This window comes from Podarcis tiliguerta (genome assembly GCF_965153285.1).
Source record: "Podarcis tiliguerta genome assembly, chromosome: 1".
Classification (NCBI taxonomy): Eukaryota; Metazoa; Chordata; class Lepidosauria; order Squamata; family Lacertidae; genus Podarcis; species Podarcis tiliguerta.
In genome coordinates this window covers 55038248-55147570 of record NC_139534.1, presented here as the reverse complement: position 1 = coordinate 55147570, position 109323 = coordinate 55038248, and the positions used below count along the sequence as shown (strand labels likewise).

At 46.0% G+C, this 109323-nt stretch overlaps 5 protein-coding genes and 3 long non-coding RNA genes across 14 annotated transcripts in view; 5 read left to right on the top strand and 3 right to left on the bottom strand.

Moving 5' to 3' along the window:
- Positions 1 to 9101: 9101 nt before the first annotated feature.
- UBE2L6 (ubiquitin conjugating enzyme E2 L6) lies at positions 9102 to 13815 on the top strand. Its single transcript, XM_083415911.1, has 4 exons — positions 9102 to 9397; positions 11303 to 11398; positions 11718 to 11904; positions 12063 to 13815. The coding sequence occupies exons 1-4, from the start codon at positions 9368 to 9370 to the stop codon at positions 12215 to 12217; spliced, it is 468 nt and encodes a 155-aa protein (XP_083272037.1). The 5' UTR covers positions 9102 to 9367; the 3' UTR covers positions 12218 to 13815.
- Positions 13816 to 14245: 430 nt separating this feature from the next.
- Positions 14246 to 31848, bottom strand: SMTNL1 (smoothelin like 1). Its single transcript, XM_083415898.1, has 9 exons — positions 31695 to 31848; positions 24716 to 25172; positions 23325 to 23460; positions 22261 to 22315; positions 21232 to 21402; positions 19267 to 19369; positions 17270 to 17421; positions 15597 to 15804; positions 14246 to 14652 (listed from the first exon to the last, which is right to left on the bottom strand). Exons 2-8 carry the CDS (start codon positions 25109 to 25111, stop codon positions 15660 to 15662), a joined length of 1158 nt encoding a protein of 385 aa, XP_083272024.1. The 5' UTR covers positions 25112 to 25172; positions 31695 to 31848; the 3' UTR covers positions 14246 to 14652; positions 15597 to 15659.
- LOC310665591 lies at positions 15549 to 20787 on the top strand. Its single transcript, XR_014505529.1, has 2 exons — positions 15549 to 18289; positions 18412 to 20787. It is a non-coding gene; the product is annotated as an uncharacterized lncRNA (long non-coding RNA).
- A 6481-nt stretch (positions 31849 to 38329) lies between the features above and the next one.
- TIMM10 (translocase of inner mitochondrial membrane 10) lies at positions 38330 to 49031 on the top strand. Of its 4 annotated transcripts, none has more exons than XM_083415924.1 (3): positions 38330 to 38473; positions 39140 to 39240; positions 48694 to 49031. In XM_083415924.1, exons 2-3 carry the CDS (start codon positions 39170 to 39172, stop codon positions 48893 to 48895), a joined length of 273 nt encoding a protein of 90 aa, XP_083272050.1. In that variant the 5' UTR covers positions 38330 to 38473; positions 39140 to 39169; the 3' UTR covers positions 48896 to 49031. The 4 variants fall into 4 exon arrangements, with proteins under 4 accessions (XP_083272050.1, XP_083272052.1, XP_083272051.1 ...); XM_083415926.1 differs by having other exon boundaries at positions 38334 to 38473; positions 39143 to 39240; XM_083415925.1 differs by having other exon boundaries at positions 38473 to 38606; positions 39143 to 39240.
- A 7805-nt stretch (positions 49032 to 56836) lies between these two features.
- SLC43A1 (solute carrier family 43 member 1) lies at positions 56837 to 82230 on the top strand. Its single transcript, XM_083442283.1, has 16 exons — positions 56837 to 57239; positions 61235 to 61362; positions 62955 to 63132; positions 65259 to 65451; positions 66190 to 66245; positions 66658 to 66734; positions 71885 to 71977; positions 72776 to 72909; positions 74079 to 74248; positions 75890 to 76036; positions 76284 to 76319; positions 77626 to 77764; positions 77886 to 78027; positions 78150 to 78223; positions 79305 to 79428; positions 80824 to 82230. The coding sequence occupies exons 3-16, from the start codon at positions 62979 to 62981 to the stop codon at positions 81016 to 81018; spliced, it is 1734 nt and encodes a 577-aa protein (XP_083298409.1). The 5' UTR covers positions 56837 to 57239; positions 61235 to 61362; positions 62955 to 62978; the 3' UTR covers positions 81019 to 82230.
- LOC310678410 lies at positions 66748 to 71531 on the bottom strand. The gene is made up of 3 exons (XR_014511745.1): positions 70514 to 71531; positions 69354 to 69528; positions 66748 to 67328 (listed from the first exon to the last, which is right to left on the bottom strand). It is a non-coding gene; the product is annotated as an uncharacterized lncRNA (long non-coding RNA).
- An 11640-nt stretch (positions 82231 to 93870) lies between the features above and the next one.
- Positions 93871 to 109323, bottom strand: part of LOC310678394 (immunoglobulin lambda-1 light chain-like) — a gene marked incomplete at its 5' end in the record, with an annotated part of 19910 nt that continues 4457 nt past the window's right edge. Inside the window, 6 exons of one of the 4 annotated variants that reach the window (XM_083442316.1) lie at positions 93871 to 94145; positions 95218 to 95343; positions 97042 to 97374; positions 99360 to 99420; positions 106761 to 107092; positions 107248 to 107334. In XM_083442316.1, coding sequence (XP_083298442.1) covers positions 94138 to 94145; positions 95218 to 95343; positions 97042 to 97374; positions 99360 to 99420; positions 106761 to 107092; positions 107248 to 107323 — 936 coding nt within the window. In that variant the 3' untranslated portion in view covers positions 93871 to 94137. Of the gene's footprint in view, positions 94146 to 95217; positions 95344 to 97041; positions 97375 to 99359; positions 99421 to 102210; positions 102531 to 102695; positions 102901 to 104580; positions 105367 to 106760; positions 107093 to 107247; positions 107335 to 109323 lie in introns of those variants that run through there. The other 3 variants (XM_083442318.1, XM_083442315.1, XM_083442317.1) reach the window with 3 other exon arrangements.
- LOC310678423 lies at positions 100674 to 102993 on the top strand. The gene is made up of 2 exons (XR_014511757.1): positions 100674 to 101380; positions 102688 to 102993. It is a non-coding gene; the product is annotated as an uncharacterized lncRNA (long non-coding RNA).

Here is a 109323-nt window from a genome sequence, read left to right as displayed (position 1 = left end):
TTTGCATTTCTATGTTGGGAACTACCCTGCAGCCTTCAGATGTAGGGCAGTATACAAATTAATAATAATAATAATAATAATAATAATAATAATAATACTACAACTGGTGCTGTCCTGACATTTTGTGTTGTCTGGATCTCATAGCAGCTGTAGTCCCCAAAATTTCTGGAGAGCACCAGGTTGGAAAAGCTTGCTTTACGAGTATATTTGAGCTCTGCAAGTCACATACCTACTGCAAGCCACATACCCCACCTTTATGCCCAAGAATAGTTGAGGAAAGTTAGGCCAGTGCAGACTCCCTTGTTCTTTCACTCATGGGAAAACTTTGCTAGAATAAAATTTATTTGCAATGTTTGTAATAAGTGTATGTTTTGTGGATAGAATATTAGAATTATAGATCTCTGTATGCACAACAAACTTTTGCTTTCCCTGAGCTCTTTCTGTTCATACCTTTGTCGATGGGCTTCCATGCACAGAGCTATACAAATATGAGCTACCTCACCTCTTTGGTGATGGGGAACAGCTGTAGTTCAGTGGGAGAGCATCTGCTTCACATGCTCCTATGCTCCTTAAACACATGCACATCTGGTCTGCTCCTTTGGCTTTACTAGCAGAAACCAAGCAGAAGGTGTGTTGAAACTGAAAGGACATATTCATGCATTGTATGAAGTCCAGTCTCCTGGTTGCTGGAAATAATGTAGGTCTTTAGCTCCTGATTCTCCTGTCTGCACTCTGTGCTACTCACTTTGCCTTGTTGAGACTATGCTTCATGTTGGACCCCGCTCTCTTTGGTAAGTATTTTGAGAAAACGGACTGAGATCCCCTGAAGTCCCCCAGGAGCAATAGAGTATGTCCCTGCCCCATGGGCTGCAAAAAGAGCAACACTTGTTGCCATTAGCAACAAGATACCTCTGCCCAGGAGGGATGGCAACAACTGGAATACCAGCCTCAGCTGCTGAATAGTACTTCATATTACAGGTGCCATTGGGGCCTTTTATGGTAAAAACTGGATCTAACAGCAAGTCTGGCCCACCAAGGGGAGAGCAACTCTGTCCAGAAAGACTCTGAGACAGAGAGCAACTCTGTCCAGAAAGACTACATCAGACAAATCATTCACTGACAACACCTCCATCTTTTCTGGATTGAACATGAGTTTACTAGCCCTCATCCAGGCCCTAACTGAACCTAGGCACCAATTCAGCACTTCCACATCTTCCTCTGAATGTGCCGAAAAGGAGAAAAAGAGCTGAGTATCATCAACATACCAGCAACACCAAACAGACTCCAAACCAAGCTTTTAGCTCTTTCACAATAAGTGATCTCATCTGTTTTTCTCTCCGCATTTGGCACAGAGGTATAATTTGAGGTGGTCAAAGAAACAGTTGTTGCTCACTCATGGCAGCATGGCCCAAGTTTGATTTCCTTGGGAGGGGGGAGAGCACAGGAAACTGGTGCCATTTTTGCAATATTTGCTTTACCTACAAATAATCAAGTTGAAGAATACATGAAGGCAATTGGCATGTGCTGTGGAAACTACCCTACTTCAGATCCCAAGAGAGAGATCCTTCCCCTCCAAAATATTTCTACTGGTTCCCAGTTTTTTGTCGTTTCACTGTGTCCTCAGGGACTACATTGTTAATGTGAAGTCCCATTTGTGCATGGCCTGAAATTAAATATCTATTTTGGCCCTGCTTTGAGAAGTGAGTGCAGCAATGTTGCAAATGAATCAGAGAAAGCAACATTGTTTAAAGTCAAGTCTCTTCCCACAGCAGAATCTGTGCAACGAACTACAATTTAAATGCAAGCTGAATCAATCCTTCTACCTTTGCCATAGCTAATACAAGTGACACCCTAATATATGCCTTTTGTTGTTGTTGTTGTTGTTTAGTCATTTAGTCGTGTCTGACTCTTTGTGACCCCATGGACCAGAGCACACCAGGCACACCTGTCTTCCACTGCCTCCCGCAGTTTGGTCAAACTCATGCTGGTAGCTTCGAGAACACTGTCCAACCATCTCGTCCTCTGTCGTCCCCTTCTCCTTGTGCCCTCCATCTTTCCCAACATCAGGTTCTTTTCCAGGGAGTCTTCTCTTCTCATGAGGTGGCCAAAGTACTGGAGTCTCAGCTTCATGATCTGTCCTTCCAGTGAGCACTCAGGGCTGATTTCCTTAAGAATGGATGCATTTGATCTTCTTGCAGTCCATGGGACTCTCAAGAGTCTCATCCAGCACCATAATTCAAAAGCATCAATTCTTCGGCGATCAGCCTTCTTTATGGTCCAGCTCTCACTTCCATGCATCACTACTGGGAAAACCATGGCTTTAACTAAACAGACCTTTGTTGGCAAGGTGATATCTCTGTTTTAAGATGCTGTCTAGGTTTGCCACCGCTTTTCTCCCAAGAAGCAGGCATCTTTTAATTTCGTGACTGCTGTCACCATCTGCAGTGATCATGGAGCCCAAGAAAGTAAAATCTTTCACTGCCTTCATTTCTTCCCCTTCTATTTGCCAGGAGGTGATGGGACCAGTGGCCATGATCCTCGTTTTTTGATGTTGAGCTTCAGACCATATTTTGCGCTTTCCTCTTTCACCCTCATTAAAAGGTTCTTTAATTCCTCCTCACTTTCTGCCATCAAGGTTGTGTCATCTGCATATCTGAGGTTGTTGATATTTCTTCCGGCAATCTTAATTCCGGTTTGGGATTCATCCAGCCCAGCCTTTCGCATGATGAATTCTGCATATAAGTTAAATAAGCAGGGAGACAATATACAGCCTTGCCGTACTCCTTTCCCAATTTTGAACCAATCAGTTGTTCCATATCCAGTTCTAACTGTAGCTTCTTGTCCCACATAGAGATTTCTCAGGAGACAGATGAGGTGATCAGGCACTCCCATTTCTTTAAGAACTTGCCATATTTTGCTGTGGTCAACACAGTCAAAGGCTTTTGCTTAGTCAATGAAGCAGAAGTAGATGTCTTTCTGGAACTTAGTTTTAATGAAATATGTTATCTGGGAAGCATCTGCTGTTGGTTGGGCAGCTTGGTCACCAGATGTGGGCCAGGAGGAGTCACCAGAGCTGAGACATGGCATCTTCCTTTTCAGTGTCAGGACTGAACCTTTGCAGGAAGGGCACATGTAAGACACATTTCCCTTGCAGAACCATAGACACTTCTCACACATCACAGTTTAGAGGAGACAGAGCTAATAAATTCAAGAATTTCCAGATTTCAGCTGCTGCAGAATTAATATAGTATTAATATTGAGCATTTTTTTTAAAAAAAGTATGCTTAACACCACCACTTTTATTTTGAAGGAAAAGCAGCCATGGGTCCCCTGATCTGGCCTGACTCTGGATTTGTATCTGGGTTTCCAAATGACTTACTCCCCTTGTTTGTACATGCCCCCCTCCAAAAAAGTGCTGTTTCAGCACTTTAATGCTAAAAAGGAGGCTTCACCTCCCGAATAAGTTGTGCTGATGCTATGGGCTCACCCAGTTGCCAGCATTGCATCTTGAACTATGCAGGCAACCCAATGCACACTAGACACATTAAGCAAGCAATTTCCATGGGCCATGCAAAAGGGGAAGTGACTGAAGTGGGCTCAGTGTGGGCTACAAGGACTTGAGACAATGAATGTAGGAATGCCATTCCTTCTCAGGCCAAGCTCCTTTGCCTTATACAGGTGCAGGTTGGGCAAAATTTCAACAGGTCAGGCTCTTTCTTTTAATATTGTGTCAGCTCCATGTCAGGAAAAAAACTGCTTCTCTGGAGTGTGTGTGGGGTGTGTTGGGGGTGTGGGTGGAGGGGTGAGAAACACACACTAAACAGCAAAGGTTTCCATGCAAAATATTCTGCAAGCAGGGCCTCTCTGACTCATCTTGTAGCTCTCTCAGAAACATCTCAAAAATGCAACCCACCCTTTGTCCAGCTGTGCCTTAAGGAAACAAGCACACTTGCTGCAAAGAGCTTCCTGTGGCTGATGATGGGTGCCATTGTGACATTTCAACTATTAAGATAGTTTGGAGCCCATCACAGCAGGTGATTAAGCTGGACTGGTGGGCAATTTGTCCAGTTTCCAAAATTTTCGCAGAATGTGTGGGATGCAGAACAGGACACTTGCGTTGCAAAGAATTGTTATCAAAAGCAGGCATTTAGTTCGGCATCACCATACTAATTAAAATATGAAGACAGAAGCCATTGTCAATGTGGCTGTACATATTTAGCACCAAGGTTGTGGTATTCTCTGCAAGCCCCTTGTTCTAGGTTGCCTTGCATAGGCACCTGGTGCCTGGGGCCTTAGGCGTTCCAGCCCCCACAACATTCCCCATGAAGGGGCCGGGCACCCACAAAATTTTGTGCCAGCGCATACGTGAGCACATGATGTGTGCATGCTGACATCAGGCATGCTGGCAGGCAGGCTGACATCAAATTCCTGCGTGTGTGCAGTGGGAGCACCCCTGGGAACACAGGACCCCAGGGCCAAGCCAGTGGACCTGTTGCCCTGTACATTTTTTCCATCCAGAAGACTCTGCTGCCTGAGTTTTCTGGCATAAAGAAATAGGATTCTATGTGAGGGGCCTCACTGCCCACCATTCAGTGGACATAAAGGCTGTATACACACTCCTGTTTACTCTGCACTCAGTGAACTCCCTTGTGTGTACATATCTGTATGTGTTTTGTCGCCTGAGGCGACAAGGGCATGTGCGTCTGTGGCTGAGGATGACGTATGGCTACTTGCCTCTCTAACAGAAACATCTGACTTATCCTTAGGGCAAATTGGAATGACTTACACAACCAAGAGACAGTATCTGTAGAAGGAACACCAGAGAAGTCCCATGACTAAGGTCACGGTTGGGGACAGGTGGAGGTGTCTCCGCTGTGATTGTCCTTACACAAAAGCATCTGGTGGGAAACAGGGATAGGGGCAGACAGACACACCAGTAAAGGAGGAAATGGAAACACAAAAAGGGGAGCGCTTTTGACATGAGGTAATTGATCAGGTCAACTACAAGGGTGGGAATGAAACCAATTTTTTAAAGTCCCCGTTTTAGAACAAAATGTCAATGAGCAGAAAGAACATGCCCTTGACTTATAAGAAACTGGGATATCAGCAGGCAGTCCCTCTATTCCCAATTAAATAAACTACAGTATAAGCTTACTTGCCCTGTCCTTACTTAACTTTGCTCTTTGATCCATGGACCAAAATTGCCATTTGTTCTGATTCAGTGTTTAATAGCGGGTTTTCCTGGGGAAAGTGGTGGGGCAAAAAAGAAAGAGCTCAGACACGAACCAGGAAAATGAGGGCCTGCGTCTAGAAAGTGCAGGGCAAAACGTAAGTTTAGATGAGTCCTAGGCAGGAGTGGCAGTGGCAGTAACAAGGTGGGAAACATATTGTCAGTGGTCTATGCTGCAGGGTGGGATAGTGGCCCCCACTGCCATACTTGTCTCCACTGCTCATGTCACTGCAGCATTTGTCAGTGAAGAAGGAATTTCTGTTCAGGACCGATTGGCTCTAAACAGTGATGTCTCAAGAAATATCTTTGTGACATGAAATATGCCCAGGCCTAGTGATGTTTTCCTTTTATTCTTGAGTGCTTGATAAAGTTGCACTAAAATGCAGAAGAAATTAATTTGCTATTTGTAGGACTGAGGGGGAAATTGGATTCAGTTTACATTTAAAGGGGAAGCTCCCTAATCTGCACTTTCCAAAGCAATTCCACAGCTATCCTTCAAAGTTCACACTTTTCTGAATTTTGCAATGTAGCTCTCCAGCCAAGTAACATGTGCAAAAATGCATTTCCCAGGGCAAAGTGTGCATAAAAATGTGTGTAGTCATGAAAACAACACACAAAAATGCATAACGTAAGGGAACATTACTTTAGAATAAAGTGTGTATGTTAGGCGACATTGCATACAAATGTTTATGTATGCTGGGGGAAATTAACACTAAAATGCTGAGTAACTTTCATTAGAACTTTTACACATGAATGTGAAGAACTGAAATTAAGACTGGAAAATGAGAAACTCAAATTGACAGATTCTCCCAACCTCCTTATTTGTCCCTATTCACTTTGGGGGAAATGTTGCCTAGCCATTTCTCTCCATTCTTTTTGTTGTGGATAATCAAAAGCACATTGAAAATTTCAGACCAAAGTTATGCAGTGCATCCCTATGCATGCATACTCAGAAGCAAGTCCCTAGTAAGTGTGTTTAGCATTGCAACTGAAGGATCACTGGACTGCAGTACACAGCTGCCTACTGCTCCTAGTGGTTTGAGATTCTTAATCTCAGGGTCGTGGGTTTGAGTCCTATGTTGGGTGAAAGGTTCCTACATTGCAGAGGGTTGGACTAGATGACTTTCGGGGTGCATTCCTTTTTTGCCAATTAATCTTTATTGCCCCCCCCCCCGGTTATTTAACAAATCAGAGCCAAATGACATCAAATTTAATACAGTATTTCCAAAAAGTTGACTTCATCAGGCAAGGCCTTCCTCCATCTGCCCTGCTCCACCCTCTAGTCTCTCCTTCTCCATTTGTATTGTATTTTTTATTTATTTGAGGTACTGTGGCTTGCCATTGTTTTACTTATTGTAGTTTAGAAATTATTTATTGTAACTGGTAAGAGTGAATCTCTGTTTAACTTTTATATGCTATTATTATTTTATACTATTCTAATGATTGTTGAATGTTTCTTTTTTTGATGTAGGTTGCTTATTTTAAAATTATGTTTTATTATCACATTTTTGTATTGCATTAGATTTTTATAAGGTGTAAATTTTTTTCTTCAGCTTATAAACCGCCTTCAGTATTGCAAGATAGAAAGACGGTATACAAATTAAAAATGATGATGATGATCCTAGATGCATCCCTGTTTCCCCCCACTGCTGCGTGATGTTACATATTTATCTCTGACTCATACTTCTTTCCTTATATTCAATTCCCTTTATCCAATAGCTGTTGGTTCACCATTCCTGCTCATACATTTACAAAACAATATTATATACCTTTAAAGAACAAAAGAGGCTACACATTTTCCCCCACCTATCTATTTTATACCCTTGAGGTCCCTGACAACTCTATGATTCTATGATACACAGAACCTGGGTGACAAAAGCAACTTCTGGCAAGTATTTCAAGAGATACAAGCAGGTGCTGTTTGACTGGGATTGTGCAGCCTGTGAAAATTAGCAGGTCATCCAGCTCCGATGTCTCTAGTCCTGGGAACACTTGAACTGTCTGAAACCTGCCTAACTGGGTCCTTTCCCAGCCGCTGCCAGCCAAGTTATGGAAAAGTTCAAAATGGCTGTTGCCTAATAGTGAAAGAGTTGCTTTCACATATAGAAGCCTATTTGAGACATATGGAAAAGTTCAAAATGGCTGTTGCCTAATCATGACAGAGTTTTATAAAAGCCTATTTGAAACATATGGAAAAGTCCAAAATGGCTGTTGCCTAATCATGACAGAGTTTGAAAATAAATATTTATATTTTCAAACTCTGTCATGATTAGGCAACAGCCATTTTGAACTTTTCCATATGTCTCAAATAGGCTTCTATATGTGAAAGCAACACGGCTGAGTCCCCCCACCCCACCCCACTTCTGTGAGGCGTGGCATCCCTTTCTTGGAAACAGACACTGCCCATTCATTTCAGCTAAGACCAATTTGGTGGCCGCAGAATGTGGCAAACAGTGACTCAGGAGGCAGAGAGGATGGTCCACAATGTTCTGAAGGGTGCCTGCCTGAGTTATGATGAGCACCCCTGCCCTACAGTTTCCCACCCTTCTTCGCCTATTCCCCTCTTTCCTAGTTAACTAGTTATTTTTGGTAGTTTGCTGTGTGAACTGAGGTACTTCAGTCATATTTCAGTCTCCTCTAGGTTGACTCTGCATCCTATGAAGCAGATGGCAGCGAGGGGCAGATATCCAGCTGCTTTTAAGGATGACTGCTTCAACTGTGCCAGGCCCTGTCTTTTTATTGGGTACACACTATACATCCAAAGCACATTCAAAGCACATTATTCACCTCAAAGGATTCTGGGTACTGTAGTTCATCCCTCACAGAGTTACAATTCGCAACAACTCTTAATAACACCCATAAGTCTTTGAGGGAACAAGAGTGCTTTAAATATATAGCATGTAAAGGTAAAGGGACCCCTGACCATTAGGTCCAGTCGTGGCCGACTCTGGGGTTGCGGCGCTCATCTCGCTTTATTGGCCGAGGGAGCCGGCGTACAGCTTCCGGGTCATGTGGCCAGCATGACTAAGCTGCTTCTGGCGAACCAGAGCAGCGCACGGAAACGCCGTTTACCTTCCCACCGGAGCGGTACCTATTGATCTACTTGCACTTTGACGTGCTTTCGAACTGCTAGGTTGGCAGGAACAAGGACCGAGCAATGGGAGCTCACCCCGTTGCGGGGATTCGAACCACCGACCTCAAATGTAACTGCTTTTACACTCATGCTGCCATGCTGACTTTATTACATATGTTGAAGAGGGGGGAATGTTGTTTGAAGCATGTGTTGTTTGAAGCATACTCACATTCAGGTAAGCTAAGTTTTGAATCCGCGTGTGACTTCTTCACAGCCATGTCTTTGAGTTTTTCTCTGCAGCCATAAGGAGTAGAAACACACACTTTGTATATAAGGAAAGGGGGATGTTCTGCGGGTTGGGGTTTTATTTTTTTAAGCCGCAAGCCGTTTGATTGGGGATAAAACCCTGAGAGATGGCACCCTTGTATTATAGACAGCCACACAATGTCACCATCCATGCACAAGAGGGAAGTACTAGCAGGCTTGGAGGAGCCCCAAGATTTGCAGAAGTACGAACTATTTTTAAGAGAAACGAAGAAAAAAACCCAAAGAGGAAAAAACCCTAAAACACCCCAATGAGGACCAAGGACAGTGGCACAGAATGCTGAGTGTCTGGGAGGAGGGGATGTAAGAACGGAGGGGGGCACCTTGAAAGCTCCAGTTTCCCTCTTTGCCCCTGGAAAGTAGCAACCCCCAAGTCTGATGGTAATCTGAAATATAAAAAAAGAAAACAACCTTTTATGCAACAGGTTGTTGCTGCGTTTTTTTGCATCCAGTGTGTGCATGTCGTACATGATGCAAATAATGTCTATGGTTCACTTTGGGAAGTGATTCCGATTAGCTGACGGGAGTTTATTTTGGAATCGGTGCTGCTCATGCATGCGGCGGGGAAATCTAGATCCTAACCCGGAGAGAGCTTTTGCCCGCTCTTCCGAAAGCAAAACCCTCTCCTCGCATCTCGCGGCTCTCTCTCCGAGGCGGAGCAATAGCGCAACTTGCAGCCAACCACCCGGCGCACCGAGAAGCAGCAGCAGCAGGAGCCTCGGAAGGCGCTTCAAGCGAAGATGGCGGCGGCGCCCCGCCGAGTGGCGAAGGTAGGTGCGGGGGGCGGCGCGGCAGATCCCCGACCTTCTGGGTCCCGCGCAGCTGCTCTATCGCGGCCTCTGGAGATCCGCTGCTTAGGAAGGGCTGAGAGGCGGGCCAGGCGGGATCTTCGAGGGGAGGGAGGGACACTTGCCCTAGTCTTGCCGCCGCTTTATTGTAAGGGGGCGCTTCGATCCAGCCACGGTTCCCGTCTTAGGATCGGATCGCCTCTTTTCTGCCGGGGAAGGTTTCATGGACCCTCCACAGCTGGCCAGATGACGGGCGAAGCTTTTTCTCGTCGCAGCACCGCTAGGCTGAGCCAAGGCCTGCCTCTCGAATGCCTGCCTGCCGCGCAGTTGCCCAGAGCCCGGAAGACGTCGCCGGGGTGGGGAAGGTGGAGATATACATACTTGAACATATAGAAATGCATGGGTAATAACGTGCTTTTGGGAGGGGGGGTGCAACTTGCCCATCTCTCACTTTTACAACAATCAAAATCCAAGTTTAGAGAGACTTGTAAAAAATAAATAAACGGTGAGGTGGGCAACAGACAGCAAACCCTTAAGTATAACTTTCTTGGATAACATTCCCTATTAAGGGGCAGTTCTGAATTCATTGTGGAACAGATAAGCATATGTCAAAAACCACTTACAATTTGGTACCTTTAGTGAAGGTGCTGGGAATTGCGTATCTGAAGACTAAACTGTTGTTCCCAGGATGATGGTGATTAGTATTACTATTACTACTATTATTATTATTATAGCAGGGGGAATGTTGGCTACAATTTTCAAACAGACTGAAGCTGAAATACTGGTTTGAAGGGGAAATGTCTGAAGGAGGGAGGCTGTGTAGCTGCCAATTCAGCTGCAATGGAAAAATAGCTTTCAGTTTCTGTTACTGTTAAGCTTGGAAAGAGCAAGGAAATTGCGCAAAAACATAATGCTGTTGGCAGCATGTCAGTTGTCCTGTGGATGAGAAAAGCCATAAAGTTTGAGAAAGGAGATACGTCTGCTGTTATGATCTCAACTTCTTGAGGAAGTTTCTGTCAATGAATTGAAACTTAGAGGCAAGGAAGAGAGGGCAGGCCAGCTGGGACCAAATTAGGAAAGATCTTTCTCACTTTTAGAAATGTACTGATACCCAAGATTAATATTTTGCTATCTTTTTTGAAGGCAGCTTGTGACTTGTTTGAGTGAGGGGAAGAGAGACAAAAATAAAGGTGGTGGATATAACTGATTTACAGGAGGTAAATGACACAAACACAGATCCTGTGTCAAGCATTTGGGAAACTTGACGTGTGGAAATGGAGAGTGAGGGTCTCACTTGTTCTTGCTGCCAAGTCCTCCTTGGTATGGCAAGGCTATATTAGTAGACCAAAATGAAGGTGTTCAGTATGCAGGCATTGGCAGCACTGAGATGTCACAAACCATGGTTTGCCCAGGAAGGAGAGATGAAAGAAATTGGTGGCAGAGGATCGGAGAGGGGAAAAATACTTTGAGACACATGAGGATGGGATATGAAAAATATAAAAGAAAAAGTTGTCTCCACTTAGTGCCTCTGGATCAGCAAATTCTTCCTAGAAGTGGGAGGCTGTCAGAATACCTTATGAGTAAATGTCTGTACTTAGCTTGAGGAAAGCCGAGCTCTGGTGCTCCTTGCTATAAGTGAAAAGACGAGGAAGGAATGGAGTAATTTACAAAGATGGATTATATACCTGTAGAAAATCATGTCAGTAGATGCCAGTGGATCATGCTAAACTCTGCCTCCCTTTTGTGGCTGGTGGGCCTCTGTAATTTTCAGGCAAGTGGTCCTTGCTGGAGGTGAAAAGTTTGAGATCCCCTGGTCTAACAGGATGGCCATGCTTTGCTGGACAATTGTCACCACTAGGCCTGGAACCATCTTTTTTGCTTTTTCAGGAGCTGGATGGAATTAAGAAGTCCGGGTTCCGCTGCCTTCGGGATGTTGAAGTAGATGTGAACAATGTCCTGCTGTGGAAGGGACTTCTAGTGCCGGTGAGTTTAGGGAAGGCAAGGAAATGGTTGGGCCTGAATAGCCTCAAAGGCAACACCAATGGCTCATAGAGAGATGAACTTGGCCTTTGGGGTAGGGTGAAGTGACTGCCTCAGGCAATGTATTTGGGCATCGTTAAAAGGCAGCACCGTATCATTTTATTTTACAGAGGAGGGTCCAGATTTTCCATTTGCCTTGAGGTGGCAGAAAGGGTCTGCTTGAATCTGGGCTTTTATTTTTTTAGATCCCCACAGCCCACATACAGGGAAGCACCATTTGCACTGTCAGGTGACTACTGCCTTTTCCTGTCCTTGTGCTCAGGATGACCCCCCGTACAACAAAGGCGCCTTCCGGATTGAGATCAGCTTTCCAAGCGAGTACCCCCTCAAGCCTCCCAAGGTCACTTTCAAGACTCCGATCTACCACCCCAACGTGGATGAGAAGGGCCAGGTGTGCTTGCCGATTGTCAGCAACGAGAACTGGAGACCTACCACCAAGGCAGACCAAGGTAGGGCCAAGAAAGCTGTGTGTGTCACTGCACAGGGAGAGCCAACTGGCTGTTGGATGGCCATGGCTCATCTGTCCATTCTGCTGCGCTCTCTCTCCTTGAAGTTATTACATACGTTATGCTCTTTTCTGACCCTCCTACCTTTTTCTGACCCACAGTGATTGCTGAACTGATAGTGCTGGTGAATAAACCTGACCCAGACCACCCATTGCGCGCTGACTTGGCTGATGAGTTTATCCAGGACCACGAGCGCTTTTTGTCCAAAGCTGAAGAGCAGACCAGCAAATTCAGTGAGAAGCGGCCATGCGAGTGACCTGCTGCCCTCCTGAACCACTGCCTGCCTCCCTGGCTGGCTGGGGAACCTTCCACATAGGCACAGTCCCAGTGGGATGAAATGCAAGTGGGACCACAGAAGCTGTCCCCACCATTACATTCTCAATAAAGGAATGTACACGGTGGGATCCTGCATTGCTCTGGCTCATGACACTAATTCTGCATCTGAGGGGGAGGAGACTTCAGCCCTGGGGAGGAGAGACTTTGCTTTGGACTCTGCTCTTGGAAGTGAAATGTTGTGCTTTCGCCTTGCATTCGCTGGGGTTTGGATGACCTTTCTTGCTTTCTTACAGTTTTGCTTTTCACTTTAACACCGCCCCCTGCTCTAAACATTCCTGGGAAGAGGCACAAATGACTTTCTTTAGTTTGTCCAAGGCAGCTTTCTCATCGGGCATTTACCATAGTACACTTTGTCATCCATTTTTTTACAGGACATGTACATACCATTTGTAATCAAAACGTCCTCCTCCCATGTTTTCCCTGTTCATCTTCCTTCCCTGCCTCCTTCTCCAAGCTAAAAAAATAAATAAATCAACCTTTTTTTAAAAAACAACAATGATGGAGCAGCTCTACAATTTCCTCAGACGACCTGTTATGCAGGTGTTCTGCTCTATTGCAGGCTGGTGAAGGGCTGTACAGTCTGTGCTGTAACCACTTCCTTCTTGATGGTTTGGATCTCAGAAATCAACTTGGCATTTTAATTCTTCCCTTTCCAAATAGAACTGCCTTGCACGTATTTCTTGTCTCTCTCTGACCCCAAATTGGAGGGAGGGGAGAAAACATCGTAATCATGAGTTCAGTGACGAAAGGGAATGAAAATCTCCCCCTACCTGCAACATTTGGGGTTGAGGAAAGGGGGTGGGGACTGCCTCTGTTTCCAGATTTCTAACACTCTCTGAACAGCTGCTCCACTTCCACCTTAAAACACAGCAGTGAGGACTGAGTGCTGCTAATTGTCCATATCTGGAACTGGAAGCAGAGATGGCCAGTGGCCACTGGGACTCTTGGGACAGAAGGCAGAGGGAGCAGTAAGTGGAGCCAGAGCCTTTGATAGGCGAAGGCAGCTCATTTTAGTTTTGACTACATCCTTCTTCCTGCTGAGTCCTACAAGGGCAACACTGAGTCTGAGAAGGGGGAAGCTGGCTGCTTGGAGCACTCCCTGGACTGGTTGAAAGAAGGTAGGCAGGTGGGAGGCTGGTTGAGGGCAGACTGAAGTTGGTGGGGCAATGCCCCGTTCTCCCTAATGGGCAACGCTCCACTGCCTAGAAGCACCCTAACTTAGCTTGGAGGTTTTGAAATACAGTAGGTAAGTAATGATGTGATAAGTGAGCTGGAAGGCTCTTCTGAGTAGAGCAGGGCAGACATGTGGAGCTGGCAAACAATTGGCCTATGTTGCCAAAAATCTGAAGTTAGATTTTATTTTATTTTTAAATCAATTATACTGTTCTGTTCTAAGCAGAACATATTTAGAAGCAAGTTCTTGCTTCAGTGGAATCTTACACCCTAGGAAATGGGAATGCCTTGCACAGATATATGTGAGCAAATGCATTTTCTAATAAAAAATGTTCTTCCTCCTTCTGTTGTGGCAGCTGGTCTTTCTCATTCTCACTCTGCTGGACCTCTTGCTGTTGGGGTTATCTGGCCATATTCCTCCCTGGCCACAGTCTCTCATGGCAGCTTGTTTGCTAAACTTCTTCCTAGTGTGTTATCCTAACAGCCTGATCTTAGCCATGCCTACTCCAGGTTGCACAGGGACTTTTGTGCTTGGGACTGAAGCATCTGTCTGGGAGTAACTGAATACTGTGGGGCTTCCTTCCTAGTAAGTAGGCATTGGATGAGGTTGTGTTTTCCCTGTATGCTGCACAGCTCTAGTGTGCCTTGTGCTTAATATCTTCAAGGAGAGCTGTTCATACTATCTCCTTGGTAACCTCACTATTGATGGATGGGGCTTGAACTGCAGTTTGCTTTGGGGCGGGCGGGCGGGAATCACAGACACTGCCTTGTTGCCTTGGACTTCAAACAGTTGTGCTTTAATGATGCTCAGTAAGGAGAAGTGAGTGAGGTTAAAGAGAAGCGCAGCACGGGTTGGAGGAGGACTTGCCATCATTTGCAGCCAAGAGAATAGTACGTGAAATGGGCAGTGGTAATTTTCTGGAGAGACTTCCTTGTTCCATGCCATGCCCGGTTATGACAGAGGCTTTTGGTTCCTTGGAGGCCAGATTGCTGAAGGTGACTAGAAGCACCTACAGGACAGAGTTAATGATCCCTTTCCCCACACATCTCAAAAGCACACAGGCAGAAAGTTTGTGTATAGCAGACTTAAATGCTAGAGCAAAAGCCACTTTGGTTTGATCCAGTGCAGTGCACAAGAAATGGCAGAATAGAGACCAGGGGACATCCCATGTTTCCTTCTCTCTGAAAAGCAAAAGAAGAAAATCCTGAATCTGAGCCCACTTTAGCCTAAGAGAAGCTGTAATTTCCAGCGCAGAGGAGGAGAATCCAAAAGGGTTGGAGGGACAGATACAGATGGACCACAGCCATAATCTGCATCAAAAACCCCACTGGTTGGTTTGCCCTGGTTGGGTTGGAGGGGAAGACCAGTAGTAGGATTATGGTTAGCAATGTCCCTTGCTTCCACATGTTGCCTGCCACTATCCTGTCACCAGTGCTGTCCACAATTGCCGCTTCACACTCTTATGCTAGGCACCCACTTTCAGCTCATAACCTCCCATTTTAAGCCCTCTTCCCACTAGCCACTGCCAAACCTCCAAAAGCTTCTTACCGCTCTGTAAGCCACCTTGGGTGCTTCAACTTGAAACTGTAAGGCATGGTATAAATGTTAAAATAAGGTTGCTTCCAGAGATGTGATAATAACTGAGCCAGTGTCCTGTCCCCCATTTCTACTAGCCATTATATATATATAAAACCTAAAGGACCCCGGATGGTTAAGTCCAGTCAAAGGCGACTATGGTGTTGCAGTGCCCATCTCGCTTTCAGGCAGAGGGAGATGGTGTTCGTCCACAGACAGCTTTCCTTGTCATGGGGGCAGCATGACTAAACTGCTTCTGGTGCAACAAAACACCATGACAGAAGCCAGAGCACACGGAAATGCCATTTACCTTCCTGCTGCAGCGGTACCTGTTTATCTACTTGCACTGGTATGCTTTCGAACTGCTAGGTTGGCAGGAGCTGGGACAGAGCAACGGGAGCTCACCCCGTCGCAGGGATTCGAACCATCGACCTTCTGATCGGCAAGCCCTAAGCTCTGTGGTTTAGACCACAGCACCACCCATATCCCCTACTGGCCATTATATTACGCACTCACTTAGTGAAGAGGTCCTCCATGGAGCCCTTCTCACCTGTTCTGCCAAACCTTTCCTCCAGCTTCCAGTAAGCCTCAAATGTAAGCCTGCCTTCCGTTCTCATTTCTTCTTGGTCTTCACAAGCCCTTTCTGCACCAGGCTGCGATAAAGCTCCTGGACGTAGGTGTAGATGCATTTGTTGTCAGGGACACTCATGCGCACCATGTCGGCCACATCCAGAAGCTGGGGACAGTCAGCAAGCTCCCTGGGAAGAGGATGTCAAAGAGCATCCAGATTTAGCTTGGCACCTTTTTCACCTTCACAGATGCTATGGGGAATCTCTTGAACATAACGCTCTTAAACAAAAAAACAGTGAAGCCGCCCCACCCCTTTGACTTCGGAAAGTTGGCACGGGATGGAAGAGGAACGTGATCTAAAGTGTGGCGTGTCTGTGTGTAATGTGCAGTGCTTTGGGTGCTGAATTCCAGCTCCCATCATCCTTGGCTGTGCTGGCTGGGGCTGCTGGTACTGGGAACCCAGCAATACCTGGAGGGCAGCAGGTTCCCCACTCATGAACATACCATGGCCCATATAATACATTACATGTTAGGGTACAGATGGCGAGACATCCCTGTTAGTACTTTTTGACTCTGGCTTTGTTTACGCCATGTTCCTCAGGCAGATGCGGAAGGTGTAAAGAGACCAGAGGTTTTGGACTACAGCTCCCTATGGCTGGCATGGCATGGGAAAGGCTGTCCTACTCTCAAACAAGCCTATTTGCATGCAGAGATCGCCTTCCGAGGCCCTTCTCCAGCTTCCCCTGCTTCCAGAGGTCAAGTGACAGGAGAAATGGCTTCCTTGGGTATAGCACCCTGTTTCTGCCCCCCCCCCATGTTGATATTTCTTTGGTGCCAAGTGAAGACCATTTGCCCAAGTGTTGTTGTTGCACTCTGATATTAACCTGTGCTGAAATGTACAACTATTGCTTTGTTGTTTTTTGTTGCTCAGTTGTTTGAAATGGTTTAGCTGTGCTTTGGATTGCTGTTATGCACACATAACTTTTCCTCTGCAGTTTCCAGGCACAAGTCCACTTTTTAAAGCTCCATGTCTGAGTGCCCCCCTTTTTTTGCTTTGGCATTTTCCCAGTGAAAGCCAGTTCTTTAAATCTGAATCCGAGCAAACAACAATCTGTGGAAAACACAAATTGCTGTTTGTTGCACTTCGGAGCGGGCTTTTGTAAGGACACAGAGCTTTAAAGTGTGGGCCTGTGCCTGGAATGAGCAGAAGGGGGGGGGGAGGTAAGTGTAGATAAGACCTAAATGTTGCTACATGTACCAGGCAGAGGGCCTTCTTGGTAGTGGCACCCGCCCTGTGGAACACCCTCCTATCAGATGTCAAGGAAATAAGCAACTATCTGACTTTTAGAAGACACCTGAAGTCAGCCCTATTTAGGGAAGTTTTTAATATTTGATATTTTATCGCCTTTTTATTCTGCTGGGAGCTGCTCAGAGTGGCTGGGGAATTATTATTATTATTATTATTATTATTATTATTATTATTATTATTATTAGAAAAAGGTACAGTATAAATTTGTTTACATGTTCACTGCAGCAAGCAGCAATGCACCCACAATCACCAGGATGTGGGTGTGTGGAAGTATGGCCTGGCTCTTCCACCCAACCCAACCTGCCCTATGGTTGTGGGGTCCTGGGGTCTGGGAAGGTGCTCACTCTGCAGTGGAGAAGGCCAGAGTGAAGTTCTCTTTGCGGTTTGCTGGGTCAAGTGCAGCGTAGTCAAACGCATCCGGGAAGAATTTGTGGATGAGAGCGCAGAAGGCCATGCCACTGCTCCAGCTGGAGGAGAAATTCTGGATGTCCACGTGCTGGGGATGAGAAAGAGAAACATAAACAGGGCCCACCTGTCTTCTCTCCTTGGGCTTACACTCAATCTCTACGGCCTGCACCCCAGCAGCTGCAACAGGCGTTAATTATGATTAGCAGCATATCTGCACTAGTTTGCTTATTCGTCCATCCCATTTATGTCCCTCCTTTCTCCCAATTGTTTCAGGGTCATGTGAATGGAGTTGTCATTTTAAAAAAATCTTTATAACAACCCCATGACGTAGATCAGGCACCAAATGAGAATCAAGACTGAGTGGAAATGGAAACATCCAAACCAACATTCTAGCACTGAACCACATTGCCTCTTTCTGCTTTGAGACTCATGAATATGCATCTGTTTGCGCTGAAGATGTCTGTTATAGCTGTGGTCATGGCATTACCATGCATGAAATGGTTGGGAAAGGCAGGTTTTCACCACAGTTAAAAGACTGCCGTACAAATGTGTAGAAGGAACGACTGCTGAATCTGTAATAAACAAAATTACTTGCCTGTTTAGCAAGTGTCTAAAGTCAGGAAAAAGACTTGCACAATTGTTAGCGTGTACCAAAGCCCTTTCAAAGCCAAACAGCAGTTCAGACGGCTTTTGCTGTTTGATAATCAGTTGTGGGAATATTGTAATTACTGCTTTGAAACAGAAATTCAGAAGTGACCAAATGGAACTTGAAAGATGCATTACTATTTGCTTTGATTTTTTTAAAAAAAAACAACAACCTGTGGGTGGAAATCCCATGAATTTGTCATTGTGGCTGGCACCTCTGTGTAGGGTGAACCTCAGCTTTGGTTTATAGGTACATTTTCTCCAACTGTTCTTGGCAAGATTGCACTGTTCTGGGGTGTGTATTTGTGTGTGTGTGTGAGAGAGAGAGAGTGGGACAAATAGTGCTACTATTTTGAGGAATTACAAAATGTATCTGAGGGTGATAAGCACAGAGTGCACTGTTCTGGGGTGTGTATTTGTGTGTGTGTGTGAGAGAGAGAGTGGGACAAATAGTGCTACTATTTTGAGGAATTACAAAATGTATCTGAGGGTGATAAGCACAGAGTATTAACATAAACCTGAGGTTACGTTGTGCCTATTTATAACCCACCACAATCTGAAGTGTAGGGAAATGGAAGCAGTTATATAGCTCTTCTAGAACATTCCAAGTACTTCATTTTTCATAGACATTTTCTCAATTTCCAGTGCGGTTGCCATGTCAGTCTGTTGCAGCAAACACAAAAAAGAGTCTTTGGGCATCTTTAAGGAATTTATCGGGGCAGCAATGTAAAAGCTTGTGCCATAACACATTTGTTAGTCTTTAAAAACGCCACATGACCCGGCTGGATCTGCAGTTTCTCAGCAACACTTCAGACAAGCCTCTATGGTCAGTAATTTTATGTCAAGGCATTCCAACACGCATTGCAGGGATCGCCAGCCTTTTGGATCAATGGGCACATTTCAAATTTTGAGAGTGCTGTGGGTGCCAGTCATAAAATGACTGGCATGGGGGGGGGCATGGCCTAACACAAAATGAGAGAGACAGCCACCTTTGACAACCTGTTGGGACCGACTGTGGAGATCACACAGTATTGATCACACATTGATGCTGATGCTATCTAATAAGAACAGGGAACATTCCTCTGTACCAGGAAAAAAATACACTCATATTTCACAAGAAATCATCTTATTGTCATAGAACAGCTGATCACACACACAAGTTGCATGACCAACACCATCCTCACAAGGGAAATGAGGGTGCCTACTGCATCCTGAGGAACAGTGGGGTCACGAGCTGAAGGACCACTTAAGGAGGCATTGAGTTTCACAGTATATACAGACTCATTACCTCATAGCCACGGGTCTTCGCCCGGCACCACTCCAGCAACATAGTCTTCACTGTGTTGGCACCTCCCGTCTTCTTGATATTGGGGGCAGGACCGGTTGCAGCCCTTTGGGAGGGAAGTAGGGAAATGACCAAAAGAGAGAGAAGATAATGAGTGACTAGAGCCAGAATAAAGACATGCTTCTCAGGAATCCACTGACTGTATAGAATTTAACTGATTTGATTTACATTCCCTCATTCTTTTCTACAAGACAGCATTGGGGGCACAGATCTGCCTCTTTAGGATGAATTCCTATACTTGAGATGAGTAACCTCAGGCTAGATGGATGAATGCAGGCCTTTGTCTAGCTCTTGGGGACACCCCTGACTACACCCCTCACCATCCCTGCTGCACACCTTACTTGACAGCTTTTGCCTGGCTGGAATGAGCCCTTGACCTCTGATAATGCCTCTTGTTTACCTGGCTGGAGAGGGATGTGCATGTACAGAACCTGCTGGCTTCTTTGCTGTTGAAATGTAGCCTACAAGAGCTCCATCCTTTGCTCTACCCACTATTCCCTCCAGCCCCATTTACCCCTGGAACGTGGCACCTGGAATGTTGTCCACACAATAATAAGGTTCCTCGTCTGCGGCCTTTTCTCTAGTTGATTGCTTAGATATTTATGTATTCGCTGATCTGCCCAAGAGAAACCTCTCTATCGAGGCCAGTTGTAGGTTTGATGATGAGGGCCCCCTCCTCTCTCTGTGTCCCCTGGCCAGAGGCGCCATCTTCTCAAGATGATTGAGGGGGCCTAATGCGATGTCCCAATGCCACATGGTGTGTCAAGGAGCCAGCGATGCAGCTGAACACCCTCTGAACATTGAGGGGGCCCAGCCACCTCAAAAACAAAACAAAACAGAACAGAGCATTGAGGGGCCGAAAACTGCTTCAGCCCCAGAAAAAGCAGGAACAAGAAACAAATACTTTCTCTGACTGGCCAGAACATGGGAAGTCTTTTTTAAATATATAAATTGGAATGTATAATTGGCTTTATTATTTGTATTATGATGTGGCAAGATTTGGCATTGTATCAACTGGAGTATTCTTAATGAAAAATTAATAAAAATCATTCACACACACACACACACACACACACACACTGCTTCGGCCCCTAGGAGTTGGTGTGCTTGCCTTTGGCAGGCTTAGCTGGTTGTGGTGGCAGCACTCCAAGCGGTGCTGCATGTCTAGGTCTTCTTACAATGCCCTAGAGCAATGCTTGGATGTGGGGACACTGTGTGAAATGAAGAGGGTGCCTAGATCCTGCCAGTTGGGGCAGAGGTAAGGAATCAAAAACTGAGGGTGGTTCAGGACAGCATACAGCAGTGCCAGAATGCTGAGGACCCTGGTAGTTACCTGAGAAGGACAGGTGGTGATGCTGGCCCTGCTCTTTCTCTTTAACATGGAACAACCTATTTTGCAATCTCTTACAAAGCTATCTTTTAAAGCTGCCTTCTCTATCCGTGCACCAGAATAAAGAACACGCTTTAGTTTGGGCCTCTTTTTTTAGCTTGCCGTTAACGATTTTAAATATTTTGGCTATTGATTTTAATTATTGCACGGCTTTTATTCTTGTGCTCCTCCTGGAAATGTTTATGGTAAATGAACATTTAAAAACAGAGAGATTATAAAATAATATCTGACTGCATACAAATGTGGTACTGTTTGATGAAATGTGTAAAACAACTGAAGCTGGCCCCCTGTGTACCTTAACTGAGAGCAAGTTCCCTTGAACCTAGTCAACATTTGTGGGTTTAGGCTTTGTGTCTGCTCCTAAAATGCATTGCACTATCTAGGAGTTGTGGCAGAAGGAAGCATGCATGCACTACGCAGGAAGTACAAAGGCTGTGAGGCAATGAAGAAAGAGAGAGAAAGAGAAAATCAGTGAAGGATTGCAATGGAGGCACCCAGTGGTGCAGTCCCAGGCTTACCCTCCAAACTTATCCATGATGGCCTTGCGGGACTGAGCTCTGGGTGGCATACGAGGCCTTGTCATCTCTCTTCTGTCAAAAGTGGGTCTCTTCTTCTTCTCCTCCTGGGCAGCGGTTGCTCCCTCAGCAGCTGGCAGTTGCTTTTCATCCCCCTTTGGGACTGCTTCAGTGCTGAGAACCAAAAGCAAGTAAACAAACAAGCCAACCCAAGAAGGCTGAGTGGCATTGGATGAGGGCATGGCAGTTGGTAGACCTGTGATCACCTCTCAGTCCAGAACTTCTCAAAATAGGAGGAGGAGGAGGAGAGGCCAAGATGGCGGCCAGGAGAAGGCCCTTCCCCTCACCACTCATGGAAAAGCATCCCCATCAGTCCTGATGAGTGCCACTCTGAGGGAAGGGGGAAATATTATAATGGTAGTGGTCCTCCGTGGCAAGAGCGGGAGACCTAGGGTGCTCCAGATGTGGTTGGACCCCCATCAGCCCCAGCCAGCATGGCCAATGGTCAGGGCTGATGGAAGTCCAACATCTGGAGGTCTGCAAGTTCCCCATCATTGCTCAGTATAATTTTTGCTGCCTTAAAATCTCAACCTGGTGCTCTTTGCGAGACAATGTTTGAAGTCCCAGTGCCTAGGTCCAAGACACAGGGCTGTGGTGGTGCTCTTCTCCCCTCACACCCCAGATCTCTTGCCCCTTTCCCCAACCATATATCTATCTTTGCTTACAAGGTGTCTGGGTGCATTGCAAAATGCAGTGCTGGTGAGACCTCAGCAACCTGGCATCTTAATATGCCCAGAGGCACACTACGCATTTCATGTGTTGTGTTGCATTTGTGTGTTGTGGGCCTGTGACTGCCTGGAGCCCGTTAAGTACCTAGCAGCACTCCTCCATGAGGCAACAGTTATTGTTCAGAATCTTTGTCATCACCATCATTGCTGAGCTGTGCTTTCTGTGTACGTTGGCCCGTGGTAGCAAGGGGTCACACAACACAGCCCTACTAGGCCAGGGTTGCTCTCAGAGACTCTGTCTCACCTGGTGCTGTTCCCCAGGGCAGCTTCAGGGGCAGTTGAGCCTGAAGGAGTGCTTCCTAGATGGAATTACAGAAAGTTATACCTTTAAAAAAATCACACTTGTGTTGAAATGATGTGAGAAATGGCATGAGGACAGGGGAAACAACACACAGACACCCAACACTTCTCAATCACTGTTCTCGGCATTGCTTTTGCACCCATTTCCAACTTGTGAAATGTGACTGCAGACTGTGAGGGATCCCATGCAGGAAATCCCCGTATGTAGGAAGTGAAGCTACTGCTTGCTTTCAGTTATGCCTTCAGAATGATGAGGACTAGAAACATGCTTTAAATAAAATAAAACTGAGTTTCTCAGGATTCTGTGTCTGTTGCCACATTCCATGTAATGTACCTTTTCAATCAATAAATCAAGAGTGCTACCTAGAGCTTTAATCTCAAGTGTATTTTGTACTTCCCGTTAATTGGGGAACCTTTTTTTTTTTTTTTTTGGCTCCACGGGACAGATTCTTGTCAGGATCAGCCTTGCAGGCCCAATCTGAGAACTGAGTGGGGGCCACACATCTGTCAGTCCTGTGATGTCACTGTGATAGTATATAATTGACAGGCAGGCAGGGCAGACCACCTGTCAAAATCCGCTCTGTGGTTTGGTAAGTATCTTTTGATCCTTTAAAGGAGACAGAGGCTGCTTCAAACAGCACTGCTCCGAACAGGTGGATGGCAGCAGTGGAGAACTGTGACCTTGAATAAGTGGGTGTGGCAGCCGTGGCTCACCTCCCATGCCCAATGAAAAGAAAAGGCAAAGGGTTTTAATCTCTGCTCATCAGCTCATGAGAGAATATTAAATCCTGCTGCCTAGATTGTGTGATCCTGCTGGGAATAGGGCAGCACAACCTAGGCAGAATTAAACCCTGTCCTCCTGCCCATTGCCTGATGTCACTGGTTATGTCAGCCAATGGGTGGGCTTGGCCTGGTGAAAACAGCCAGGCAGGTCAAGACTGGCCCATAGGCTGCAGGTTCTCCACCTCTGCTTTAAATTTTCAGTGCGCTGAATCGTATTTTCCTTACCCGTCTCCACGTTTTTGAACTCTGTGGGGCTTTGTGGGCTCTCTTCAGGAGAACTTGGAGAGAATTCTGGCCAGAATTCTTCTTCCTCCTCTGGTTCTGGTGAGAGAGGCTCATCTGAAGTGCTGCCAGTTCGGCCCTACATGAGTAAGAGGGAAGGGACAGGCCAAAAGACATTTTCAGTGCGGTTATTGTAAGCTCCACTGTCTTGTGGGATAAGGAGTGAACCCTACATTAATCTGGAGTGGAGTCCAACATCTAGGGCCGGGTGTATGTATCAATACATCGTCCCCAATTGGTTTGAAGTCCACACTGTGATAATGGTTTCATAATATATGACATAATTTCATTATATTTGACATGGCGATAAACAGTGAATCACATTGTCTGCGCGCTATGTAAAGAAATATCATGATGTGAGGAAAATCAAGAAGCCGATCGTCACTTCTCTCATGATTCCTGTTGCCCCTGTTGCTCTGTACTATAAAATAACAGTTGTAACAATATGTTAACAGTAAGTAAAAGTTTTAGACTCCTAAGCAGGAGCAGTTGCCAGGACATTACCCCATTCACTTCTGCATAGTTCCATCTTTATTTCAGACATTGTGATATATCAGTATATTGTGATGTTTAGTCGATGATATATTACAATGCTGAAAACCAGGTATCACCCAGCACCACCACTAACCAATTGTAAGCTGCCTTGGGGCCATATGCGATAAGACAGAACAAAAACCTTATAAATAAGCCAAGCCCTGTGGATAGTCTCAGCGAATTGTAGGGTGAGACATTTGCCTGTCACTTTGTTTACCATTCCCAAAGCATATCTATCTTCTTTCCTGCATCCTCAGTGTTTCCCAGAAACTATTTTGAAACCTGGTGCCTTAGCTTTGCAAAGGAGCCACTTACGCATGGAGACAGAAACGAGTGGCTGACCCAATTGAACGTGCATAAATTCCTCCTAAAATCAGTCTCGTTCGTCTTCTGTTTTTCTTTCTGGCTCAGATGGCTGGTCCAGCCCCCTGGCAGTTGCATGGCCTGCTTTGCTTTTGTGTCTGGCCACTGCCGGGGTGGGGGACCAGCCAGAAATCCCATGGACACCACCTTGAGTTCCAATATGGGGTTCAAGGCAGCATATAAAGCTACTAGCTCACTATTGGGAATAATGTGTTAATGGAAATGCAAAAGGTCTCACGGAACTTAAAGACAAAGAGGTGCAATAGACCTACACAGAATCGGGGTGCTGGTTGGGGCTGTTGGGAGTTGTAGTCCAAAACATCTGGAACATCTGCTATAAAGGAAAGAAACTAACATATAAGCTAAAAGAGAGCAAGACAAGTCAGCCAGGGGAATGAGATGCACAAGACAGGGAGTGAAACACACTCTGTTCCCACCTCTGTGCTGGAAGTGCTGGTGTTTCTCTTCAAGGCATCAGCTTTTGCTCCTTTCTCTTCCTGCCGTTCTTCTGGTGTTCCAGAAACCTCAGCTTCTTCCTTGGGCTCTGCTCCAGATACACCCACGGCCACTCTATCCTCAGAGGCTGCCTGGTTGGTTTCTCTGGCTTCCTCTGCTTTCTCTTTGGTCTCAGATCCCAGCATCTCCTCGGCCCCCGAAGCCTTTCCTGCAGGCTCATTGTCATCCTTGGTCTCCTTCCCAGCAGCAGCCTCTGTTTTCCCAGCCTCACTCTCTCCATGAACCTCATCCTGAGCACTTCCTGACTCGCTCTGGTGCTCCAGTCCATTGATCTGCTGGCTCTCCTCCTGCTGCTCCTTAGTGCCTTCGGCCTCCATGGTGTCAAGTTCTTCTGGCTGCTTCAGTGGTGGATGAAGCTGGCCTCTTCCAGCTCCAGTTCTGGAAATTCACAGGGCAAGGGACAAAACGTGAAAATCAGAGGGCGAAAACATGTCACTCTTTGATACCAACTGTTGCAACTATTAGGGCAGGCACACGGTATACATTTCACGCATATCCGGAGCACATTTAAAGTGCATGACTTCCCCCAAAGAATCCTGGGAACTGTAGTTTGTTAAAGGTGCTGAGAATGGTAGTTCTCTACAGGTCCCAGGATTCTTGGGGGGTGGGCGGGAGTCATGCACTTTAAATGTGTGTTGAATATGCTTTAAATGCATAGCAAGGATGTGCCCTTCGCAATCCCCCAGGTACATAGTTAACACTTGACTTCTCTTCGCTTGATAACCGGCAGTTGCATGAGCCACTCCATTGAAAAGCACTGGATTTTTGAGGCATTGTGACAAATCTATCTATAGTGGCCTATTCACACATGCAAGTCATCCGGGTCTGTGGCAGTCATCCTGTGATCAGCATACATTAAAGTTACCAGACGTCCCCGGGGACAGTCCCCAAATTTACAAATCAGTCCCCATACAAAACCCATTGAAACTGAAAAGTGTCCCAGGACTCATTGAAAAAAATCTGGTAACCTTAGCATACATGTGTGAGGTGGCCCATAGAAGAGGGGCAGCCCTCCAGTTGCCATGGGACTCCAATTCCCATCAGCACTAGCCACCACAGCAAATAGCTAGGAATGATGGGAGTTGTAGTCCAGCAAATACCTGGAAAGCTACGGATTCCCCCATCCCTGCTATACTACACCTTCTGGAATACAAATACTTCCTTCTCAAGTTTCACCAAGAATTCCACCAGCAGTACACGAGGGGCGGGGGGAGAGTAAAAGGGATGCCCTCTGCTGGGTGTATGTTATAAATAGTCTTTAAGAGCTATGGAAATATTAAGCTACACAGCAGGAGCCCAGCCAGGCCAGGGGTCTTGCTGTGTGTGATATAACTATGTGAGAAGGTAATTACACTCGAGGCAGTGAACACAGATTCTTGTTTCACGCATGGTGCTGCTTTAAATGTCTCTGTCGCTCAAGGAAATGGTGTGACTGCGCCATCACCACAATGTGGTAGACAATAATTTTCAGCCAGAAGGTAATATAGGATACTTGGGTGTTTTAGAATAGCGTCTGGATAAGCTCCTTGCTTCACAAATTCCAGTGAAGGGTGCACTGCATTGATGAGAATCAACCTGTGTCTAAGTAAAGGAAGCAGCCTAGCTTATAGTTCAGGAATCCGGTGGGCTCAAAAGTATGGCTTGGCGTAGATCCTGCCCAACATGTGTCCTAATCCAGCTTCTTTCTACGGAGGCAGGCAGAGCTACGCAGAAGGCTAAATTAGTCACGAGAATCCCTGGCAAGCTTTGCACCAGGACTGGGCCAATACGTGTTGCTGCCCAAGGTGGAGCAGCAAATGGTGAGCCCTCTTCTCAAGTCGAGGTACATAATAGTCTTAAAAGCTGGATGAGTTATTTTGAGTAGCTGGGGAAACTCAGCCAGATGGGTGGGGTATAAATAATAAATTATTATTGTTGTTGTTGTTGTTGTTGTTGTTGTTGAGCATGTGGGGCAGCAAATCCTCTGATCACCCCTCCCAGGCAGAAAATATATTACAATAAATTAAGTAACTAAAAATGTGCTGTCCATTCATAATAACAACCCAAATCAGCTGCCTCAGGTAGCCACCTCACACTTTGGTCAGCCCTGCAAAACAGCAGCCACCTATCTGAAGCAGAACTTCATAGATCCTTTCAGGCGAGGAGGCAGGGGTAAGCCCCTACCCACTCCTTCCTTGTCACTTAGTAAATCATCTTTAAATAAAACCTGCTGACAAACGCCAGGAGCAGCCAGGGATTCAGGGATGTAACGTGCAAGAGGCAATTATAGGGAGAAGGGGCAGGTGAGCTGCGCTGTCACCTGCTAAAAATAACCCTCTGACATTTTCAGATACAGTCAAGAGGTCAGGATGCCCAGAACATCTGAGCAAAGAGCTGCTCAGTCTTCCTAAGGCAATGATCCTACATGTTCTTACCCAGGAATAAGTCCCATTGAACTCTGTGGGACTTGGGATTATGTATTCATTACATTCATATCCCATCTCTCCTCCAGGAAGCTCAAGGTGGTCCATATACCCCTCCCCATTTTATCCTCGCAACAACCCTGTGAAGTAGGCATGGCTGAGATTGAATGAGTGACTGGCCCAAGGTCACCCAGGGAGCTTCACAGCCGAGTGGGGATTTGAACCCGGGTCTCCCAGGTCTTAGTCCAACACCATTATACCACTAAGCACTATTCGTTTGTAGGATTGCATTGAAAATGAAAGAGCTCTTTCAGTTAAGGAGGCCACACATTCTTATCCCTCTTCTGTAGCTCTTGTGCCATCTTACAGTGCCGTTAAGGAACCATGTTTGGGGTTTGTGTTGGGAGGGGAGGGGAGGGGGGGGGGTCGACTGAAGTGATGGATGTTAAGGTAAGGGAGCAGGGAGCTGAAGGGAGCACTAAATGGCAGTTGGGGTATGGGTGGGAATATTGACATTAAGAGTGTGTGTGAGTATGGATGGGATTACCTTAGGTGGCTGGGAATGCATTTAGATTGCGGGGTTGAATCACATTCACCCCAGACTTCAGCTTACTGACAATTTGTTTTCATCACTCCTCAAATAAACACTCTTATCATTAACGCTGCTTCGTTGTCAGTGCAGCCCACGCTTAAAGGGTTTGAACACCGACCCCAGTTCTTAATGCTTCTGCAGTGCTGTTAGCACAGTAAGGCCTGTCAGAGCCCTATGCAGAGAGAGACTCTAGGAAGCATTCTGACACCTTCAGAGAAGGAAGCTCTTATACAGGAAACAAGGACTGGAGGGGAAAGGCCACTCTGCTGCCAGCTAAGACTGTGCAATTTACCCAATAAAGCTGTATTGGCAGCTTCAGTATCAAGACATCTGAGCAGTTATGCGGAAGCAACCGCCTGCACCCCTCCAGCCCTTCCTGGTCAGCCCCTGCTGTGATCTCATGTCCCTACAAATGTCCCTCAATCTTATCCTCACCCACCGGTTGCTATTCCATTCTTAGATTTCCCACAGGCACCTACATAATTCATTGGCACCCTAAATTCTCACACTATGGCAGCTTAGGAAGCTGCCTTATACTGAATCAGACCATTGGCCAACCTAGCTTAGTGTTGTTGACACTGACTGTAAGCGACTCTTCGGGATTTCAGACTGGGATCTGCCAGTCCTGCCAGGTGATGCCAGGGATTGAACCTGGGACCTTGTGCAGGATCCCAGCAAAACACCTAAGGGGATGGAACAACTCCTCCATGAAGAAAGCTGACAACATTTGGGGCTTTTGGGCTTACAGAAAAGGCGAGTAACATGATAGAGGTGTGCAAAATTATGCACAGTGCAAGAAAGTGGACAGAGAAACGTTTTTCTCTCTCATAACACTAGCACCTGGATGTTGTGAGATTCAGGATAGACAAAGAAAGTACCGTATTTTTTGCTCTATAAGACTCACTTTTTCCTTCCTAAAAAGTAAGGAGAAATGTGTGTGTGTCTTATGGAGCGAATGCAGGCTGCGCAGCTATCCCAGAAGCCAGAACACCAAGAGGGATTGCTGCTTTCGCTGCACAGCGATCCCTCTTGCTGTTCTGGCTTCTGAGATTTAGAATATTTTTTTTCTTGTTTTCCTCCTCCAAAAACTAGGTGCGTCTTATGATCTGGTGCGTCTTATAGAGCGAAAAATACGGTACATCTTCCCACAGTTCATTGTTAAAACTATGGGCATCACACAATAGACAGTGATGGCCACTTTCTATCCTTGCTTTGTCTGAAATTGTTTGGTGTTCTTCAGACATGGAAATCTGCTGAACTAGACCGACTGCGAATACTATACAAGCATTCTTTTCTGCTCAGGGGTGCTCAGTGGTGGCATGACTGAGTGATGGGAGCAACTTTGGGTTCACTGAAGAAAGGAACCCTTCAACTAGTATGGCTGACCAGTCACAATGCATACAAAGGTTTTCCTAGAATTGAAGGAAATAGAATTGTTAGCTGTTGTTTGAGCTGACTAATGGATAATGGGATGAGCTCAGGAATTATGGGGCTCTGCATCCATTTTGCCTTGAATTTTGCCTCAGCTGTTTTCCCAATCTGTAAAGCTGAAAATAAACCAGTCTTCACGGAGACCCTCCTAAAACTCCTTCCATCAAATTAAACTGCTCATTAGAAATAAAGGAAGATCCCTTACACCTGTCAAACCAATGGTCTTCCAAGGTTTTAGATAGAGGTATTTCCCAGCTCTTCCTGGAGTCGAGTGACTAGATGAAAAAGAAGCCCGGGGAATAGTAGTGTGAAAGAGGAAATTTCTGTAACTGTACCTGCTGAATTCCCTCTTTTTCGCCTGGGCAGCCTAACCAGGAGATTCTGGGAGTTAAACCTGGGACTTTTCACACATAATACATTTGACCTACCACTGAGCAACAGGCATTCCCCAATTCACAGACTGCCCTGGATGCTCAGGAAGCAAGGGAGCAAAGTTTGACGTGGCCTTTGGCCATTGGCTATAAAAGGAAGCCTCTTTGGTTTTGCCTCATTCACGGTCTGCCTCTGCAATCATAGGCAGCATCATTCTGGGTACCAGTGGCTGGAAACCATGGTGGGGGGGACGGGACAGTGCTGTTATGCTTATATCCTGCTTGTAGGCTCCCCACAGGCATCTGGTTGGCCACTGTGAGGACAGGATGCTGGACTAGTTGGGCCATGGGCCTGATCCACCAGGGCTCTTCTTATGTCCATAACCAGATTGAGCCCAAGGAGCTTTGGCATCTCTGCTCATCTTTCCCCTGAGAATATAGGTGCACAAAGGTGGTGGGTGATTGTACGTCTTCCAAGATTTTGAAATGGGTTATTGGAGGCATAAGAAAACTAGTTGGCCCATTGAGATTTATTCAAACTCAGCTCCTTGTACTACCAGATAGTTGGAGGCAGATCATGAAGGCTGAATTATACGCACTTTCCTGAGGGTAAGCCCCATTCAATACAGTGGGAGGGTGTTTCCAAACAGGGTTTATTGTGGGATCACTGTTCTTCACGCATACAAGGTCTTAGCAGCCAGTTTGTTGCCATTAAAACGCCAGCCTATATCTCCCATTTCATCTGAAGTTGCCTCTCCCAGGGAAAAGCTGGTAAATAACTAAAAAAAAACCCAACAACCCGAAACCCCAGCTCTGTTGCCAATATCCCATTTGCAGTATCTCAGTGTCTCGTTTGCAAATTAAGCCTCTGTCTGGAAGCAGCCTTTCTCCAAGTACCTTACTTCCCAATACATACAAATAATGATAATGGAATTTTCTTGGCTTGCCAGCATATGTGCATTTGGAATCAAATAATGGTTTAGGGCACTGTGGCCAATATGTTTAAACCAGAGCCACTCACCAAAAGCCCTCTCCTGAGATCCAGCTCCCCCCAGCCTCAGCCAACACTGCCAATGGTCAAGGATGATGGGAGTTGAGGGGGGGGGGGCAACAATGACTGACAGGCCCCATATTGGCTACCCCTGCTTGAACCCACTGTGCAACAGCCAGAAATTCAGCAGGTACAGTATTGCACATCACTGCATCTTTCCACCAGAAACCACTTTCAACTGTGACAGGCAAAAATTCAGAAGGTGAAGAAACAGAACCTTTGCCCATAAAATATGAGACAACTCTAATATTCATAATTTAGGGAAACCTACCCAGTCTTTCATTGACTCCCAGTTTAAGACAAAGCACTGAAGACAACAGGGTTTAAAAGAGCATCATAAAAGCAAACTGTAGAAGTGTCGTAATGTTCAGATTGTGGGACTGTGAACTGGGAGACCAGGGTTCAAATCGCCACTCAGCCAGTCACCATCTCTTAACCTAACCTGCCTCACAGGGTTGTTGTGAGGGTGAAATGGAGTGTGGGGAGAACCATGTACACCACCTTGAGCTCCTTGGAAGAAGCAGGTGGCGTAGACGTTAAGTAAATAAAGAAGTAGAGGTAAAAATAGGTTATATTAAAAAGCCTACGGACATAGAAAGGTCTTTGGCAACCAAATAGAATCAGCATAGACACCAGGTAAGCCTCTTTTTGGGAGTCTATTCCAGTGAGGTAGTCACCGCTGAAAAGGCCCCTTCCACACCTGAAGAAGGGCCCATATTGCAGAGATGCTAAGTAGTCCCACACAGCCTCATCTGTAGCCCTACGTTGCCTCACTTTTTGTGGCTGTTTCTGCTCCTTGGGCCCTGAATGAACAGGAGAATGAACAATGCACAGGGCGGACTTTCCTTCCACCTCTATCTTTCTCTCTTGAGTGTCCAGGAGCTGTACTTGGGACCTGAATATGGCTCCAGAGCCACCATTTGGCCATGCCGGCATGTTGGCAGAATGAACACTTATCTAGACCCATGCACACAAACAGTTCTTTTCGAGTACTGAACCCCTACAGTGGGCTGCGGGGAAAAGAGGGGGCTTTGGAAATGAGGTTGCACCTACCAAGCGGCTGGTCTTCTGCTCAGTCTCTCCCTTGCTCTCTCCTTCTCCTGCTTCCTCCTCCTGGCCTCCTCTCAGCCTCTCTTCCCCGCTCCACTGTGCATGCTGTGCCTTTTCTCATTGTTTACTACTCTGTTGATACACCCACCCTCCCTACTGTGATGGGTAACTGGATGCTCCTATTTTTATCAGGAGGCCAACAGGTGCCTCTTTCAATCACAGCTCCCACTTCTCAGAAGGGGCAGATGGAGCCAGGGCAAGGTGAAGAGAAATCAGTTCTCCCAGCAGCCTCTGAGCAACTCCGGTCTTGGTGAAGAGAACCACAGGAAACATTTTTCTCCCCTATAGGGGAGAGTGCTGTCTAACAAAATGTCTGCTAGAGACCCGATGCCTTGAGGCATTGCCCACGTAGAGGTACATTGGGAACGAGATGTATTTCATTAGTGGCAGAAGTCCTGGAGATGAAAGGCGGAAGAGAGGGATTCAGAGACCAGATGAAAAGAAATGGAGCCAGCAGAAAAGAAGGAAACAATACTTTGAAGAGAAGAGAATCAGGAAGACCAACATTTTTAATAAGGAATGGGGGAAATTTATAGCTTATCTTAAAGACAATTGTAAACAGTTAAAATCATTAGTAGGATTAATGGTATAGTTTAATGGTGAATTTTGGATACAATGGAGTGATAAAAGATTTGGATTATTATAAAAGATGCAGGAACAAATGATTAACAGTAGGAAGTCCAAGAGATTCCTTGGAATCTTGTTTTTATGTTGTATGTTGGATATGTGACTATAAAATTTTAATCTGAAAAACCAAATAAATAAATTTCTAATTTTCTAATTCCTTTTAAAAAAAAGTTGCAATGCACTGGCTGAAAATAGGATTGAAATTTGTACCCATGCTGTCAAAACCTAAATACCATACTTTTTTGCTCCATAAGACTCACTTTTCCCCTCCTAAAAAGTAAGGGGAAATGTGTGTGCGTCTTATGGAGCGAATGAAGGTTGCGCAGCTATCACAGAAGCCAGAACAGCAAGAGGGATTGCTGCTTTCATTGCGTAGCGATCCCTCTTGCTGTTCTGGCTTCTGAGATTCAGAATACTTTTTTTCTTGTTTTCCTCCTCCAAAAACTAGGTGCGTCTTGTGGTCTGGTGCATTTATAGAGCGAAAAATACGGTAAATAAGAACAGAAATCTGGGTTCTGTTTTCATATCTAGACCTGGAAGGCTGGAACAGGATGCTTCTTTATGCCTCATTTTCCCACTCTCTGACACTTTATTATATTGTTCGCACAGCAAGGCCCTAGGACTGTCTCTATCCTGGGAAGGTGAGGAAATTCTACAGGAGCAGAACGTTTGGAGGCAAGCTGAGCTATAGCAGCTTCATAAAGGCACATTTCCATCCTTGAGATGGGGTGAGACTTGTATAGGTCCTAAACTGGCTGGGCACAAGACAACAGTATTTTGCTGTGATATGAGAGCAAAGCAGCCATCTCCTGAAATGGCTGTGTAGCATGTGGGATGTTGGAAGCACCCACTCTTCTGAGAAGTAAGGGCAAGCAAGCCTTGTGATCTGAACCTACCCCCCCCAAAAAAAAAGCTGGTCAGAAATGCCCCTGAATTAAACAGAATTTAATGACTAGCAAATTTATTTAGGGTTGCAACCTTATTTCCATAAAGGGACAGATTACATGGCTAGTACTTTACCATATAGAAAATGTACTAATAGCCTAGGGACAAGACCCCAAAGCATGTTAATATTCTGACCTGAGCAGTCCCTAGGAATAGAATCCCAGTCTGTGTCAGTCCAGCTTCCTCTGGGAAAGATCTTCCTCAATGACAGAGACCTAAATAATGTTTCGCTGGCAACACAAGCTACACAAATATTGTCACTGTCCTTTTTTGCATCTTTCACAGCCTGACAGAGCATGTTTCCTGTAAACATTGCTATGGGAACTAAACTGCAAGAGTTCTCGGTTGGGAGAAACCCATGGTTCAAAAGCCTTGTTTGCCAAGGACTTTATCCTTTCTAAGCCTGTTTTAAAATGTCTTCCTAGGGTGACAGTAAAAACCTGGTGAAAACTATGGGATTAACCTCTTCATCACAACACCCACTCAATCCACTCAAGTAAACACTCTGCCCACAGCATCTTTTCATTTCTGAAGCAGCTCTGACCTCTTGTGGCCAAATAGAGACTGAATGGGTCCCTAAACCAGGGTTGTAAGAGAAGCAGGAAGGGGTGTGTGTATAGTGAGAAGGAAGAATTGGACCGGGCTTCAAAGAGCAGACAGTCCCACATTTAAATATCACATGGCCCTTTGTAACCTGCAATAGGACTGGCAGATTTGGTAGTGTATTATGAAGCTTTTTGTTTTATCCTGGTTGCACAAACTGTGTTTGTGAGTGTAGGATATGTCTGGGAAATCTGTCAGGGCAGAAGAAGACTCACTTGTGACCAGTGTTGTATATCCAATAGCTAATAAAGGCACAGGAGAATCGTATAAGACAGATGGTGGGCACACAGATGTGGTCCTGACCATCTTCCCCCCAATCTTTTTACTGGTCTTTCTGACGCCTTGCGGCTTCCCACTGCTGATTTATCCAAGTTACCACCCTAGTGGTAAAATGACCCAGTGGTTAGAAAAGTTGTTCATGTTCTGTCTGACTGATTTGCTGTGTGATCTATGTTAGGCCTCCTCCCTTTTCCACCATGCCTGTTTGTTTTCCTAAGTACTGTAAATGGAGAGTAACCAAAGTGATTGAGAAGGAGCGTCCCATCAAGGCAGGAGACATTGTTGGCTCATGGCAGAAGTTGCTTTATTCACTGCTTGCATAACAAGGCTACACAAGGGTGGGTTCAAATTTGTTTCCAAACATAAAAAGAAGCAAACTGCTGCATGGCTAAATATAACCATGTAGCAAAGAGTTGACTCCTGCCAAATTGTTGAAAAATGCCTCAAGAAACATCACCGCTTGCACTGCTTTGGCCCACAAGCAGACAAGATTCCAAGGAGCCGGAAAGAAAACCGAGCCAATTTGTCACTTGGGTGTCAAAATTCAGCCTTGATGAAAATAGCTCTAGTGACACACTTCATACAATTCACCTAAAAGCTTGGCAGCTGTCTGCGCTCAAATCTCACTGCAAGCCATGAATGGAAATAAATGACTGCAATTTGCCCAATCTAGATTTCCCAGCTCAGTAGAGCAGGCTTCCATGTTACAACTGTGTCATCTGAAAATGGCCAGAAATCATTTGAAAGCAAGTGTGAATTCAGCCCACAAATGCAAAGAATGTCGTCAGAGTTCCACACCACTTTCACTATTAATGGCTGTCTTGTTTAAGTCAGTTAAGCCAATGGTGTAAATATGTCCTCAGGTGAGCAACCAAGTACAGTACAGGTCTTTTTTTGAATACATAGTGTTCAGGTCTTTGGCAATGGTATACTTATTATGAGATAAATATGAACCCTGGGGTAACATCATTGTTTCCTTCTTTGGCATTGTGGCACCATGTATTGTATTGAATGTCAAGGGGTAGGTGGAAATCTAAGGACTACAATGTATTTCAGGTTTGTCTTGCATTGTATGGTCTCTAAGGTTTGCATCACTTATGCATCTGATTCTCGAAACTGCTACTGAATTAGAAATGAATATTAGCTTATCCTGGAACAAAAATGGCTGTCTTGTTGCATTACCACAGTGCTTTATTTTCTTCAAACCTTGTCAACAGAGTTTTTGCCAGGCTTGTGTGGTCACAGAGTGCGCTGCACATAAATACTTTCAACCCAAAAGAGAAAGGCAAAAAAGAAATGAGTCATGTAGCATCTAAAACACTAACAAGTATATTCTGGCATAAGGTTTCAGGAATCTGGATCCATTTCATCAAATGCATGAAATTATATCCTCTGCTAGCAGATTACATACAGTATATATGTACACATGTGGGTGCAAAGGAAACAAATATTTGTTTTATTTATTTAATTTTTTCTAACTTATCACAGTGGTACCTCGGCTTACATACACTTCAGGTTACAGACTCCGCTAACCCAGAAATAGCACCTTGGGTTAAGAACTTTGCTTCAGGATGAGAACAGAAATCATGCTCCGGTGGCACGGCGGCAGCAGGAGGCCCCATTAGCTAAAGTGGTGTTTCAGGTTAAGAACAGACCTCCGGAATGAATTAAGTACTTAACCCAAGGTACCACTGTACTTTTATATACCACCTTTTTTCTTCCAAGTTGCTCAAGGTGGTATACATGGTTCTCCTTCTCCCCATTTCATCCTCACCCTGTGAGGTAGGTTAGGCTAAGAGATGGTGACTGGCCCAAGGTCACCCTGTGAGCTTCAGTTACACACAAAGCAACAAAGCTAGACTCTAGCTGCAACCCATATAAACAAGGTGAACTGCCTTGTACCAAGTCATACTATTTGTCCACCTACTTCTGTATAGTCTACTAGGATTGGCTGCTACACCATCTGCTACTACAGAGCCTTTTAACAGGATCCAGGGACTGAACCTGGGACGTTTTGTGTGTAAAGGAAGTGCTGTACCATGGAGCAATGGCTCCATCCCAAATCATCTTGTTGGTATGACATCAGTTTTTGTTTCAGCCAGAATATGAACAGCAAGACGCAGGAGCAATCTAGCTGAGTCCACACATAACAACCTTGGTGGTTAAATATGGAACTAACACACCATTTTTGTCCCCAGACTGTTTTTGTGTCATTTTCTGTTTTACAGGGGTCATTTGCCCATTTCAGGGCAGTGCATCGAGAACTGGGCATCGAGACAGCTTCTGTTTGTGCCCACCTCATTTCCCATTGCAGAAATAAATCAGCCACAAGCCAAATCAAATTTCATCCAGCACTGACCGACAGCAAACTCGGAATGCGGAGAAGCATCTAACCTCAGAAAGTAATTGTGCAGACAGTCTGTCCTCTCTAGGCTGTCTCGTTACAGGTTCAGAAAAGCACAGCAAGGGCTCTTCATAAAAGGATGAATCTGCAGGGAGCTCCAGCTCAGTTAAGCAGCAGGGCATAAGCTACATCAGAGCCAGGAGTCCAGGGTAAAGTTTTAAAGTCTCAAAATTAATAGCATTTCCCCAGACATTATAACTCATATTTTCAGATTTCAAAGCCCTGGATTCGTTTTTCATGCAGACAAGTCATTAGGTTTGCCCTAGGCCTGAGAAGGCAGTGTTCAACCAGAACTTTGAGGTATAGGTGGTACATTAGAGTTGGAATATAGATTTTCCTGTTTTTCTTCAAAGTCATATGTTCTGTTTCTACTTTAATATGGCTGCTGATCTTTTTCTTCCTTCTAACACCATCAGGACAGAATACTGTACACAAAAGGCTGATAAACAAATAACCTTTTCTGACTGCACTGGCTTGCTCCTTTTTGGCCCAGTATCACCAAGTATCTGAGCATTTTCTTGTCGTGCCTTCAGTGACTTAATACCTGCCACACTCCTTCTGTCCTTTTTCAGGGGATTGTCACACAGATGCCCCTAGGGATTTTTGTTAGGCAATCATGAATTTTGGGCATGCTTCCAGAAATCTGTAGGAGAGTAAGAACATCTACTTGCACTTGATACAAGAAATGGAAAGGTTTAGGATGGTTATGTTTCCAAAGGTGTCAGCTTATGAATATAGCTTTTTCTTTAAGCTTGCATATAAGATCAGTGAAACTATGTGACTGATTCCTTAATTGTCCAGGTCAGATATTAAAAGCTTGCTTCAGGAGCTGACCAAACAAAAAACCAACAAAAGCACATCTAACTGTTACATGTTATATAACATATTATAAATGTTTGCTTTCTGAGAAGTCTTGTTGTTCAATGTAGTAGGCAGCACACAGCACAAACCTGTGCAAATGTACTCAGAAGTAAGACTACTAAATCTAAAGAGCCGTAATCAAATAAATATTCATACAATCACAGCCTTTAAAGCTCCTGGAATATGAAAAGAACTTCCTGCATTCCTATTTCAGATAGAAAGAAGCATGCAATTCCGTTTTAGAAAGTAATCTGTTGAAAATCCATTTGTACTCACAACTGCCCAAGAGTCTATTATTATTTTCCAGCTAGGTAAACAACAGCAAGTTCGGTGGGTCTACTCTAAGTAAAACTGAGTACCACCCATGGAGTATTTACCGTAAATATGCAAATCAAACTGTTTCCCCTCTCCTTTTGATCAGTTATCAAACAAATGCTTGAAAGGCAGCATATTTACCGTAATTCATCTTATAATTCGTTGCTGTAATGAATTATGAAATAGCTTGTGTGTGTGTGTGTGTGTGTGTTGCACCTTTCAGCTTCTGCTGGATTTCATAAAAATAAACACATAAGAAGTGGAGGGAAAACCCCTCCTGTGAACTGCTGCGTCTTCGTGTTGCTTTGCAATCCTCCATGCATTTTTATTTACAACCCCTCTCCCCTTCGGCCTGCGTTTGCAGACAAAGGCAGACAAGAAACGCACTAAATAATACACAAGGTAAATAATGCAGACATGAGGCAATAAGCCCCTCCGCGGTGGGCGATGACGTAGCCGCTTCTCATCCCTTGACAGCGCAACTGAGGAAATCCCGCCTCCTTCCCAACGTCCATCACCCCCTCCTGAACTCTATGGCAACACGGGCCATGGTCCCTCGCTGGGGAAAAGGAAAAACAGGCCGCCTAGAAAGGCATTATATATGCCAGGAAGTCTCTATGGTTTCCCTGAAAGGCGCGCTGCGGAAGCGCCTGTTCCTCGTGCTTCCGGTTGATATTTGCGGCTGGAGGTGAGCGTTGCTCGTGGTGAGGTAGACATGCTGTCCAATTGGCGGGAGTTGATGGGCAGAAGAGCCCAGGCGGGGGACGAGGGGAGAGGAAGGGAGCTGCCGCCTGGGGGCTCCCCGCTCCCTCCGTGCGCGTGTACGAGAGGAGGGGGGTTCACACGGGCTGTGAGGAATGAGGGCGGTGCGAGGGTCAGGTTGGGAAGCAGTGAGCCGGCGGGATGGACGTTGCCAGTTTTACTTTTGAAAAGCAAACAGAGCAGCAGCTCCTGTGCTGTCAATTTGGGTCCATATTCCCTCACCCCAAGCAGTGGTCTTCTGCATCCAGGTCACACATCCCCTAATGCAGGGAACCTCTGGCCCTCCAGATGTTGCTGCACAGTAGCTTCCATCATTTCTGGCTATGGGCTGACTATCTGAAGGGCTCCCTGTCCCTGCTTTAGTGGGTCAGCAGAGGGTCAGCGTCTGCTCTTGTCACAGCACTGATCTGTTAGGTGGGGTGCAAACCAGCTCACACTTATCTGCCCTTTTACTGCCAGGACTGCAGATGGACCTGACCACTGAAAAACTGAGCAGCGATCTAAAATACAGACTAAGTGGCAACCTTGTTGATAGTGTTTGAGTGTGTCTGTGTACTAGAGTCCTTGGGTTCTGATCCTTTGTGTTCTCCAGCAGTGTCAAGGACAAATACTTGAATGTGTGATGGATCCTGTGAGGGCTCAGCAGCTGGCGGCTGAGTTGGAAGTGGAGATGATGGCTGATATGTACAACAGGTACCGACTAACCACAAGCGTGAAGGCACTCCTCAGTGGTGCTCATTTAAAAGAGCTATGAAAACAATAGAGCTATGAAAACAATACGGGCACTGTATGCTGTGACTTGTGTTTTGCTTCTCTAAGTACCCCAGACTTTCCAAGATTATTCTCCAACAAAATTGTACTATTTTAGGACCTATACCTTACTAGACATTGTACAGAACATATTATTAACGTATACCACCCTTCATCCAAAGATCACAGGGTGGTTCATAAAATAGAAACATAGGATAACATCATAGAATTGCCTTTTAAAAAAATCTGATCAAGGGTTCATGTGGTTGAATTGGGAAGCTTACAGGTAGGACATACAGGCAAAGCATCCTTCCCTGTTTTCTGTCCAGCAGCTGGTGCTCGCAGGGGTACTGTATTTGAACATAGAAGTTTTATTTAACCATAGTCGTTGACAGATCTAGGTGTCATAACCTGGTGTCCATCATTGCATCTTGTGTCTGAGAATTCCTTATTGGGTAAAATACTTACGTTTGTCCACCCTGAACCTACTGTATGTTAGTTCCATTGGGTAACACTGAATTTCAGTATAATTAGAGATGGCAAAAGATTTCTCTGTTCAGTCAAAATTTGATAAGTCTCTACCATGTTCCACTTAGCTAAATTAAAAAACCCCAAATGCTCTAGTTGCTGCTTGCTAAGTGATCTAGCTGGCCCTGCGCAGGGGAAATTATATCACAAATTAATGCTTTTATTGTGTTTTTATTATTATGCTCCATAAAATGTGTTCTTAATGTTGTATACTACCTGGGATCTTTTGATAAAGGGTGGTATTTAAATTGAATTAATAGTATAATAATAGACAGACAAACAGACAGACAGACAGACAGACATGGTGGGGATTTCATCAATTAGTTAAAAATATGCTTTGCCACCTTTTTGTTTTTAAGCACCAACAATCTGCCTTAAATGGAACCGATTCCTTTTATACAGGCCCAGCTTATCCAAAGACATTCCCCAGCATCTGTCAAATCCAAAGCCCTCCTCCAGATGCCACCATTTCATGCATGCATTGAGACCACACAGCTGTTCCTGTCTAGCTGGCCCTGTGCACATCAGAGAAAGCTACCTTGAAGTTCTTGACTCTAAGCCTCCTAGCTAGCAACCCAAATTTCTCTTTTAGGATCACACAAGTACTTTTCTCTGTGTCACTAGTGCCAACATGCACCATGGCCATTGACTCCTCCCCAGCAGTGTCTGCCAGTTCACTCTACAATCTGCATAACAGTCACATACCCAGTTATCTATATCTCTAATGATTGAATCACCCACGATCAGGATACCCCTGTCTCCACCTGGAGATGTATCCTTTGCATGAGAGGATATCAGCTCATACCCCAATGACTGGGTCATTATAAGAGTTCATTTTCCTCTTGCTCAGAGTGGTGCACTCCTTCCCCTAGAGCAGGCATGTTCAAAGCCCATTTCGGGAGCCTAATCCGGCCTGCCGGTCAATTTAATAATTTAAAATTTAATCCGGCCCCCGTGGCAGTATATGTCATGGGGTAAAATTGTAAAAAAAAGCTCAGCAACTTTGGTCGGCCCTCATGCATGTTCACTTCATCAAATCTGGCCCTCTTTGAAAAAAGTTTGGGCACCCCTGCATAGAGAGTCGTTCTGTATGTCAGCAGAGGAGTTGTCACCTTGGGACACAGCTTGTCCCCAGAGGCCTTGTCCACCAACCTCTCTTGGCCTTATTTCAGGTCATCCACCTTGCCTTCAAGGGAACAAACTGAGGACCAGGAGCTCATTTTACTAAGCACACATCCATTACCTTTATCCAAAAGGAAGGTAGCTGTACGCGTGGCATTCTGTACAATTTATTGTTTGTTTACTTGGGAGCTTGGGACATGTTAGGTCACTAAGGGGCAGGCCAAAGGATTTTGCCCTGACCTCATCCTGTTGCTGAACTCACTCCTTGATGAGGCATCCATATATCACTCAGACCATTGATTGCATCCAAAAGACAGAACAAGATGAACAAGGCCATTCCACCAGAAGCCGATATCTGCCCTACTCCCGTGGAAGAACCCAGTAGATGGGAGAAACCGCAGCCAGCTACCCGGGAAATCACGCAAGAAAAATCCAAGCTCCCAAACCATGCGATTGTAGCATCAAATAACAGCCTCGTCCTTGACACAACAGACTGGACAGTCCCAGAAGAAGAAGATCTGCTGAGTAATTTTACCAACCTACCAGATAAAGAACAAATAAACATACTCAGTAAACTGACGAAACTACAGGCCAGATTGACCGAAATTCACCAACAAGGTCAACAAAATGCAGTAGAAACAATACACAATCAAACTCCACATTTACCAGCCCTCTCTCCAAAATGCATAGTCAAAAAGAGAGCTACTAATGGAACTTTCAGATGCATAGATGCAGAGCTTCAAATCCAGCCTCCTTTAAAATATGAAATGACAAGGAAAAACTCCAGCAATGAGACTACAAATTCCTGGCTGAGATATCAAATACTAGCTCCAAACGAAATAGGTACCCCTTATTTAAGTACTATAAAGGACTCTAATATTACCGAACAAAAGATGACCTCTAACAGACCTGACACACTGAGCTCAACATCAAATGAGACTAAAGAAATGGAAGTAGAGACTGAAAACAGTCCTACTGTCCATAATAGTCCACCAGCCACAGAAATTTCTCAGGAACAAGGAACAGCTAAGGAAGAAAATCAAGAAAGGGAGGAAATTTTAATTTCCCGCACTCCAAAAAAGAATCTAAAAGATCCACCATTATGTCCCCCACCGAAAGCAACGACAAATGGCTGTATTGGCACAAGACAAAATCCCTCGCTGGACTCAATAACAGAACTAGAATGACTAAATGCCATCAACCAGCCACCAACTCAAAAACGGATCCTACGTTTGCTGTCCTGGAATATTGCAGGGTGGGGAAACAAAGATGGAGACCCAGACCTAATGAACTTCTTTAAAGATTTTGAATTAATACTTCTACAAGAAACATGGTCAACTAGAGATATTAAAATCAATGGATTCTCCTCCTATACGAAACCCGCATTGAAAACAAACATGAAGGGCCGGCCGAAAGCAGGGTTCTGTTGTATGATCAAAGATAACTTAGGGTTTGAAATCAAGCAGCTAGAAAAATGCTTACCACTTGCACAAGCTCTACTTTTAACCCAAAAAGACGATACTTTGCTACTTGTAAATGTCTATATCCCCCCATCCAAAAACAACAGCAACAGTGATAATTGGTCACAACTAACCTTTTATATAGAAAATTTGACCGACAAATACCCAAATGCCTCATTGATAATAGCAGGTGATTTTAATGCCAGAGTGGGAACCAACAATGAACAACTATGTAGCAAACTAAACTGGAACACTGATAATGATATCGCACATGCCCTGAAAATAGGACGATTCTCCAGAGATAGGGTTGTAAACAACGAAGGCTTACGCCTACTAGAATTATGTAACAACTTTAATTTGCAGATTGTGAACGGTACAACAAAAGGCGATAGAAGCGGGGAGTTTACATACTTCTCCCCCCGAGGATGCAGTGTCATCGACTATATTCTTGTCCCTTATAATATTATAAATTCGATCATAGACCTCAAAATTGGAACGCGTACTGAAAGCGACCATCAGCCATTATTGTTGTCTATTAACTTAAAGGATGAAACCAAAATAACCAAGCACAATATCATAGAACCCTCTCAATACAAACAAATGACCCAATTAAAATGGTCCCAGGAAATGAGCGCAGCAGTGGGGCAAAAACTTACAGCCAACCTGAGAAAGCAAGTATTATCCAACTTAAAGACCGCTAATTCCTACAGCGATATTCCGAAAATTTATAATGAAATCTTCCAAATGTTCGTAGAACTCGGTACTCCACCTAAAGCTTGGGTACTTAAATATAGCGCTAGCCCTTGGTTTGATGATGAATGTTTCCAGCTAAAAAGAAAACTGCGCCAAACATTTAAAAATAATTGCACTAAACTAGAGCCCTCTTATCTTGATGAAAAAAGAAAATATCATTACATTCTGGCCGAAAAGAAACAGAAATATGCAACCCAAAAATGGCTACAATTACTCGACTCAATTCAGAGTAAAAACAACAAAGCGCTCTGGAACCTAGTGTACGGAGGATTGAAAGCCGAAAATCAACTAACTCTACCACCAATTGCAGAATCCAAATGGTCCCAATATTTTACATCTGTATTTAACAATCTACACAGTGAACCTAAAGGAAATGAAACCACTAAAAATAAAATCAATAAACTCCAGGAGTGGCCAAGGGTAGAAGAAGAGGAAATTAGAGAGATAGTTAAAAATTTCAAATCGGGGAAATCTCCTGGGCCAGACGGTCTACCAATAGAATTATTTAAGACCTATATAGATTGGTGGGCAGAACCCTTAGCTCACTTGTTTACTCTCATAGATAAATATGGGATCATACCTGAGATATGGTTAAGATCAATAATTATCCCAATCTTTAAAAATGGCGACCCAAAAGAACCAGGGAATTATAGACCGATAAGCCTATTATCAGTGATAGGGAAAATCTACGCTAAGCACCTTTTATCTAAACTCCTCACCTGGATGAAAAATCTAAATTTACCAGGGAAAGAACAAATAGGTTTCTCCAAAGGTTGCTCTACATTAGACCACTGCCTTATACTTATGCATTTGGTTGAAAAATACAGATCTCAAAGGCAATCTAAGATATATGCTGCTTTTGTAGATTTTCGTGGTGCATTCGACTCAATTGACCGCCCAAAGCTGTGGAGGAAACTCGCAGAATTAAAAATTGACCAGCGCTTATTGATTCTAATACAAAATTTATACTCTTCCAATATCTGTCAAGTCAAACTTAACACCAAAGGTCACCTTTCATCAGACATCCCAAACTCGAAAGGGGTAAAACAAGGGTGTATTCTTGCCCCCTTTCTATTTAATTTATTCTTATCAGACTTGCCAGATCACCTTCAAAAAACAGAATCACATGCCCCTAAACTTAATCAGAAACCAGTTCCTCTGTTACTATACGCAGACGATGCTGTTCTACTATCATTAACGAGCTTGGGTCTGAAACGTCTTATATCTTCTCTGATCCTTTACTGCGAATGTAACAAACTCTCTATAAATTACGAGAAGACAAAAATTTTGGTCTTCTCGAATGGTTGGAAATTAGAGAAATGGAAAATAAGAGGGCAAGAAATCCAACAAGTGAAAATCTATAGGTATCTGGGAATCTTATTCCAGAGCAATTTAGGGTGGGCAAATCATCGCACAAATGCCATAAAACAGGCAAAGTGCACCTCATCAGCAGTTGCCCGTTTTTATTATCAGAAAGGCAATCAATTTATTCCTGCGGCCAATCAGATATTCCAAGCAAAAGTGCAATCCCAGATATTCTATGGAATCCCGCTATGGGTCCAAGCATATAACAGTGATTTAAAAAAGATTCACTCCAGCTTTTTGAGACGTATTCTTGGACTCCCAGCTGCGATTAAATATGAAACAATGTGTGCAGAAATAGGCATACACACAATGGAATACTGGGCCTGGTCCACCTCAATAAAGTACTGGTTACGCTGCCATTTTCGCTGCCCTCCATCAAGTCTGCTCGCAGATTTGCTCAAAGACTCCTACAAATCAAGATGGTATCAGTACCTCGAAAAAAAGATTGAATCTTTAGGCATCGAGCTGGAGCCCCTGTACAATTCTAACGAGCAATACATTTTCCATAATATCCTAACTAGACTAAAGGATGTCGAGAGGCAAAATATTATGGCAGCTGTAAACAAAATTTGCTCTCCCATATTCTATGGTTTAAATATCTTAGCTGGCAGAGCCAATTACGTCACTAAATTAATAATCCCAGCCCAACGTAGGGCTTTTATGCTGGCCCGTTTGAATGTTTTTCCCTCAGCATTTGTCAGGGGAAGATATCAAAACATTCCCAGAAACAAGAGATTCTGCAGATGTTCTATGAATGTCCCGGACACCGTAGAGCATATTCTCTTTCATTGCCCATTGTACCGTACGCTCCGTCAACGCGTGCTGTCCCCTCCTTTGGGTGGTCTGGAACCCCAGCAAGGTGAATGTGTGGGATTCTGCCTATCCGACGTTGACCAAAGGGTAACGGCGGGGGTAGCCGAGTTTTTGGTAGCAGTTCTCCAAGGAGCAGGTTAACAAGGAAAACCACTGACTCTATATGCATATATATATATATGTATGTAGCCAACTGCTGCCTTTTTATATATATTTCAAGGCTTTTATATCTTATTTTCTCTTTTATGGTTTTATTTGTATAATGCCTAATAAAGGTTTGATAAGTAAAGAGGCATCCACAGGGGCTCTCCTCTTGCTTGTGGACCAGGCTCCCTGGCTAGGTTTTTCCAGATTTATGTCCCTGGCTAGCTTTCCCCACTTGCTAATGCAGCTAGTTAGATCAGGAAGTTCTCATTTGAAAAACACCAAGTTGTAACACAACTGCTGGGCTTGTTCAAATTCCGGTGAGTAGGAATTTGGAAGGGGTGTGTGAATTTAGGTCATTTTAACACCCTGGGTATGGAGAATTTTTTTTATCGGGGTGGGGAGTGATTAATTGGGGATTAACTTGCTGTGAAAGTTTGCTTTTAAAACTGAAAATAGCTTTTAACTGGTATATATGGTGCTGAAGCCAATTCTTTGACTTTAGCTTGTATGCTGCACTTAATAACCTTAAAGCAGTCCTACACTGCACTTGTACTGTGGCCTTTTAAAGTGCAAATTACTCCGTAGTTTTTAACTTGTAAGTTACACTTTAGCTTTGAAAACCTGAACTAGTTTTATTTAAACTGAACTGAAACTTTCAGCTGAATCTTGCCCTTGTGCATTAGCTTCTATACCAGGGGTAGGCAACCTAAGGTCCGGGGGCCGGATGCGGCCCAATCACCTTCTCAATCCGGCCCGCGGGCGGTCCAGGAATCAGCGTGTTTTTACATGAATAGAATGTGTCCTTTTATTTAAAATGCATCTCTGGGTTATTTGTGGGGCAGAGGAATTCGTTCATTCCCCCCCCCCCCAAAAAAAAAAATAGTCCGGCCCACCACATGGTCTGAGGGATGGTGGACTGGCCCACGGCTGAAAAAGGTTGCTGACTCCTGTTCTATACTGTCCTTTTCTACCATCCTTTTTAACTGAAGTCTATACTATACTAAGCTTGATCTAAAAGCTAAGCCTGCTTTTTAAAATCTAGGCTTACTCTGTCACTAGTTTATTTTTGTTATTTATTTATGCATTATTTGTTTAAACAATTTGTATACTGCTTACCTACAATACTCTCTAAGCAGTTTAAAAAGAGACAATCCAAAAATAAGTATAAATTAGAACTATACAGTCAAACTACGATTAAAATGCCTGCTGGATTATTATTTTTTTTAGTCCTCAGAGGTTCAGTCAGGAAGGGGCCTGTCTGACCTCAAGTGGAAGAAGTTCTATAAGACTGGGCCCACAATACTAATGGCAATACTGGTGGTTACAAGCCTTGCATCTGAGCCTTAGGGAACCATTAACAGTGACTTCCCCAAAGTGACTTCCTCACTGATTGGACAGGAATCTAAGCCATTAGATGGTCCTTAAGGTATTCTGGACCAAAATGGTTAAGGGTTACTCTGTTGCATGGGGAATCATAAATCTGAGGTTGATTTTATGTTGTTTAATGCCACCTCTCTAAAATTGAAATTTTATCTCAGTTTCTGCTATACTGTGGCCCTGCTTGAGTAGAGATGAAAGCTAGGTTTCTACAGACTTACTACCGCTAGAATTTATAGCTCCTGAGTTCTAAGTTTTACAGGATTAAGCTCTTAGCACACAGTGGTCTTACTGTGTTGTTTAAACCAATGATTTATATAAAAGGATCGTACTTACCCTCTAGTTGCTCAGCTGTTTAATTCGCTTGTTGCCTTGACACTGGAGCAGAGACACTTTGTTGCAGGGAATCTTTTTCAGACACCAAATAAGGCAAAGGAGTCAAGCAGACACTGACTACCACAGTCTTCAGCTGGAGGAAAAACATTTATTGAGATTTTTCTAGCCTGGAAGGCATGCAGTCTGATCCTATGCACATTTATTTGAATGTTCGCTGGGGGCTTACACACAAGTAAGTGTGGAGGGACTGTAGCCATGCAAACTGATTGCATGCATGTTTATTTGGATGTAGCAGCTTAGATGTTCCTGAAGCTGGTTGGCTACTCAAAAACACTCCTTGTCTGCCTTAATGTACGTCTTAATCATTTCACTGTGAAGTGGACTGTGTGTCCCTGACAAAATGATTGCCTAGGGCTCAGTCGGTTAGTTTTTAAATGGGATATGACAATATCGTGTGTGTTTGTACAATTGGTTAGAATTGTAAACAGATATATTAAGTTTGGGAAATAACTTTCAGCACATTCCTAACCATGTCTATTCAGAAACTAAACCCTATTGAATTTAATGGGTCTTACTCTCAGGTAAACAGGGTTAGAATTATAGCTTTAGAATCTTACACCTGACCTGCTGAAGAAATAGTCTAATTGACAGAAGTTCCCTGCAGTATGTGAAGGATGTCATTTGGGAGAGACAGTTGAAGGATGATGAGGGTTGTAAGAGAGACAGAGGAGGAGGAGGAGGAAGTTAGAGTGGTGATCAAGGATTTATATGGGAAAGTTGCCTGAGTGGAATTGTTTACAGGTAAGATTATGCAGACAACCTGCTGCAGTAGAGAAATAGAGGTGTTTTAACAAGTTTCTTTAATCCCAAAGTTCATGATGCTGATTGACATTTGGTAGTGGTTATTCTGTGAACCACCCTGAAACCTTGTGATGAAGGGCAGTATATGAATTTAGTAGATAATACATAAAATAATAATAGAGTTTTGCATTTGAATGCTTTGTGTGTGGTTGTTTTTTTTTACTAATAAGGTACTGTCCTTTATCCCTATATCCTGGGGCAAAATTGGCAGCAGGTGAGTGAAGTGGTGCTGCTCATTTTTGCAAGCGTGTCAGGCAGATTAGGAAGTCTGGAACTGAAATAAACCAGGTCACTCTGTTCTGTGGAGTTACGTACAGTTCCTAAGGGACACCAGGCTTTGCATGAGTTCAGAGCAGCAGAGGCAAGGCCATTGGTAGCCCCAAAAGTGGCAGGTTGCAGAACTTTAGCACTGACGAAAACACAGATTTCTTTAGGATGACTGTGTTGGTGATCATTAGAATTTGGGTGGTGGTAGGGGAGAAACATCATGGCTTTTTAGGCTTTGATATAGAGCTTTTAGGCAAGAACTGTGATGTGCTTGTTTTAGCTGAATATAAATAAAGCCGGCTCAGAACAGGCAAAAGATGGCCACTTCCTTCCGCTCACACTCTGTTCTTTCCTTGCTGTGCCCCAGAATGACCAATGCCTGCCATCGCAAATGTGTCCCTCCGCACTACAAGGAGGCTGAGCTGTCCAAGGGAGAGTCTGTGTGCCTGGATCGCTGCGTCTCCAAGTATTTGGACATCCATGAGCGCATGGGCAAGAAGCTGACGGAGCTCTCAATGCAGGATGAGGAGCTGATGAAGAGGATGCAGCAGGGGGCTGGGCCGGCGTAACACCAACAAATACACGCGCACACTTTTGATAATGGACAACATGTGCTTACCACCCCCTTTCCCCTACTTTGTGCCTGGACTCTGTGTTGATCCCTCCTTTTGCCAATAAAATGTTGAACATTATATTACCTGCTAACGACCAGGTATGCTGGAGTTTTCGTCCTTCCTTGCTAGGCCTGATGGAAGATGGGGGCAATCTGCGATTCTCTTGCCAAGGGAGATCCTCTTCACCTGTGGGGTCCTAGAGAGCTTTCTTGTGCCAGCGCATAAATTTGAAGGCTGCAGAGAGACTGAATGCCCTTTGGCACATTCTGTTCTTCTGGGTGGATTCACTTTCCTAAAAGCCGGTTTCACAGGTGGTTTTGGTGACTTCTTGCTGCTCTCTTGCAATAGCAGAACAGTGGTAGAAGCAGAGTTTATAATCTTTCTTATTTAGGTAATGCTTCAATTACAAGACGTGCTATTTAGACTAAAAGAGTTGAAATGTAGTCCAGTGTTTCCCGACCATGGCCCCCTTCTGACCTGGTTTCCTTCCTGTGGCCTCCCCATGGCCGGGGGGCGGGGCAGCAGCCCCCCAAATAAGTAAAAATCAATATAAATCTGAGGTTCTGCCCCCTAACAAAAGCCTGCCCCCAACAAAAATCCTGGCTATGCTCATGCCCCCCTCCCCGGTCATACTGGTAGAAAGGGCCTATTTCAATGTTTTGTTTGTAAATAGAACATGTTTTATTTATAATTTTTATAATTTAAACAAAATACAATTACATAAAATGATACATAATGAAATGATGTTGAAGCAGAAAAACAGAATCATAGCGCTGGAAGGGACACCAATGGTTATCTTTTTATTGCAACCCCCTGCAATGCAGGAAACTCAGCTAAAGCATCCATGGCAGATGGCCAGCCGACCTCTGCTTAGAAACCTCCAAGGAAGGAGAGTCCACCACCTCCTGAGGAAGATCCACCTTCCATGTATTATTAAAAGTTAACAACACTTATTTGACCCAAGTTATTTGACACAGAGGGGGAAAGCTACAGATACAGTCCAAAAGGTGCACATGGAGTTCTGTATATATGGGAGAGTTTTAAAATGCAAGTGGTCCTCACTGACCTGGTGCAAAAAGATCTTGTCATCCGGAGAAGCCCTGGCTGCCTAGGTAAAACACTACCGCCACTTACCTGGGAGTAAGGCCCACTGAACTCAGTGCAGCTTTCTTCTGACTAGACACTTAGTTATTTACTAGACGCCAGTCAGCAGCACCAGACGACCCTGATCAGCTAGGCCCTGTGGTGGATTTCACTCCGCGTCTTGCAGAGCCGGGCTTACAGTGCCAATGGACCCCACAACCCTTGGCAACATCCAAAGGCCCTGATCCACTAGGCGCTGGGATGGATTGGACTCTGCGCCTTGCAGAGTCAGGCCCAGGCTGCCACCAAGCCCAGCACTGGTGGCAGCAACTAGGAGCTCTGGCTCGCCCAGCCCTACCCATTGCCACCCCACCACTGCACTTAACTGATCTGGGGGTTCTGGATAGCGGTCTCTACTGGTCAAAGCAGGAGCCTCAGTGATTTCCCAGGACTGCTCAAAGAAAATGCACATGTGACAGAAAGGAGTCCTAGGCCTTACCTGCTTGTGATTGGCCAAGCGGATAGCCAGCCAATCAGGATTTTTTTTTTTTTAAAAAATCATCTCCTTCCCTCTATGCCCCCCTGGGACAGGGGTGGCACTGTGGTCTAAACCACAGAGCCTAGGGCTTGCTGATCAGAAGGTCGGCGGTTCGAATCCCCGCGACGGGGTGAGCTCCCATTGTTCGGTACCAGCTCCTGCCCACCTAGTAATTTGAAAGCACATCAAAGTGCAAGTAGATAAATAGGTACCGTGGGAAGGTAAACGGCATTTCCGTGCGCTGCTCTAGTTCTCCAGAAGCAGCTTAGTCATGCTGGCCACATGACCCGGAAGCTGTACGCCGGCTCCCTCAGCCAGTAAAGCGAGATGAGCGCCGCAACCCCAGAGTCGTCCATGACTGGACCTAATGGTCAGGGGTCCCTTTACCTTTACCTGTGCCCCCCTAGCCTCATGCTATGCCCCCCCCCCCATTTACACACTTTTCACCATATGGCCCCCAGCTGGGAAACACATATAGTCTATGCCTTGCTATTTGCAAGATTATCTGCCCATAACAGTGGGAGAGCAAGGGTGCCACATAATATTGTTAGCACAGAAAATCACTTCTGATTATTCAAGCAAGTCAGGAAAGCTACAGGGGAAGTCCAAAATTAAAAATCTGAAGTCACCTGCTGAGTTAACTGCAGAAATAATTCCGAGCCCTGTATGAGATAGCTCAGTGTCCTGAGTCTTCTTCAAAAGATGTTTTGAGTAGAGTGTGATACGCACATTACCTGGCAAGCTATGCATGTTAGCACAGTTAATTTGAACTATGAAAAATTTGAAATGAAATGAGCATTAGTGGTCACACTGCTGTTGGCAGGGCACCAAAAAAAGAAAAAGGAAGCTGCCTGCAATTGCAGAAGGCAACCACTAGAGGGAACTAAAGCCTGTAAGATTGTGATTTTGTTCATATTTATTTCCTTTTCTGTGCCTGCAGCAGTAAGGCACAGGGTTTCGCAGAAGTTCAAGGGTGATGCTGGTGAAGGGATAAGCGTGGGCGGCATCTGTGTCTCTGCCAAGAGCAGAATGTATGTCAATCTTAATAGGTGCACTCGGAGGAGAAGGCCATGCGGAAATTCTGACACACTGGAAAACTGGATGTGTGAGAAAAGAATAATAAATGGGTAAACTTCCAGCAGCCCTCACCATATTTGCTAAAACTTAATTCTCCCGATGTGCTTGTTATGCCACCTCCATTCTGGTGCTTTTCGTTGGGAGCCCTCAAGCCCTTTCTCTGTACGATTTGAACTGGAGATCCGACCTCCCTTCCCTTTGATCCTCTGCAAAGGAGGAGGCACGCTGCTGTTTTTCATTAAACTCTCGCCCCTCCCTCTTCTAGCATGATTGTAACCAAATGGTCCGTGAAGAAGTGTTTTGTTTCTGGATTTAAACATTTGCTGTGCTTTTCGTTGTGGCCAGCAGGGGGCATTGCAAAACACGTGCCTTTTCTTTCTTTTTATTTTTTTTACCGACAATGTGTGAGTGTAACAACTTTCAGGCACTCTTACTGTTATTTTTTTATGAGTATACCTCATAATTGGGCCCCTTTGATTTCTTACAGCCTCATTCTGCATTTTCTAATTAAATACCAGCTGTGTTTAGCCAAAGGGTGACTTATTCAATTAGAGCTGCTTAAAGCAATTAGAAGTTATTTAAAACCACATGCTGGAAGTTATTTGGCAAGCCTTCCTTGCGGTTTGATGCCTGCACAGGGCCAGGCCCTTGTGCTGCGGCTGCTTTGCAGAGCTCTCGAGTCCACCCCGTGGTGGCTGGAAAGGGCAAGGGGGAGCGAGAGGGGCAGGGGCGGGAGCAATTAAGGGAGCTAGTAAAAAATCAAGACCTCTCACATCCTGCTAGAAAAGTTCACCGCCTCAGTGGGACTCAGGTGTATTGGATCTTAATCTGTTGCTTATTCTTCCTCATGATTTTCTGCAGCAGTGAACTTCAAACGTTATGCTTCCAGGTGCTGCTTCCTACATGAGGAGCTCCTGCTTGTTTTCCCTGAAGAGCCAATGTGGTGTAGTGGTTAGACTAGACCGTGTTGGACTAGGACCTGGGATACCAGGGTTCAAATCTCCACTTGGCCAGGAAGCTCCTCCCGCACTTGGGTCGGTCATGGTCTCTGGGAGAGTTAAATGAGGAGGGGGAGAATCACATACTCCACCATGAGATCTTTGGAGGAAGGTAGGATGCACATGCAATCAATAACAAATATTCTGAGCCATGGTCTAGGGCAGACTTGGGGGGGTGTACTTTGGTTCTTATTAGAAAACTAATACAGAAGCTAAAAAGTGGTTAAAAGCTGCAGTCCTGCTTACCAGGGCCTGGGAAGAAGAAGAAGAAGAAGAAGAGGAGTTTGGATTTGATATCCCGCCTTTCACTCCCTTTAAGGAGTCTCAAAGCGGCTAACATTCTCCTTTCCCTTCCTCCCCCACAACAAACACTCTGTGAGGTGAGTGGGGCTGAGAGACTTCAAGGAAGTGTGACTAGCCCAAGGTCACCCAGCAGCTGCATGTGGAGGAGCAGAGACACGAACCCAGTTCACCAGATTACGAATCTACCACTCTTAACCACTCCAACCACTACACTACACTGGCTCCACACTGGGAACCTGTGGCCTTCTAGATATTGAACTCCCAACTCATCCCTGACTTGGTCACGAGAGCTGCCCTAGACCACGGCTCAGCATTTACCTGGGAACAAGCCCCTATGAACTCAGTGGAGCTTCCTGCCATGTAGTATTTCAGAAGACGCTGCTCTAAAGTGGGATGCAGATAATACGCTTAGAAGTAAGGAACAGGGAGGCGTTTAACACACTGAGCTGAGCCCAGTGGGATTTGTGCACCAGATTTGAGCTTGCTGTTCTTTTCTCCAAAACCCCACTTCTGCACTCCCCCTTATACACACTTCATTAACCAGCTGAATTTGGGGCCAGAGAACCAGGCTTTTGCATCCAGTGGAAGTCCAATTGCTTATTTATTGCAAACGATCCAGAGGTTGTCTGGGAAATCTTGATCTATTATTACTTTCACACTTTTGTTTAAAGAATGTAAGTCACACTTCAATTTAAAAAAGAATAATTCTCAGCATCTTACAAATAAAACAGTAAAATACATAGTAATCTACTCCCCCCCCCCCTTGCCCACGTTCAGTTCATACAGGTGCTTGCCTGGGATGGAGAACATCAAACCATGAGGCCCTCCAGGCTACTCCCCCCATTGGCCTTGCTTTGCATCCCAGCCAGAATGTGCCTTTGAACTCTGATAATGCCTCTTGCTTGGCTGGAGGGGGGATAGAAAGTAGAAACAAGCTTACTTTTAAAAGGATAACATTCATAGTCATGACTCTGCCCACCATTGACGTGCGGCCCTCAGAAGCTTGTGCAGAAGAGAAGGTGGCCCTTGAGCTGGGAAAGGTTCCCTTTCCTTTGTCCTAGACTCTGGGCCTCACTATCCTCTCTCGCACCCACCCACCCACCCGCTGTGTGAACTGGGAATGTGGTGTAGCACAAACTGAACTCTCTTGGCAAGTTTCAGAAGCTTATCTGTGGTTACATATCTTCTCATTGGAGGAACCCTCCCAAGTTTTCTAAAGAACATTGTCCTGTGGACTATTCTTGGAATCTGCTGTCATGTATGTTTTGGCAGAAGTGTACCAAAAAGGAAGGGACTTTTCAGAGTTCGTTTGGAAGCCTCCACCGGCAGCCACCAATGCTTGCAATTTGCTTTTAATTGGCCCAACTGGCTTTACTTCCTATATGGTTTCCTCGAACAAGTTGTTTTCCTGGCATTTCTCCACTCCAAGGATATGCCTTGCAGCCCAAATGTACACGTCTATTAGGCTGACGGCAGCCCAGCTGATCCCATTGCTGGAACCAGCATGTAACTCTGCCATGGGACAGTCCCCATCGCCTTCTGGCATGTCACCCTGCCCAAGGCCAGACTTGTGTCTGACTGGGCCCATTTATGCAGGTCTATCTTTCCACTGTCGGGGTTTCAGTTGCTCACAGGGTAGAGCTTTTTGTGTCAGCTATACTTTCCACATGTACGATGCTGCAGGAAAGCAAAGCTTCATTTGTTCCTCTGACATGAACGCTGCCCCATAAGCTCCAGGCTGACTTGCATGATACACATCCAATTAGGCCTGGAGCCACTTCCCTCGGGCTCCTTTGCCTTCCTTGGCATTCATATGGTACATAAGCGACTCACTGCTGGTTATAACCTTTAAAACCCTTGTCTGCATATGGGGGCATGTAGTTCCGTTGCCCAGCTCACCTCCCTCATTAACCAGCTACCTTGATTTCTCCAGACCTGCCCTTTCCAGAATCCTTCATTGCATTTCCAGCTCCGTTTGCCCTTCCAATTAAATTGGACAGGACTAACTCATCATTGCTTGCTTCAAGGTTATTTTGAGCAGCTATTTTATGCATTCTGTCCTCATTACCTACCGGTGCTGCATCCGGCAGCAGTTTTCTCCTATGGGCCGAAGGCATTTAACATCTTCACTGCATACCCAGGAACCCTTGGAGGGGGTTGGACAAAGGATCTTATATGTGTTCAGGATGTTGAAATGGCCTGGAATAGGCTGAGTTTCTTAATTACAGGAGGAGCTTTGAGCTATTTCTCTTCTGGCATGGTTCCCCATCACATTGTCATAAATAAAATGGAAAGAAGAATGGATTGGAAAGCTGCCTCCTGTAAGGTGGGGGGGGGGGATGTGTCGGGTTGCAGAAAAAGTGCCCTCAAAATGGAGCCAGGAATGAATTGCAGCGAATGAAGGAGCAAGGGGTTTTCCAAAGGAACAGGTGTGGGTCTTCCTGCTCTATTTGCTGTTTTAATAACGTGTACAGAGGAGTGTGGAGGATTCTCATCTAGTTTGCTAGGAATACAAATCCACAACTCCAGCTTCAACAGTCCAGGGGTTGCCAATGTGATGTCCTCAATACAAGGCTGGAAAACAATTTCCACTGTTCCTGACCATTGGCAATGCTAACTGGGATCGATGAGAATCCCAGGAAGGCACCTCATTGGCTGTGTCTGAACTAGGCAATGACATGGATAAACTAGAACACAGGGCTGAAAACAAAAAAAATAAGTCCTCCAGCTAGCAACTTAAGAAGAGCCCTCCTGGAGCAAAACAAAAGACCTGCCTGGTTCAGCATCCTGTTTTCTGCCATGGCCAGCTGGACAATACAAATCTGATGGTGCGCCCACATTTGGAATACTGAGTACAGTTCTGGTTGCCTCTCCTCAGAAAGGATACTGTAGAGCGGGAAGTTTCAGAAAAAGGGAACCAAAACAATCAAGGGGAAGGAACGACTCCGCAACGAGAAGCGGACATTTGGGGCTTTGTAGTTTAGAGAAAAGGTTACATGATGGAAGTGCATAAATCTATGCATGGTGCAGAGCAAGCAGATAGGGAAATGGTTTTATCCTTTCCTGCATTAACACTAGAACTCACGGGCATCCAATGAAGAGGAATGCTGGAAGGTTCAGGACAGACAAAAGAAAGTTTTTCCATACACAAAATATACTGTTTATTTCAAACCAAAGCTCGCTCAGCTCCTGCACTTCAGTCCAATAGGGTTGAATGTGTGCAGAGAAGAGAAAGGGGAAGCACAAGGGTGTTCTGAGTTGGATTTTTTTTAAAAATAAAATAAACCAATGACTCAGTTACACAGGGGAACGGTTAACTTAGAAACATGCTGTCTTGCAACATTCCCTGCACCCTATCCAGCTGCATTGGTATACAGATAGACAAGGGTTGAATTTCTAAGCAAGCTTGTTCTGAAAAGCTTTTCAGTATTTACCTCTTTGATTTTTATTTTGGAAATACTTATTTCATATTCGCACACAGCACCAAGGGATGCATATCTGCACCTGCATTATGAAAAGTAATAGGCGTTAGTATAAATTCTACTCCCCTGCTGCGCATAAGAAAAAGCGGCAGGAGCAAAAGCGAGGTAGGTCAATTTTATTTCCCCCATAGGGGAGAGAAACGGACACACGCACACACACATACATGGAGTCCCGACTCCGTAGCCTGGGGTAGCGGTGAATTCGAATCCTGCGCTTCTGTCCCTGGCTACAAAACCAGTCCTCTAGCGCCAACAATATCCCAGCTGCTTCTTGCTCCAAAGCGAGAGAGGCGGGCGAGAAGCGCTTAGAACAAGAGGCTCTGTGTGTGCGCGCAGGCTGGGGCGACGATGCCCCACGTGGAAAGAGTTGCGCTCCTTCTTTTCCTGGCCTCGGGCTCTTTTGCTCCATTTTTCCCGAGTCCTATGTTCTTTCCCCCCTCTTGACTGATTGACACAGAAACACAGAAACACACACACACACACACACTCCGATGGCCTTATAAAGTAACACGCGCCTCCGTCTCCCTCCCCCGAAAGCCAACACTTCCTGCGCGGGCCGCCCGCTGCGCGCCCTCTCCGACCCTCCCGGCGCGCAACACGCTTGTTTCTCCGGGGCGGGCGGGACAAGCCACTCCGCGGCCGCCGCTGGCAAGACCCGCCAGCGCGGCGCGTAATCTTCGCCGAGGTGGAGGGCAGGGCCAGGAAGAGATCCCCCCCCCTCCAGCTCTCCACCCCTCCCGAGCGCAGCGCCGGCAACACCTCGCCGAGGAAGAGCAGGCGCGACTCCATTGCCGCTCGCCGGAGATCCGGCGTCCAGTGTGAGTGGCTCGACGGGCGGGAAAGGGGCGCGGGGCGGCGAGTGGCCCGGGCGCGGCTCGCCCTGAAAGCCTCCTTTGTGGACTGCGCTCCGCTCTCCAAGGCGATCGCCTGCCAGGCAGGGCTCTCCTTTCCACGTGGCAGCCGCTTCCTCTAGCCTGGGCTGGGAAAAACAAATAACTTCGGCCGTGTGTTGATTTTGCCAGCCATAGATATTTTGGGTGTGCGGGAGGAGGGGGAAGCAAGGCCGGCCCGGGCCTGGCCGAAAGCTGGAAGAAAGAGGGGGGGGGAGAGAAGCGAAGGGATCGCTTCAAGGGGGGATCGAGTCGCTGGAAAGTGCTGGGAGAGGGTCGTACTAAAACCAATGATCTCCCCCCTCACCTTCCCGACAGCTACCAAAATGGGGTGGCTCCTTCTGCATGGAGATAAGGACATTCTGATCGCTCCCCCTCCACGGTCGTCCTGGAAGGGAATGAAGCGGCAGGATCTCCGGAGGGCACAGGGTACTCCTAGGGTATATTCGGCCCCCCAGTAGAATATCTGAAGGGGCTGCCTCCCCAAATTGATGAGCATTGGCATTCAAATAGTGTTTGAGCACCGCATCTTGTCATCGATTATGCGAGGCGGGGTTTACAGCCCCCCCCCCCAATTTTTTATTCAAGTTGGCCCCCTATACCGGAGGGGTTCATAAATGGGGTAGGCGAGTTCACCGAGGAATGGGACAATCCCTGCAGTGCTTGAAACATATGTGGGTTTAGGATTATCTCCTTCTTACCTGTTGCGATACCCCACTTTGCCCTTTCCTTGTGGGTGGAGAGGCGACGGGGAGCATGGCTTGACTTCAGTGGGGCAGTGGCGGCGTGGGGGGCGGGCGGGCGCTGTGGGGAACTTAAGGACCCCCTCCCTCCAATCCGAGCACTGCCCTTTAGCAACAACTGAATCCCCTCTACTTAAATCCTAACAGATGTTCTTCCCTCTGCTCTTCTTCACACCTCCGGAGACTCCACAGTTTCCTGGAGGAACTTTTTCCTCCTTTTTTGCCGTTAGGGCGCTCTCTTCTTCCCCGGAAATCGCATCTTCCTGGAAACTCTTGCCTTTTGTTCTCCTCCCCCAAACTTCAGCCCCTGGCACATGGGAACTTGCAGCTTTTCTTGTGCTGCTTGCCCCGCCGCCCCGGAATGCAGATAGGACAGGCTCTCAGCTACAGAGAGGGACCCATTCCCAAGGGGGCTCCGCTAGACTGTTTGGTGTCCATAGGGCAGAAAGCCCAGTTGTGTTCCCACCACAATAGTCATAATAACTGACAATCTGCTGGTGTGCAGTGTAGCCCAAATGCCCTAGCCTGCCTCTTCTCAGACTCTCAGATCCTTGCGATGTCTGGAGAAGATGAAAACATTTCCATCCCAGGGCCAATGCTGGGTTGATGATGCCCAGCTAGCACCTGCCCCTCTCAAAAAACCCCCAATATGTTCCACAGATTTCCCACCATAATCTTCAGCCCTTCCATAGGGGAGAATAGGGTCCATTGGACATCTTGCCCTCCTCTTCCTAATGGTCTTTCTTAAGGCCAAGTCACATTATTCCTTTTATCTTGGTGGTGGAGGGTTTCTCATGCCCCCTCCCACCTTACCACTATCAGAGCCAAGAAATGGTTGTTTGAAGGTTTGTGCAGACATCTGAAGCAGCCACTACGGGGCATGGCAAACCCATTCGCCGTGTACATGCTGTCATCCAGCTAGTGTGAGCAAGAGAGTGCTAGCATGCATTGTGTTGATACATCCTTGTTTTTAATACACCTGGATGTCTGACAGATTGGTGCCTGCCAGGCCAACATTTTAAATTGCAAGTTCCTTGGTGCAGTGACTTGTCTTTCCTTTCCCCTTTTGCTTATGTTGAAGTGTCGTGCACACAGATGTTACTTTCAAATATGTGTGTGTGTATGCCTAAATATAGACTTCTGGAGAAGGTCGCTTCCAGGGTTTGGAATGAATGATGCAACTTTGTTTCGATGTTCTTACATCTCACTATTTGTTTTTATTGTAACCTTGCAATGGTCAGATAACTTACGGAACTTCTTTCCCCCTTCTAAAGTTTTTTCAGCTAGAGTGGCTTTGTGCAAAGGAGGACAGCAGCAGAACTTTGGCAGGACACATGGTGTTCAGAAAAGCTGAATCTATTGAAATCCCCTCCTCTGTTAGACATCTAGGAGCTTTGCCTTCCTTTGGAATTTGATCACCTTACCTTAAGGGGTGTGTGGAGCACAGGAAAGCAGGGAAACTTAGATGGGCAGCAGGAGATACAGGCACAGTAAACCGTGGGGAACTGTGCAGAGTTCAATAACATCTTTCTCTCTCCAATGTTTATTTCAGCTCCTATTTTAGTTAATAAACACTGGTGCCCAGATGTCTTCCAGGTTTCCCTTTGCCTCCATAAGAACAGAAGATTGCTTTCTTGTAAAATGAAATTTCAGAATCTCTAGGGTGGATTCAGCTGAGTTGTTGCATTGCAGGAGCCAACAGAACAAGTCACACTAGGGCAGTGGGGCTGCCTCCCTCTGCAATGGGGCTCTGGGTGGTCTGGAGAAGAGGGGAAGATCATTCTGCCTGGCAAGCAGAAAGGCTTGTGCTAACAGAACAATTGCCTCCCCGCAACTTTGAATTGAACAATAGCATGCAACCCTATAGCAGATCAGCATATTTCACAGCGATTTTTCTCTAACGCTGCTGGAAGAGACAGGGGAAAAATATTTATTTATGTATTCTTTAGTTCTATAATTCATACCCTTTCCTTCTATAACAGGATGTACTCAGAGGAAATAAGAGAATAAAGACATGGAAACGTACTTCCAGTCAAATGGCTCAGCCTTCTCACCTGTCTTTGTAAGCCAATTGCCTGAGGAAAAATTATGGGGCAGCAATAGAAACATTCCACCCTTGGAATTCATTTCTCTTTAGGGCAGGAGTGGGGAATCTTTTTCTGACCAAGGGCCTGGAATGGGTGGGGCCAGATCACACAGGAGGTGATGCCAGACACGTACATAATCACACATCCTTAATGCACAAATGCACACATACATTGCTCCTCTGTTCCCTCTCCTTGGCTGACGTGTGCAGGTCAGCTGAGGAGCCGGGAGTGATGTTTTCTTCTCCTAACATGCGCACACACAGCCACTTGTAACTAGACAGTCACACACATACCAACACACTTCATACACACACAGACCCCTTCTTTTTCCTGCTCAGTTTCGCTTCCCTCTTCCTCAGCTGATCTGTGTGGAGTTTGTGTGCATGTGTTTGTGGAGTTATTTTTATTATGAAACTAATGCGCACAGTGACAGACACCAATTGGATGGCTTTAAAAGTAAGCTAAGTGGGTTCATGAATGACAACCCTACCCATGCCTACCATCCATGGTTCTATGTTCTCTCACCACTGTCTGCGGCCTATGCCTCTGGGCACCTGCCAGTTGCTAGGAAGGGCACTGTATGAAGAGAATGCTTAACAAAATGGCCATTGGGCTTGATTCAGTAGGGCTTTTCTGACGTCCTTAGCAACATCGTGGTGCTGGGATGGGGATGAATCCTAAAGTTTAGAGTTTACCTACACTCACCTGGAACATTCAAAATGTCTCAAAAAGACCACCTGTCCTGTTCTCTCATTTCTGTTGAATGGGACACCTTTAAAAAAAAAAACACACAACATGTTCCCTGTGTTCAACAGCACATTCTTGTAATGGTAGCTTCCTAAGCACTTCAAGAAGCAGCTGCTTTCTGGCATTGTTTCCCAAGGGTAACATCTGTGTTTACGGCTCCTCTTTCTTTTGCTTCCATGCGAAATCTTGTGGTGGCCACATTTCCTGGGTCTTCTTTCTTCTTTTGGATCTATCAACACCCCGCCTCCGTCCCCCTGATGTTGCTTGTTTACAAATGCTGCTGGGTTGAGTGTCTTTTCTGAATTCCATTGCCAAGCTGTTTGCTTCCCTTTCTACCTTGCCACAGGAAGCGTTAAGTCTTCTGGGAGCTCCGCTGTATCTGTCGAGCTTCAGAAGTCTCAGCCCCAAATGCTCAGAAGCAAAAGGCTGCCTTCAGGACTCGGGAGCCCAGCATAACACTTGGAGCCCTTACAAGTAAGGATAAGGTTCTGCAGTTGGGCAATTTGGCTGGGGCACTTGTAGTTATGTCTCATGAGGGAGTCATGTTTTCAAGCTTTCCTTTGCAGCTCCTAACATTTGAGCTTTCTGCTCACTCATAGAACATTTTGCTGCTTTTTACAGCAGCGCTTTATGGCAGGACAACATTAGTATCATCCCATTGTTTTAGATGGGGACTAAGATATAGCAAGTTGCTTATGGCTGCTTTGGAAGTTCATGGCAGAGGGGAGGTCTTAGTCACGCTCACATCCTACATCTAAAGTACATGGCTTTCCCCCAAAGAATCCTGGGTTCTGTAGCTTAATCCTCACAGAGCCCAGCATCCTTAACGAATGACAGTAGTTGGGATCCTTTGGGAAAAGCCATGCATTTTAAATGTATGGTGTTGTCATCCTGAAATAGAGGCCTCCTTGGTTCACAGCTAAAATATCACACAGATGTTCAAACTATGCCCAGTTCACATGTGTAGCTGGATTGCTGCCTATCCTTGATATAAATATAATTAATTTAATATCTGCATGGAACCCATGAGCATCTATACACATGCTGCTGTTTGCAGACATCCAACTGAACATGTGGAAGTCCTCTCCTTATGGGTTTTAATTCCGTGTAGAACAACTACACAAGCCACCATGCTATTTTGTTTGCCCTGTCCCTTGTGTTCTGGATGGCTATATGCAAATCTTTTCCATTTCACATTTCTTCCTTTCTAAAAAGGGAGGGGGATTTCTCTCTTTCCCCAGGGCATTCTGGGAATTGTTGCTCTCAGAGGGGGTTTCCTAAGAACTCTCAGCACCCTTAATAAACAGCACTTTCCAGGAATTTTAGGGGGAAGCCATGACTGTGGTATGATACTGCTTTAAATGTAGAGCATATATAGGCTCTTAGAGCAGTCAGTGCTCTGCAGCAGAGAGTGGCTGGCAGATCTGCTATATGCTCTTGCAAGACGGGTGGGCTTGCAACTTTCTTTGCAGTTCTTACCCCTTTGAATGGCTGCTGTTGCCAGGCTCTCCTTCCCTGACATGGAGAGCCACAATGCAGCTGGTGATGCAGCTGACTCCTCTGTGGGAGAGCTGGGAGATCAGCCATTGGTCCTCTGGCTGATGGCTGGGCCAGGAAATGCACTTGTGACTTGGTGGGAATTGCATGCTCTACCTCTCCAGTGCCTTACCCCTTCCTTATCTTAACCCTGCTAGCTGTCCCCATCCACATAATAATAATAATAATAATAATAATAATAATAATAATGCAGAATGGCTACCCCCACTGTGTAGTATTAACAGGATGTTGCATCAGGATTAGTGCTAATACAGTGTGGAGAATAGAATATTTTGTTTTCCTCATGTTTGGATTTTTCAGTCCCTTCCTTTCTCCCTTTCTGAATCAGGACACAGCAGCCGCTGTTCTGCTTTGCACCTGTTTACTTTCCTGCGTCAAGAGTTGTCAGTGGGGTGGCAAACTGCACACTACTCCCCCATCTCTGCTTTGCTTCAGCAATGGCTGTTTTTCGTGCCTCTGATAAGACTGCCGGGTGCGAGGAGTGATGTCCACCTTCCTTTTCTTTTCAGCCTGGTCTCCAAGTCCAAGGGAAGATGGCGCCAAGCCTGCAGCAGGCGTACCAGCGGCGCTGGTGGATGGCCTGCACCGCAGTGGTGGAAAACCTCTTCTTTTCTGCCGTTCTGCTGGGCTGGGGCTCCTTGCTCATCATGCTCAAGCACGAAGGGTTCTACTCCCATATATGCATAGGTGAGACAGGGGAAATCCCAGGGCGCTGCTTGCACATTTATGGTGAGGGAGAGAGTGGGGTAAGGCAGATGAAGAACGTGGTAGGGGCTGGGCAGGGTGAATTTCAGAAAAGATCCTGAGCAGAACCCTTGACCGATGGTTTCCAAAAAGCTCTGCAGAACCCCTTCCTCACACTCTGCTCTTTTGAGATCCCTAATCAATACAAGGATGTTTCTAACCAGGTCAGACTTCTTCTGGCCGTGGGTCTTGGTTGGAGCAGTGTTTTTATGAACTAGCCTGATAGAGAATGTTGTACTGTGTGCAATAGAAACTCTGGTGTGGATATGAGACCAAGCAAAAGGACTCATCCGCTTCAGCCTTGGTAGGGCTGGCATTCAACTGCCTCTGGTTCTACCCTGACCTTTTGACACTGCACATAGTTTTCTTTTATTACAATTTTTTGTATTTTTTTTTTGTAAATTGTAATTTTTTGGTAAATTAGTTTTTGATTACTAAAATCCAATATAAATCACATTTTATCAATACCAAATTGCAACTCAAATTCAAATATCATTATAATTATTAAATTAAAAATCCAATTGTACATTTTGTGTGACCCGCTGAGCGTGCTAGATTTCAAGGTAAAATAATTTTATTTCATCCTGCTTCCGAAATCTTATTTAATCCAATTACATTCAGTCTTGATCTTAATCCCTTATCAACAGCTACAGAGTTTTTGACTTCCATTTGTATTAACACTTCTAATGAATTTTATTTCTGCAAAAGGAGTTCTGTATCCTTGCACACAATTTTCTTGATTGTAATCTGTTTCTGATACTGTATTTTTATATCATAAGCCACCCTGGGACCTCTTGGAAAAAGGTGGGTAAGAAATCAAATATGTACTGGTACTATCACTACTACAAGGATACCTAATTCATGTGTCTTCCCCACCCCACTCCCTGCATCAAGCATGTGGGGTTTGTGTGACTGACTGAAAGTCAAAGCAAAGTGGCATGTTAGACTTATCACATGGAGGCTGTTTGAGAACTTCTAGACAATGCCATACTACTGATGCCATCATAGCACACAGAGCAGGACACCACATACATCCACATCATACTTTTTTATCCTTATTTATTTAATCTATATCCTGTTCCTCTCAAAGGCGCCCAGGATGTCAGACATGGGAATGGTAATTTATTATTACTATTATTATTAAGAACAATGAAAAACTGTTAAGAAACTTTCTAAAAACAGTGAAAAACTTTCACAACCTGTGATCTCTGGGTTGCTGGGCACAGGATCTTACTGTCATCAAATACCAGGGTAAACAAGAATGTTCTTAAATTCCTCCTGAAAGTCAGACACGCCTCACTAGGGAGGGTTCTCTGCCAATGGGGAACCACCTCTGTAAAGGCCTTGTCATGGGTCCCTACAAACTTGGCAGCCCTCTGGAGTTTCCCCACGCTGAGGTCAAGTGGGTAGGGCTGGTGGGAGACATTTCACACCTTGTGGAAGCACAATATGGCAACTGCGGCTACCCATTAGGGCAATAGTAGGCAGAAGCAATCATACAGAGGCTGTTTCAAATATTCTCCACATGATAAACATAGCCTATGGGCCTGTCTTGAAGTGAGAGTGCCTGATTCCCTCCTACAGGCCTCAGGGCAAGACACTTGTACCCTTCCCAGGATGCTAATTTGCAAGCCACAGATGGCCATCTTATCTTACTATGGGGCAAAACTTTAGAAACACCTACTCCCATTATAAATTGAAGTGATACCCTCCCTTCTCCAAGCCCTTGCCCTAGGGACCCATTTTCCCCTCACACTGATGCTTCCCGTGATTGCATATCTCAGGTAGATTCCTTCCCTTGACCACAGTGTAAACGAGGCAACCCTTCTACAGTTTTACAGCTCCAAGACAGGACTGATGCTGGATCCCCAAACTTATTCCACCCCAGGCTCTGTTGCTCAACCTGCTATGGAGCAACACAGATTCTGCATTTCCTCCAGCACATCAGGGAGGGGGGAGGATGAGAAATGGGACCTCAGGGGTAGAGAGCAGCCTGCTTGCCCTAGGACACTGTGGGGGTGAAAGTGAGAGATAAGTCTCTGACCCAAGCTGCCTCTTTCTCTTCCTAGGTGCGAATGACACCAATGCCACTAACGGCTCAGCTGCGACTACCTCGTCTCACCCTTGGCCCAGCTGCGTGGAGCAGGAGGAGATGCTCAACCTGGGCTTCACCATTGGCTCCTTTTTACTGAGCGCGGCCACTTTGCCTCTGGGGATCCTCATGGACCGGCTTGGCCCCAGGCCACTGCGCCTGGTCGGCAGGTATGGATCAGAGATCGAGAGGAAGGAATGGGGAACCTTTCTTCAACCGAAGGGCCTTTCTGGACAATGTTCTGAGGGCCACTTTCCAGGGGTTCTGTGGGGCCAGTGGCAAAAGTGGGTGGAGCCAGTAATGTACATTTTACCTTTGTATGGTAGGCGAGTTTCTAGACATGCCCCTTTCTCTTCTCTATCCGGACAAGCAAGAGGCATGAGCAGAGTTCAAAGACACATTCCAGCCAGGCAAAAGCGCTTGGGGGTGAAGCAAGTCCAGGGAGGGCTGTGGCCTTGGGAAATTTTTGAAGGCCAGATAGAGAGACCTAGAAGGCCAGATTTGGCCCCTGGGCCTGAAGTTCCCCACCCCTTGTCTAGGGACTGTGACAAATTTGCCCTGAGGGTGCTGGCAAGTGGGTTCTTGTTTCAAAGGGGTCTGGAAAACATCAAACATTAAAAACTTCTCTAAACAGGGCTGCCTTCAGATATCTTCTAAAAGTCAGATAGTTGTTTATTTCCTTGACATCTGATGGGAGGGCGTTCCACAGGGTGGGTGCCACCATCGAGAAGGCCCTCTGCCTGGTTCCCTGGAATGGCAAGGCGGGGTCCACTGGATAGGCCACCGAGAAACTGAGAATGGGTTGTAGTTTGGGGGGGATGACTTCCTGACATGGTTGTGGGGCATCTCATTGAAGGCATGACTTAGCTTTGCATTGTTCTCATACGTCTGCCTTAATTTCTCTGCAGTGCCAGCTTTGCTGTTTCCTGTGCTCTCATGGCCCTGGCAGCCTACAAACCATCAGGTAAGACTGGCCATGTGGCACTTTACTTTCAGTAGCAGTGTGGAGAATTCCCCCACCCTCCCACCAGCAAGGGGGATGGTTCTGCAGCATCACCCCTCTTGACCAACTCCCATAGTCTACCCTCCCCCTCCTGTTGTGCCTCCACAGTAGGCAGCATGTGGGCGTGAGCAATGGGGCTTGCAAAGGAGAGTTGCTGCAGAAGCCATGGCTGCATCCCCCTTTCTGGCTGCAGAAGCCTAAAGACAATCGGATGGTTCTCTAGCTCTGCTCCACGCCCTTCCCTTAGCAATCTCACATGGTGCTCTCAACCCCTATGGACAATGTCACTCCACTATTTTTTATGCCCCCATTCTTTGCAACACCCCATTGTCTCCTTTGTGCTCACCCCACATCTCTGTTCTCTTCCCGCTAGTTCTTTCTCCGCTGATTTTTCTTGGCCTTTCCCTGAATGGCTTTGGTGGTATTTGCCTGACCTTCACCTCCTTAACTGTAAGTATGGGGGAAACTGACATATTGGCCCTTTCACTGCATAAAGAGATGGGTGGCGATAGTAGGAGATACCGGAACAATATTCTTTACCCATATTCATTCCAAGGACGTTGGAGAGATTCCCATGTGGTCTGCGTTGAAGATGAGTTTTAAGTCGGGAGTGGGGGACCTGTAGCCCCCTGGGTGTTGCTGGGCTCCATCAGCCCCACCCAGCAGGACCAATGGACAGGAATGATGGGAGCTGTAGTTGAGCGATCTCAGAGAGGTCACGGATTCCTCACCCCTCCTTTAGGGTCTGTCTTGTACTGGTCGCCTCTCTCCCATTTTCACAGGAGCTGAGAGGGGTGGGTTGCATTGCCAGAGCTGTACAGCATCCCCCTCCTTCCCTGTCCTCCTTCAATAATACCGCCCCAAAAGCCGTGATCTCATAAAACCTGCAGCGAAAAAGAAATTGCACAGAATGACATTGCAAATACATACAGTTTACAGTTTAAATATGTTTTTATTGAAATATTTTTTCATAGGTAACAAAAGTACATTCAGTGTCACTGTTTTCAAATCCTTCATACAGGTCAGTTGCAGTCAGTTTGAGGCCTTTTTTTGTAGACAATGTGGGTTGAGGGAGAAAGAGAGGTGGGGAGAGAGAGGAGAGGAAAGGAGAGAGAGAGAGAGAGAGAGAGAGAAGGGGAAGGTGAGGGACACATTAAACTTTCACTCTTTACATAGTATATGAGTGGAGCTTTTTTGTCACAGTCGTGGGGGTAGGCAGTATGCAAACACATACACACATTTATTGATCTGTATGATTTGGTTTAGGCTGGGATTTGGCTTCATCTATTGAAGAACACTCTTTTTGCTTTTTTTTTTTTAAAGCAGCGTCCTCATTGAACTCAGACAACCCCCTTCCTCAACTTGATGCCCTCCAAATATTGCTGGACAACAATTCCCATCATCCCTGATCACTGGCCATGCTGGCTGGGGCTGATGGTAATTGCAGTCCAACAACATCCAGAGGGCACTGGGTTGGGGAAACTGCAGATGATAATGACATAATTCCCCTGCCAGGGAGATCAGTGAGGGCAGGGCTTCTGTCTGGTGGAGAAGTGCAGCTTTGGGCACCTGTGGCTTTCCAAGCAGGGTGTGTTGCGTGCAAAAGTTGAACCTGCCAAAGGCTCCTTCTTTTGTATGGCTGTTAAGCATACAGAAGCCCTGTCCTTGTTTATAACTGGTTGTCCCAGGCGGTAGCTGCTACTTGTTTCCCAAGGAACAGGTTAACCAGCAGCAAGAAACGGGGACACACACAGTGATTGGCTCAGAGGCAAGGTGTGGCAGGGGCAGGGCACTGCACAGGACTGGCAGAGTGCCTATCTATACTTTGCAACAAGTATTGCCGCAGTCCTGTGTCAAGACTGAGTATGTGGCTGCAGGAGTACTTAAGAGAGGGCAGAGCCGGCCTCCTTGTCATTTGCATTTCTCACTGAGCTTCTTTGCATTGCTCAGGAGTTACGTTTTTCTTCTTTGATAGCACCTGAGACCATTTTGATTTCTTTCATAATTTCTGATAACTTGAGGCAAGAGCCTGGGTAACTGAAGTGCTGGGCCCCTCTCTCATTTCAAACACAGCTGCATACTTGCTCGTATCTGAGCTTAGGCATCATCTTTTATTCTGAGCTAAATATACTGCGTTCTGTGTATAAACACCTACTGGGAATCTCAGCCCTGCTCCTGCAAGGAACCCAGAAGGTGTGATTTTTACATGGGGACATCCTATATCCACTCTCAACCATCAGTTTACATCTGTGTCCACAGTCTGCTCTGTGAACACCATACACCCCACACTTCATGACACTGCCATGGTGCAAAAAACTAGACCAGATGCATGAATCCTCATGTTATCTAAGAGGACGTACCAGAGATCTGCTGCTGCTGTTAATGTGTCGGGTTTCTGAGATCTGCATGTAAAAGCCATGATGATCCATGAAATCATAGAATGGAAATCTGGAGGTTAGCCTCTTTTGCTCAGAACTCTAAATTTTATATTAGTATTTATTTGTCAAATTTGTATACCGCCCTGCATCCAAAGATCACAGGGCTGAATGACAGATGAGACTCCTAAGAGCATAAGAAGAGTCTTCTGGATCAGGCCAGTGGCCCATCTTGTCCAGCATCCTGTTCTCAAATCTTGTGGCCTGGATTTGAGCACAAGAATCTTCTCCCCTCCTGTGGTTTCCAGCAACTGGTATTCTGAAGCTTTTTTACCTCCAACTGGAGGCAGAACAGAGCCATTAGGGCTAATAGCCATTGATAGTCCTCTTGCCTTTGTATAGTAAGCTATGTTCCAGCTATGCACAAGTCAGGGGTTGCTCTGCACACACAAACACATCTCCCCAACCCCCATTCAGGCCACTGAGACGCATGCGCATTGTTCAAGGACATGTTCCAGCCAAGCAAAAGAACTCAAGGGGGTGAAGAGAAGGACCAATGACAAGTTTGGCCTGGGAAGGGTCCCAGGGGTCAGATAGAGAAGTTTCATCTGGCCCCTGGGCCTGAGGGAGACTCATGTGTCCGGGCACTTTCCCATGGAATTAAATCTTTGTACACAGAAGACAAATGACTCACATTGCCTTCACCCTCCTCTTTGTGTGGAGGACCATTAAGTCATGCCAGCTTCCATCTGCATTTTGAGGTTGTACTGTCCAGAAACAGGCTTTTTTCTTCTTTCGCTGTATTTAAAAACAAGTTGGGAAAGCAAAGCTCGGCTGCCGTATGGGTGGGTTGGTGCAGGGAAGGACACCTACACAGGATAAAAGCACAAAGAAATAAGTAGTCTCCCTTTGAGACCATAATTAAAAGCCCAGGTGTTTGTTTTCTGCTAAATCTCTCCGTCCCACTAGCTCTCTCACATGCCTCGTTTCTCTGCGCTGTGGTATAATTTGCGTGATTTATGATGGAAGTATTGGCAACAAGTTAATTTGAGAAAAATCCGCCCTCGTAAAGCTCAGCAATTAAAGTGATGCAAATCTGTGTGGTGGAACTCAGCCCTGCAGGTTGAGACACCTCTCTGCTCTGCATGCGTGTCTTCTTTCCAAGCGCAGAGAGTGTTCATGTAAAATGTGAAGCCCCTCTTACTGGTTGCAAGAACATGCGCGTGTGCATGTGCAAGTCCACAACTTGTCTGTTTTGGCATAGGGCGTGCATATTTCATAGTGTAATCCGTCTTCTGTTCAGGTATTGGGAGGGACATGCGTGCCTTCTCATTCCTGTTGTGTAAGATTCCAGGGAGTGCAAAGTTTTGAGGACAGCTCTGTGGTGACATGACCTGGGAGAAATGACCGAAGACACTCTGTGCCTTTTAGAGCCATGTCAAAGAGGGCATGTTGTAGGCATCTCATCATCTGGGACTGAGAATTTACTGGAATTCCCTCTTTTTATACTTTTTTTAAAGGCACATGAACCCTTTCCTCCTGTGCTTCGGTCACCCTAGCACAAGCTTTCCCAAACTTGAGTCTCTAGCTGTTTTGGGACTACAACTCCCATCATCCCTAGCTAGCAGGGCCAGCGGTTGGGGGATGATGGGAGTTTTAGTCCAAAAACAGCTGGAGACCCTAGTCTGGGAAACCCTGTCTAGAAAAACCCATGTTGCAAGTCCATTTCATGGGTGGTGATTATGGTAGGAAGAGTGGCAATTTGTTTGTCCCTGTTGTGCCAAGCCAATCTGTGCCGGCAGAAAGAAAGGGAATATGATATTGAGGATGGGGGTGGGTGGGGAGATATCTTACCTGGTGCTTACCTCACTCCCTTTGTGGTGGTGCTTGTGTGCATGCTCTGATTATTTCCAGTTCTTCCCAGAACACATAAGGAACGGTGCTTGCCTCACTATTAGATCACAGTGCCTTTTTGTGCCTTCTTGTACCCACAGGGTACATATACATAAGGCAAGAAAGGGCAGTATCTGGCCAATCAGAAGGCTGGGTCGAGTGCCCCACCCGCTTCCCCCTTGCCTTTGGCAAGGGCATATGTTGAAGAGCTGGAGTGTGGCAGAGTCTCCCTGTGCGCCACTGTTTACCCAAGCAAAGTGTTTGGTTGGCAGCACGCCACAACCCCGGGGCTCTTGCAAAGGAAAAACAGGTGGATAACTAGAAGGTTCTCCCTCCAAGTATAAGCATATTTTCTTGGGAGTGGAGTACAAATAGCTCAGTGGATGTAAATGTTTGGCACTCGGAAGGTCCCAGGTCCAGCCTCAGACATCTCCAATTGAAACGGTTCTAGTCATAGGGCTGGGAATTTTATCCCTGCCTGAGATATTGGATGGTCTCTGGTGGGTCAACGGCCTGGCAGAATAAGGCGACACCATATGTTCAGTTATCTCTCTCTGATGCTGGTGTAGCTTACATCTTACTAAGGATTCTGAGGGCCACAGCTGTTCTATACCCAACCTTGCATTTTTAAGATGCTGCAATCAATCTAGAAATTGGAGTTTCCCTTCCGGAACAGTAAACTAAATGGAAGCCAGGTTATTATTTCTCCTGCTCCCCACTGACTTATACACATTCCTACCTGGAGGTTTCTTAACTCTTCACAACACCTGAACTCCCCTCCTGATAAACAGGTGGCTTTTTTGGGTGTCTCTGAGATACCCAATAGTTTTACCAGCCTCTGCTCCAGTACCTTAAACAGCAGCTTGATTTGCAGAGATTAGAAGACAATGGTGTTTATCTTTTCTGCTCTTGGAAATTAGCCACATCTTTCTCTGCTTTGTTTTACTATGGATTAGTAAATCTGGGCTAATGACTATCACTTCCTGTGATATCACTCTGTGATAAATACTTCTAAGCAGGCATATGTAAGTTGGGCTATAACACATGTTGGATAATTAAGCTGTGATACGTTTATGTAGAATGTGCCTCATCTGTAGTAAATGAAAGCTCAGAATGAGAGATGCAATGAGAATTTGGAAAATAAACAAGATTCCAGCCATTTGGTGCCTGGAGTGTGATAATCCTCCAGCACAGCCTTTGGAGCTTCCATGGTGTTCTGTGAAGTTCTTGAATAAGGCAGAAGGACTCTAGCAGCCCTACAGAAGAAGCCCTTGAATTGGAGTGGAAGCAGGACATTTCTGCTAATTGTTTTCTCCTTTTGTTTCTCCTTAGCTGCCCAACATGTTTGGACACCTGCGGTCCACCTTCATGGCGCTCATGATTGGCTCATACGCTTCCTCTGCTGTTACATTTCCTGGGGTCAAGGTATGTAGCAAACCTGAATCACCCCAGCTTCCTAGTGTGGAGTGTCCCACTATTACTTAGGGCTTGAGGCAGCTCCCAGATCTATGCCTGTGTGCTTCTCTCCTGGCTGACGGAGCCTTACAGTTGATTCAGAGATAATATTTCCTCCATTAGACCTGTTAGGGGTATTGAAGGGAGGCATAAGGTGAGGCAGGGTAGAATCCAGGAGGCATTGGTTGAGTTCATACATAACACTAAACCATAGCTTGCTTTAGCCATGGTTTGTTCAACAATCCACAGGGTGTCTCTCACATGAGCAAACCATGGCTTTCTTATCTGATGCTTGGTTCCCCCCCTTCCCCAGCTGCTCTTGCCCTGTGCCTCTGTAGCTTGGCAAGTGTCTAGGGTGGGGTGGCCAAACAAACCATGGTTAAACAAAGGCTGTTGGGTTCAGACAGAATGCCACACTTAGTTAAAGCAAGCCATGGTTTCTAAACCAACAACAAACCATGGTTAGTGCTAGACTAGGTTTGATGCTCAAAAAAAGGACACTTTGGCTAAAACCAATCGTGGTTTAGTGTAGGGTAGCCAACGTGGTGCCCTCTAGATATTGTAGGCTGCAGCTCCAATCTTCTCTGACTATCAGCCATGCTGGTTGGGGCTGATGGGAACTCTGTGTTCTCCAGGTGTTCTGGACTACCTGTTGGCTTCCCCCTTGATTCTACTTTGGGAGACTGCCCAAGCCCACCTGAGGCCTCCTCTGCCGCCCTCTCTCTTCTCCCACCCCTTCATTTCTGTCTCCTGTCCCGTTGCTGTTAGCTGATCTACGACAGCGGAGTTTCCTTCATCACCATTATGCTCGTCTGGTCAGGCCTGGCTTGCCTCATCTTCCTCAACTGCGTGATCAACTGGCCCCATGAATCCTTCCCAGCTCCCGAAGAAGTCAGCTACATGTAAGCAGCAGCCGGTTCAGCCTTAACTGAGGAAGGTTGCTCCTGTTCCCGTCACCTGGGGCAGCTTGTCCCATGGACAGAGAGAGCTGCTTTCTGTGAGGGAGTGGGGAGGTGGCTATCCCAATAGCAGCAGCACTTTGGGTACGCTGAGTGGCCTTCTCTGTTTGGGCAAACTGGGCAGCTGGGTCTGGCAACCCTTTCTGATTTCCTAGGAAATGAGCACTGGGGGAAATTGAAAGGGTGGCTAAAACCAGCTGTCTGGTGCTGCTTGGAGTGCCAAGCCAGGAAAAAACAACCAAAACAGGCAGGGCAGCAGCAGTGGGCCCTGCCAGTCATGGCACATGGCCAAAGACGCCAGGTGCTGGTGCTGAACCCTGACCCTGAGGCACTTCCACCACATATGCCTGTTTCCACTCTAAGCAGTCCACAATATCTGAGACTCAGTTTTATCGCCCCCCCCTTCAGCCCAACGCAGCTCATATTTGGACTTGGGCCCATTGGGCTCTCTCATTACTCCAGAGGTGGGCAGGCTTTAGGCTTGTGGGATCCACTTCATTTTCCACTAGAGCTGTGGCAGTGCATCCCATTTTGCCGCTTGAGGCGAAACCGGAAATGCTGCCTTTGCCTCTGCCACTGGCATTGGCAACAATTTCCCATGAGACAAGATGGCGTCCATCATAGCACAACATTGAACTTTTCCCATAGGCTTTGCCCCAATGTGGGGGGACAGCAAGCATGTAACGCTCCCTCCATGTCCCTTGTTGAATGGTTTCTTTAAATGTAAAGGTTCATCATTGTTCCACCCAATGTGTATGTCTTTAAGGGGCCGGAGCAAGGGCCAGAGCAAAATAACGAGATCCAGCTTTACAGCTGTGAAACATAGCAGGTGCTGCTGAGTTGCATTGATTAAGCTGTGTCAGCAATTGGGTGTAGTATATAAGGAGCAGCACCTAGCTCTGCCATTACCCTGGGGGATGGGTTGGTGGTTGGGTCGTGTTTGTTTGTTAATGTATTTAGTGTAAAAGGAGTTTTTGTTTTTCTTATTAAAACCTTGTTGTAAGTTATTTTTGAGTCCCTTTTTAATGCATGGTCTCCCCAGCAAGCTCTCTGCAGTGCTACCATACTGCAAATAGCCAACATGTAATGCTCCCTCCATGTCCCTGAGATAGGAAGAAGATCAAACTGAGCAGCTTAGCCCTTGACCACAAGGTGACGGGCGACCGGTTCTATGTGCACGTGACGGCCGTGGGGCAGCGGCTGAGCCAGAGAGCGCCACATCTCGATGGCCTCTATCCATCTGTGGAGGACCTGCACCGAAAGCCCGTGAAATCCTCTGATCGTGAGTGCCCCCTCATTACATCACCACAGCTCCCCAAGAAGGAAGGAAATCCCGGCTCCCCCTGGCCTGTCGAACAAAGCCTGCGGTTTAGTTTGGCGCTCATCTAGTGTTCCATAGCTTGCACACAAACCCACACAGGTCTCTTGCAGGTCAAGGGGCTTCCTCGAGGCTTCCTGAGGGATGGGAAGTGCTATAGATTTATTCCTGCAAGGCCTTGGGCCTCTTGCGTCAGGCTCTGTTCCTGGCAGTGGCTGCAAGAGCTGAGAACAGGCCCTGGCATCTGGCTCCATCTATCGGCAGGAGCAAGCCATTGCTGTTTCCTTTTGACATCTGTCTTGCTCTTGTGAGGAAAAACAACTTCTAGGGAGTGGCTGGGCTTTCTCTGCCTGCATAATGCAAAGGAATTAAACTCGAGGAGGAGGTTACTCTAGTTCATAGCAGAAAACAGGGCTGAAGCCCATTCCTAAGTCCATGCTTTTTTTTAAATAAAAAAAACCCTTTCCTGTATTCAGGCATGGTACACTAACTACACACTGTCCCCTTAAAGAGTCTCACCTCCCATCCCATAAACCAGATGAATCGCCTGCTGCAGGCTGGAGTTAAGAGTCCTGCCAGGGAGATGTATATAGCCTTGTAAATAATCCAATGGAAGTTGCCAGCAACTGTGTTGAGCCTGAATTCAAAAGGTAAAGGTTTTACCAAAAAAAGCCACCCCCTTCTTGTTCTCTAGCAAGGCATAATATACAAACCTTTGAGTCTCAGAAGTGCCTCCGTGTCTACTAAAGCTCACCTTTTTCCAGAGCTGGAATGATAGTGAAGCTAGTGCTTTTCCATGAGAGCTGGTGACTAATCTTTCCCATAATCTTTTTTGGTGTTTGCCACACACAGGGCTGTTCAGATGAAACACCCTATGCCTTCAACGAGGATGGACAGGGAGCAGGATTGCCCTGTTAGCCCAGCCAGTGTTCTCCATGTTGGTGTATGGGGATGGGCAGCAAGTGGAAAATCCCATACCCCCATATACTGCAAGCAGGTGGCACTGTGGTCTAAACCACCGAGCCTCTTGGGCTTGCCAATCGAAAGGTCGCAGGTTCGAATCCCCACAATGGGGTGAGCTCCTGTAGTTCTGTCCCAGCTCCTGCCAACCTAGCAGTTCAAAAGCATACCAGTGCAAGTAGATAGATAGGTACCACTCTGGCGGGAAGGTAAAAGGCCTTTCCGTGTGCTCTGGTTTCCGTCACGGTGTTCCGTTGCACTAGAAGTGGTTTAGTCATGCTGGCCATATGACCCAGAAAACTGACCCAGAAAACGCTGGCTCCCTCAGCCTGAAGCGAGATGAGCGCCACACCACATAGTTGCCTTTGACAGGACTTAACCATCCAGGGGTTATTTACCTTTTTAACTTTACCTTAAGTGAACACAAGATTTTGCTCTGCTTTGTCCATCTGCACAGCCTTATTAGGTCCTTCTGGCTGCTGTGCCACATCAACCCTGTAAATTAGGAAGGGGAACCTACAAATTATTGGTCCCATAGGCCCCAGCACAGCATAGCCAGTGGCAGGGCTTGTTGGTGTTGCAGTCCAGGGAAACTTGAAGTTTTCTCCATTCCTGATCTGTATTCCGTGCTCTGTTTGGCTCCAGGTGCCACCCCCTTCCGCCGCAGCGTCTGCTCCCCCATCTTTCTGTGGAGTCTCTTCACCATGGGCATGACCCAGCTGCGTGTCATCTTCTACATGGCAGCCATGAACAAGATGCTGGAGTTCCAAGTGACAGGCGGCCAGGACCCTGGTGAGGACTGATAGGGGAACGATTTCCCAGCTGCCAAAAGACACCAGGAAGCAAAGGAGAGAAAGATGGGAGTTGGGGGAGAATAAACAACATAGGAGACTGGGAGAAGTATTGCTTGCAGGGTGACCTATGTAATAATTGTGTAGAGTTGCTAGGGGAGTGAATCTGGGTCTGTTGGGACAAGGTCCTGGTCCAATTACTGTGATGCAGTCTTGTTCTTTCCTTCTTCTTTTCTTGGGCATTCCAGTTCCAGAAGAGTTGGCGGATGAAGCTGAGGAAACAGGTAGGAACCCTCATGTGAGATGAGCCTAGTGCAGACCTCTCCATGTATGTATGCGGTAAACAAGCCCTCTGTTCATCGCTCTGCCTGCCCAGGCTTTGAGTTGGTTGGAAACTTCCATTTCCTAGGAAACAAAGCCTAGACAAGGGATCCCAAGTCTCCTTTTAAAATCTCAAAGCCTCCTCCCTGCGAACATAAAATGGTTCCCAGCCTGCTTTGGAAAATTTAATAAGTCCAAGTAGCAATTTTTCACAGTGGCAAGTTATGAGTGCTGATGGAGCAGAACTGGCCCATCTTGACTGATAACCAGAGCTGCCTCTGCAGCTGCTGTTATTAATAAGTGAATTACCTTTTACATGTGTCTCAAAGCAACTTACAAACAAACCATAAGAGCAGCTAAAAATAATTTTGAAAATGGTACGAAACAACAACTGAAGCAATACAAAATGAACACCTAAGGCAAGAAACCTTTTCTTCTAGCCGGAAAAGCTTGTCAGAGCAAAAATGTCTTCAGTTGTTTCTGGAAAGTACAGATAGTGCTGTATCTCCACAGGGATGCTGTTCCACAAAACAAGGGATAGCCACACTGAAAGCCCTGCTCTGAGTTACTTTACTATGGGGCAAGCTGCTGATATTTTTGGCACTTTAAGGAGAAATTCTCCTTCTGGGTATATAAGGGATAAGACAATTTCTCAAGTAGCCTGGTGCTGAGCTGCATACAAAATGGAGAGACTGGAAATGGGAAAAAGTAAGTTTTATCCCATGGGAGGAATACTGGGTTTCTGGTCCTTTGTCTAACATAGCAGGTGATGTTAGGAGCTGTAGGAGCTGTTGAGTAGTAGTTTATTGGTTTAAAATTTTGTTTTGTTCTTTTTATCGTTTGATTGGGATTTTTATCGTTTGCTTAGGATGGGCTCTTCGCCCCAAGAAGTGGCCTAGAAACAGTTTTAAATAAAAAAAAAGCTTACCTGGGGAAAGTGAGAGCCAGACTGAATTAGCTGAGAGAAATAGAATGGGAAGCAGGGACAAAGAGGAAAGGATGAAATGTGGAGTGGTGAATTCATGCTGTGTGGACAGGCCTAGACCAAAGCATTTCCCCATGGCAATTGATAAATACTTCCCACACCATCTGCACTGGGCACAAAGGATTATTATTTCTCATATGTTTGTTCCACCCTGCCTCCAGCGAGTTCAGAGTGGTGTGCATAGGGCCTCTCAGATGGCAGTCTAACCACTGCTGGTTAGCTTCAGGTGAGGAAGTCTTTCAGACTGTTCTCTCATTCCTACCCCCTTTCTTTTTGCTGGGCAGTTGGCTTCTACACCTCCATCTTTGGTGTCATGCAGTTACTGTGCCTTCTCACCTGTCCCTTCATTGGCTATGTGATGGACTGGCGCATGAAGGACTGTGTGGATGCACCAGGGAACATCAACAGCGCTGGATCGGCAAGGTGAGAGTCACAATTCCCCTAATTTCAAAAGCGGAATCGGTACGAAGACCAAACCTGAATGCTCTTGGTGTGAGGATGTTGCAGTCACAGGGGGCTGACCGTTCTCTTTTTTTCTCCTTAGGACCGAGACAAAAGGAAAGCCAGTCAAAGTTCGCTACTGTAAAATCCAGAAGCTCACCAATGCTATTCGTGCCTTTGTCATCACCAACCTACTGCTGGTGGGATTTGGTACCACTTGCCTGATCAACAACCTCCCTCTCCAGGTAACTTCTGCCCCACTTCTCATTTCACCCATGATGCTCCTTGGCATATGGCCTCCCCCTGACCCTGCCCTTCATCGAATCAGCCCTGTGTGGCTTCCTTCATTTTGTTTCTTTCTCCACAGTATGTGACCTTCATCTTTCACACCATGGTGCGTGGTTTTTTCCATTCTGCCTGCGGAGGTCTCTATGCCGCTGTGTGAGTGTTATGCCACTGTGTGGAGCGCCTTTGCCCTCCCTGCTTCAGAGTGGGAGCAAGATTATGGTCAGCACCAGCTTCCCCCCAACCTGGTGCCCTGCCCTCCAGATGTAGTTGAACTCCCATCAGCCCCAGCTAGCATGGTCAGGAGAGAGGAGAACTTGCACTGTGCTTCTTACGCTACACGAGGCATAGGGAAATCTCAGGCCAAATAAGGCCTCTTATCAAACTCTTTCAAATGTGGATACACTCTGATTTGGGTCTATGTGGCTAAAGCACAAGGCATGGGGATTGTTCCACAGGAGGTGGAGGAAGCAGGAGAGACAGCCAGGTGTGCTCCTTTCCCCTTCCTAGTAGCAGTTTCCGTTTTGGAGCTGCAAAGCAAGACCATAGAGGTGGGGGAGAGGGAGGGCCCTGTGTGTGTTCTGGTAGGATTGTCTGCCACTCCAAAATCTCATGCTGTGACACCTGTGTGAAAAGCAGCTCTGCTCTCTGGCTCTACTCATTGGCTGACAGGCAAAGAAAGCTGGAAGGGAGGAGGAGGAGGAGGAGGAGATGCCCTATCGGCTGGCTTTCCCCTTCGCTTTATCTCTAGTTATCTTTTTTCTAAAGGCAACATATCTTCCCTAACAGTTGAGAGTTTGAGCAGGGGGAAAGGAGCAGCAATAAAGAGGCAGTTTATCTTTCTGTTTCTGTTGCCAAACCTTAAAGCGGTTCCTGCTTTTCAGTAGAAGCTGTTGTTCATGTCACTACTAACTTTGTCCATTCACACATTCTTTTCCTCTTCCTGTTCATAGACATCTTTATGTGTTTCACATGTCCTTGCTCGGCCTCTGCCAATCTGGTGCCCTCCAGATGTTTGGTACCACAATACTTTTTGGGGGATTTAAAACCCAAAGCAATCTGGAGGGAACCAGGTTGGCAAAGGCTGCTTTAAAATATGCATATATTATTATATCTTTTGAGCACTTCCCAGATATCTGGAAGGTGTCTGCAATGGGTCTTGGGAGTGGGGGAGGGTTCTTACCAGCTTCTGCGGCATTTTGAGTCTCACCCTCTGTACGCAATTTCTGGTTGCCAGGTATCCGTCCAATCACTTTGGTACATTGACCGGTCTACAGTCCTTGATCAGTGCTGTATTTGCTCTCCTCCAGCAGCCACTCTTCATGGCTATGGTGGGACCACTACACGGTGATCCCTTTTGGGTGAGTTATGGCTTCTTGGGATGAAGACTGAGGTTGCTTTTTTAAGAGGGATCGCAGTGAACTTTTCACTTACAGTGTGGATCCGGTCAGGACCGGATTTAGGTTTAATGAGGCCCTAAGCTACTGAAGGTAATGGGACCCTTTATATGTCCTTTGTCAGCAACAGATTGTCGCTGTTTTGTGTGTGGAATATATGCTATATGGTAATTTATGGACCGAATAGGTATCTAAAGCCATTTGCACATAACAAATAGGAGACTACACAACACAAAACACTGTTGCTGTATGTAGGTTTTATTTTATTTGTTTTTTATTTTATATTTTGGAAATGTACATTCAATTTTTCTCCCCTTTAAAATTTTTTGAGGCCCCTAACCCAAGAGAGTGGGGCCCTAAGCTATAGCTTGTTTAGCTTATACGTATATCCGGCACTAGAATTGTTTTATACTTGTGCACTACTTTTCACAAAGAAACAAGCATCCGCATTTGTGCATTCACCCCACATCTTGCAAAAAAAGGAAAGAGATTCGCTAACATTTTGAAAACAGTTGCAAAACTACCCTGCCAGTGTGGAGAGGTTGGTAATGTCACATGTGCTGAGCAATAGGTGCCTGCTGCAGCCAGCATTATGCTCTGACCCTTTCTCTAGCATGCTGGTGCAGTGTGGGAAAAGGAGGAATCACAGGATGGTGGCTGATTGGGCATGTGCCTGCGCATCATTACATTGGCTTCCAGTAGGTTTCTGAGCTCAATTCAAAGTGTTGGTGCTGACCTTTAAAGCCCTAAATGGCCTCAGCCCAGTATACCTGAAGGAGTGTCTCCACCCCAATTGTTCAGCCCGGACACTGAGGTCCAGCACAGAGGGCCTTCTGGTGGTTCCCTCACTGCGAGAAGCCAAGTTACAGGGAACCAGGCAGAGGGCCTTCTCGGTGGTGGTGCCCACCCTGTGGAATGCTCTCCCATCAGATGTCAAGGAAATAAACAACTGTCTGATTTTTAGAAGACATCTAAATACAGCCCTGCTTAGGGCAGGTTTTTATTGTTTGATGTTTTATTGCATTATTATTATTATTATTATTATTATTATTATTATTCTGTTGTGAGCTGCCCAGAGTGGCTGGGGAAACCCAGCCAGATGGGCAGGGCATAATATTATTTTACATGTGGAAACAGCAAGATGCATCCTTCTAATTCATCAAAGGGAGGATATTAAAAGTTTCTGTTCACTTGACTTCCTTTTCTGAGTTGGGACTTCACAGTGAAGACAATATCCCACTTTAAGGGCCGGCCAGGAGGTGGAGCCAGCATTTTCTCTGCCCCTCATCAGCATTTAGCATAAATGTACATCACTGGGTCTGCACTCCCGTTGCTGATTCTCCTTGCCCTTCTCCCCAGGTGAACCTTCCCCTCCTCATCTTCTCTTTTGTGGGCTTCCTGCTTCCCAGCTACCTCTACTTCTACCGCCGCAGGCTCCTCCAGGAACAGGCAGCCAAAGAAGGGATTCCAGATCAGGCGAACGGTGCCCAGATGAAACTCCAGGACAATGCAGCCACCAATGGCTTGTTGAGCAGTGATGCCACCACTGTATAAGCCAGGGACAGGGAAGGTGGGGAGCTGGTGGGTGACAGAGAACAGCATGTGGAATCCGAGTGCTGAGCAGATGGAGTGAGACGCTATTAGAGAGGGGAGGGGGAAATACTGTGACAATTTTATATTTGGGAACTATGAAAATAACCGAGGTGCTTTTAAATCTCAACAAATGCCTATCTATATTTATGTCTATATTTTATATATATCTATATACAGAAAGAGAACTCTATTTTTTTTTGCAGAGTATTTTAAACGTCCCTAAAACTTTTTAAATAGATGCTAGGGCAGTGAGCATTAGAGGACTAGAATAGTTTCTAGAAAGGTCTCTCTCTTGCTGACAGGTGCCAGGTCATGGTGTCTATGTCTAGTTCACACCACTTAGCCAGCACTTTCCAATCATAGTCTCAGCGTTCTGAGGCTGTGCTGCCAAATTACCCTTTTCGGTTCCCTCCTCTCTGCCATGGTGGTTATTGCAGATGCAACCAAGGGATGAATGAAGCGAGCCTTCCCCAGTCTGGCGCCCCCCAGATGTTTTGGATTTCAACCCTAATTGACCTCATTTGTGGATCTGGAGGGTGTTGGACTGAGGAAGGCTGAATTAACGCACATAGATATCTGTCCAATTTAAATTGCTCTTTTCTCTCTCAACTGACTCTCATGAGTCAAAGATGTTTCCTCAGCTTCCTTGTATTCTGGCAGCTGCTGTTGGGGATTCAATATTGGGGCATCATTTTACAGCTGACACTGCAAGTCCCTCTCTCCAATCTCCTAATCCCACACCAAGCTTTATGAAAACAAGCTTATCTTGTCCCGAGACTAAACTCCGCTGGCCTCTTGAATGCTATGTGTCTCTCTACGGGTTTGGACCTTCTCTTGACAGCAGTTATGACAAGATGTGCAAATTACAGAACTGGTTCTGGATTACTCTGGGGAGGATGTTAATGTAACAGGATTTGTAATAGAGGAGAACAAGAATGTAATTTTTAATGACTTTCAGCTGAATTATATCCTAGCAAGAGCGACTGTAGCAGTGCTTTCTAGAGGCTGGATTTCAGGTATTATACCAGGTATATTGCCAGACTCCAACAAAAAGACTTATTTATTTATATTTAAATTTCTGGTGTTGCCTTTCTACCAAAAATTGTCCTCAACGTGGCTTACAGCAAGACAATCAATCAACAATAAAACGAAACCGGTTTTGGTTCGGTTTTATTACTAGCAGTATTTAAGCTTCTTAAGCTGCCTTCTACAAGTCACTCAAAGCAACATACAGTAAAATACGCAATATATGAAACACAAAGTAATTTAAACCAAAGCATAACACAAAGTAATCAAATCATAAAAGCAATACCTCCATCCCTTAACATAAGTCTGAACCACCACAGACCGCCGCCAAAGGAAAATGGAGAGCAAGAGAGCATGCTACAAACTGTTGGAAAGGAAAAAAATAAATAATGCTAAAATTCCTAGGAGGAGAAAAGCAGCTTTGGCAGACAAGACTCTCCTGGAACAGCATTCTGCTGAGGGCACTAAACGGGGGTGGGGGGTGGATTTGGTGGTTGTACTCAAGAGATGAAAAGCAAGACTAAAACACATAAAGGTAAAGGGACCCCTGACCATTAGGTCCAGTCGCAGACGACTGGGGTTGTGCACTCATCTTGCTCCATAGGCTGAGGGAGCCGGTGTTTGTCCGCAGACAGCTTCCGGTTCATGTGGCCAGCATGACTAAGCCGCTTCTGACGAACCAGAGCAGCGCACAGAAATGCTGTTTACCTTCCTGCCAGAGTGGTACCTATTTATCTACTTGCACTTTTGTGCTTTCGAACTGCTAGGTTGGCAGGAGCAGGGACCGAACGACGGGAATCCCCGTCATGGGGATTCAAACCGCTGACCTTTTACAAAAACCTGGTAGTTCTTGCTAGTCACCTAAAATAACAACTGGTTTTCTGGGACTGGCAGGTCTCGCTTGTGGATGAGTTCCATAATGCCACAGCTAGCACTGAAAACACAGCTGATGTTTTCCTGGCCAAGGAAAGTGTTGCTGGTATCTGGAAAAGTTATTTCCAGCAGCTCTCAATCCACTGGTGGTGATTGGGGAGGGGTCAGATTAAGGACAGAAGTGCACATAGGAGAAGGTGCTACTGAGACTCAGGCCATTCACAGCTCTAAGCAGAGATGGGAAACCAGATGCTCTTGGGACAACAACTCCCATCAGCCCTGTCTGTTAGCTATGCTGGCTTGGGCTGATAGAAGTCCAGCAACATCTGGAGAACCACATGTTCCTCACATCAAACCCAGCATGTTGAACTTTGCTTAGACACAACATGGTAGCAAGTGCAAGTTTTTGTGTATGGAAAGGATTAAGTTCTATGTACCCTGTGGCCTATGCCAGCTAAAAGCAAAGCTGTCATCCTTTGAACCACTTTCTGAACAGTTTCCAGGGACAGCCTTACATTTAGCACATTGCTGTTGTCACTTAGGGAAGTTGCTAGAATGTGCACAGGAGTGGCCAAGCCTTTAGTCTCCAGAAAGGAGCACAACTAGTGAATCAGCCAACGTGGAAATAAACCAAAAGCCAAACCCCACACTCCTGGCAATGGCTCTCTGCTCTCTGTGTTAAGGTAACACTAAATCGAGGATCGTTCCCAAGCTGCGAATCTTGATGGGAGAAGGAACAGGTTAATTCCCCAGACATCTGGATCAGCAGATCTTCCCATCATCAGCAACTTCATTTTGCCTGCATTGAATTTCAGTTTATTCACTCTCGCCCAGTCTATTACTGATTCAGGCAGTCATTCATCAAGCGCCCTCACACCTGATGCAGAGGGAAAAGAGAAACATAATGGGACATCAGAAGCATACTGATGACACCGTGCCTGAGTCCCGTGAATCGCTTACCCTAGCAGTTTTGTGTAGATGCTAAAAGGAGACAAGATGGGAGCTTGAGGGAAAATTCTCATAGGGAAGAGCACTTTCTGGAACATGGCTGTGAGGGAGGGTAGAACTCTTTAAAAGTCACTCCTGCTGCTCTCAACATGTGCTAGTATTTCAGGAGGACACTATGGTCCCAGAGATCCTGCAGAATCAAGAAGGTCCTGCTGTCACCCTTTACGGTAGGGGTGGAGAACGTGGCCTTCCACACATTGTTTGGACTCTCAAAATCAAGTCTAGAGATTAAAAGGTGGCAAAAGGCTATGGAAAACGACCTGATGAACTGAGTATGAAAAGATGGTGGCCAGAAATGGGTGGAGGGTCCATGTTTTAGCACTGTGAAGCCCTGAACATGCCAAAAATGTTCAGATCCAATTAGGTAAAGGTACCCCTGACCGTTAGGTCCAGTCGCGGACAACTCTGGGGTTGCAGTGCTCATCTCGCTTTACTGGCTGAGGGAGCTGACGTTTGTCCGCAGACAGCTTTTCCGGGTCATGTGGCCAGCATGACTAAGCCGCTTCTGGCGAAACCAGAGCAGCGCACCGAAACACCATTTACCTTCCCGCCGGAGCGGGACCTATTTACCTACTTGCACTTTGATGTGCTTTTGAACTGCTAGGTGGGCAGGAGCTGGGACTGAACAACGGGAGCTCACCCTGTCGCGGGGTTTCGAACTGCCGACCTTCCAATCGGTAAGCCCTAGGCTTTGTGGTTTAGACCACAGCGTCACCTGTGTCCAATTATGGAGGTCCAATTTAGAGGTTCTAAATGGAAGGTCCATGTTGGTAAATAATGTTAATTTCAGAAACAGGTTATGGTTTGTAAGGGCTCCTGCGGATTCCATAGTATGATCTGAATCCATTTTACACCTGAAAAACGGTGTCTAGAAATGGAAACTACCATAGTAGTCATTATAAAATAGAAGAAAGAAGACACTGTGATGCCGTGAAGAGCTTTTAAACACACACACACACACGGACACAAAAATGTGCTAACGTTGAGGATAGGGCATATTCACGCAGGAACACTTTTCAACAATCTGTCTTTGCAGCCTTTTAGCTGTTGTGACTTGGGAGATAAAATGGGCCTTGTACCAGCTTCTAATGAAGTAGGCATTACTCTTCAACTGCCAGAATAAATCAACCACTAAGGCATCACAGCACTTGTCATTGTCGTCTTTGTCTTATTCAACTAGAGAAGGCTTCTGTTTGACACACACCATCAGCTAGAAAAGCTAGGGCATGATAAGCAGTGCCTGACAGTGCAATCCTAGGCTTGCCTGACTCCAAGGTCTCTCATATGGAGTTCAATGGGACGTTTTCCCAAGCTAAGTGTGCATAGGATAGCAGTCTCTGGTGCATTAACGATTCCAGCAAGCAAGTGGTCTAGTCACTGCACTGCCGGCAATGAGCCTTGGTAGGAGGAGTGACGAAACGAGAGGGAGCAGGGGAGCAAAATGAACTTCAGTGACAAAAATTGGAATGTTAGTGTCTGATTAGACTACAATATTCAAGCATTATTTTTTGTTATTTTGCATCCTTGAGCTTTGGAACAGACTTGCTGTAGAGCAGCAGGAGCAGGGGTGGTGCAAGGCTTTTTGCTGCTTTAGGAAAAGGAGAAGCGGCCCCCCCCCCCCAATTCCATGTATAGAAACTGACCGGACTGGCAATTTTAATCTTACTTCAGCACTAGCAACGGGACAGCATTCTCCTCTCCACCTGAGGGCAGCAGACTCATTAAAAAGGTGTATGGCAGGCTGAGTGGAGCCCAGCTCTGATCTCCCAACAGAGGAATGACGAAGGAACTCGGGAGAACTGGCTGTGGTGCAGGGGGGCTTCTGTCTCACCACCTGGGACAATTGTCCCACTCTGCCCAACGGTAGGGTCGGCCCTGAGCAGAAGCAGCGAGAATGAGTGGGAATGCAGTCTTTTTGGAGCTCTTTGAGGCAGCTATTCAAGGGGAAACACAGCCTTTTCTCCAGATGGCGCCCCTATTGCTACTGCGACTGCAGCATGAGATGGAGAGGAGGCCGTGGCTCAGTGTCAGAGACCATGCTCTGCATGTATAAAGCCCCAGATTCAGTCCCTGGCACATCCAGTTAAAGGTTTTCAAATAGCAAGGCTGAAAAGAGCTCTGTGGGTGACCCTGGAGAGCTGCTGCCAGTCAGCATAGACAGATCTGGGTTATGTGAATAATTGGTCTGACTCTGTATAAGGCAGCACCTTCCGCTTAATTAATTACTATCCCATCTTTCGGATCCAAAGATCCCCCAAGGCAGCTCTCTCTCACACAAAACCCCAGTATAGCTGTAGTTAACGAGGAGTCTACAGGTGTCACAAGCACCGACTGGATATTCCCTGTGACACATACATTGACTGGCAAAGCAAGTTCCTCTAACCTGTCCGTACCCTTTTTGGGTCCTTCTGTTTAAATATAGAAAATCCACCTTGTTACTGTCCTCCCTCTCTTCTTCACCATCCAACTGTTTTGCAAACCCCTTTTCTTTGTTGGCTCTTGCTCGTCTTCTTCTTCTTCAGTTATTTAAACAAGGGGTGATGATAGCCTGGCTATCCGTGGCCCCCTCCACTACATGGAGATAGCAGGTCTTATCATTTCTTGGGACTGAGGCTTGTGGGATTATCATATAGATTAAAAATACAGTTGGGGGTTGCTTCATCTGAGCAGGCTGCTAAACAAAAATAGGCCGTTGGGGAATGAAATCTGCTTCATTAAAAGTTTGGAAATGCAAAAATGTACTTGCCACTCCCCCGCCCTCGTACTTGACAGAGGCTCTGCGCCTTTTTTTTTTTAACAGCTGAATGACAGGCAGATTATTCAACAGTTGAAGATGCAGTGAAGGAACTCAACAAGTGTAGCTTTCCATATCTCTCATGCAGCCGTTAATGCAGTATCAGTACTTCTGACCTTTTGTTTAACCACAACAAAAACACACATAGCTGAATGTGTCTATGAAAGGGCAAGTAGCTAAGATTAAACACTTGATATTTTGCTGCCTAAGGAGCAGCGGAAATCTCACCCACCCCCCACCGCCCTCGAGTCAAGGTATATAATATATTATCCAATGTTTGTTTTGGCAACTCAGAAAATCTCCCAAGCACCTCTCTCCTCCCCTGGCAATAAAAATACAGCAACCATTTAAATAACGAACAATCTGCTGCCCTTTCATGACACCTCAAATGAGGAGCCTGGTGGCATTTCATGCTTGCAGGGACGCCATCTTGCCCTCAGGATTGTGGGTGCTCACCGCTGCAAAGCAGACATGAGACTTCACATGCACATCACACGTCCTATGACATCACACGACATCATGCACACTATGTGTAGGCATGTGCATCATGTGACGTAGCATGTCCACATTGCAATGGCCAGTGGTGGCAGCTGGCTGGCTGTGGAGGATGGAGCTGAACTGCTTTTCTCTCAGAGGCAGCCCCGCTGCTGCCTGCTGGCTTTTTTCATTGACTTTGTGGAAGCCTGGCCCCCACAATTATATTATTGTGGGTGCCCAAGCACCCATGGCCCCCTGAAGTTGGCTCCTATGATTGGGAAGTGAATTGAGAAGACAGGGATGAGAAGGTGAGACAGGAATGTGAGTGGTAGCTCAGGCTCCATAGGAATGCAGGAAGCTGTTTTACACTGAGTAAGACCATTGGTCCATCTAGGCCAGTATGGCTTACACTGATTGGCAGCAAATGTCTTGGGTTCTAGGCAGGGGGCTAGCCCAACCTGGAAGGATTGGCAGAGATTGTCTCTAGTGCCTCCTGCATGCAAAGCAGATGCTATGCTATTGAGTTATGGCCCTTCCCCAACAGACCACTTCACTGATTTACTTCTACAATTTGTACTCAGCACCTTCATTGCGACAGCTAACACACTCCATTCATCTGCTCTTGGTGAATGAGATAAAGAGGAAATAGATTAGCAGCCTCTCTAGCATGTGTAGGCTCTTGAAAAAAGAGAAGATAAATATTTTCCCTCCAAGGTGCTTGAAACAGACAAGCTAGGTTTTGTTTTTCTTCTTTAAACTATAAACCCCCGTGATGAATGAAAACCTTGGTTTCAGGAACATTTGACAGCATCTTTCAAAAGCTGTCTCTCTCTCTCTCCCCCACAGTCACACACCCTTGTTTTCTATGAGAAGCAACGCTTGGAAAATGTCAAGCGGCTTTGCTCTGGTTTCCATTATTCATAATAAAAGAGGGAATAGCTCAATTGAACCGAAAGGCAAAGTGTCAGAAGAAAAATTATCTCAACAGAGGGCACAATGAATTTGGGAAACTTCTGGCCACAAAAGACAAGAGACTTAGAACAGGAGGATTTAGAAGAGAGTAGGGATAAGACTTTCATTGGGACAGAAAGCTTTATCAGGGCTTACAACAATAAACATTCAGTGTTAATTACACAACTGGGGCATCTATATTCCACTTTTTCCCATTGAAAGGGTCTGAAACAAAGTGATATTCTGCAGGTATGGCTTTCCTCACTGTTCCAAACAGGAAAGGCTGTGTCTGTGGAAATTATAGCTCCTTCAGAAGTCCTACCCATTTTGGAATGTGGTATCATCATCATCATCATCATTCCCCATCCATCTGGCTGGGTTGCCCCCTACCCCAGAACCATTTGGGGACCCTGAGACCTAGGGAGCTGAATACACTGCAGGGGTTTAGACTAGGTGACCCCTGCTGCTTAGTGTTAAACAAATCCACTTATTGTACAGCTGGCCTGCATCTTATGTGGGAGTTCAGTTCCAACTGTAATGCGTGAATGCAAAAAGCACATATAGCCAAAAGCACATTACCCTTACTTTCTGTAAGGCGGCAGGTGACAGGGAGAGAGGCAGAATCTCTACCAGTCTCAGTGGTAGAGCAGGCCTTGTCTGGGAAGCAAGGCCGAGAGCTTAAAAGCTTTTTCATGCCAGGGCAGCTTGGGGTTACCCAGCATGAAAAGAGCTTTTAAACTCTGCACACCAGCTCTGGGATTGGTAGGGATGCTCTTGTGAGATCTCATGGGACAATCTGGCTTCTCATGAGATCTTGCGAAAGGATCTCCATCATGCCCACATATTGCTGAAATGGCACAAGTTAAATGTGTGTAAGATTCGAGTGTACTGTATATCCAACTCATATAATGTTCTTAAAAATAGGCTGCATAGAAATATATACATCGAGTGATTCCATGGAAGCTCACTGTGTTTTGGTCAAAAGTTCCATTTTCTCTTCAGGGTCAATTTTAGTCAATACCAGATTTATATATTTTTTCCATTTTCCAGAAGAACTGGCTGTGTGCCGTGTTGGTTTGCTAAATTTATATACCGCCCTTCATCCAAGGATCAGAGGGTGGATTACAGTACAAAAACACAGAAATACAAAACATAATAACAAACAAAACAATACCCCATCCACCCAGTTTAAAAGGTCATAGATTGTTTAATAACCAAAGACCTGAGTGAAGAGGAATGTTTTTGCCTGGTGCCTAAAGATATGTAATGAAGGCGCCAGGTGAGCCTTCCGGGGGAGAGCATTCCATAAACAGGGAGCCACCACAGAAAATGCTTGTTTTTGTGTTGCCACCCTCTGGACCCCTCATGGAGGGGGCACACAAAGAAGGGCCTCAGATGATGATTGCAGGGGCCATGTCAGTTCATATGGGGAGAGGTAGTCTTTCTTGTATTGTGGTCCTGAGCTATTGGTTGCTTGACTAGTGCCTGTGATATCATGAAGCCACCTGTCCCCCTCAACTGAAAAAAGCTGATTGTGTCTGGGTGTGCAGGTGTGTGTTTAAGTGCTGGAATGGAAAGACATGCAAGTACTCCTTTTAAGCAAAAGAGGCAGGGGAGGGGAGGGTGGAATGGAAAGCCTGTGTGGTAGATCAGCATTCAAAATGGAGACAAGTACAGTGGTACCTTGAGTTACAAATGCCTCAGGTTACAAACGCTTCAGGTTACAAACTCCGCTAACCTGGAAGTGTTACCTCGAGTTGAGAACTTTGCCCCAGGATGAGAATGGAAATCTTGTGCCTGTGGCAGCAAGAGGCACCATTAGCGAAAGCACGCCTCTAGTCAAGAATAGTTTCACATTAAGAATGGACCTCCGGAACGAATTATGTTTGTAACTAGAGGTACCACTGTACTGTTCTTGTTTGCATTGTGGAAGGTGGAGACCAGGCCTCACAGTACAAGAGAGAGAGAGAAAGTGCTGCTCCCTGCTTTCAGATGTGATCTGTGTACAGCTTAGACAGGGCTATTGCATGAAGCCACTGAAGCAAGGGTTGGGGCAGTGAGACTGACATTGTGGTCCAAGCAACAGATGAAATTACACTTTCCTAAATACATGCTGCATATGGCCAGGCAGACCTTTTTCTCAAGGTCTCTCATGGTCTCCTTTCAGTTTGGTAAGGTTATAAAGGGGAAGTTGTGGGGCCTGGGGCATCCTCTCCTTTGAGCCAAAGTAGACTCCAGAGCTTACTGGAGACGGTTAGTGGAGATGTTTCAAACCAGTACATTGATAGAGATGACTGCAGGAACCTGTCCATTGTGAGGCTGGAATTAATCTCATTACAGACAGCGCTGCAAGATGCACTACTTTCGTCTGAGTTGATTTTAGCATTCCTAGCCCTATTTGTGGCCAGTATGCAGAGGGAATCAAGATTTTACAGCAAAACCATCTGGATCTCGACTGCATCAGATGACAATGCTTCACCTTGTTAATGGAAAAAGGTGTTAAAGAAACAGTTCAGCAGTAAGTTAAGAATTACCGTATCTTAACAGGCTTTGTTAAGGACTGGAAGGCACAGATGAAACCTCACTGAGCTCAAAAGGACTGCAACCATTCTCTCTCTGGTTTTTCTCATGTTGCAGCTGAGCAGCAGCCCTGACCTAGCAAATGTCATCAAAGTGCAGGCAGGTTTTTTTGTGATCAGGGTTGAAGCTGCACTGTTCTCAAAAAACAAAAGAGGTTCTTGTTTGAAAGGAAGCGGCTCCTGCAGCTGTAGATCAGATCAGGCAGATACAGAAGATGGAAACTATTGAGGTTTACTTTGACACGAAAAGAGGAAAAGAAGCGAGCTGCAGGTGAAGTGGAAGGCGAGCACAGCTTCTTCTTGCCCTATAAGAGAGCCAGATTAAAGATGATAGGAGCCCCAAGGCTATTTGGGTTTGCACACAGTGGGGAGCTGACTCAGATTAAAAGACCCCTAGTTTGGCTTGTGTGGCTTCCTCTATGTATTTTTAACATCTGCTTAAATTGCCACCTGGTAGACTTCCACACTCCAAAGTATGTTACAGTTAACCCAAGACCTGTAAAGCATGCTGGTACGTTTTGCCTAGTTATTTCTTTCAACTGTCAGCAAGGCAGAACTGTTGCTTAGCACTTAGCACTGCTGCACGGAACATTCTGGCACACCAGTAGAGCATTGTGGGTAAAAAGTCACCTCTTGTCATGTCTGCCAGATGGGTTATGCCAGAAGGATTTGGGGGACCCTTGGCATTTTAGTGGCAGCTGGGCAGCAGTTGCCCACCGTTTTAATTTACTCAATCATACATTTTTTAGATCTATAAGGGCATTGCATTTTGGATGCATTAAAAGGGCAGGGGACCACTACAAATGGGTGCCAAGCTTCAATTTCATTCAAAAGTGGCACCAGCCATCTCGAAAAGAGCAGGTCAGTGAGAGGCAGTGCAGGTGGGGCTGGCTGCTGAGGGGCTCTTCTGACCCCCTGGAGCCATTAGCTAGTACCTGACTTGGTACTGGGCCTGTAGGCTGGTCATGCAATGAGGTGTTACCATCAGCATGCTGACACCATGCTTTCATTTCTCTCTTTCCCCATAGGCAGAAGTGAAATTCCAAGGGAACTGGGTTATTTTTTTGGGTGGTGGTGGGAGCATCCAACTTTCACCCATCTTTTTCATCAGAGAGCAAGGCTGCTTGCTTTTCTCTCAAAATCTCCCCCTACTCACACAAAAACCTGACACAAAATAAATGCACAAACTCCAGCAGCAAATATTAGGAGGGTTTATTAAGAATACATCTAAAGAGAATAAAGGGAAAAGGCAAAGAAGGTGCTTAAAGAAAATAGCTTAAACTTTAATGAAAGAAGCAAGCTTATTTTCTGGAGTCATATACTCACACAATACAAGGGTCACCTCAATAGTAAACCCATGCAGCAACATTGATGGTGAGGAATGAGGGACCACACCATAGTTATGTCCTTCTATGTTGATGGGGTTCAAGGCTTCATGACTTTGAGTGACAGAGGCTGCAGGGAGGGACAACCTATGAGATGGAGTTGCAGGTAAGCAAGAAAGTAGGGTTATGACCTTTTTTGTAGGGCTAGAAGATGACATAATCAAGGTGTCAATGGCAAAGAGATGCAGCTACCAAAATATCAACTATTGCTGGAGTGATTTAGCTTCTCTGCTTGACAGCAGGGTTTTTCAGCTTCAGAGGAGGAGGGAAAGATGTGGTCTGTCTGCCTCTATGAAATGGAGGTTGAAGGAATGGTATGTTTTTAAAGAGACAGATGTGGGTAGGATAGGTTTCCATGACAACCCCCCCCAGTTCAAATGTCATTTCAGCCACAAACTCACTTGGCAAAACTGGTCTTGTCTCAGTCTCATCTCCATTTTGTATCTGAGGAACCTATGCCCCAGTTGTGGCACTCCCTCCAAAAGCAGGTTGGGCTGGTGCCTTCTCTGTTGGCCTTGAGATGGGCAGGCAAACCATTTCATTTATATTCTACCCTCCTCAAGGTTGCACCCCCAATTTTATCCTTACAACTTTTTGAAGCTGAAAGGTTGTGATAGGCCTGATGTCACCTGGTGCGCTTCACGGTAGAGTGAGGATTTGAACCTAGATTTTCCCAGCCCTAGTCCAGCACTCGAACCACACCACCACAATGGCTTCCACTAGGACCATTTGTCCCATCACCACCTGCCTCTTCCCTACACCAGTTCTAATGCAAGTATCCCTTTGTAGTCTCATCCCCATTGACTATGGTGATGGTGTTTCTGTGCATGTCTAGATATCTATCTATATCTCTAAAATATTCCAGTATGTTTGGGGGAATCTGCTCATCCACCTGCTATGTTCTTCTTTCCCTTGCCACTTCTATTGAGAACTTGGAATGCAATGTGCTGCAGGCCCATTTTACATTGGCTCCCAGCACAATTCAAAGTGTTGGTGCTAACCTTTAAAGCCCTAAACGGCCTCGGCCCAGTATACCTGAAGGAGCATCTCCACCCCCATCTTTCTGCCCGGATGCTGAGGTCCAGTGCCGAGGGCCTTCATGGTAGTGGCGCCTGCCCTGGGGAACACCCTCCCGTCAAGGAAATAAACAACTATCTGACTTTTAGAAGACATCTGAAGGCAGCCCTGTTTAGGGAAGTTTTTAATGTTTGATGTTTTATTGTGTTTCTAATATTCAATTGGAACAGCCTAGAGTGGCTGGGGAAATCCAGCCAGATGGGTGGGGTATAAATAAATAATAATAATAATTGTTGTTGTTGTTGTTATTATTATTATTATTATTATTATCAAACTGATTAATGAACACAGGAGCATAGGGAGGCTGAACAGTCTAGGCAGCAGCTCTCCATGAGTTTCTGGCAGGGGGCATACTCAGCCCCACCTGGATATTGGACATCCATCTAAATACAAAGCAGATGCTCTACCACTGAACCACTACAGCCCACATCCAACATGTGAAGTGCATACAATCCCAGAATGAATTAGATATGGGTGGGATTTAATGGATGGAAGGTATCTATGCATGAACATTTGGGAGAGGTTGTGTGCCTTTAACAGGAGCTGCTTCTGTCTCTTCCCCCCAAACAGAGATGCCGCAATGAGGAAAGGGGCACATGAGGAGCTTCCCATCTTGTTGGATTAATAATTCCCAACACAGTCATGCGGAGATAATAAAATCTTGTTCTGTTTATTGTTACACAGGAAATTTGCTCAAGGAAAGGAAGAACTCAGCAGTTTTTCAAGTGACCAATGTAGGTCCTCAAGAGTGAAGAGCAGATGAGAAGGAAGATGGAAAAACGTCAGAGAGGAAACATTGAGGATCCGCACTGAGAATGGCCTCCAGCTGCAAGCGGATAAGTTTCTTGACTGGAGGAAGAGCTAATGCTTCAATACTATCAGGAAGACACAGAGCCTCTCCACAGCTCCATCAGAGACCTATAAAAGAAAGGGATTCAATGGTAGTAACCCAGCAAGACGATGATCATCAGCGCAGGATGCACCATCAACTCTGTGTGTACATATATGAAGCAAAGCAGAGCAATGTGCGGAAGGTTCTCAAATTTCTGAGTTAAATGGCACCATTAACAAGGCATCTTGAGCCAAAACAGACCCTGAAGCATTCTGTGGCTTGGGAAAGGCTCAGAGTTCAAGAGGGGAGGGAATACAGAGCTGGCAGAGGGATCTTTTGTTTTGATGGACAGGTTTTGGGGAGGGATTAAAAACAGTGTTTCTTTTGTTCCCATGGATTTACTAATTCTTCAATGCAAGTTAATAGAGAAATCTCCATTATACCGTAAAAAATTGGGGAGGGGAGTGCACCTCACATCAATGACCCTTGGGGTAATGGGATCCTTACTGGGATGACAATTTTCCTTTGCTCCAATATTTCCTGTAAATTCATGTTCTTTCCCCCACTGCAGCTATCGTTCTGAAATTTGGCAGGCTATTTACCCCCTTAGAAGCTATGGCCACGCTTGCAAATTCCATCTAATTCTGGTAGAATCTGAAAATTTAATATACTTTTCCTTTGTCCCCCCCCCTTTAAAAATCAAAATGTAAAGATGCCCTGCCTGAAAACACCTGGATTTTTCCTGCCTACAATTTTGTAGGCTTAATGGACTCTGGAGGGGCCCCTATGCCTGAAAACTTTATCCATTTCTACAAAAAGGAAAACAAGTTATAGCTGTTTTTAACTTCCCCATTGTATTGGATGGGGAGTGGGAAACAAATTTAACAAATCTATTTGGGTCTCAAATAATTAATGACACAGAGTGGCTCCAAAACAGAACAGGCAGCTTCCCAAACCTACAGATACAAGCTGAATCTTGTGACCGATGCACACCCCTACTGTTTACATATATCCTGCCAAATTGTTCCAACTAGGTGGGTAGGGGCTTTCATTATATACTTTGGATGTTACCAGGGCCTCTGGATACATGAACAATGGTTCCCTGTGGCCAAGGAAGGTGTACCCTTCAGATTTCAGTAAGTAAAATGGGTCTCGTACCTGTTTTCTTCTTACAGGCTGTGTAGATTCCCAGAGCAGTACCATAGGCAAAGCTCTTAACCACCAGGAGCAGGAAAATGAGCTGCCCTGTATGAAGGCTGCTTTGAAACTCCAAGACAGTTGAGGCTGCTGTGAGAGAAAATGGAGAGAGAGTCAGAGGCCCACTCACCTTCACCATGAAGGACATTTCAGACTGGCATTTTTAAAGCACACACACACAACAACAACAACAACAACAACAACAATAATAATAATAATAATAGATAATAAGGGACATGGGTGGCGCTAAGGGACGTGGGTGGCGCTGTGGGTAAAAACCTCAGCTCCTAGGGCTTGCCGATCGAAAGGTAGGCGGTTCGAATCCCCGCAGTGGGGTGCGCTCCCGTTGCTCGGTCCCAGCGCTTGCCAACCTAGCAGTTCGAAAGCACCCCCGGGTGCAAGTAGATAAATAGGGACCGCTTACTGGCGGGAAGGTAAACGCCGTTTCCGTGTGCTGCGCTAGCTCGCCAGATGCAGCTTTGTCACGCTGGCCACGTGACCCGGAAGTGTCTCCGGACAGCACTGGCCCCTGGCCTCTTAAGTGAGATGGGCGCACAACCCTAGAGTCTGTCAAGACTGGCCCGTATGGGCAGGGGTACCTTTACCTTTAATAATAATAATAATAATAATAATAATAATAATAATAATAATAATTTATTATTTATACCCCACCCATCTGGCTGGATTTCCCCAGCCACTCTGGGCAGCTCCCAATAGAATACTGAAAACACGATAAAACATCAAACATTAAAAGCTTCCCTAAACAGGGCTGTCTTCAGATGTCTTCTAAAAGTCAGATAGTTGTTTATTTCCTTGACATCTGATGGGAGTGCATTCCACAGGGCGGACACCACAACCAAGAAGGCCATCTGCCTGGTTCCCTGTAACTTCACTTCTTGCAGGGAGTGTCTGGGCTGAACGATGGGGGGGGGGGGTGGAGATGCTCCTTCAGGCATACTGGGCCAAGGCTGTTTAGAGCTTTAAAGGTCAGCACCAACACTTTGAATTGTGCTTGGAAACCTACTGGGAGCCAATGTAGGTCTTTCTAGACCGTGTTATATGGTCTTGTTGGCCACTCCCAGTCACCAGTCTGGCTGCCTCATTCTGGATTAGTGGTAGTTTCCGGTTCACCTTCAAAGGTAGCCCCACATAGAGCACATTGCAGTAGTCCAAGTGGGAAATAACTAGAGCCTGCACCACTCTGGCTGCAGTTTCCACCCTAGCATTCAAAAATGAAGTCTAGAACCTTATGGATACTTCATTTGTTTTTGTAAACTGTCCTGAAGGCTCTATTGAATTACATGGTATATATTTTAGATAAATAAATAGGATGCGCTATGCATCTTGTGGGAAGGTATTCTTTCTACCAACACCTAGCATACAGTAAAGTTCGCAACCATTTAGGAGCACTTCTAATTATATTTGGGAGAGGCAGAAATGCTGAACCCTTAGGGAAATCAGCCTCCAGTTGTGATAAAACAGTCTCCCAATCCCTCCCCACCTTTGCTTGCTTGTTTATCCATCAGGGTGACCATACACAAATCCAAATTAAGGCAACATCATAAAATAAAATAAAAATTAATCAGAAAACTAAAACAGCAAAGAGAAACATCCCTGTTTTGACCATCTGCTCCTGAAGAAATGTTTGCTGCTTTCCCTTTAATCAGCCCTGTATTCTCAACCTTTGACCACCAAGAGGAAGAGGGCACCTTCTGGCTACTTCCCCCATTATGTAGGATCTCTAACCTGGTACATGTAATTGCCTCCACCCTAGTCCTTGCTTACCTGGCTGCTGGCTCGGCTCCCTCTCCATCGACCCTTCAGCCTCTGCTATGTTCCCTTGCCTCACGTGGCATGAGTACACGTGCCTCTCTTGCCACTCTGCAGCTGTCATGCTCAGGCGACTGGAAACCCCAAAGTTGCATGTGCCATTCAGGGTGCGGACGGGGTCGGTGGCGAAAGAGCGGCGAGTCACCTCTTGTGCATCACGCTTCCAACTCACATCAATGGGCCATTCATAGGGAAAGCCCTGGGCCACACACACGAGTGTGACATGGTCCTTGTGGCACACTGGACCCAGAAGATGGACAGTCGGCTGTGAGCGTTGACAATTTTTATCTGCAAAGGGAGAAGATGTTTTCTTTGTTCCAAGAGGGCATGTAATAAACAGAAGGCCCAAGCCGATCAGCCCCGTGATAGGTGTGGGTGGCTGGGGAATGCGTGTGCCTGTTCAGTGAGGCCATCATTGCTGCCTTAAAAGTCTCTATAATAAACCCACAGATAAGCACTTACTCCACATGACTTGATGCTGATTAATTATACCATTTTAATCAACTTGGGAAACAAAACAAAAAAAGGTGGTTTAAAAAGGAGATTTAAAAGGTGCAATGGCAATCTTAATTCAAGTGCATTAGGCTTCAGTCCTATGCATGGAGGTCTATGAAGTACATGAGAAACAGGATTTTTGTTAAGGTTAGTTAACCTAGATATGTGATTTTCTAAAGGTGGTACCTCTCTGCTTCAGTTGTGATATTATCTGTTTCTTTCTGCTGTGCCTGCCTTTTAACACACATATACATTGTCTTACTCTATTTTAAAGACAATCAGACTTTTTAGCCTGGGTATGCACCATGCATTGGAAGCCCCCCCCCCCCCAAGATCCTGGAAACTGTAGTTTACCCCTCAAGGAAGTATAATTCACAGTACCCTTAAATTACAGTTCCTAGGATTGTTTGGGCATTTTTTTTGGGTGCTTTAAGTGTATGGTATGTACATAGCCTAAGTCAGGGGGTTGCTTCCCAAGCATGTGCATGCAGATACACAATTATTGTTACTGCATAATCACTTTCTATGGGAAAATGGTACTTATTGCCAGCTGTGCTGCAGCAACAAGGCCTACTTTATTCCTGTAATGTTGGTGGTGCTATACAGGCAAGTTTAAAATGTGAAACTGCACATGGTCTGAGTAGTTCTATTTTAACCACGGTATTTTCTTTTTCTTTGGGTTTCACTCTAACCTATCAGGGATGTTGTAAATCATGGGCCGCTGAAGAGAAGTGTACATTGTGTGCATCACAACTGCAGCACATGGCTGTGGGGAGCCCATAAGACCAAATTAAGTTTAAAATAATAAAGCATTCCTGGTTTGAAACAATTTGCTCAGCTGGCTCTCAATGTCCCCGCTCTCAGGATCCGGAGGAAACCTCACCATACTAACAGAAACCAGCAGGTATACCTCCCACCTGGCTTCTCTTCCCCGTTCCAGCTAATGGATCTCTTTCTGAAGATTCTAGTCCTCGTGGATGCCGAGAAAGAGCTTCTTTGTTCTGGAGCTTAAGCTTTCATTGGCTCCCATGATGAAGGTAGTAAATTTTGGCTTTGTTAGTGGACTGCAATCTTCGCTCCCGTCCCCCGCTCGCCCCGCTCGCGGTGCTAGTGCTGCTCAGGGAACTTTCTTGTATCCGGGAATTTTCTCTCTCTACTGGATCCACTTTTTGTGCCCCGAGCATTTGGACTCTGACCTGGCTAAACACTCCCTGATGGGCTGTCGTTGTTTGGGGATGGTTAGGATCTCCACCCCCAGGAGCCCCAAATATTTATTTAGAGCCGTTGCAAGGCAGAAAATGCAAACATCCATTCCTCCACTCCAGCCATTTGGAGCGAACTGGAAACTCTTTTCGATATTTTAACCCCCATCCCACGTGCCTTTTTTTTAAAGGAGAGCTGGGATTTGAGACAGCGGCTGGATCTGGGCTCCCTCGATGGCGATCTGTGGGGGTTTTTTTAGCAGGATTGAGAAAGGAGGCAGGAGCAGAGTGACTAGGGCGGGGGGAGGATTCGATTTTGTGCCTTGGGTGGGGAAAAAGCCGATCTGGCTCGAAGGGACTGTCATGACCCCCCCCCCATCTAAATAAACTTCCCACCCCCAATTGCTGCCCATCTGGATCTTCTGCCGCCGCCCCACCCGTCGAAGAGACCGAATCAGCCTTGTTCTAATGGGAAATAATGAAAACGGGGTGGCCGGTGGGGTGGCCGTGGAGGTGAGAGCCCCCTCCCCGCTCCCCCCCAACCCCGAAGGTGGACGCGAGCGCCTTTCGACTGACCTTCGACTATGAGCTGCGTCCCAGTATCCGCGAAGTAAGCTTGCTCACACAGCACTGCCGCCTCACGGGCCCCCCTTGCAAAATCTTCCCGGCTGCTCCCGGCCCTCCGGGACGGCTCTTTCCTCGCCCTCCGGCCCTCCTTGCTCTCCGACGGCGAAGCGTCCTTTGGGGCGGCGCTTCAAGCCAAAGGCGGCCAGGGAGCAGCCGGACGAGGGCTGCCCAAGCCCCTCGGGGCCGTCCAGTGCCGTGGAGGGCTGCGAACGCATCTCGCTCGAGAGGGAGACCCTCTAGACCTCTCCGGAGCACCTCGATCTGTCACGATGGCCCCACAGCGGGTTTTTTCTCTGGGGGCAGCCGCTTGGGTTTGCTGCCCATTCCCTGACCCCTCCATCGCCTCCTCCAGGCTCCCGTCGAGTATTGGGCGCGGCGTGTATCATCGTGGCGCTGTTGACACAGCGGGACGCGATCGCACAAAAACTCTCTCCCTGCTCTCCCGGCAGCCTGCTCCCTCCCGTCCGGTCTCTCGAAAACCAGAGGCACTTGAGGCGGCTGACTCTAGTGTCCTGCTGGACCAGACCTGGCGATGATCCCCACTTGCGCCCCCGACACCTCCTTCTGGTTTCTCCAATCGTCTGCCTTCCAGTCAGCTGGGAACGCTCCGGATTGAACAGCCGCCCCTCGCCTCGGCGTTCTTGAGCCCAGATTGATACCGATCTGGAGGCAGCTCCCTTCCATTTCTGCTAGGAGGTCAGTCAAGTCCCGCTCCGCCCAGCCGAGTAGCCAGCCGCCCTTCTTTCCGCAGCCCTGAAGGCGCCGTGCAGCAATTGCTCCTTCGCTCGTGGCTGGAGAACACCGCTCTCTTGCAGGGAGGGGAGAGGGAGTCTCTTCTCAACTTACTTCTCCAGCAAGAATCTGCTCCCTACTCAAACCTTTCTGCCTCCCATTCGAAAGATCGCTCGGCTGAGTGTCCACATCTCCACTTAAAGTTGCGTCTTAGGACCTCTTTATAGCTGAGAGTGAGCCCTACTGAACACAACTTACTTCTGAGTAAATGTGTGCAGAAATGCATATATTCGGGAAGCACTCTTGAAGCCCCAAGTAGTGTTGCCAACTTTACTTTTACTGATCTTACTCTTGTGTCTTTAGCCGCTGCAGCTGACTTGACACTCAAAAGCATTAAGAGGACGGCGCTTTCCTCAGTCCCATTCTGTTTGCATCCATTCCTACTGGCTCCGATTTCAATAGGACTTGCTTGGCAGCTTGATTCCATGTGGAGTTAAGTACATCTGAACTCCCTGGTTACACCCTTTTGGAACCAAACAAAGGATATGTGTAGTGAAACAGCTGGCAAAGAAAGAGTTAAGTGTCTATAACCCTGTTTTAATAAGCAACACAACACAAACTCCAGGGATTATTCCAGGGAGGAAAGGGTTAATTATCTTCTTCCTTGTGTCCAGCCCCCCTTTTTTCCCTTGTTTTTGTTTTGCTAGACCCTTCAAGGAACCCAAGTTTTCATTTTTCTTAGAGCAGAAGGTTTTTGTAAAGGCACTCCCTGAGATTGCATCACAGTGCCCCCCTGTATAGCACAGTGGTAGAATACTTTGCAGAAACTCGAGAATCCGGTCATGTTTCCTCTGAAGGTAGTTCCCTTAGATTCAGGGGACCTCACTTCTATAAGTAAGCACAGAGGTACCCCTTCCTTTTTGCAGTTCTCCATGGCAGGACTCCTGTACCTCAAACAGATTCACAACAGACAGGGGTTTATCAGCCGCCTCTTTAAAAGGCAGTGTGTCTCAAGAGAGAGAACTGGCAAAACTTAGTGCAGTCTTTCTTAATCGGGTGCCTTCCAGATATTTAGGATTACAATTCACATTAGCCCTAGTCAGCCTTAATAAATTTCCAAATTTCTGGGCAGCATGAATGAGACTGAAGAGCTGCAAAGAGAGTCCTGCTAATTCATGGGATCCTCTAGTTAACTGAGCTGTAATTTCTGTGAGCCACCCTGAGATCTACAAATGAAGGTTGGTATTCACATTTTATAATAAATAATTTCCTTGACCCCCCCCCCCCTTTTAACATTTTGCTGTTAAAGTTCCGTTTGTGAACTGCTGAGAGTTTTCTTCTGAAATGTGAAGTGGTGGCAAACACACCAGAGATAAAACATCTGGATGTAATTCCAATACAGATGGAAACTGGGAAATCTCTCTAATTAAAAGGCTTGCTGAAAAATGAAGTTCATTAGAAGCTGCCAAAAAGACAACAGAGGTGGCACCTGCCTGATATCAAACAGGAGAGAGCTTCCATCACAAGGAAAGTCTGATCCCTCTGTGGTGTGGAATGGACCTCCTGCTAACATGGGATCTGCAAGAGGCCTTTACTTTCTGAGCCCAGGGATCAGTTGGATAGATAAGGGCTGAGATGATCAGCTCCAGCAAGAAAATTAGCAGCATTATAAAGAACAATGTGTGTGAGGCAGGAGAGGGTTTGTTAGGGTGGCAGAACCAACAGGATTGTCCATTGTAACACTCAGCCATATGAAGACACATGGGTCTCCACATGAGATATTTGATCCACCACTGTTCTCTCTCTCTCTCTCTGTCTCTCTCTCTCTCTCTCTCTCTCTGTGTGTGTGTGTGTGTGTGTGTGAGAGAGAGAGAGAGAGAGAGAGAGAGAGAGATATTAATTGTACAGAGCTGGCCTGTGGACACTGAGTATACAAGATGCCTTGCTAATAACATGTGGAAAGTAATGCCCCTAATGTACAGAGAGGATGTGTTTCTCAGCAGCACATGGAGAGACGTACAGTATTATTGTTTGGTTTTATGACAGCTCCTGGTGCTGCTACAATCACTGTGTCCCTAGAAGCACAGAGATATTGCCCTGAGTCAGTAAGTTGGAGGGCTTTTAGGTACAAATATACTTTTGTGCCAACCCGTTTGCCACTCAGACGACTGTTCAGATCGTTTTTTGGAATCTCCTCCAATTTGTCTGAAGTAGAGTAAACAGTCCCAAGGTGCTCTAGATTAATCTCTCCAGGGAGTTGGCGGTACCAGTAGTAATGATAGGTATTTTGATGGACATCGCAGCTCAGCTCCAGGGTCTCGCCTTGCCGTTTGTTGGCCAGTGGTGGGTGCTGGGTCACTTCCACTCCAGAGGTGCTGGCTACTAGACCTAGGAGGAGAGAAACGATGTCTTGTCAGTGAGAGATGATCATCAGGTACTGAGGCAACCTGAAGCAAGGGGAGACAATAAGGGCACTAACTGTCTTGGAAGTGGCACCTGAAAATTAGCTGAGGGTCCAAATGTGCCCTTGGCCTCACATCCCCAGGTACTTACCACCCTGCAGGGTCCAGAGGGAGAAGAGCAGGTGTTGGAAGAGCCCACAGCGGCACTGAGGCAGCCCTGCCGCCATCTCAGCCTTGAAGCAACTGCCAGTGGGAGGAAAACGGATGCTGCTGGTTTCCTCTCTCCCTCTCTCTCTCTCTCTCTCTCTCTCTCTCTCTCTCTCTCTCTCGTGTGAAGAGGATTTAAAGGGAGACATTTTCTCTTTATTTAGCTTCTATCTTCCATTCAAAGGCAGCTGGGCACAAATAATGAGCAAGATGTCATCTATTAAACCACTGATTCACACCAATTCATTAATGGTAAAACTGTTTTTATATATTTAAATAACTATGATCTATGGCTGCCCCTCAAGGTGTGACCAGCTCTTTCAACTTCTGCATGTGACTGGCAAGAAGCGAAGGAAGCTTGGCCCTTCATTGAAACTCCCATACCAGAAAAAGGCAGCTTGTTTGCTGCTCATCCAGCTGTTAAAGGAGCATTATGGTTCCTCTGGGCTTCAGAGAGGCAGAAGCCATGGGCGGTGGCCCATTGGAGTGAATGGGGCATAGTGTCTGCCCTCAGCCTGCCCTCACTTGCCTGCTTCTTTGCTTACAGCCAGTTCAGGTAGCATTACTGGCTGTACACATCCACCCACCCTCACCCACACCCTCAGTGTTGCATTTGAGAGCAGAGAGATAGAATCATAGAATCGTAGAGTCGGAAGGGAACCCGAGATCCGTCTGGTACAACTTTGTGCAATGCAGGAATCTCAATACACAGTTCCCCTCTCTTGCAGCAAGAAGAAAATGAGCAGAAACATGAACGAGGATCTGTGCGAGGAGCTGAATTGTTGGGGAGGCAGAAGTATCAGGATTGCACCCTGTGATTCACACATGTGCGGGGTGGATCTCTGAATCAGGGGTTTGGGACTGCTTGTGTTAGCTGTTCTTGTGTCAGAGAGAGAGAGAGAGAAAGGAAAGAGACTGACAGACCCACAGACAGTGACTATTTGAACAGAGCTCCTTGTGGGCCCTGAATATACACGATGCCTGTTTGTACAGTGGTACCTCAGGTTACATATGCTTCAGGTTACAGACTCTGCTAACCCAGAAATAGTGCTTCAGGTTAAGAACTTTGCTTCAGGATGAGAACAGAAATTGTGCTCTGGCGGTGTGGCGGCAGCAGGAGGCCCCATTAGCTAATGTGGTGCTTCAGGTTAAGAATAGTTTCAGGTTAAGTATGGACCTCTGGAACGAATTAGGTACTTAACCTGAGGTACCACTGTAGTGGGAAATGTGCCACTAATTTATAGAGAGGACATGTTTCTTAGCAGCACACGAAGAAGTGTAATATTGTTTGGTAGTCAGTTTTGTGACAGCTCCTGAGGCTGCTACAGTCACTGTGTCCTTTGAAGCACAGAGATACAGCCCTGTGTCATTAAGCTGGAGGTCTTTTAGGTACAAAGTTGTTTCATTGTCTTTCCGTTTGCCACTCAGCCGACTATCGAGGCTACCTTTTGTGTCGTCCTTTAAATCGCTACTATAGGTGCTGAACGTCCCAAAGTATTGTAGCTTTGGCTCTCCAGGTTGCTGGCGGTACCAATAGAAAAACCAGTTTACTTGGTTGACGCCACAGCTCAGCTCCAGGGTCTCACCCTGCCGTTTGCTGACCACTGATGGGTGCTGGGTCACTTTCACTCCAGGGTTGCTGGTAACTAGGCCTAAGAAGAGAGAAATTATATTCCATCAACGAATAATAGTTGATCACCAGGGACTGTGGACACCCTGAACAAAAGGGAGACAGTCAGTGGACTAGCCCTGTCCTGCAAGCGGTTTTTAAATAGTAATAGGTCAATGTGTTCAAATGTGCCCTTGGCCTCACATCCCCAGGTACTTACCACCCTGCAGGGCCCAGAGGGAGAAGAGCAGGTGTTGGAAGAGCCCACAGCGGGACTGAGGCAGCCCTGCCGCCATCTCAGCCTTGAAGCAACTGCCAGTGGGAGGAAAACGGATGCTGCTGGTTTCCTCTCTCTCTCTCTCTCTCTCTCTCTCTCTCTCTCTCTCTCTCTCTCTCTCTCTCCCTCTCCTAAAGGAGGACACCAATGGCAGATTTGATTTGTGTGTGTTTATGTTTAGTTTCTATTTTCCATTCAAAGGGAGCTTGGCACAGATCATGAGTAAAAGTTATCTGTTCAATCAGCAATTTACACCATTGCATCAATTTTGAAACTGTTTTGATATATTTAAGAAACTGCCCAATGTCCAGATTATAAATATAGTTCAGTGTTAATGAGCTCCAGAAAACTCTTCATTGGGAAACACCTGAAGTATGAAACTGGATCTGAATTCAGTTATGTTTTTTGTGAATTTTAAAATCAACTTAGACTTGACTGGGGGAATGTGAGCCAAGTGAAAGTGTGGTTAACAACAACAACAACAACAACAAAACAACAATTTATTTATAACCCACCCATCTGCCTGGGTTTCCCCAGCCACTCTTGTCAGCTTCCAACAAAATATTAAAAATACAATAAAACATCAGACATTAAAAACTTCCCTAAACAGGGCTGCCTTCAGATATCTTCTAAAAGTCAGATAGTTGTTTATTTCATTGACATCTGATGGGAGGGTGTTCCACAGGGAGAGCGCCACTACCGAGAAGGCCCTCTGCCTGGTTCCCTGCAACCTCACTTCTCATATTATTTTATTATTTATACCCTGCACATCTGACTGGGTTGCCCCTCTGGACAGCTCTGGACAGCTTCAAACTAACATAATAACATAATAAACATTTAACTTTTTTTATTTGAAAAACTCTCCTATACAGGGCTGCCTTCAGATGTCTTCTAAAAGTTGTATAGTTAACTTATCTTTTTGGCTTGGTGGGCCACATAACTCCATACCTTCGGATAAAAATAGGGACACCCTAAGGAAAAGCAGGACATTCCAGGATCAAATCGGAAACTGGGAAGGAGCATTATGACTCCTGTAGGCTTCAGACAGTGGGAGAGAAGCAGTGGAAGGTGGTCCATTAGGGTCAATGGGGCACAGTGACTCACCAACCAGTGGCGTAGTGTGGGGGGTGCAGGGGGGCCCGGCCGCACCGGGTGCAACATCTGGGGGTTAGGGGGCGCAAATCCACAGGTTAGGGGGCGCAAATCCACGGGTTAGGGGGTCCAAATTACTTGCCTTGCCCCGGGTGCTGACAACCCATGCTACGCCACTGTCACCAACTTCAGTCTGCCCTTAGCCAGCCCTCACTTGCCTTCCTTCCTACTTACAACCAATCTGAGGGGTGTGTGGGTGTGTGGCTACCAGCTTCTCCCTCCTTAGTTTCACCCTGTGTACACCCTCCTGTTTCCTCTGCATCCAGTGCACTCCCAACACTGGTCTTATAAGCAGTGTACACACAAGGATAGTCACTATCCATATTTTTCCTGTATCCGTCCTGTTGTTTCTTATGAAATACTGTGTTTGGTGCATTCCCCCTTCCCCTGCAACCAGCTTTGATCTGTGCTGAGAAAAAGAACGACCTGGCTGCATATTAAGTTGGTAATGTGTACACATCCTCAGTGTTTCCTTTGTAGAAAGCAGCAGGGAAGAGGACGGGGGACAAAACTAGACAACTTTCCACCTGTCATTGCCTCTGTCTCTGTTGCCCTCTCTGCCTTATGCCTTGACAGACCCAGCGGGCACCAACCACCACTGGAGACAAGCAGGGACTAGAGAAGTCTGTTTGTAGCAAGAAAATGAAATATCAGTAATGATCTGTGTGAAGTGTGGGGTTATTGGGGTGGCAGATGCAGCACAATTGTGCCTCGTGACTCTCAGGCACATGAAGAAATTTGGGTTGTGGGTCTCCCCATTAAGGCCTTTGAACTGCTCCTGTTGGCTCTCTAGGTGTGAGAAACAGACAGAGACAATTTGGACAGAGCTGGACAGTGGGCCCCCAGGATACAACATGCCTTAATGGCATCCCCTCATACACAGAGAGGATGTGTTTCTCAGCAGCATGTTGAGAGACGTACTGTTGTTTGGTAGTCAGTTTTGTGACAGCTCCTGGGGCTGCCACAGTCACTGTGTCCTTTGAAGCACAGAGATACAGCCCTGTGTCATTAAGCTGGAGGCCTTTGAGACTCAAATTTGCTGTTCTGCCGTCTCGTTTGCCACTCAGACGACTATCTATTTCGCCACCTGGTTTCTCCTCCAATGTGTCTCCCTCTCCAATCGTAAATGGTTTGATAACCCCAAGTTGCTTTAGGTTTGTGTGTCCAGGGCGTTGGTGGTACCAGTAGTACTGATAGTTGTCTACATCAGCGTTGCAGCTCAGCTCCACAGTTTCGCCCTCTGGTTTGATGGCCAGTGGTGGGTGCTGGGTCACTTTCACTCCAGAGACGCTGGTTCGGAGGCCTAGGAGGAGAGAAGTGATGTCCTGTCAATTAGTAAGAGATCACCAGGGACTGTGGACACCTTGAATCAAAGGGGAGACAGTCCTGGAAGTGGCATATGAAGATTAGCTGAGGGTCCAAATGTGCCCTTGCCATTTATTTACGCCAGGTACTTACCACCCTGCAGGGCCCAGAGGGAGAAGAGCAGGTGTTGGAAGAGCCCACAGCGGGACTGAGGCAGCCCTGCCGCCATCTCAGCCTTGAAGCAACTGCCAGTGGGAGTAAAACGGATGCCAGTGGTTTCCTTCTCTCTCTCTCTCTCTCTCTCCTACCCTGTCTGTGTGTGTATATAAAATAAGGGGCCCAATGACAAATCATTTTTAGGTTTAGTTTCTTGTTTTCATTTCAGTGCTCTCTTGATACAGCGGTACCTCTGGTTACGTACTTAATTTGTTCCAGAGGTCTGTTCTTAACCTGAAACTGTTCTTACCCTGAAGCACCACTTTAGCTAATGGGGCCTCCCACTGCCGCAGCACTGCCGCCGCATGATTTCTGTTCTCATCCTGAAGCAAAGTTCGTAACCCGAGGTACTATTTCTGGGTTAGCGGAGTCTGTAGCCTGAAGTGTATGTAACCTGAAGTGTATGTAACCTGAGGTACCACTGTAAAGAATTTACAACTCACTACAGTTCAATTAGCATTGTTCTGAAATAGTAACATTATTCTCTAACACATGTGGTGAAGGTGTTCCTCCCTATGTGAGGGTCTGCATTCTCACAGGAATACAACTTGAAGATGTAGAGGATCTTTTATATGTTGGGACATTGGGCCTCCTAGAGTACTAGCAGCTTATGTAGAGAGGAAAAGGAAGCCAGAGACAAGAATCATCAACGCAACAGGCAGGTTTCTTAAAGAGGAAGGAATCTAAAACATTTTACTTAGAGTGTTGTATGCAAGCCAACCTCTTATTCACCTCTCTGCCTAACCTCCCTCACAGGGTTGTTGTGAGGATTAAATGAGAATCGGGAGATCCAAACACTCCACCATGAGCTCCTTGGAGAAAATGGTGGGACCTAAATGCAATTAATAAATAAAATAAAGCGATAAACATTATCAATCATATGCAAAAGTGTTTTGAACAGACACCCGATGCCTTTCTAGTTGTGTGAGTGTGTGGCAAAGGAAAGTGTGGAAGGAGACAAATAAAACAGCATTATAATTCAGTTCCGGTGGCAAGTTTGCAAAGGAGGGTGTCCCTGTGATAATCTGGATGCCGAAGGAAGCAACATTTTTGGGTGCACAATGATAGAGGTTTGAGAGCAGAGAGCACAAGGCGAGTTGCCAATTTTGTGCCTTGTTCAGAGCTCCTTTCTGCATAGGTTTGATGCCTGGTTCTTGCAGCAGGACTGTGTTATATTTGGGCATGGGCCCAAAGGCGACAGAAACTACTGGGTGCATTTTTGTGTCGCTGAAGCAAAAGGAAATCATGTGTTTGGTGAGGACATGCAACATTTCCCGTCCCTTTCATGGCAACTGGTGGATCATTTCAAAACTGTGTATGCAGTGAAAGCTAGTCTATTAGGGCAGATGGGGCTCTGCTCCACCAACCTCAGTCGGCCCTCAGAGTGCCTCCACCTGTCTGCCTTCTTACTTATAACCAGTCCAGAGGGTGGCGTCGTCTGTCAACTTCTTTCTGCTCAGTCTCTCTGTTGCCTTTGCAAAACTCAGCAGGGAGGAGGATGGAGAAATAACTAAAATTAATTTGCTCTGCCAGTCATTGGCTCCTGGCTCTAGCTCCACCTACTGTTGGCCTCCATCCCTTTACCTCCACCAGTCCTAATGGACATCAGCCACCACTGCATATGCCGGTGACAGTATATGGGGCAGTTGATGGTTTGTTCAGCCCCAGCATGAGAGGGCAATTGAATTAACCACCACACCTTCTAAAAAAAAGAAGAAGATCAGGCTGATGATCACAGTGAACAGCTCTGTGAATAGGAAAGCTGGGGGCCATGCCAGCAGACCCAGTGGACTCCTAGAAGGTAGAATAAAGCCTCTGCCTGGTAATGGGGATGGGCAGAAGTGAAAGGAGGAGCCTGATCTAGACTGGAACCTTAGTAAAGATGGAAGGGAAACCCTCATGTGCTTTAATCCCTTTAAATCAGTAGGACTAGTTAACCATGACTAGAATGGTTGGGAAAATCCAGAGTGGTTGGGGAAATCCAACCAGATGGGCGGGGTATAAATAATAAAT

Excerpts from the sequence above, each read along its gene's own strand:
- SMTNL1 (XM_083415898.1), bottom strand. The coding sequence starts at position 25,111 with ATGGAGGCCGAAGGCACTAAGGAGCAGCAGGAGGAGAGCCAGCAGATC. Across the intron at positions 23,461-24,715 it reads CCAGCACTTCCAGCACAGAG|GGCCGAACTGGCAGCACTTC; the intron begins GTGGGAACAGAG and ends TTACTCATGTAG. Across the intron at positions 21,403-22,260 it reads GCCCTGGGGAACAGCACCAG|CACTGAAGCAGTCCCAAAGG; the intron begins GTGAGACAGAGT and ends TTTGGTTCTCAG.
- SLC43A1 (XM_083442283.1), top strand. The coding sequence starts at position 62,979 with ATGGCGCCAAGCCTGCAGCAGGCGTACCAGCGGCGCTGGTGGATGGCC. Across the intron at positions 66,735-71,884 it reads TGACCTTCACCTCCTTAACT|CTGCCCAACATGTTTGGACA; the intron begins GTAAGTATGGGG and ends GTTTCTCCTTAG. Across the intron at positions 79,429-80,823 it reads TACACGGTGATCCCTTTTGG|GTGAACCTTCCCCTCCTCAT; the intron begins GTGAGTTATGGC and ends CCTTCTCCCCAG.
- UBE2L6 (XM_083415911.1), top strand. The coding sequence starts at position 9,368 with ATGGCGGCGGCGCCCCGCCGAGTGGCGAAG. Across the intron at positions 11,399-11,717 it reads GGAAGGGACTTCTAGTGCCG|GATGACCCCCCGTACAACAA; the intron begins GTGAGTTTAGGG and ends CCTTGTGCTCAG. Across the intron at positions 11,905-12,062 it reads TACCACCAAGGCAGACCAAG|TGATTGCTGAACTGATAGTG; the intron begins GTAGGGCCAAGA and ends TCTGACCCACAG.
- TIMM10 (XM_083415924.1), top strand. The coding sequence starts at position 39,170 with ATGGATCCTGTGAGGGCTCAGCAGCTGGCGGCTGAGTTGGAAGTGGAG. Across the intron at positions 39,241-48,693 it reads ATGGCTGATATGTACAACAG|AATGACCAATGCCTGCCATC; the intron begins GTACCGACTAAC and ends GCTGTGCCCCAG.